At 53.6% G+C, this 135,364-nt stretch overlaps 6 protein-coding genes across 14 annotated transcripts; 2 read left to right on the top strand and 4 right to left on the bottom strand.

Annotated features, from left to right (window-relative positions):
* Positions 1-22,971: 22,971 nt before the first annotated feature.
* On the top strand, positions 22,972-74,319 carry ZBTB46 (zinc finger and BTB domain containing 46). Of its 7 annotated transcripts, none has more exons than XM_062009399.1 (11): positions 22,972-23,133; positions 23,651-23,831; positions 30,012-30,139; positions 31,993-32,132; positions 37,645-38,614; positions 53,033-53,314; positions 58,722-58,894; positions 59,982-60,033; positions 60,134-60,445; positions 65,591-65,766; positions 69,347-74,319. In XM_062009399.1, exons 4-11 carry the CDS (start codon positions 32,079-32,081, stop codon positions 69,731-69,733), a joined length of 2,406 nt encoding a protein of 801 aa, XP_061865383.1. In that variant the 5' UTR covers positions 22,972-23,133; positions 23,651-23,831; positions 30,012-30,139; positions 31,993-32,078; the 3' UTR covers positions 69,734-74,319. The 7 variants fall into 7 exon arrangements, with proteins under 7 accessions (XP_061865383.1, XP_061865381.1, XP_061865384.1 ...); XM_062009397.1 differs by having other exon boundaries at positions 23,363-23,831; XM_062009398.1 differs by lacking the exon at positions 22,972-23,133 and adding an exon at positions 23,140-23,509.
* A 496-nt stretch (positions 74,320-74,815) lies between these two features.
* On the bottom strand, positions 74,816-79,365 carry SLC2A4RG (SLC2A4 regulator). The gene is made up of 8 exons (XM_062009404.1): positions 79,205-79,365; positions 78,700-78,857; positions 78,175-78,284; positions 77,846-78,090; positions 77,202-77,302; positions 76,847-77,102; positions 76,644-76,726; positions 74,816-76,009 (listed from the first exon to the last, which is right to left on the bottom strand). The coding sequence occupies exons 1-8, from the start codon at positions 79,313-79,315 to the stop codon at positions 75,898-75,900; spliced, it is 1,176 nt and encodes a 391-aa protein (XP_061865388.1). The 5' UTR covers positions 79,316-79,365; the 3' UTR covers positions 74,816-75,897.
* A 2,464-nt stretch (positions 79,366-81,829) lies between these two features.
* On the bottom strand, positions 81,830-90,629 carry LIME1 (Lck interacting transmembrane adaptor 1). Its single transcript, XM_062009064.1, has 6 exons — positions 90,413-90,629; positions 86,053-86,208; positions 85,565-85,616; positions 85,385-85,472; positions 84,829-85,235; positions 81,830-84,110 (listed from the first exon to the last, which is right to left on the bottom strand). Exons 2-6 carry the CDS (start codon positions 86,166-86,168, stop codon positions 83,733-83,735), a joined length of 1,041 nt encoding a protein of 346 aa, XP_061865048.1. The 5' UTR covers positions 86,169-86,208; positions 90,413-90,629; the 3' UTR covers positions 81,830-83,732.
* Positions 90,630-90,802: 173 nt separating this feature from the next.
* On the bottom strand, positions 90,803-98,537 carry ZGPAT (zinc finger CCCH-type and G-patch domain containing). Its single transcript, XM_062009063.1, has 7 exons — positions 98,470-98,537; positions 97,453-98,257; positions 96,623-96,756; positions 95,435-95,593; positions 94,347-94,478; positions 93,173-93,575; positions 90,803-92,771 (listed from the first exon to the last, which is right to left on the bottom strand). Exons 2-7 carry the CDS (start codon positions 98,091-98,093, stop codon positions 92,633-92,635), a joined length of 1,608 nt encoding a protein of 535 aa, XP_061865047.1. The 5' UTR covers positions 98,094-98,257; positions 98,470-98,537; the 3' UTR covers positions 90,803-92,632.
* Positions 98,538-98,671: 134 nt separating this feature from the next.
* Positions 98,672-110,001, top strand: ARFRP1 (ADP ribosylation factor related protein 1). 3 transcript variants are annotated; one of them, XM_062008933.1, is made up of 8 exons: positions 98,672-98,766; positions 99,938-100,037; positions 100,425-100,512; positions 101,077-101,159; positions 101,669-101,750; positions 102,451-102,521; positions 108,013-108,113; positions 109,128-110,001. In XM_062008933.1, exons 2-8 carry the CDS (start codon positions 99,945-99,947, stop codon positions 109,213-109,215), a joined length of 606 nt encoding a protein of 201 aa, XP_061864917.1. In that variant the 5' UTR covers positions 98,672-98,766; positions 99,938-99,944; the 3' UTR covers positions 109,216-110,001. The 3 variants fall into 3 exon arrangements, with proteins under 3 accessions (XP_061864917.1, XP_061864919.1, XP_061864918.1); XM_062008934.1 differs by lacking the exon at positions 98,672-98,766 and adding an exon at positions 99,195-99,213; XM_062008935.1 differs by lacking the exons at positions 102,451-102,521; positions 109,128-110,001.
* Positions 110,002-121,671: 11,670 nt separating this feature from the next.
* TNFRSF6B (TNF receptor superfamily member 6b) lies at positions 121,672-129,028 on the bottom strand. Its single transcript, XM_062008778.1, has 4 exons — positions 128,681-129,028; positions 127,404-127,782; positions 125,219-125,416; positions 121,672-122,619 (listed from the first exon to the last, which is right to left on the bottom strand). The coding sequence occupies exons 1-4, from the start codon at positions 128,720-128,722 to the stop codon at positions 122,342-122,344; spliced, it is 897 nt and encodes a 298-aa protein (XP_061864762.1). The 5' UTR covers positions 128,723-129,028; the 3' UTR covers positions 121,672-122,341.
* Positions 129,029-135,364: the final 6,336 nt, after the last annotated feature.

Genomic DNA, 135,364 nt, shown 5'->3' with positions numbered 1-135,364 from the left:
GGCTGGATTTTTCTGGGCTCCACACAGCCCTGGTTCCTGCAAACCTGGCCCCGGGAGGGTTGCAGCTGGCAGGGAGCTGCCACAGCCTCTGCCAGGCACGAAAAGCTCACTGCCAGGTCCTGCCTGGGGCTGTGCCTCTTGGGGACACACAGCATCACCCTCCAAAGATCCACCGTCTCGGCAGCTCATTTCCCTCAAGCATTGGCTTTCAATTCAACGCATCACCCTGCCAACTTCATTACTCCCCATCCCGAGCCCTTGAAGGGTGTTGGGAAGCAGAGAGCGGTGCAGCGTTTGAGGAGGGGAAAAAAAAACCCCTCAGCCCTCTCTGTGATGGAATTGTCGCTTTTGTTCAAACCCCCCAGGACCGAGCGGTCATTTGGGGGCAAGACACTCGCACCTTTGCAGAGGCGTTTGCTCGCCCCAGCAGCCGCAGCTTCGCCCCCTCCCTGAGTTCCCCTTCTGCTGCCGCTGGGCTTTGAGCTCGCTCGGGGCTTTTTTTTTTGGCCATTTGCTGGCAAAGGCTGAAATGTCAGGGCTGGGGCCGGTTCCCTTCGCTGATCCCCTTCCAGGCGTGCGGAGGCGGAGGGGAGGGAAGGGCCCGGCTTCGGTGGGGGGAGGCGAGCGGCGTCTCCCCGTGCCCGGGCATCGCTCCGTGTCTCTGCAAAACACACATCCCCGGGCAGCTCGTTGTTTTCCAGCCCTGGCAGAGCCCCGAGTTACAGATCAGAGCTGTTTCCCGGCAAGGGGAGGGATTGCGTGGACGCTCCCGCAGATGGGAGGCAGCACCCGTGGGTGCCGCCGCAGCTCCCGGGACAGCGATGCTCCGGGTGAACGCGGCTCTTTCCCGGTCGCGGCTTCGCTGTGTCTGCACCGGGCTCAGGCAGGCGCCGCTGCTCCGGGGCTTCTCTTGGAAGCCGACACGATCTGGGCTCCGTGCCCCCTTTTAAAGCAAGCCCTGACCTAGATTTGCCTGCCCGCTGCAGAGCCGGCTGGGCTCGGCTCTGCTCTCCCCGACGCTCCTCCCTGCAGCTGGAAAGTGCCCAGCAGAGCAGTCCTGGCTCCCGCTCCTGAGGCCAGTGGCTGTTAGCCCTGCCGGGAGCGAGCCTGCACCAGCTGATAGAGCCCTATCGCCTCTTGCCCGGCCGAGCATGGGTCCCAGGTGCAGCAGGGGCAGACGGTGTGGCTATCTCTGCTCTGCAGACGGGTGCCCAGGCGCAGTGGTGATGGCCCACAGCGGTCCTCAGCCCTGCCTGCTCCCCCCACGGCAATGCCCCCCATCCCCACCAAGTTCCCAGCAACTCCCACCCCTCAGCCTGGGCTGATAGGGGGGCACAGCATGGTCTGGGGGGCAATGGGGAGGGAGGGAGCATGCCTGGATGGCCTCCAGTAGAGTGGAGGTGCAGTGTGACCGTGCTGCCTGTCTGGCATTGTTGTGTCCTTCCATCCATCCATCCATCCATCCATCCAACCACTCATGCATCCACATGTCTGTCTTTCCATCTCTCTGTCTGTCTGTCCCTGTGTCCATCTACACATCCACTTGTTCAACCATCCAGCCAGCTCTGTATCTGTCTACCCATCTATCTGTCTGTCCATCAATCCACCCATCTGTCCACCCATGACCCCCCAGCAGAGACAGACCCCCAAGACTTGCAGTTCCCACCCAACCCTTCCTTGGGGAGCTGTTGCCCACACTGGGTGGCTGCACAGGACTGCATAGCTCTGGGCACTGGGGGCAAAACACACACTTCAGAGCAAAAAGCAGCATTTCAAACCCACGTGTGCACCAGCCCTTTGCTGCTGCAGCCTCGGGACACTGCAGACACCAAGGAGGAGGTTGGGACCTCAGAGCATCAGCGGGGTCCCCAGACATCACCCCGGGGCTGCCTGAGCTCCCCCCATGTGCCCCAAAAAAGCCCCTTTTGTGTTTCAGGTGAGCCGGATCCTCTTTCCCGTCCCCCGGCCGGGGTGGGGGCTGAGGGCCGTGCTGGGTTCCTCTTTCCCCGCCCGCGCCGTGCCGCTGGCTGTGCCGCGAGGCATCGCCGCTGCCGCAGCCGCCCGCACGCTGCTGCCTTCCGCTTCCCTCCTGGCCCAAAATAGCCCCCGGGCCGTGCTGGGGGATGCCGGGGGGGGACACACACGCTTCCTCTTTCCGAGCCTCTGCCACCAGCGCTGGGGAAACGATGGGGGATTCTCCAGTGGGGCTGAGCCGAGGGGATGTGAGTGCAGCTGCTGAGGCTGAAGGACGTCAGGCGTGGGGCCCGTGGGCTGTGTCTGGAGCATCCTCTGCAGGGTGTTGGGCTCGTTGCCTGGACCATCTTAACCTCCCTCCTTGCTGCCATCTCCCCACTGGTGTGGGTGGCTCGGTGTGGACACATGGACCTTGTGGCTTCATCCCTTTGGGACTGTGGGGAGGGCCAACAACCGCCTCTGCACCGCAGCAGAAAGCCCCCTGCACAAGGGGGCTGCCTAAGGGGTTCCCACCCAGGTCCCCAGAACACGTTGGTGAATCCCTGGCTGGTGGCTGGGCTTCCCCCACAGCGTCCCCCACTGTCCCCAAACACCCTCAGGAGCTGTGGGACCCACTCCAGTGCAGCAGGTCAGAGTCTCCGACCTCCTGCTTCCTTTGGGGGCTGGTTTTGGAGCCCCTTATTGCACACACACTCCCCACCTGTAAATGGATCCATTAATTACCCTGGCTCATTTGGCTGCTCTGGCTCTGGGGCAGCCTGAGAACACCGTGCCAGCACCAGCACTGCATCCCTGGCTGTGGGGTTTCTCCCCAGTCCCCACCTCGTTGCCTCCTGAACCAGCTCACAGCTCTCGTTTCTGCTCTCCTTACTGGGAATTCCCCCAGCAGCGTTTGGGGTGAAGTTGTTCATCTGCAGCAGAGCCTGGGGAGCCACCAGTGCCATGGGGCAGGAGAGATGGCCCCACTCCAGCCCCACAGCATCACCCTGCTGCCCACCACCCCCAGGGAGGGACATGGGGTGAAGCCTCTGGTCCAGAGGCCTCCCGTGTCCTCATAAGGTGATGGGCTCACCGGGAGCCTGCATGTGTGTGGGGACAAGTGTGCTCATGGACTTGTGCAGCCAAAGGACTGAGTGGGTGATGGAGACACAGCCCGTGGCCAGGCCCTTGAGCTCCACAGCCCGGCTGGGGCACGAAGGATGCTTCCTGGAGGAGCACAGGGTGCGAGAGCCACGCTGCTGCTGCTGCAGCTGTGACCAGCTCTGTGTGTCAGCGTGGAACATCCTCGCTGGCATCCAGCACACTTGGGGAAGGATCCAGCCCTCCCTTGTGCTCCTGTCCGGAAATGGGCTGGGAAAAGATCCCCCTCCTCCTCCCTGCACCCGCCTGATTTTCCCCTGCCCTGCCCAGGGCTGCTTGGGGACCCGCTTCCCACCCTGCTAACCTCACCCTGGGATCCATCCGGCACCATCTGCTGCTTGGAAAAACCCGGCTCCCTAAGCTGCTCTAGTCCCCGAATCCTATCTGCGGCCCGCACTCAGCGGGAGCCGCCGGCGACGAGCATCAACCCCGGCTCCCGCAGCCCCAGCTCCAGCGGCCCCGGTTCCTGCAGCCCCAGCTCCCGCAGCCCCAGCTCCAGCGGCCCCGGTTCCTGCAGCCCCGGCTCACGCAGCCCCAGCTCCAGCGGCCCCGACTCCCGCAGCCCCAGCTCCCCCAGCCCCGGTTCCCACAGCCCTGGCTCCCGCAAGCCCCCGGCCACTCTCTCTGGGGCTCTCCCGGCTTTTCTCTGCCCACGGTGCTGGGGCTGGTTGGGCGCTGGGCAGGATCCAGCCAGCCCAGCCTCTGCTCTGCGGGAAAACGCAAAATGCTTGGAGAGAAGAGGGAAGAAAAGCAATAAACGATGCCCGACGTTTCTGCCTCCCTGCTCCCCTCTGCCCCAGCGAGCGCAGGATGCGGCCCGGGACTGGGGGGTGGTGGAGGGGTGAGATCCCCCCGGGGCCGGCAGCTGCGGGCAGCTGGCAGGAGAAGAGAGCGAGTGAGAGGATGGGGAGAGGTGGGAGAGGCGACGGTGGCGATGAGCCGGTGGTGAAGGAGCTGAACGCGTGAGCAGCCAGACCCGGCGGCTCAGGAAGCCGGGGCAGGAGGAGCGGGGGGGGGCTGGGGGGAGGGGGCTGGGGGGTGTCTCCCCCCTCTGTCCCGCGGAGGAAGCGCAGGGGAGAGCTTCCCGGAGGATGCGGGGCGCGGGGGGGGAGGAAGCGCCGGAGACAGCTGCACAACATCTGGCAGCGCCGCGGCCCCCGGGACCCCGAGGCGGCCGAGGACAGGGGGGGCTGAGCCAGCGCGGGGCTTCCTGCCACCCCCCCGCTGCCAGATGTGCACCCCTTTCCCTGTCAGGCCGTGCCCCCCTGGCCCCTCCACTCCCACCCTTCCTCCCCACCGGCCCCTTTCCTCCGGGACGTGCCCAACACCTGCTTCCAGTTCAGTCCCAGTTCACCGGCGCTCCCATGACCCCGCGGTCCCCTCAATGCCCGGGGGACGTGTGGCCCCGTCACCTCTGGCATCCCCATCCTTTGATGGCTTTCCCGGCTCCCACGGGGCGGGCTGAGGGGGGGCCACCAGCGCATGTTCCCCTAAACGGGGTCTGTTCCTCTAAACGGGGTCCGTTCCCCTCTGCGGGTGCCGCGGTGCCGTTGCCCAGGGCCAGGACGGGCACCCAGCAGCCCCAGCCCCGCATCGGGACCCAGCAGAGCGGGGCAGAGGGTGCGGGATCAGCCCATTCCAGACAGCACCTCCCACCCAACTCCTCCTGCCCCAAACCCTGCTGGCTGCAGCTTGCCCGGGGCAGGGAGCTGCCCATCGCCCTGGCCCGGCAAATAGCTGGGTAAGGTTGAAAAGCAAGACAGGATTAGCCTCGGGCAGGGAAAATAGCCTCTCTCCTCAGAAATAGCTTCCTGGGATTAAAAATAGCCAGAAGTCCCAGAGCCATGGCTGGGGGGGGCTGCAGGCACCAGCTGGGCTGGGCTGCCTGCTCCTGTGCTGTGGGACAATTAGGGGTATTATGGGGAGCTTAGGGCTCCTCAGAGCCATCTGGCAGAGGGCACAGCCCCTCAGCACCGTCCCTGCTGCAGGATCAGGCCCCTGCTGCAGGATCAGGCCCTCTCCAGGCTCCCAGTGGGCCCCACAGTGGGGGTGGTTCCCAAGATCTGGTTATCCCCCTTCCCAGGGCAAGTCCCCAGGGATGTCCCAGGCTGTCTCAGGGCATAAAGCAGGGTTTTCCCTGTGGGCAGTCAGGCCCAGCCAGGGGCAGGCACAGGTAAAGCCCAGGCTGGAGCTCTGTGGGTGTCCCATGGCATGGGGTTTGCCCCACTCCCAGCACTGGAAAGCCCCAGGCTGGGGTGCTGCTGGGCTGTGGCTGGGCTCCTCCTGTCCCTGCCAGCCTTGGGGGATTCTGCCCTGCATTGCACCCTGTGAACTCTCATCCCCCTCCCAGGAGCACAGGCCTGAGCTGGAGCAAAATGATTCCTCCTTCTCCCTGCTCTGGCAGGAGACCCCCAGGCAGCCCCAGCCACATGAGGCTTCCACCTCAGGGCATCTACCAGCCACCCCAGGGGTGCCACAGGACTGGGGGACACTGGCAGGACACGGCCCCTTTGCTCCCGGCACAGAGCACTGATGAGCATCCAACAGCCATTCCCACTGCAGGAAAACAGCATCGATGGTGCTGGAGGCCCTGGGGATGGCAACATGGAGCTCAGGGGTTCCCAGAAAGCTCCAGCACAGGCTGAGCCCGTGGTGTGTGGGGAGGCAGCAGTGGCAGCAGCACCATGTCAGGGACCAGGGGCAAAGGTGTTCTTGGAGATGAGAGGAGAGCACCAAAAGACACGGGTGAGCTCTGTGTCCCTGGCACAGCCAGCCCTGGGGAGGCACTGGGAGCTGCCTTTGACATTTTCACCTCCACCTCCTGTTTTCTGCTCTCCTCCCACCAGCCCTTGCAGGCAGCTCTTCTGCCTCTCCCTGCGTTTCTTCCCACATTTCCATTGGCCATGGTCTTTGTCCAATGTCTCTTGGGGGCAGAAGGAGAACAGGAACCTCCTCCTGTTTACATGGGAGGGCTGGCAGGCACAAGGCAGGCAAAAAGGTTTTAGCAGAAGCCTTGCAAAGAATAAATCCTCAGCTCCTGGAGTCATGGGGAACTCTAAGTCACCTGGCTCATGTTGCTACAGCCAGAAAGATGCTTGTGAGGAGCAAGAGAAGGAGCAGCAGCATCCCAGGCTGGAGCAGGGACAGACAGCTGCCCTTGGGGAGCAGCAAGGTGGGAGGGGACTCTCTGTGTCCCCCTAGTTATCATCAGCTCCATCCACTCCCCAGCCCCCCTCTGCCCCACCAGGCATTAGCCAGCTGATCCCACTCACAGCCTCCCTAAGGCACTTAGAGGGGTTAAAAACAGCAACTGTCCCAGCCCTGACCCCAGGGGACCCTCTGCCATCCCCAGCTCCCTCAGGGCCCTGGCCCTGCCCTGCTGCAGGGTGGGCACTGTGGCCATGTCCCTGCGTGGGTGTTGTGTCCCTCCCCATTCCAGGAGGGTGATGAGTGTTGTGCCCTGGTCACCTCATCCCCTCCCAGGCTGGGTAGTGGGGGCAGACAGAGAGGCACCCACTCAAATCACCTCCTCCTCTCCTGCCCATCCCGGTGAGGGGTGATGGGTGACATTAATGAAGGGTCCTGGGCTCAGGACCGTGCTGGGGGCTGCTGCCCGCTGCAGGGGGGGTCCCCCAGCACCCAGCCGGTGCCCCCCTCCTCTCTGCTTTCCCCCAGATCCTTCCCCGAGCCGGGGAGATGAAAGGGGGCTCGCTGCCCCGCCTGCCCACATCCTTCCCTGCGCATTCCCGTCCCTCCTCCATCTCCGCGGGGTGCCGGGCCGGCGGCAGCCCGGGCTGCAGCAGACCTTGGCGTTTTCCCCTCCGTTAAAAATAGCACGAGGTTTATTTTCTGGCAGCATGGAAAGCCCCCGGGGCGGCCGAGAGGAAGCAGCCGGGCTGGGGCAGGCCGGGGTGGTGGGGGGAGAGCGCAAAGGGCAGGAAACAACCCCCGGCAGCCGCGGCTCTGGAGAGGGGAAAGGGCTGCGATGCGAGCTCGGTGCGGTTGATGTGGAAACTCCCCGCGCATCCTGCGCTCCGGCCACGCTGCCTCCTCCCGCCCCCCATGGGACACCCCCGCACACCCCCCAGCACCCCGACACCTCTGCACCAGCCGCCGGCTTTGTTCTGACAACAGCTCCACGTCCTCACACCTTCCCTGGCGCCAGTCCCCTCCCATTCCTTCGGTACAGAGAGGGGAGGTGGGATGCTGCTGGAGAGCTTCGGGTGCTGGCGGCTGCAGGCAGGGGAGGGCTTGGGAAAATGTTTCACCTCCTGCCACCCTCCTGCCTCATCTCCCTCGGGTCCAGCTCAAATTGCTCCCTGGGCACTTGGGTTTGTCCCGTTCCCCACCCAAGACCCAGCAGGGCTGTTCCCGGAGCAGAGCCGGCAGCTGCCTGCACATGAACCACCCAGAGCTCCCTGCTGCCCTCCTCTTCCCGGGGTTTCACTCCTGGGGGGCTCACCCATGGGTCCCCACCCACCTTCCAAGGATGCTGAAGATGCCTTTGTCTGCATCCAGCTTCTCTGTGCCCCTGCCTAAAGCTGGGGCAGAGGGTGCTGGGGCTGACCCTGCTCCCAGCCAGGCACAGCCGCCCCTGCCCTTGCACACACCCCCTGGGAGCACATGTGGCTCAGTTCCTCCCAATACCCCCCAACCCCTCATCCCTCAGGATGCTCCCTCTGTGCCACTGTCCCTTTTGACCTCCCTCTACTGCCCAGGGCCCAGCTCCCATTTCCCAGGGCCATTTCTTTTCTTTTCCCCCTTCCCCACCCCACTCGTTATCAGTCTCGCTGTGATTTCCTCCCTGTCCACCCACCTGCTTATTTTAGCTGCTTCTTCCTTCCTCTCAGCTGCTTTTGGAGCAGAGTCTGGCCCTACTCCCCCTCCAGCAGCCCTTACCCCAGCCAGCCCAGCCCCCTGCCCCCTCCATCCCCTCCCTCCCCTGACCAGCAGCTTCAGGGTGCCAGGCCACGTGCCTTGTGTGCCCCTGGGCACAGTTCCCTGCTGCCCGCTGGCCAGGCATGGAGGCTCTATTTAAGGCAGGATCCTGCCCTCACTCCTTGGCTAATTGAAGCCTGTGGCTGCCCTTTCAGGCTCCTTGGCCAGTCCTTCTCCTCCCTGCCTGTGCTGCTCCCTCTCCCTGCCTGGCCTCTGCCTGAACCCTGACTGCAGGCTCTGCCCGCTCCCCACCCCCTGCCTTGGCTTCTGGAGCACTCCACAGAGCAAATCACTCTGCAATGGAGCATCTTCTGTCAGGGGAAAATGGATGGGTGACACCCCCTGTGCCCTGCCTGTGCCCTGCCTGCACTCTGCCTGCGCCCTGCCTGCACCCTGCCTGCATCCCCCATCCATCCCGCTGCCCTGGGCAGACACCCAGGGCCTCTCCCCCAGCCAGCCTGTGACATTTATAATGCAAGGTTGTGATGCTCCATCTCAGGAGGCTTTCAGGAGAGGGTTGACAGCTGCTGGCAGGCAGCACTGACCCTGCCAGCAACCCACCAACCCCCCAGGACCCCCCATCACCCCCCCTCACCCCAGGCCCAGCTCCCAGCAGCCTCTGTGCCCGTTCCTGGTGCATTTCAGCGTGTGGGGGCTGCCGGGGAGGGCTCCTGGGGAGGGCTCCTGGGGAGGGCTCCCAGCGTGGTGCTGCCAGCAGAGCCTGGAGATGTCGGCAGCTCGTTATTTATTTAACGCTCCATCTTTGCAGGCAGTGCCTGGTCCTGCAGGGAGGGATCCAGCTGCCAGGGAGGGATGTGCCTGCCGGGGAGAGCTGCCTGCGACCCTCCCAGGGGCTTTTCTTCCCCCCTTCGCCCTCGGAGCTGAACGATGGCTCCCTGCCCCTGGGCAGGACGCAGCCCCCTTTGCAGCCCTTGTGCAGGATGGAGGGACACGCTTCCCCATCCCCCCGCTGCCACCTTGACCAGGCGAGCAGGGCTTGGCCAGGTCACCGCCGTGGCTCAGTCCCTCGGTGCTGACAGGGACTGTGGCTCAGGCTCTGTTTCCAAGGTAACCCCGGCTGAGAGCGGCCGCCGCATCCCTCCGTGCCCCCGCCGCATCCCTCCGTGCCCCCGCCGCATCCCTCCGTGCCCCCGCCGCATCCCTCCGTGCCCCCGCCGCATCCCTCCGTGCCCCGCACGCCCAGGAGCCTCTCGGGGCCCCTCTGTCTCGGGGGCTTGGAGAGGGCAGCGGTGGCTCAAGCTGGGGACCAGGACAAGGACAAGGAGAGGGACAGAGAGAGCACAGACCGCAGGGAGGAGGGCTGGGGAAGGGGAGGGGTGCAGCACATCCCTCTCCTCTCTGTTCCCAGCACAGCCATTCCCTGGGCACGGGTGTGTTTGACACATCCCAGAGACGGGACCTCAGGGACCTCGGGGACCAGGTCAGGGTGTTCCTGTCCTCCCTCCTGGAGCCAGGGAGAAGCCCAGAAATAGGAGCTGTGGTTCCCCACCCAGCCGTGGGCATGAAGCCAGGGCCAAGGGTGGGAGCGTGCCCCAAGTCCCACGGGGGCTTGTCTGGGTCAGATGGGCTGAGTGGGCAGCTCTGGAGGGGAGGGGGATCAGGGGTCTTGGGGGAAGGGGGAGGGAGACAGAGAGAGAGATGCCTGGGTGCATAAACAGCAGGTTGTGATAAATACCCAGGGGGTCACCCCCCATCCTACAGCACGGTCTGAGCTGGGTAGGGCAGTGCTGAGCAGGGCAGCGTGGATGGAGCCACAGCTCCACTCATCCCCCTCTGCCTGCAGCCCCCTGCCCATCCCCACCCCCAGCTGTGCCATTTTCCACTTGTTCTGACTTGTGTTAAGCAAACCTCCCAGGGAGGGCAACTGGGCTGGAGCAGACCAGGAGGCACCAGCAGGGATGGCACAAAGGGGCTCAGCAGGGTGGGAGACCCAAGGAGGGCCGTGAGGAGCACAGGAGCCCAACTCCCCAACCCCAGCAAGGAGAGGAAGCGGCTCTGCTGCCAGGATGCTGCCAGCCTGCCCTGGGCACCGTTGCCATCGCAGCCCTCCCTTCTCCATCTGCTCTGGCCGGCTCCTCGGGGCCCTCCTGTGCACGGGGCCAGCGACAGCAGCCAGTTCTTATCACAATCCGTTCCGGTCCATTGGCCTCAAACCTGCATCCCCGGGCCCAGGGTGAGCAGGAATTCCATTCCTCCCCATTAATGAGTTTATACCAGGAAAGGGCTTTGAAGATGTAAAGCTCCTTAGAGGAGCTGAGCATCGTTTCTGTTATTGATTCCACTGCCCAGCCCCTGAGTCACTGCTGGAGGACACGTAGCTCCGGGTAAAGCCTCTCGAGTCCTTGGGGAGGCAGTGGGGAAGGACATAACCCAGCTGGGAACAGAGGAGGAGGAATCTCTTCTGTGTACACACACATCTCCACAACGCTTCCAGGTCTCTACCCTTCCATGAGCAAAGCCCCTGCCTGCAGCCAGCAAGATGCCAAACCTCTCCTCACGACAAAGAAGCTGCTCTATGGCAAAACCCCACATGGAGGGCCAGGGGAAGTGATCTGAGCCCTGCCCAGCTACTAACAAAGATGTCAGTGCTGGGAATAATGGATGGCTAATTACAGCATCCACCATCAACTGAAGATGAGATAAAACTGCTCTGGGTTTATTGTACTTGGCAAATCCCCCCTTTCAGTAAATAACTGTCTCTTTACCAGGGCTTCCTTTATTAATTGAAGTAATTTATTCTTAGCAATTTTTGTTAAGACTTTAGATGGTTCTTTTCTTTAAGAAAGAGTAAATAGTCCCGTGCTGAGTTCCCCATGCTGGGCACCCACAGGACATGGTGCCAAGTGGGGATATTCTGCCTGTGCAGTGAGACCGAGACGGAGCGGGATCCAAAGGGAGGTGGGAGGAGGGAGGTTGCAGAGGTAGGAGCTGGAAATCCCCTTGTGTTCAGCTGGAACCAAGCTCTGCCCTGGTCCTCTCACCCTGCCTGAACCACCAGATGCAGAGACTGAGAATAGAAATGCTCTGTCAGGGGATTTGCCTCCCTGTCTCAGAGCAAGACCCTGCCTGTGCCTGGGAGCCCAGCGTGGCCTGGCAGTAGCATAGAATCATAGAGCAGTGGGGCTGGAGGGGCCCTGCAGAGCTGCTCCAGCCCAACCCCCTGCTCAAGCAGCTTCCCCTGGCTCAGGGGGCACAGGTGGGGTTGGAAACCTCCCGAGAAGGAGCCTCCACACCCTCCCTGGGCAGCCTGGGCCAGGGCTCCCTCACCTCAGCACCAAAGGAGTTCCTCCTCCTCCTCCTGGGCCAGGGGAACTGTTTGTGCTCCAGCTGGTGTTTGTTACCCCTTGTCCTGGCACTGGAGACAACAGAACAAAGTGGCCCCATCCTGCTGACACCCACCCTGTAGGGACTTATGTTGTTGATGAGCTCCTCCCACGTTTTCTCCAGGCTGAACAGCCCCAGGTCCCGCAGCCTTTCCCCATAAGAAAGACACTCCAGTCCCCTCAGCATCTCCCATCCCACCACCCTGCCCCAGCCCCAGCCACCCTGCAAAGCTGAGCCCCGGGGTCTGGCCCCACACGGGACCCTGAGCCATGGAGCACCAGGTGAGGATGGGGCCGTGGCGCTGGCAGCCGCAGGAAGGGCGGCTGGGGCTGTGTGTTGGCCTCAGCTGGCGGCCGCCGCACAAAGGGCCTTGACGTGCCCCTCATGGCCCCAGCCCTGGCCCCACACACCTCCCCAGGGCCCAGCCTGGACAGACACTGCCCCTGTGTCTGAGCAAACCAACGTGGGCTGGGGGTGCAGCCTCTGCCAGCTGCTGGTCCCCAGCGGGGTGCGATGGCAGCGTGGGACCCTGTGCCTGTGCCCACCATCGCTGCTGCGGGCTGAGGGACACAGGGAGGGCAGAGCAGGGAGCTGCTGAGCTGCTGAGCTGCTCCACACACCCTCTGGGTTCCAGGAGCCCCAGGAGGGAGGATTTCTTGCTGCCCCTTGGCCTGAGCTTTTCCTGCACGTGGGATCTCGGGAAATGCCTCCCCAGCTCCCACTGCCCTGGTCATTTCCCACGTGGGAGCTGCCGAGGGTGAGGGTCTCACATCTCCCCCCAGCACCTGGCTGAGGAAACACTGTGCCAGGAGGAACCACGGGGAAGAGTGAAGCTGGAGGGCTGTGAGAGAATGAGCCCTGGCTAATTATCGTCAGGGGAAGGAAGTGGGGAGGGAGATGCTGTGCTGGGGCTGCAGGGTGGGGAGAGGAACCGTGCTGCTCCCAGCTCTGCCACTGACTCACTGGCTGCCCTGGGAAAGCCACCCTGCTCCATAGTTACCAAACACAGCACCAAGAACGTGCTTTTGGTGATTGCAGGGATGGAGCAGAGCGATGACTGTGCTTGTGCTGAGCCTTGCATCACTCCTGGTTAGATCCAGGACACAGCGGGGAGGTGCTGCAGGCGCCGTGTGAAGCCCATTCTCACCTGCCCTGAAAGCATCCCGTGTTTGATACCATTTTCTATGCTTTTGGGTGGAGGGAACAAGCCCCTCAGGGCAGCCAGGGCCTCCCCAGCCCCTCTCACAGAAGCCACCCAGCCCAGTTGTATGATGGTGCTGGTGGAGGCACTGGGCTCTGTGGCTTTACTCCATGTTTTGCCCCGTGGGTCTGAGATCAGGAGGCCAGCAGAGGCAGCGTTCTGAGCTGCCTGCAGCAGGAGCTGAGCTGTGAGCAGGGAGGAGATGGGTGCTGCTCGGCTGCCGTTTCCTCTCCCTGCCTGTTCCTGGGGCACCGGTGCTGCCCGAATTGGTGCTGAAAGCCCCCGAAGGTGCTGCCTGGCTCCTCCCGGGCTGCAAACGCACCATTCCTCCGCAGAAATCAGGGAGCACGCTGCGATTTCCCCCGGCAGGATGTGACCCTCGGCTCAGCATCCCTCCCCTGCAGGTACCGCCGCGGGGATGCTGCGCTGTGGGGCGCCGCTGGAGCGGTGCCGTGCCCCGGAGAGGCTGTGCCTGCCGCCCGGCACGGCTGGAAAACACAGGCCGGAGAAGACGTCAAGAAACCAAGCAGAGCCCCAACTTTCGGTTCCCGTTTTGGGGTCCCCGGCCCCGTCACCAGCCGGTGCCCCGGGGCGTGGGTTCGGTGCGAGGAGCGAAGGCGGCCGGGCGCTGAGGACGCGGCTCCCAGCCGGGGGCAGCGGGGGGTGCCCGGCGCTCGCTCGGGCTTTGGGGGATTTTCGGTGGAGTTCCCGTGGGTCCTTTCTCACGGGTCACAGGCAGAGCCGGCAGCTGCAGGCGGCAGAGCCCGTGGCAGGAGCACTGACGGTCGTGAGAGGCATCTGGGGGGTGGCGGGGAGTCCGGACAGCCCCCGTGGGACGAGCATCCTCCCCGGGCTGTGGGGTGGGCGACCAGGCGCTGACCCATTTATCAAGGTCACGGCCGTGGGCAGCACAAAGCAGAGGCGATGTGACTATTTTGGTGAGCTGAGGGAACTTCACTGGCCTGATTCCCATAAATAAAACATGCAGGGAACAGCCCCTGCTCTGTCCTATTAATTCTGGACCCCAGGGGCCCGGCTGTGTGTGCACTCAGCAGCTCGGCGTCGCCTGCTCCCCTCTCCAGAGCCTGGCTGGGCTCACAAAGGTTCAGAAGCCCCTGGTTTCCATCATGTGCAGAATGTGAGTGCTTTGAGGGCGTTTTATGGAAAATCCATTTGTTTTCTGAGACACAGAGGCAGCTGGGAAGGATGCTGAGGTGTGTGTGGGGCTGGGGAGCAGAGCACAGCCCGGGCTCACTGCAGCCCCCAGCCCAGCTCCCTGCTTTCAAGGAGCCCAAGCTGGTTCCCCTCAGCGCCCTTCCCCATCTCCCAGGGGAGTGGGTGGCAGTGCCTCTCTCCCAGCGCTCCAGGAGCAGATGAGCTCACGTGGCTGGTTCCTCCAGCCCCTCACGAAGGCATTAGCAGAGCAAGGGAGTTTAATTATCTGGGTTTTCTTCTAGGAGGGCATGAACCCGTCTCTCTGTTGAATTTATCAATCGCCGCTAGATTTTTATCTCTTGCTTTCCATCTGGCTCTGATGGTGTTTTCTGCACCGGGGGCACCATGTCAGCAGCTCCCCTCCCTGCACAGCATGGACACAGCAAATCATCTCCTCCTTTCCCCCCTGTGGCACTGGGTCCTAGGTGCTGCTTCTGACACCCACCCCACAGCATCCTCCCCCTCCACTGCTGCTCGCCTTGGATTCACATCAATTCCTGCCCAGCTCAGCCGAGAGAGAAGAGAGCCAGGAGCACACCTCAGCCCGGGGCTCTGCTAACATCCACGGCCCCACCACTCATACCCAGAGATGAAGGGCCCCCATTTTCAAGTGAGTCAGTCTCACCCTTCCTTCCTCAGGAAAACCTGTGATCAGATAAAGCCATCAAACTATCTGGTGAGCATAAACAAGCTCGCATCTGCACGGATGCAGGCTATACCCCTTCTAACCCCTCGCAGAACGAGGAGGCAATGTGTCTGCTGCCTTAACCCTGTCCTTAGGAGAGGCTTCTCCAGCTCTGGGAGGAGAAGGAGGGTTTGCTCACTCGTTTGCAAAGCTGGGAGCTGCTCTCTCCCTGCAACTGGGATTTGGGAGAGTGAAATCCCGGCTGGCACTGGCACCAGCACAGCATCTCTCCATCCTCCCTTCTCTCACTGAGCTGTATCTGTGCTGCACCAGCAATAAATGCATGGAGAAAGGAAAAGTGCCCGCGAGGGCAAGCAGAGGAGGAGCAGAGGGGGCTGCACGGGTGGAGGAGGAAGAGGGAGGGAAGAAGACGTTTCAAAAAACCCCAAACTGCCAGCAGATGGGCAGCTGCCCCGCCAAGGTGACGTGCTGGAGGCAGAGGGGGGGCTGGTGAGGAAAAGAGCAAAGGAAGGTGTGAAGATTTCCCTGCAGATTAAAACAAAACCACAGAGTCTGCTGCTCCCTAACCCAAGCCTGGGCAGGGAAAACGGGTTTGGGGTTTGCTTGCACCCCCCCAGGGTCTCAGTCTGGCAGCAGCAGGACCTCCCCTGCCTCTTGCAGGTCTCAGCCCTGCCCGTGCCCACAGGATGCCCAGGGGGGCTGGCAGGACCCTGTGGGAGCCAGGAGCCCACGTCTGCCAGGGCACCTCTGCTCCCTTTGTCCTCATAAACGCCTGGAGGACAAAGATGAAGGAGCATGGTGCAGAGATGCTGCTGCAGGTGTCGGGGGAGGTTACACCGGCAGCTCAGCAGCTCCAGCACTGCCTTCCTGGGGAAAGGAAGGATGGAGCAGGATCTGAGCAGGGCATGATGGATTGAACCCTTGCTGGGTCCAGCTCTGGAGGGCAGGAATTGAAGCTCAGGGGTATTGTGGCACTGTGGGGAGCAGATAATGCATCACAGGGAACAGACTCCCGGAGCAGGATTGAAAGTGAGTGGGTTGGGTTTAGGAAAGAGCTGAGAAGAGAGCACAGGCATCTTTGGAGGGAGCTGGAACTACCACATCCAGGGGGAGAGAAAATGTTTCTGTTTCTGGTTGAGAGGATCCCCAAATCTGGGTGCAGGTGCTGGCTGAGCCCAGGCTTCAGGGCACATCTGCAGGGACTGTTTTCCCATGCAATGGCTGAAATCGAGTCAGATGTAACGGCTGGGAGTGAGGGGGAAGAAGGCGAGCGGAGGGGAGGCTGGATTCAGCACTGCTGGGGCCTCAGGAACAGAGCCAGGCCCTGGGGAACGTGGAGACCTGTCTCCCCTGGACCCCCACACCCCTCAGGCTCCCATATCCCCCCACACCCCTCAGGCCCCCACATCCTCCCGTCCCGCCGGGCCATCAGAGAGAGCCAGGGTGAGAGGAAGCGTCCTGCCCAGGGTGCTTGGCTGCGGGAGGGATTTTCCGCTGCCCCTGCTCAGGTGCTGGATCCCCCTGGCTGGAATTTCATCCCCGGGCTCCGGTAACGGCTCTGGCCGGGCGGCACGAGGGAAGTGGCCGGGGCGCAGGTCTGAGCCCTGGCCCGGAGCCGCATCCGCCCGCCGCTCCCAGCCCGGCCTTATCTGGCAGCTCCCCCTGTGACTCCCCATTTTCCTCCTCTCCCCTCCTTTTCCCACCCCACCCCACAGGCCAGCTGCACTTCCCACGGGAGGGTGAGGGCTGGGGGCTGCGGGACCCCTCCCTGCCTACCCTGGCTCTGCCCCATAGGAAATCCTGTGGGAGCCGAGGGCTGGGAACAGCGGCCGAGCTGTCCCCGGGGCCAGGCAGCACCGGGACTTCAGCTACAGGTCGTGTGAGGCAGCCAGGCTGCTGGGGCAGAGGGGAAAGCTGGGGTGAGCAGGGAGAGACCCCTGGGGAGGGAGCAGAGACCAGCGTGAAGTGCCTGTGGTGGACACACGTGCCATTTACACCAAGTAGGTTTTAGCACTAAAATGAGCCACTTTCCCTTTGGGAAGAGTGAGAGGAGAGGGCAGCTGCTGCAGAGCATAGAGTCACAGAATCATTTGGGTTGGAAAAGACCTTGAAGCTCCTGGAGTGCACCCCCTGCCCTCACCCTGCCCAGCCCAGCACTGACCCACAGCCCTCAGCACCTCAGCTCCACGGCTTTGGGATCCCTCCAGGGCTGGGCACTGCCCCAGCTCCCTGGGCCGCCTGGCACAGGGGCTGACACCCCTCTCAGGGAAGCAGCTCTGCCTCAGCTCCAGCCTCAGCCTGCCCTGGGACAACCTGAGCCCCTTTCCTCTTGTCCTGTCATTCCTTACTGGGGAGAAGAGACTGACCCTCCTAAGATGCTGCTCACCACCAGCATGACCCCCAGAGCTCCCAGGTCTGCAGGACCCAGGAGCCATCAGCACCACAGCTCTGGGGAGGGCTTGGAGATGCTGAATGCCATTGAGTCCCTTCCAACAGCTCCTAATCTAAACCGATTTATTGACAGCCTCATCACTCCTCCTGATGAGCAATTGAATAGAAATTCAAATGCCCTGCAAAATGGTTCTTATTCACTTAAGAGCATTTTGCCCTAATTTTTCTTGTTATTATTTTAGAATGGGAAGCAACCAGAGATCTGCTGCTCCCTCCTCCCCAACCCTGCAGCTCAGCTCCAAGCTCTGCCTCACGTGGGGCCCCAAAATTTGGGCTCTCAGGGCAAATGGAGATAAAACCAAAAGGAAGCATCAGAGCAGGAGCAAATTCAAGATGAGCTCTTCACCCCTCCTGAGCCAAGAGGGAAACAGAGAGGGGTTTATTCACCCAGGAAGGGTCAGACTGAGCCCACCGGAGTGTCAGCCCCAGCTCTGCATAAACGAGAGCAGAACTCAGCGTGTTTAACCCAGCTGAAGCTCCCGTGTGGCTTGGATCGTTAAGCCAACCAGCAGTCGCCTGACTAACCCCCAAACCACACTTCCCAGACTTCTGTAGCTAGATGTTTTCACTCTTGCTTCTGCCTTTCTCCAGCGTTACACGCAGGGTTTGTGCAGACAGCGTGAGACAAAGGGCTCGCCTGCAGCCCTGCAGGTTTTGGGGGGGTTCTGGAGGAAACAAAATCATTGCAAAGAGAGGGATCTGTTTCAGCTAAATCTCTCTTTGCCACTGAGTACTTTGAAGTACTGTAGCAAAAAGGCTCAAGCTTAACTGAGAGAGAAAAATCAAGCCTTGAAGGATACCGGCATGTGGGAATGTCCCTGGTTTGTGTCTGCTGAGAAGAGAAATGGGTCTGCCCGTTTCTAAAGGGGCTGGTGGGAGCCCAGGGAAGACTGCAGGCGTGAAGGACAGTGATACTGGGGGAGGAAGCATCAAAATTGATTCTAAACGTGCCAACGCTGTGCTGTTGGTGTCAGGAGAAAGCACAGCCCAGGCATGGCTCTGCCCAGACGTGTAGAGGTGAAGGTCAGCTAAGAGCTGCTGAAGGGGATCTGGTTAAAGAGCATTATCCAAAACACAGGGCAGTGATCTGCTCCAGATCCACACCTGGGAAAGGAGGAGATCTGTCAGAGGGGTGAAGTACCAGGGCATTATGATGCAAAGTACAGCAGAAAGCAACCCCAAGAAGAGCCCCATCTCACACGGAAAGCAGAGATCCCTTCCTGCAGGAGGAGGGTGATGTTGGTGTAGCACAGGGATCTGCCTGAGCCTGGACCAGCAGCCAGATGATCAGCAGCTTCTGGGTGGGAAGCGAAGGGCCTCAGGTTGGCTCCAGGATCCCAGGGGTCTGCAGAGCCAGAGTCTGGCTGGGCCACCCCAGGGAGGAGAGCAGGCAAGAGCTGGGGCAGAGCTGGGGGAGACGGAGGAGCTGGGAGAAGGTCAGGGGACAGAAGGTGCTGCTGTATCCCTGCTACACGCACTCCTGCACCCCTCTGGGCCACGGCCCTCACACCCTTCCTCCTTACCATCATCTACAACTTTGGGGAACCCAGAGGAACAGGCTGGAGCTGAGCACAGGCAGGCCATGAGGAGCTGGGAGTGGGGACCAGTTTTGGCAGCCTGGATGCTTCTGCACTTGAGAGGCTTTGAAAGGGAATGTATTTTTGGAGCATTAAAGATCAACTGTTTCTGACTCAGGCCAATCCCTTTGCAGAGCAGCACCAAAGGAGGTCAGTGGGATGCGGCTGGTCAAATATTTTGTACATGAACATCATCTCTCACCCCCTCAAGTATTTACAGACCTGAGAGCATTTCCTGCTGTTCCCCCCCCCCCACCCCCCCGTTGAATATTTGGTGTCTCTGCTTTCTCTAGCAGGATGGAGCAGTGCCTCCTGGTTAGTGCCAAAGACGTGAGGGACCACCCCAGGGCTGCCCTCCAGGACAGAAAATAACAAGTGAAGCAGCAGAGTGTGTTTAGTCACAGCAATGGTGATGGGTTGACTGGGGGAGCAGTGAAAGAGCAGTGCAGGATAATGAGAGAAGCTGTGTGGGGGTGGTGGTGAGGAGATGGGGTGGAAAGAGGGAGGTTGATTCTCCAGGGGCTTTTTTTTTTTGTAATCTTCATTCACCATATTTAGTAGGCTTGTGACTTGCCCTTGCTAGTTCATGGAGAATTCCCCCAAGTGTTTACTCCCACAACCTAGCAAATGCCTCAATACACATCATGGAAAAAATACAATCGACATCTTCACTCCCACTAGAGAAGGAATTCTAACTTGCCCGGCACAGCTCGGGAGTATGTGCCTGGGAGAGAGACAAATACTGCTTCATTAGCTCCTCTCAGATGTGGTTTACTCCTCAGATGACCTGGTCAGGGCTGTGCAGCACCTCCCTCCCTTCCTTCACCCAGAGAACCCCTGACCTTTGATCGGAGAAATAGGGACAGGAATGTGGGTCCTTTAACCCTTTCCTCCAGCGTCAGGCAGCTGCTCTCAACGTGGCTGACACTGTTAATGGCCCCAAGATGTTCAGGGACACAGGGCTGCTGTGAAGGGCTGGAGCAGAATCCCACCAAATGGTTTTCTCCCGGCTGTTGTGAGGGAGGATGGGCTTTGGGGATGGAGATCCAGGTCTACCATGCACAGAATGTGGAAAGCAAGTGGGGATCACTGCAAGCAGAGCTTACAGATCAGACATCACTCAGGATTTTCTTTGCACCTCTATTTCAGAGCACAAAAGTTTTGTAAGGGGTGAAAACAGAGTAATTGGGGCCTTTGGGGTTTTGTCATCATGCTTCCAAACTGACCACAGGACAAGGACAAGCAAGAAAGCATTTCAATTCATCAACTGTAAAATCTCTTACAGTTGTAATGAATATGAGAGAGCAGAGCTGAAGAGAGGAGCAGGAGTGACAATGCTCCAGTGTGACTGACTGATGATGAACTCCTTTGGTGCTGAGGTGAGGGAGCCCTGACCCAGGCTGCCCAGGGAGGGTGTGGAGGCTCCTTCTCAGGAGGTTTCCAAACCTGCCTGGACACGTTCCTGTGCCCCCTGAGTGAGGGGAACCTGCTTTAAGCAGGGGGTTGATCTGGATCTCTGGTGGTCCTTTCCAACCCCCATCATTCTATGATTCTCTGATACTGCAGATGGGAGCTGGACTTGTTTCCCCAGTGGCTAAAAATTCTCAGAGGTGTGCTGAGAGCCCTCAGCCCCAGCAGCTTCTGCCTCGATGGAACCCGTGACGTGGTGATGAGCAAAGGACGTTGCCTCATGCTGGAAACAAGTGGGCTTTAGTCCTGGACCTTTCTCCAAAGAGGTGCATCATTACACTCTTTACCTCTCCTTCTGAACATCAAAAATCACATAGACTACCCTGATTTTTCCTCCAGCTCATCTTTTTTTCCCCTATTCTCTTCTCTTTTCCACGCACATTCTTTCTTCTTTCATGAAGAGGAAAAGACCTTCTCCTCCTCCTGTCCCCTCTTCTAAGGACAGGCTGCACAATTGCAGTATTTACCTCGAATACAATAAAACCTTCTAATTAAAGGAGAAGGGAGGTGGTTGGCAAAAGATTATTAAACCTTTCCAAGACTCCTTTGTGCAGAAAGGCTTTGGGAAACTCGTCCTGCCACCGCCCTCCCCCTCCTTGAGCACGGTCCCCAGGGCAGTGCCCGGGCTGCAGCTGCTGCAGCTCTGGGGGAGTCAGCCCAGCCTGACACACACATAAATACGACAGAAATAAATACTTTCTGCCAACAAAGACCTGAGGAAGAAACCCTGGGTGGGAGGAGAGGAAAGGAATGTGTGTGCTGAACCCAAGGAGCTCAGTCTCTAACACGGAGGAGTGAGAAAAGGTGGGAGAGCTTATAGCTGCAACCAGGTATCATACAGATTTTATGCAGAATAGACACATCTGCATAAAGAGCTATCTCAGTCTCCAACCAGCCCCTCTGACCTTCCATCACCCCCTCTAAACTTCCTATTGCAGCCTGAGAAAGACTCGAAGTGCAGGATTTAACACCCCAGGGTGCAAGGAAGGGGCAGCTTCACTTGAAATGTGACTTGAAGCATTTCAGGGTGGGAAAGAGATTTTTGGCTCGTTATTTCTAGTGCTTTTCACCCACAGGTGAAGACCTGTGTCCAACGAGGGTTGGGCGTGAAGATGATGCAGGAGAGTCCTGCATCTGGGTGGGTGTTGCCTGAAGGAATTGTGTCCTTCCTTCATTAAAGAGACAAATTCTGCAAAGCCTTCATTTGCATTTTAATGGAACTCCTTCTAGGAAGGTGCTGCTCGGGCTGCCTCGCAGTGTAAAATAAAGAGGTGATTAAAACCACGCTGGAGTTTAAAAGATTCTTCTTATTCAATAGTCCTTTCAAAATTGATGGTATTTAGGGGACGTAGGAGGAAACGAGGAGGGAAAACACCTGAGGGAACATCTGTTTGTTTAAATTACAGATTAAAAAGTGGAAAACACACTTTTTTTTTTCTTAGTGAGGAGATATCCCAGAGATTAAAAGCACCTTGTGGAAACGGACTGGAATAAAGAGCAGGCATACAAGCCAGCTCCAAGGCTTCAACAGCAGTTCTGCCTCCTTGGAAAGCAAGAGACGAAGAAAATCTGTCAGACGAGGGAAAGGAAACCACAGAGGAAATTTTTAAACCTTAGGCACGCAATTATGGGGCAATTACCGCGATTACACACGTAAATCAGCTAACGATGCAAACAAACGGCTGGCCCCGGTGCCCCGGCCGGGCATTACCCCACCATTGGGCACAATCACAACACCTACATGTTGATAAACAGTTTGCAACCGTTTTATCTGCTGGAGCAGCTCCTGCTTTCACAACCCAGCCACGGCACGGATTTCAAGAGCGCTTCCTTTACTTGCCACAGCTCTCCTAGGCTCAGCCTCGGCTCCCTCCACACTCCAGACCTATCCTGTCCTGTTAAGTTGCATCCTTTGAAATATAGGGCAGTTTCTGTCAGATCCTTCAGCGCCACAGTCAAAAGGGCAAAATCCTGCCCTTTGTTGCAACGAGAGGTTTTTCATCCCCGGACCTGACGTCGATAAACTGTGATCTCCATTCCACAGCCTCATTCTCCACAGCTCCAGCCACGCTCTCTGGCCATTACACTGGGCCAACACCCCACTGGCCAAGCAATTCGGGGGCTCTGAAATCTGCAGGGCTGAAGAGCTTTGGTTTCTCTTCTTTTTTTCCCTCCCCAGGGGGCCGTGTGAAATACAGCTTGTTCCTCACATTAAAAGTGTGGAGTTTGGTATATGTTTTTCCTCCTGCAAGGTGCCGAGGAGGCAGCACGGCCTGGGAAGAGACCCAGCTCAGCCTTACCGGGAGCAGCAGCTGTCCCTCAGCCCGGCCCGGGCACGGCTGCGGGGGAGGCCGCGGTGGGCCTGAGGGGCTGCGCCCTGAGGAGAGGAGACAAGCGGCGGAGGCGGCGGCTCGCCCCCTCCAAGGGCCAGGCGCACCTGCCGCCTCACGCAGGGTTACGGCGGGTTGCGGGGGTCCGGAGGGGTGCGGGGGAGGGGGTCCCGGGGCCGCCCCTCAGGCAGGGTTACGGCGGGCTGCGGGGGTCCGGAGGGGTCTCGGGGCCGCCCCTCAGGCCGGGTTACGGCGGGTTGCGGGGGTCCGGGGCCGCCCCTCAGGCCGGGTTACGGCGGGCTGCGGGGGGGTCCCGGGGCCGCCCCTCAGCGCTGGCACCGCGCCGTCCCGTCGTGCCCCGCGCAGGCGAGCCCAGGCGCGCGCCCCCGCCCTCCCTCACTTCCGGTGTCCGGCAGTGGCAGAGCCGCTGGCGGCGCCCCCGCTCCCCCGGCGCGAGGGGAAGGAGGGGCGGGAACGCGGAGAGGGAGGGGCGGGGCTTACGGAGGTCCGTGCCCACGGCCGACCAATCAGCGCTCAGCGGGAAGGGAGAAGGAGGCGGGGCAAAGCGCCGGCACGCGCCGCGAGGCACCGCCCCCCCGCCCGCCGCGGGCTCGCGCCCCCGCGCGCCCGAGGGAGCAACGGGAGCGCGCCCGGGCGCCCCCCCCCCCGCCTCCCCCCCTTCTCCTTCTGCCGGCTTCAACCCCCCCTCTCCCTCCCTTCCCCCCCCCCCCCGCTCTCCTCCCCCCCTTCCCCTTCCCCTCCCCACCCGGGAGGAGAGGCACGGAGTGACCGACGGAGCCAGAGCTCCGGCCGCTCCGAGACCCCGCTCTCCTCCATGGGGCCCAGGTAAGCGCGCCGCCCCCTCGCCCCCTCCGCTCCCCGAGGCGAGCGGGGGGTCGCCATGGCCGCCCGGCCCCCCGAGGCGGCAGCGGCGGGCCGTCCCCATCGCCACGGCCACCCTGAGGCGAAGCGAAGGCGGGCAGCGCTCTGGGGAGCGGCGAGGAGCCCCCTCCCCGCTTCTCCCCCACCCCGCCGCTGCCTCATTTATTACCACCGTTATTATCCGCTCCCCCAGCCCGGCACCCTCCTCCGCCTCGGGCAGAAGCCGCCGGCCGTGGCGGGGGGAGCGGCGGTCGGTCGCTCGCTCCCTGCCCGCGGAGGGGGCACGGTGCCTTCTTTGGGACGCGATGTCTTATTTGGTGTGGGTGGATGGCTTAACTTGGTAAGTGGCAGGGTTTAACCCCCCTCCCCCGGCCCTCCCCTCCCCTCGCTCCTCCGCCCGCCCCCCCCCCCCCGCCCCCCTCCCCGTAACCTCCAAAAGGGGAATTTTCCAGCTGGTAATTTCTGCTGCGTCAACACCCAGCTCAAGGGAGAGGAGAAGAGACAAGGGGGCATTTTAACAGCAGCTCCACTTGCGAATAGCCAACCTCAATCCCGGCTCCAGCATTAAAACCCTTTCCACCCCCTAAAAACCAGCATCCGTGCAAGTTGGACCAAGAGTTTGTCAGGAGTGTGGTTCAAAACTGCTTGGAAAAAGGGATGAGGTAATAATACCGGTGAAGCATGTTGTATTTCTCTCTTTCTGCCTGTCTTTCTCTTTCTCTCTCTCTTCTTTTTTTTTTCTCCTCTTAAAAAAAAAAAAAAGCCAGGCCTGTTTTGGGTTATTGTCTCCCCCTAAAGCCAGACATAGATCGCCTGGCCTTGCCTCCATTTTAATTGCAGGCTGAAATGGGGGAAGTGACCCTCTTTATCTTATTTTGTTTTTACAGAGAAAACCAAACCAAAGCCCGACAAACAAACAAAAACCTTGAAAAAATAACGTTCTTCCTTTTGGAGGAAGGGGGGGGGGGTTACAAGATGATTTTTCATAAGGCTGTAATAAGTGCAAAAGTGCTCTGGAAATGTTTTGTGTCACGTTGGGAAACTAGTGAGGTGTCCTCTCCCCTCCCCTGGAGAAAGTGTGTGTAAAATTTGGCAGAGGGGAGAAGGAGAGGTGCTGGGCAAGGTGCTGGGAAAAGCAGGGCTTGTGCTGCTGGATTGTCTTTGTGTCTCTGTAAATAGACATGTCAGTTCCCAAAGTAATACAAGTAGTGTCTGATAACTCAATCCCAAATGACAAATAGAGAATGGAGCAGATTTTCAGGACTGTGATAGTGGGAGGATTTCTCTTTTGAAACAGAGAGGGTGGGGGGAAATGCCGGTACCTCCCGAGGTTCTCAGCAGCGTTCCTGGGAAGCTGAGCCTTGGGTGAAATCAGAGATAGAAACTGGTATTTATTTATTTTTACACCTGACAGGGGAAAGATAAACAAAGGGGAGTTTAACAGCTCTTTAATGAATTCCTCATGCTTTTTATTTTGCAATCTCAATGAATTCTGTTGGCAAGCCTTACAGGACCGGATTATTATCAGCATTGTTTAAAGCCATGCTAATTAGAAGATGTGTTTAGCGAGCCGGGGTTGTAGACACCTGTACCAAAGTTCTTGTGTGTGTTTTAATTGCATCAGCGGGATCATTTTTTAGCATTTAGTCGCCGTTCTGTAGATCTGGGTCTCTGTTCTTGAACTTGATCAAGTATTTATTACAAGTGTGGGTCTGTACATAGAGCAGCTCTGCTACTAATGCAGTAAATGTGTTTTCTCAAAAAAAAAAGGAGGGGAATATGATTTCTTTTACAATATATTTGTTTCCTGTGGGGATTAAAAGGAAAAGCAGTTTGAGAAGAGTGAGGGGAAACTACATTTAGAGGAAGAAGCTTGCTGGGGCTGGATAGCGCTTCTACTTTTATCTGTGCCTTCCTTGAACATTTTACAGCTTTACAGCATCTTTGACTGGGAAATAAAATAGTACTTTCCCTTTCTAAATTCTGCCTGGCTTCTCTTGTCAAGTTTTATGTTTTGAAATCCTTAGTGATGGAAAAAAAATGGGTGGAGTGTATTATTAGTCACAATATTTTCAACATGTGGTGAGGAATTACCGAGTTGAGGTGTTTTTTGGGAACTGACAGGCAATGGGGAGAGAGGAGCCTGTCCCCTGTGGGCTGGGGAGAGACAGCTGCAAAATGACATCGAGGGGAGCTCCCAAAAAGACATCCCTGAAAAATTGTGATGTGGTTTGGTACACTACTGAGGTAACTGTAACTGAAACAGAAAACGGGTCTTTTGTTTTAGATGCAGCCTGCCCAGGAGGGGGAAACTCACAGCTAAACTCCTCTTGCTGGTGTTTTCATAGACTGTATGTCAGCTTTGGTGTAATTATCTAAAAAGAAATGGACTGTTCTGGTAATTGTCACATTAGGTGTTTCACTCTTTACTTTCAATGCTGCTTCATTCTAGAGCGTGTAGGACCGAGCCTTTGAAAACATGACCTGTACGCCGGGTTCTTGGAGGCTGGAGAAAATGGGCCACTTTCTCCCCATGGTCTTTGTTTTCTGGGACAGTTGTACAAGAGTGGATATGTTCTTTTTGGTTGTAACTGTAAGTGCTTAGAGGAAAACCAGTTTAGCAGCATCCCCCCAACAGCCCATGCCAAAAGGAAAAGTGCCTCGAGTTGGGAAGATCTGCTCTTTGCTGTTCGCACGCCAGCTTTTCCCCTGGTGACATGTCACCTTGCTGTGAGGTTGTGGGGATTCTTGTTGCCTTTGCTATCCACTTGTGTGGATTTGGTTTCAGATATGTGTTTTTGAAGTTTCTGAGCAAAGCTTCCTGTCCTCCCAGCAGTGCAGCAGCAGGCGAGCGCCCAATCCAAACTGCTGGCGCTTGCTTTCGGAGCAGAATCCCTTCATAAACAGCTCAGCCTTTCCCAGGACATTCTTCCCTTCGTGTTCTTGCAGGTTTTGCTGCCTGCTCCAGAGCACTCCGGAATGCTCTCTAGATTCCCTCTGAATTGGTAAAAAGCCTTCACAGGAGTTTTCCTTTTGCTCCTGTGTGCGTAGTTTAACGGGCAGGCAAAAGGGCAAAGAGAGTTGAAGGCTTTGAAGAGCTACCTGCAGTCGTAATGGTTATCCCACGTGTCCATTGTGGTTCCCAGGAGCCAGTGCTTCGTGTCTGTGCCTGGCTGGGAGTCTTACCCTAGAAAATTCTGACACTTTGCACAAAGGGATTAATACCCTGTTTATAGTTTGCTTCTGGCTTATGACTGGCTTGAATATTTTTAAGTGCATGGTTCACCTGTGTGTTATGTGTGCGATATTTGAAACTTAAAATGTGTGACTAGTGCAAGCAAGCGTGCTGGGGGGCTGTTTGTGGAGAGAGCAGGGGTCAGCTTAGGTGAGAGTGCAGGGACCTACCACGGCTGCTGTGAGACAGAGGGAGGGATTGGTGAAATGCTGCAGTGCTCCTCCTTACCCAAGGATCTCCCTCAGCAGTTTAATGATACTTTGGGTGAGTCCGATGACAGTCACGACTCCAGGGGTAAAATTAGTTGCTTCCAGGCTTCCACTTTGTGCTTCTTGAGGACTTTTTCTTTCACTAGGCGATACATTTGAGTCGCAGCCTCCTTAAATACAACCTTCAGGAGGTGGTTTTCTCAACTCCCTCTAGATCTTTAGTCCTTTAGGCAGGATGAGGAATAAAAGTGTGTATCACTTGCTGTGGGACTTCTTTCATTTGAGATGTGAGAGGGGAGAATCTCAGCTTCCCTCAACGGTTCAGTTAGTTTTCTGGTCCATGCTGCTGGTATATTTGGATTCCCAAGGACATCCAGTTTGGAGGGATGGCTGCTTGGGATTCAGGTCCCATCTTGTACCTGTTGACTGAATGTGCTGGCGTTGTAGCTGCTTTTTGACAGTCTCTCCTTCTGTGAAATGGGGGCTGGGGCTTACTTGACTCTTCCTAGATATATTATACTGATGAAAAACCAGACCTGTGCTAAAAATGCTTGTTCTTCATAAATGTAAACCAGCATGAAGCCCTCACTGGATTTCCTCCGAGATGTGGTGGAGTTCAGAAGCTCGTGGGTAGGGTTTTCTGTCCCTCACCAAATCAGCTGTGGTGCAGTTATTTTCTGAGCAGTCACTTTAACTTTCTTTTGTACCCATACATTTAAGAGTTGTCAGGCTGCTGGTGAAATGCTGGGTTTGAGTTGCTTCTGTGTGCTTGGCAGGCTCAACTCCTCAGCAGTAACTGAGATGGAAATGCCTTCTGCTTTGTGGTGTTCTGTTGCACGTAGGTAAGGGTGTGCTTGAGTGCTGGAACCACGGTGCGGTGGTGGTGAAGAGCAGTAGCTTTGCTGAAATGTAACTGGTAGGTGCTGAGTTAGAGCTAAAACTCAACCTTTTTGCTTTGCTTTTTGGAGCTGTGGTCACTTTTATTCCAGCCTGTGCAGCAAGTGATCTCTTCTGTCCTTGTGTGTGCACTGGGGAAGAGGAGCGTTCTGTGGCTGTTGGAAGTCGCCTGGTGTTTTCTTCAGAGCAAAACTGAGTTGGGGTCTGCTGCAATGGAGGGAGGCATTGAGGCATCAGAATATTCTCCAAACACAGCTACTGGGTTGTGTATGGATTAAAACAAACTTAGTACCAAGAATGTCAAAGCGTGTGCCAGGAACTTAACTGCTTAAGAACCCTGCTTAGAAAAGGGAGTAGGGTGTTACATATTAAAGAATATGTTTATACCTGTGAACACTTAAATGCTTACTTATCTTTCCAAATGATTTCCTTGGCATGTGTTGAACAAACTGCTCATTCGCTCCAAGAGACTTTGCTTCCTGGTATTTCTCACCTTGTGAAGAACAGTTGATATTTCAGGCAGTCAGCTCCTTCTCTTTGAGGAAAGGATTAAACAAAATTTGCACCTTTGGCACTAATATTCCATTGGAGGAAATACCTTTCTGACTAGCACTCAACTCCTGCTCTGAAGCAGAAGCGTTGATGGTCTGTATTAGCCATTAGGTGCTTAAAATACCCAAACATGAAAGCAGCTCATTGAAGTACTGATAAACGAAGCAGTCAGGATGCAGCACTACTGAAGGTCCTGTCACTGTAGTACTGGAGAATGAGGGTGGTGGCTAAATGTAAAACTAGCTTATTGACTTCCTTCTTATTACCTCTGTATCCTCCTTGGCTTCATGCCACTTCTTTTCTTTATTATAGTTGATCAAATGTGGGTGATGAGATGCTTGTACCGTGAATGACACAGATGGAATCGGGTTGCTCACAGAGCTCCTCGTGTGTTAGCTTTAATTTTGCAGTGGTTGGATTTTCTTTTTTACTCTTGGATTATTCCTGACTCCTCATGTGTATTTTCTGTGTCTTAGGTGCTCTTTCCCAGGGTTCCTCCCACTGCTAGACTTCTCTTTAGAAAATACCTCACAGTTCTTCTTCCTGTTTTGTCTCCCTCCCTTTCTACTTACTGAGTTTGGGAACTTTTAGCAAACATCCCCTTGTTAAAAAGCCAGAAACCAGTGAGAAAGTTTTGGGGGAACCGTTCTTTGTGGCAATTCCCAGCATGACACACTTGCAGTTCTTTAATCCTCTTTTTAAAAGGTGGTTTTTATGTTGTTTTTTGGCTAATAGATGCAAAAGGGCAAAGTCATTTTGACTAAATTACTTGGGCAGCTCTCTCTCATTTAAGTGGAAGCCTTGTGGGAGTAAGTGGCAGTTGGACAGGTAAGTGTCATACTAGCCACAGGCATCTAGATATTTTCAGAGTGTGTTTTAGTCTTTATTGCTAGAGTAGTAGATATGTCTGTAGCTAAATTCTTACCTTTTGATATTACCAGACTTCTCAAGCCCGGTAGTCTGTAAAGTACTTGCTATTTAAGTTCAAAGTGTGTGCGGCACGGGTAGGGTTGGATCTGTTCTTCTCTTGGTGCAACCAGATGAGAGAGGATGGAGAAGAAAAATAGGGGAATGGTACAAGCAACAATTTCTGTACCAGGAGAGAGACAGAGCTGGAGGTTTATGGGGCCATGAATAAGGGAAATACAGAGGAAATACAAAGTGCAGTGGAAATGTTACTGCCAGCGAGCGTTTGGAACTGAAGCATGCACCTAGTGCCCTACTGGAAAGGTGCATCCTGTTGTGTTACCCACTTATTACCAGTTGGGATCTGTTTCAGGCTGCATAGCTTTTTTGCATCTCTTTGTTGAGAGTTTTCTTTTTTCCCCAAATGTTTAAATTCTTGTCAGAGGAGCAGATTGCTTTATGTGGCACTTCTGTGCACGATGCTCTTCAGCTGCAAGGCTGCGAGTCAGTCGAGCTGTGTGAGGACAGAACTCAAGTGTCTTTTGTAGAATGTGGGCACATAATTCTTCTATAACCTTAGGCAAATATTTTGGTTTGGAGGAGAATCACTGTAAAGATAAGGTTAGATTAATACTAACCCTATTTAAAGTGTGTGGATGGTGTGTGTTGCAGAAACATCAACTGAAACTTTATGATGTTAACTAGAACAGTGTTGCTGAAGTGGTTTGAAACCCTCACACAAAGTACTGCTGTTTCAGGGACTTGTTCAAAGAGCTTCTTTCTGGAAGCAGCATCAGAAGTTGTTAATAGTTTCAAAATGTGTATGTTAAACTCTGTTTTTTTTTTTTCAACAACACCAGGGGTAAAGGATTGTTTTTCTGGATATCAGAATATATTTCCTGTGTCTCGTAATGTTTCTTGTTTGAAGTGGCAAACAGTGTTGTAAATACACAGTTCTTTTAGCTGTTGCTTGTGATTATGTGACACTGAAGGCTTTTCAGGTTTTAATTCTTGCTTCCTATTCGTTCCATTTCCAAATCCAGCACATCTGATGAACCTTTTGGAGCCTGTCACCAGAGACCACTCTCCCCTATTCATTAAATCATGCACTGTCCAGCTGTGAAACATCGGGACATTTGTTTTCGCTGACAGGAAACGTTTTCAAATACTGGTGAGTTCTGGTCATTTAAAGTATTTTTATAACATGGGAAGGGGAAGAGGGGCTGGATGTGATATTGACATGAGGGTGTGCAAATGTTCCTAAAATCTGACTTAACATTGATAACAAAGCCTCCTTTAGAAGCCTTACCCTACTGTAAAAGTTGAAGAAGTACCCCTGGCTGTTGTTCTGCTCCTACCTTGAGGCAGGGCTGCCTGCATTAGTCATGGTCACTTGGTTCTCTTCTGTTCGATTAGAAGAGGAAAACAGGTGCAGAGCTCAAAGCAAGAACAAAAAGAAATTAGAGCATTGCAAAATAGTGTTGGTCTCAGCTTTGCCATTCTTATGAGGCTATTCTGTCTCATTTTGAGACTCTGGGACAGAGGTGTACAGGAGAGTCTTAACAGTAACAGTCCTAAATCTAAGTGAAAATATATCCCACTTTGATAAGAGCAATTTCCCTTGTGTGTGTCTTGGTCTGGCTCCCTCACCCCCCCACTTCATTTTTTCTCTTCTTTAACCATCTAAACCACTGGCCTAAAAAGAGCTAGCCAAAACAATTGCTATGGAGAAGCAATCAGAATTAGAGAAAGGCAAGACTTGGCAGTCTGAAATAGAAACTGAGAACAAAGTCAATGGTATTTGCTTCAATTGGGTCATATTTGTTTTCAAGATCTTCTCAGTTCTGCTGGTTGCCATAAGAATGCTTGGATTTCTCTTATCAAGTCCTTTGTTTTTTAGATGTGTTATTTCACCGTTTTCTAGTGACATTAGTACTGGAAAAGCTCTTCCAATTTGTGTCTTTGGATGTTTTCTTTTACAATCTGTTCCTACAGAAGGTCAGTCTTGAAATCAGCAGTATTGATTTAAAGCTGGTTTTCATTAAGAGACCTAATATGTGTATTCACAGAATCTCAAGGGCTGGGAGGGACCTGGAAAGCTCATCAGTGCAACCCCCCTGCCAGAGCAGCACCACCTAGAGTAGGGCACACAGGAACTTGTCCAAGTGGGTTTGAATGTCCCCAGAGAAGGAGACTCCACAGCCCATCTTGGGCAGCCCTTTCCAGTGTTCCCTCACCCTCACGCTGAAGAAGTTTTAGTTGGAGTTTAATGATGCATGAGTTGTGAACATGTTATTCTGAAGAAAAGAAAGCCTGTTTGGGATAAGAAAATCAGGTGTATAAAGTGATAGTTATAGTGGATGTGTCCTTAAAGACAAAAACCCCTCATGTTGTGTAGGTGGACCGTTCTGTTCTTCATACCTCCTCATCGTAGCAGTCTATCTGTGAATGTGCCTCACTATTCCTAAGGGTCTGTGTTTTACACAGGATTTTCAAAGCCTTGGCATTGTTTACTCTCTTACCCTTGAATGGCCTCAGCCAGGAGAAACTGGCCACTAAACTTTTCAGGAGGAAAATATCTTGAGTATTGCATTGCAAGGAATGGTATTGGCAGCTTTTTACCTTCAGGACCTGAGGGGTCAACTGAGGTGAATTGGTGCCCTTTGGGCCACAAATGTCTCTTTAAAAAGTCATTAAAGTGCGAATGTTTTGAAAAGCTACCAAACAGGAAACAGTGTTGTTTCAAGGGTCTGTTTGAAGTTCTCATATCTAAAATTAGACATTTTTTTCCCCCCTCCTGCTTTCAGAATCGCACTCATGCTTATATTGCTGCAAAAAAGGAACCAGTCCTTAAATACCTGCAGTGTATCGATACGCTTTGAGTTAATGTTTTGTGGGCTTTATGTCGTAAATAGAAATGCTAAAACTTGGAGTTGGGAGGCAGAGCACTTCAAAATGTATCACTGTTGTTCTGCAGCCTCATAGTTTGATGTTAATAACTTCTGGTTTTGTGTTCTGTTGTAGTTCTGTCTTTCTCCTACAAGAGTTCCCAGCAGTGCTCTCAGAAGGTCGTGGAACAGCGCACTACCTGTGCTGCCCTAGGGCTGTTGATGTCCTCAGCTGTTGTAGGAGAAACACTAGACCTGGAACCCAGTTTGTTACTGGTAAGAAGTAACTGGTTTGGTTTTTATTTGTCATTTGAATTTTCAGTAGTAAATTCTGCATGCTTTGCTGAAACTGACCTCCTTTTAATTCCTACCTGTGTTCAGATCTAGGTGTGTTTGTGGTAGAAGCAGTTATAAACAGTTGATATGGTCTTCAGTGTATTTACTGACTAAATCTAACCTGCCTGCCCTGAGAACTGGTGGCTTGAGGGAGTGATTTCCTTGCCAGTGTCTTACAGCTGCTGACAGTGTACTGCTTGCCATGCTGCTGCTTGCTGAGCTCTACACATGAACTTTCTGGGTTGTAACTGCTACAGAGATGCTAAACGGAGATGCTGGTTTAACGCTGCCGGTGCTGGGGTGGCATTGGCTTGAGATGAGAAAATGTTTATGGAAAAGTCCATCTCATCAGGCAGGTGTTGATTCAGTATTGGTAGGGGCTTGGGGTTTGGGTTTTTTTTGTGTTACAATCATTGAGAATTGAGTGAGCCTCCCAAATTTGATCTAGAAGAATAGTACTTGCAATTTTATTAAGGTCACTGCAAATCATTTGCCTCCTGGGTTCTTGCCTTTTCTGTAATTCTCTAGTATTTCTCCAGCTGAATGATGAACTTTGTGACCCCTAACGTGCAAGGATGAACGTGCACTGCTGGGCTGTAATTAAACATTCCCATCCCCGGTCATAAGGGGAAAGTGGCACACTGTTGTTTTCATGAAACCCTGAGTTGTGAGTAACCTCTTCGGCCCAAGGGTCTGGTTTGGTCTGTTTACAAACATCTGCCTGTTTCTCTTTGAGTTCAGAGTTGTGGTTGGAAGGACCAACTTAAACAACAGATGATGGGTTTCCTGAATCAGAATAGGGCAGAAGAGTTTCTTTTTTGGCAACTGCTAATTGTCATGAGCTGTTACTTGCATCTAATTCCAACGAAGCTGAACGTACAACTTTGAGCAATTAAAAAGTCTGAAGCAATTAAAACTCTTCTGGAATTGTGTGCTTTTCTTCCTCAAACACATGACAAAACACTGTCCTTCTGCAGCTTTGTGCTCATGGAGCTCATGGGGAGTTTTTTTGCAGAGAGTCACCATCCATCAATATCCCCAGTCCTCTGCTTTTCTGTCCCTTAGCAGAGGAAGTGTAGGTACCGTCCTTTTCAGTTGCTAAGGTTACATTGGGGTTTTTGTTCTCCAGTCTTTCCAGCACAGGGCATGTGCATAGGAGGAATCTTGTGCATTTCTGTTGTCTTTAATTGGATAGAAGTGAAACTGTGATACACATTGTGTCTTGTTGTGCAAGCAGGCGTTTCAAACCCAATCTCACCTTACAGAGCTCCTTTGCAGAGGAATCCTAAAAATGTTGGAATGTCTTGGGAGTGGAGACATGGACAGGACACAGGGGAAGCAGAGAAGTGGGGTGTGTTTGTTGGGTTTCTTTTGTCTAATAATCCATAGGAGTGAGTTTGAGTTCATCCTGAATCTGTTTTTCCTTCTCTCTGAAGGGATAGAGGGGGAGGAAACACCACATTTTTGGTTAAACTCCAGTTGGCGTGTTTTCTCCAGGGAGCACAGAGTGGCCAGTGCAGGAGTGCAACAGGGAATGCTTTGGTCCTCTGTAACTTGTGTCCTTAGTATGAAGTGTGGAAAGGTGTTCAGAAAATGGTATCAGACTGAATGTCACGTAGATGAAATTTCTGGTTCACTTATATTCTGAAAGAACAAAATAAACAAACAAAAAGCCCAACCAACAAGCAAAACCCCTCCAGTCTTTTTTTTCCCTCCTGTTTTCCTTCCTAGAGAAGGGAGTTTATTTTTGTCCCCACTATTTCCCAGGGGACTGTACTGCAGAGCCTTTCATGTGTGTGCTGCATTTCTTGTCTGTGGCTTTTTGTCACAATACCAATAACGCACTGGGTTTTAGATGGAACAGATTGGAACCCCTTCATTTTCCTGGTGGTCAGATTTTGGTTCATTATGGGCAGGGACATTGAGAGGTTGGCTCTGGTGACTCTTAAAACCTTTCTGATGGTGGGTGAGGATTGTGTTTATTTAGACTCTTAATGTGTCGTCAGGTGATGTTTTTGTGTTCAAATAACTGCACTGATAGTGCAAAATAAATAGATGCTCTATTTGTAGAACTGAGTTGATTCTACCCAGGGTTAAAGATGCTCTAAATCATTAATGCTTACTTGAAGACAGCTTTTTGACAACACCAGAAATAAGCAGCTGACCTGTATCTTGGTAGAAGTTTACATGAGAATATTGAACCTGCTCGTGGTTTGTTCCTTTTGCTGCTACTTGCGAGTGGTGTTTGTTTAGGGGCATTTTTTAAATGTGGAAAAGTTAATAGAGTTGAATGACTGTGTTGCTTGTGAATTGACTTCTGAAGAAAGCCTGATCTGCTACAATTCATTCTGTGGAAAACCTACAGATGAGCTTTCCTGGTTCACTGCCTTCTTGGAAGGCTGTGCTGTGGCCATGGGCTGTCATCACAGGCCCAGGCCTAAAGGATTTTAGTAGATGCTCAACTTTGACATCTTTCAGAATACTAAAAAGACCCAAGACAAACCAAAAAATGCATTGTTGATCTTTGGTGTCTGTTTCTAAAGCATCTCTGTGGTTTATTCCATCTTTTGGAGGGCACTGCTTTTCTGAAGAAATCTTTCCACAACGTCTTTTAACTGGAGATAACTACTGTTACCAGGAAAAGGGGAAAAAAAAGCCAACAACAAGCCACAAACCAACATGTAAAATTGGAACACAAGAGCACAGGGTTTTAAAGCTTCCTGAATTTTTAACTACTAGCAAATTGCCTTAAATTTAACTTGGATTAAATCCCTGGTGATCCTCGACATTAAATGGATGTTCTGGTTTGACATGGGTAGACAGAAAACTAATTAATTCCTCTGATTTTGAGGCATATTTAATTTTCTCCCCCAAAGACCTCTCATGTAAAAGGTACAATGCTGTGACAGATGTTGAGTGTTGGAACCACGTGTGAAAAGTAGCCGACCTTTAGACAGAGCAGGATCAAGGCATCTACAATAATAGTTGCTGGTTTGGAAGATGTTAAAGTGTTGTTGATGAGGCTGAAGATTGGAGTATTCATCTCAGTGCCTGTGGGCTTGAAAGTGCTGTAGTGTGCCCAGCTGTCAGTGGAAGGATGCTGCTCTCAGATGGACATCTTCCCTGCTCATCTGTCTGTCTCTAAAGTACTTTGGAACGAGGACAGGTTGTCTTCCCTTTGCATGGACTTATTCTTATATTCAGCATATTTTAGAGCGTTAGATGTTTTGCCTTCTTGTCCAGAAGGTACCTACCCACCCTCTGCTCTTGTCCTCAGAGCCTTTACAAATGTGGGCAAGTGAGAGATAAGGACTGTATGATGTTATGGTAATGACAAGCTGTTGTTCATCCATGGCTTGCCTGGAGGGTGTCTTTTGTCAAGAGCGTGGTGGGTGGGAGGAAGCCAGTAAGGAATCTTGGCATAGATTTATTTGTGTGTATGTTTAGGAGAAATCCCTTGATAGGAAATAAAGTCAGAGAAAAGCTATTTCCTAAAGAAGCTAGCAAGGGCTTCAACCAGAAGAAGCATCAGGTTAGTCGATGCCTGAACCTCAAGCTGATCCCAACAGAAGTGAAGGGAGCAAGAGACAGTGTTTTAGTCTGAGTTTCTGTCACAGGCAGCTTGAACAAAGGACGAGGTGTATCTGAAATACTGTTATCAGCAGTGAGGGGGAACCCAACCAGCTGATCTAAGCTGAATAAAAATCTCAGGGATCAGTGTAATTTCCAGGGGAAAAACATTGAAGAGAAGCTGTTACTGCATAAATTCACAGAAGCAGGTGAAGACATGGACAAATCCTGCTGCTGCTGATCTGTCTGAAACTGAGGAAGAAAAAGTGTTCCTTGCAGGAGAGGGTTTTTTTTTGTTTCCCCCCCCTACCTCATTCTGGGGAGTTGATGTCTTGGAATATGGATTTTGATACCTGTGAAGGACCAGCAGAAGGAAATGGCACATGTGAAACCTTCTGATTGGTCTGTAATTGTGTGTTCTGAGGTTTTCTTGAGTCTCCCTCCGAGTCCTGTGGATATGGCAGCTGTTGGAGTCAGGATTGGTGATGGACGACTCACTTTATCCTATGTGGCAATTCATATTTCCTGAGGGGCCTGAGCTGACTCTTCAACTCCTAAAAGTAGATGCAGTAGTAGTTTCTGGAATAAAGACAAAACTGAACTGTCATTCTGCCTTAAGAGGTGGTTCTCTCAAACGTGGAGACGTTGGGAAGTGGTGGCAGCTGCCTTTGGAGCCTGGGCTGCAGAGCTGCTGTGCTGGCTGGTGCCACCACAGCTTTTTGAGGCCAAACACCTGAAAAATCAATTTATATTTTTTCCTTTCCTCAGTCTCTGACTGATTCTTAGTTTGGTTTATTTATTTCATTCATTTGAGATGCAGATGAGAATTTGATAGTGGAGAGCTACCCTGTTACTGACCTCTTCCAGTTCAAACAAAGAGGAGATCAGCTTCTTTGTGCGTTCTGTGCTTGATACTGTTGAAAAGCTGTGTGGATTTGAAACAGGTGAACACCAGTTCAGGCTGTTTGTGTTGCAGGAAGATGGTCCTTCCTCTCTTGAAGGGAGCAAATGCTTCTGGACGATTGGGGACCAACCGGTCTAGCAAATTAGCATTTTGGATGCTGCTGAGCAGTAAACTTGGAGATGGAAAGGCCAGGAAATAACATGCTTTATTGCAAAGTTAAAAGTCTTGTGCTTTTCAGCAGTTAAGCTTCAAACAGCATTAATTTCCCAGTCCTGATCTATTGCCAGTTTAGTTTGGGTGGGGACTTAAATTTCGTATCTGTGGTCTTGGATTTGCCTGTTGCTCTTCTGGCTTGAAAACAGTATTTATAGCCCCTCAACGGCCATAGAGCGAGGGAAATAGCTGCTTTCCATTGGCTTTTGCTCTGAGGATTTCAGCTATTCAGTGTGCTGCACATAATGCTTGTTCCCTTGAGGAACTTGTGTTACAGAGTGCTCTTCGATAGTTTGTCTCCATCCTGGTTTCAAGCGTTGTACCTCTTTGAAAACCAAACTTTACTGAACCCCAAAGTGACAGACGTTTTACCCCAAGTAATGGAAGACAAGTTTTTAAATCACTACAGACTTGTAAAGAGAAACGTTTCTCTGGGATGTTACGAGCCACCGGAGGATTGAGCTCCAAAGCGAGTCCTTTTTAACACAAATTATTTGAAGTCTGATAGAAATGTGAGCTGTATCATGTAATGAGTGTGCAGTCTTCCTGGTTGGATGTTGTGGCTTTCTTTCAAGATGAACCTGTTACTTAATTGGGTGCAGCTTGGGGTTTATCTCAGAGAATGGTGGGGGGTTGGAAGGGACCTCTAGAGATCACCCAGTCCATCCCCTCCGCCAAAGCAGATCCACCCGACTCAGCCTTTGAAAAACACATCTGGGAGCTTGTGTTGGGTTTTATAATGATGTTGTTTCCTTTCCCATCCAGGACTTGTGGAAGAGGAAACACAAAGATTTCCAGATGAATAACCGAAAGGAAGATATGGAGATTGCTTCCCACTACCGTCACCTGCTGCGGGAGCTGAACGAGCAGAGGCAGCACGGCATCCTCTGTGACGTCTGCATTATAGTGGAGGGCAAGATCTTTAAGGCTCACAAAAACGTTCTGCTCGGGAGCAGTCGTTACTTCAAAACGCTGTACTGCCAGGTACAGAAAACCTCTGACCAGGCCACGGTCACCCACCTGGACATCGTGACTGCACAAGGCTTTAAAGCCATCATTGACTTCATGTACTCGGCGCACCTCGCGCTGACCAGCAGGAACGTCATCGAGGTGATGTCAGCTGCCAGCTATCTGCAGATGACAGACATCGTGCAAGCCTGCCACAACTTCATAAAGGCGGCTCTCGACATAAGCATCAAGTCTGATGCCTCAGATGATCTTGTGGATTATGAACTCGGGGCCCCTTCCAGCAGCAGCACGGACGCGCTGATCTCGGCAGTGGTGGCTGGCAGGAGTATTTCTCCCTGGTTAGCTCGGCGAACGAGTCCAGCAAACTCGTCTGGAGATTCAGCCATTGCCAGCTGCCATGAAGGAGGGAGTAGTTATGGAAAAGAGGATCAAGAACCAAAAACAGACAGCCACGAAGACGTTTCATCCCAGTCTCTTTGGGCTAGCGACGTAGGCTATGGGTCTTTACGCATCAAAGAGGAACAGGTTTCCCCATCCCATTACGGAGGGGGCGAACTCCATTCTGCCAAGGATAGTGCAATACCGAGTGCGTTCTCGGAGCAGGGAGCAGGGGATGGCTGGCAGCCCACGGGCCGCAGGAAGAACAGGAAGAACAAAGAAACTGTGCGGCATATCACACAGCAGGTGGAGGATGACAGCAGGGCGAGTTCTCCAATGCCATCCTTCTTACCTGCCTCAGGATGGCCATACGGCAGCCGAGACACGGGTAAGTCGCTCTTCCAGTTTCTGTGGCTGAACTTAACGTTGAGTTACTTGGATCTGGTTACAGAGTGGTCTCTGAAATATGTTAGCTTGCCAGAGAGGGAAAGCTGTGGAAACCTGTGTTGCCAGCATTTGAAAATGACATCCTGAGGTGGATTGGAAGGGCTGTGTGCAGTTGGTAGAGAGAGGCTCACCTTCCCTCTCTCCTCTGCCCTCGTGAGACCACATCTGGAATATTGTGTCCAGTTCTGGGCCCCTCAGTTCCAGAAGGACAGGGAGCTGCTAGAGAGAGTTCAGAGCAGGGCTGATGGAGTGGAGCATTTCCCTTGTGATGAAAGGCTGAGGGAGCTGGGGAGAAAACTGCTGTCAAGGATGAGGAATTTTCCTTGTGCAGTACATTGATGATGTCATTGCCCCGCACTCAGGTGTAATTCATTCTTACCGATGCTATTTTCAGTCCTCCTGACATTCAGGTGTCAGTTTCTCCTGTGGAAGGGAACCACCATAGCTTGTTGCTGGTAATGGCAGGATAAGTGTTTGGTGATTTTTGAGAATAATGTGGGTTGTTTTGAGGTACTACTGAGGCTTCAAATGTGTTTTGATGTGTGACTCCCGACAGTTTGAGATGAGTGGCTGCTTTTAAAGCACACAGCCAAGGAGAAAAATGTTTTCTTGGCTTCTTTTGAATTGCCAGTAGTTACTTTTCTGTCTCAAGGTAACTGTCCTCTGTGATTCCTTAATGACTGGCAATTGATAGATCCAGGAATCCTACTGATCCAGGAATTTAAGTGGGGTTTTTTTTCCAAAGGACTTTAAGGGAGTGTGGTATTGAACTCCCTAAAGCTGACTTGAAGAACTTCATCTGTGCTTGGAGTTAGCCTGTGTTTCATTGCATGCCAGAATCCCAGTCAGCCAGGAGACGGGTGTGGGAGATTATATACCCTGCTGTTGCCAAATACAGATGAAAAAAAGCAATATAAATAGTACTGAAAGTCGGAAGAGTCTTTATGGGTTGGAAAAGGGTGTTTTAAGTTTCTTGCATCCTGGAGTTTAAATGTGGTTTTCATTGAATCTGAGTAACTCTCTACAAATGTCTTTAGATTTATTATGCTTTACAGCTATCTACTGCAGCAAGCTTGCATGTAATTATTCTAATTGGCAGTGATAAAATCTAAACAACAGTCAGAAGAAAAATGTGAGATAAGATAACAGTGATTTATGGCAGATCCTGTTTTTATACTGCCTGTATTTGAGGGTTGTTTTGAATGAAGGTTCTGTGGGGATTCCCTGGTGTGCTGTTGACAGGCAAAGATCTTTCATTTTCAGGGCATCCCATAAAAAAAGCAGCTCAGTCCCTTGTTCTGTGTATGAGGTGTGGGGAGTTGGGGCAGGTATGTGAAGTAAACTGCACGTGCTGGAGCGTCTGCAGAAACAGAACTGCAGCTCTGAGGGTCTCAGCAAAATGGTTATAGATGGAGTGTCTGTGAATTACTGAAAACAGTGCAAAATAGGAGAGATTGTGTTATTGGGAACTGAGTGGAGTTTAGACTATTTCACTCCAAATTGCTAATCTTCTTGATGATTTTGTTTGGTGTCATTTCAAAGGGTTTGAACTCAGCGTGTTCAGTTTCAGTTAACACTTGGACATCTTGTCAGCAGCAAGTCCATTGTGCCCTTGTGTGTGTCGCTGTGTGGTTTGGGTGAAATCAGAGTTGGTCACTCACATGAGGTTGCTTCTTTGTGAATGTGAAGGAAAAGCATCCCTGTTCCCCCAAATCATCGCTGTCTTGGTCCCTACAAGCAGTAAGGTCTTCTGGTCTCACATTAACAATTCCATCTCCAGCAAGTGGGAACCACCCTCCTGAGAACTGCTCAGTCTCCCAGATGGCCAAGCCACAGGGTTCTGCTTGGGGTTGGGTACTGGTACCTCAGGTTGTTTCTCCTGCTAGAATTCAGGAGGAGTCCAGGGGTGTTACAAACTTAGCTCCTAGCATGAAGGAAAGTAGATTATCTTGTGTGAAAACAAATAATAAGTGTCTGCACTGTGTAATGAGTATTTGAGATGTGTTTAAATTTCAGCCTGGAGTTGTCTTTGATTCAGTAGTGTCAGGCTTCATTCTTTAAACAGACTTCATAGTCTAGGGCTCTTTTTTTAAGCTAATTTATTTATAAGTGTCCCTATTGTTCATAGCCAAGATTAAAGGTACTGGTTTGCTGAGGAAATGGGTGTTGGGTGTTCTTTCATAAGTAGCTAATCGGAAAAAAAAAGTTACCTAGAACTCTTTGTTCTTTGAGGCTCATTCACTTTTCTGACCTATTCAGTTATTTTCCGATGCTGCTTGTTAAGTCTGAAAGCTTCATTGTGACATAACTTGGGTACCATTTGCAAGTGGCTCAGACCTGGGAGGCTAACACAGACCTTCTTATGAGGCAAAGGCTGGCTTAGAGTTGATTTTAAAAGTTCAGTGTTTCTTCCTCTTGAAATCATGCAAGGTATTCACAAGATCTTGCTTGCAAGCAGCATTGTCCTTCAGCAACATGCAAGCAATATTTTGGGAGGTGGATCTTGCAAGCAACTATTGCCTCACCCTTTTAATTCAGGGTTTATTTGAGGCAGTATACTTTCCAGATTAAAAATACTATCTTACTCCTGTATTACACAAGATGTTTAAGTTATAAAGCAGCACTGCTGCAGTCATAGAACCTTTGCTATTGAAACAAGCAACAGCTCGTTGAGGAGGCTGTACTTCAGCGTGAATCAATAGAGACTCAAAAAGACATAGACTTTAAGTTTTTCAAATTGAAAGGCTAAGAAAATTCTTCAGTTGATTGGTTTCCAGATGCTGGTGAGGTGCTGCTCAGAGGCTTTGGGTTCAATTGTGCTCCAGATGAAAAGGAGCATCTGGAGTAAGCTAATTAATGGTAATCTAACATCATGGAAATAACCACTGAGGCAAGAGATTCTTCATGCCTGCTATGAGGAGTGTATCTTCTTCCTCCAAGAAAGAGTGATCAAATAGGATTTGCAAAATAATCCAAGCTGAACTGAGATGCCAGATTGAGGAAAGTGATTTGGGTCTCAATTTCTACAGGGTGCTGTCGGTCAAGCACAAAGCTTGGTGAGGACCATCTTTTCTTTCTAGCTTCAATTTATCAATTTGTATTCCCTATTTAGTATAAAACATGTTGTCTTTTTTTCCTTTCTGATCCTGTTTGGGTTGTTCAGGATGTCACTGTCATTCCTTGTATGAAACATTCATATACATGTTTTCCTCACCAAGCCATGTGAACTCGCAACAGCCATTCCCCAAAGTAAACTGAAGGATGGGCTTTTATAAATAATAACTGTCTTCATAACTGAACCAAGAAGAATTTCCTCCACAGACTTGCCAAAATAACAGGTCTGCCTTTTATTTTAACCTTTTTTCTTGAGTTCTGTAGGTTTTCTGAAGAAACACGTTGTTATTTGTTAGTCTTAATGTCAAAAATACTTAGGAAATTCAGGTCTAATCTTGTGCCTTGAACATCTGCATTTTCCTTAGGCTGCTGTTGCTCTTGCATTGCTGGATCAAGTCTTTACAGGATTACATCTCCTGGGTGCATGGAGTGGTCAGAGAGGACAGCTCTATCTTCACTAGGAGAGCTGTTAAGTTAGCAGAATGTTTCTGGCTTTTCCTCTTCATACAATTGGAAAACTGTCACTTGCAAGGTGTCTCTTGAAGAGTGTCTTGGTGGTTTTGTTGCTGTGTTAGTTCAAGCATAGTAAGTTCTGATTCAGGAATTTATTTCTAAGGAAATACTCCCACACATCCTCTGAGTGTTTGTACCCTAAAGCTGCAAGTGAGTTTTTGTGTGCCAATTGACTGTGAGACGAAGCTGATTCTTCTCGAAACAGAACAACCATTTCTAAAGACAGTTTAGGAACTTTTTGTTGACTTTGGTTACAGGTAGTGAAATCATTGTATTCTGTAAGAAGAGCTTGAGGATTTCAGTAAGCCCAGAGTAGCGACCTTCAGTCAATGGTTTGATTTTGTACCCAGCTATTCCTGTTAGAGACAAATAAACCTTGCTGAGACTAACACTTCCATGTCTAGTTGTTCTTCACTCTTTTTGACTCCTGCATCCTGGCATTAAAAACCTGTTGCTACCTGATAAATTATAGTGCTCCCATGTGTTGTTCTGCACTGGCCCAGGCTGCCCAGGGAAGGTGTAGAGGCTTCTGGTCTGGAGGTCTTCCCAACCCACCTGGACATGTTCCTGTGCAACTTGGTATAGGTGGGACCTGCTTTTGTCAGTCATGATGTCACTTACTTGATATTCACTAAAATATACAAATATACAGTACAATATCTAAAATATACATTGATAAATTGTCGGTTGTTATGGGACAAACCCAAATGTGTTGAAGGAGATGCCAAGCAAAGGCTTGGTAGGTAGATTGATAGTGTGCAGTGTTGAAATAATCTGCATAGCCAAAAAAAACTCCTGGGATGGAATACAGTCATTGACTCTTCCTTTCAGTGGGTTTTGCTTTGAAGAGATGGAGTCTGCAATCCATCTCCATGCTCTTGAGTTCTGGTTGCAATAGCAAAACCGAGGGCAGGTGTTGAAGTGTTTGTTACAGCTGTGAATGAGAACTGGGCTGGTTAAAATCTCAGATTAAGCTCTGACATCCTACACGGGCTCCAGTTTGAACAGTTTCCTCCTGCTAGTTGTTGGTACCTTATTTAGATATTTGCTTTCTGCTCAGCTTTGGAGAGCTCAGTTTTGAAGGAGGATGGATGTTATGGAGGAAACCATTCATCTTATTGGGAAGGAGTATTTCTGAGGGTAGGTAAAAGGAAATTGTAAACTGCCTGACACTTGGAAAATCAACTTAATTACTGCATTTTTCCACCTGCTTTCCATGAAGTTATGCTGCAAGGTAGTAACATTTTCTTTGCTACAAATGGCTTTAATGACATTTTTATTGGGTCAAATTTGAGTGCCTGAAGCAGTGGCAATGAGTGGTGTCAGGCTTTCCTTGGCAGCCAGACCTGGAGGGGTTACAGGTTACAGCTCTAATGCCACCCCCAGAATTCTTTCTTAGCCCTGAAATCAGCTTAGCTTGTGTTTGGCATTCCCTCTGGCTTACAGAGCTGCCTGGGTTTCTACAGTGCCTTTGGTTCTCTCTTCATGTGCATGAAATATCCACTGTGCTGTGTGGAAGGGCTGCTTGTTGCAGCAAAATGCAGAAACAGACAAAAAACCACCCCAGCCCCACCCTGATCTCTGTGTCCCTCTGCTGAATGTTGCAGGGAGTGCTCAGGGAGTAATTCCAGGTCTCTGTAGCATGACAGATGTGGGGTAATAAAATTATTAGGATGCAATATTTGTAGGAATAACTCTTTGGAGTTTCTGGTATTAAAGGGTTAGGCCAGGTTATTTGCAAGTTTGGAAGCTTTAAAGCCAGACACTTATTCCCTGGCTACACCCTGGCTTTAAAATGGTTCCACCCTAAACCAGCTTTAGCTCAAAGCTCAGTGTCTGTTTCCTTTCCCCACCCTGCATTCCATTTTCCCAGGCTCCAAAGCCCTCCTCCTCCTCTTCCTCCTTCTCCTCCTCCTCTTCCTCCTCCCTACGGTAGCAATCCTGATTGTGTTAATCTGCTTTAACTCCAGAGATCAGAAGCAGTTCCCCTCTCAAGTGCCCTGCTCAGGATTGTGTTTGTTCCCTCTGCCAGGGTTACACCACACTCATCTCCACAGACATCTCAACTTTTCCAAGATGGGTTTTTTTGCTCTTTTCAGTAAAGGAGTAAATTAAAAAGTAACAAATGAAGAAGGTTTTAGAATTTTAACATTAAAAAAATCCTTTCTGATCCTGCTTTGCAATTATCTCTCTTCAGGGCTTTCACTTTCTAATTTGGAGTGCTGCTTTTGCATTAAAACATGGCAGGAGTTCGTTCCTTGGATGCCGTGTCTAGGAATCAACTCCCAGAGTGACTGTTACTGTGTTGATCTCAGATATTATCTTTATTTTTTTTAGTGTTTCTTACAGACACTTGTTTTCAGAAGGTAAATATTTGTTCTGAGCATTTCAAAGGTTGTAGCTCAGCATCCTGTCATATCAGGAATAGCAGTGTTCATATTTAATGTGATACCTGGATGTTAGATTTCTATCCCTTCATGTTTGTGTCTGTTCATGTGCAGATGTGTAAGCGACTGTCTCTGTGCTGAGAAGCAGCAGAGAGTAACATCAGTCCTTTCATTGTGTGAGTTATGAGACTTGGAGAGAGAGGTTAAGCTCCCAGTAACCTGAGCATTTTTGAAGGGATGGTCTGTTTGAAGTTGCTGTATGATTCTTGGCATATTTGGGGGAAATGGGAGTGCAGCTTAAGGTAGTTCTGCACTGCCCAGTCATTCCTGCTCCTGCAAGGGCCACTTTACTGTTCCATTTTAGAATAGTTTCAAAAACAATTAAACAAATTTAACCATTTCTCTCTTCTTTGGGTGTTTTATTTTACCTCGTCTGAGGCAAGATCAGTTTCTTGACTACATTTACTCTGTGGCCCTGCAAACAGTTGAGTTGAAGTTATGAACAGGCAGTGGGAGAGCAGCAATGGGCAGCTGTGTTTGGGGCCAGAAACTCCTTTTGCTGACACAGACCACAGAAAAATATCTGCAGAATTTCACTCAATGTTAGAAAAACAAATATTACAGGAAAGAAATAAAAGTGGATGTGGTTTTTTCAGATACCTGGAAGAGCAGAGGGAATTCTCCAGTGGATATTTGTACACTAATTACTGTTTTGAGGAAAAGATGTAGCTAACACTTGGGCTTTTGGAATACCCCTGCAGAAGTATCAGTACAAAACTAGATTGTGTAGAACAAGCCTAGTTTGGTTTAGAAATACTACTGTAGGGGTAGTGAGAACATTTCTGTTGGTAAAACATATCTGGTGAAGATCCATGGGCTGTAGGATGAAAACAGTGTTCAAGCCTATGTGATGAGTTGCAGAAGGACAGGGAGCTGCTGGAGAGAGCTCAGTGCAGGGCCACAGAGATGATGGAGTGGAGCATCTCCCTTGTGATGAAAGGCTGGGGGAGCTGGGGCTCTGCAGCTTGGAGGAGACTGAGGGGTGACCTCATGAGGGGTGACCTCATTCATGTTTGCAAATACATCAAGGATGAGTGTCAGGAGGATGGAGCCAGGCAGGGATGGCCAATGACAGGACAAGGGGCAATGGGCACAAGCTGGAACAGAAGAAGTTCCAAAGAAACACAAGGCAAAACTTGTTCCCTGTTGAGGTGAGGGAGCACTGGCAGGGGCTGCCCAGATGGGCTCTGGAGTCTCCTTCTCTGGAGACATTCAAACTGAGCTGCATGAGTTCCTGTGTGCCCTACTGTAGGTGGTCCTGCTCTGGTGGGGGTTGGAGTGGGTGAGCTTTCCAGGTCCCTTCCAGCCATTGAGATTGTGTGATGAGTGCTGCTGTTCAGTTGGCAAGGCCTGCCCTCAGCCCTGCAGAAACAACAGTAACACCCCTGGAAACTGGCAGTTTTCTCAGCAGTGCAGGACAGAGTCCTGGGTCACCCAGGTCAGTCACAGCTGAGAAGCTGGAGCAGGATTCAAACCTGGAAGGACAGAGGTGGGCAGGCTCAGCCTGAAGGAGACGCTGATTTTGGTTCCATATGGATTCACTCAGCTACCTTATGGTCTTTAACATAAAAGCAGTGCTTAATGATCATATGTGTTGTGGGTAAATCTCTGTGTTTGCCTGATAGTTTCCTGAGTTATGAAATTGGAGCTTATTTTGACTGCTGCACACACTTATTACATCCACATGTGTACTATTATGTTTGTAAAACAGAGCTAATCAAAACCAACACAGCTCATGGCATCACGTCTGTGTAAATCCTGCAGTGTGGGGTTTGCTTAACAAATCCTAAGTTGTGAAACACTTTTGAAGGATTCCTGTTGGAAAGGAGGGGGTATCTGGAGCACAAGCTTCAAGGATATTTTTAGCAGCTGCTAAGATTGTCGTTTTTCTGCCAGTGCTGATGCTCCTCTGTTTTTATATTCCCATGAAAAAAAGAGAAAACCACTAAGAAATGAAAGCTGCTTCTTTTTTTTCCCTGTGGGTTTAAAAATTAATGCTGCCTTTTGCACAGGAGAACAAACCAAATCTTCCTTAACTTGTACAAGAAACATCATCCTTGAAATTTCAGATGAAATCTGCTGTCGGGCAGCTCTGAATAAATACTTGACACAAATAGGTAGAAGAACCTCAGAAAATCATGTCTTTGATTTAACCTTAGGGTTTTTTTTTTCCAGAAGAATTCATCTCAGGTCATAATTTAGCACTGTCCTTGAAAGAAAAGCTGAGTTGAAGTGACTCCCACTTTCCCTTGGCACTTCATTGCACCCCCACGCTGCCCTGCAGTTGTTCCGGTGAAGGTGTCTGTGCAGCCCTGTAGTGAGCTGGATTGGGGAACTGATCTGGCTTTAAAAATAGCTTTTTTTTTTAATAAACCAGTTTATTTTTAACATATTAATTCCTGTCTCAAGTTCACCTCACAACTACAGATGTAGTTTTGGTCCAGCTGAGGGAGTAGCAGAGGAGGATCAGGAATGAGCATGGGGAGTGGGAGAAGCTGCTGGTGTTGGGACCTCTCCCCTCTGCCCTTTCTCCTTGTCATGCTGTGAACAAAAACAAATCACATTTGCCACCACACTAAAAATTACCCAGCAGTGTGCAGGAGATCCTAAACAGCTGTCCCAGAAAGTATGGGGCCAGCATCCATCACAGGTAGCTTCCAGGACTGATGCTGTTTAGTTTCTTCATTAACAAGTTGGGCGATGGGATGGAGCTGAGCCCTCAGCAAGTTGTTGGATGACACCAGACTGGGAGGAGTGATTTGCTGGAAGGCAGCAGTGCCAGACACAGCATGAATTCAGGAAAGACAAATGTGAAGTCCTCAGTGTGGGACAGAGTAACTCCATGCACCAGCACGGGTCGGCAGCTGAGGAGTGAGAAAGCAGCTTTGCAGAAAATGAGTTCTGGTGAGTGAGGAGCTGAAGAGGGATCTGTGTGCCCTCCAGCAAGGAAGGCTGGCTGCCTGCTCAGTGGCCTTACAGAGAGCATACTCAGCATGTCTCATGAACTGAGACCATGTTTGGATACAAGATCCAGTCTGTGGATCTCCAGGACAAGAAAGACTTTGAGCTGCTTGAGCAAGCCCAGCTGAAGCCATCAAGATATCATATATGAGGAGAGGCTGAGACAGTGTGGTTTAACCTTGAAGAAAGGGAAGCAACTGTCCAGAACCAAATCCTTGTCAGATGGATATGGAGAAAGGATGAGAGGTAATGGACACAAGTTCCAGGAAGGGAAATTCTCATGGGATAAAAGGAGGAAATTCTTTGCAGGGTGGTCAGATGATGGAGGAAGGGCCTGGAGAAGCTGTGGCAACTAACCTCATTTGCTGTGGTTTTCAAACTCTGCTTTCCTTGATGCTCATCTTTCTGACAGCAGGACCCATGGACCTGAAAGTTTCTTCCCTTCACCTTTCCACCTTAACTTATGTGAAGAGAGAATGTTTTCTACCCTTATAAACTTTGCTGTGTGTTTTTGTGTGCTTTGTTCATACATGTGTTAAAAAAAAAACAACCTGCATGACTTGCCAGCCCTGCTTCATGTTTGCCTATCACAGGGAAAGTATTTGGTGGACTCAGCTGGGGTTCTGCTGGTTATGACTGTCAGGAGTGCTTTATAAATAAGAGTAGTGTTTCTTTAATTAGCTCCAGATAGTTGTAGGATCCTGCTGTCACCCCTAGCTTTGGCAAGTGTCCACAAAATGCAGGCAGCCAGAGACTTTGGCTGGATTTAGTTGATGGTGTTCCTGATGTCAGGTTGAAAGGATGCTGGTGAAACCAGCAGGACGATGGTATTTGTTCTGAAGCATCTGAAGGCTTAAGTTGAGCCCGAACAGGTACTGCATTGGGTGAGCTCTCTGGGAAGGGTAAGGATGCTCTCTGTGACAGGAGGTGAAGACTTGTAAAGATCCAATGAGTTTACTCCAGGTGCTGAGCAGTGATAACCTCCCTTGGAGTGGCTCGTGTTGCCAAATTCAAGGGCAGCTGAGAGGCTGGAAAGGCTCCTGAAATTTGCCAGGGTGACAGAGGAAACTGAGAAACTGGCTTAAAGCTTTGGCTGTAAATGCTAAGCTAAATAGTGATGCACTCTTTCAAAGACTACTGTGCTTGCTGCCTGCCTGGCTGTTGGCTCACTCAGATGAGGTAGGCAAAGCCTTGATGATGCATGTTGTGTGACCTCATCATCCTGCAAACTCCAGAGACCAAGGGAGAAGCATTACTGCTCTGTGTCTCTGCCAAACACAAAAGGACTTTGAAGATGACAGACTTCTTGTAACTCCTCTTACCTTGAGACTGTAAGGAAAGGAAACAATATTGAGGAATAAAGACCTGGAGAAATGTTGCCTTTAGTTCTTGTTTCTTGTGTGTAATCTGTGTGGCCTTTATTCACAACTTTCTCTCTTCTCATGAGTTCAGTCCTACATACAAGAGAGAGCAGAAATCAAAGCTAAAAGAGGGGAAAATGATTAAAAAACCAAATTATGAAGCAGTCATAGGACTGGGAGTCTGAGAAACAGCAGAAAACACCACTTGAGGGTACACCGAGAAGGTAAAAACAATACGAACAAGAAAGAAATGATCATAGAATGGTAGGGGTTGGAAGGGACCTTTAGAGATCATCCAGTCCAACCCCCCTGCAGAAGCAGGTTCACCTAGATCAGGTCACACAGGAATATGTCCAGGCAGGTCTTGAAGACCTCCAAGGAGAGAGAAGCAGCCACTGAGAAGGTGGTTTAAGCTGTAATGAGGAAAAATGAGTAAAGCATGGAGAAGAAATGAAAAGGAAACATTTGTGTGTCAAAGCCATTAGTTAATTGTATTCAAGGGGGGATGGAAAGAAGCTGGAACACAAAAAGTTCCATTTAAACATAAGGAGAAAGTAGTGTGAGGTGAGGGAGCCCTGGCCCAGGCTGCCCAGGGAGGGTGTGGAGGCTGCTGCTCTAGAGGGCTTCAAAACCCACCTGGACACGTTCCTGTGTGACCTGATCTAGATGGGAGCTGCTTCTGCATGGGGTTGGACTGGCTGATCTCTAAAGGTCCCTTCCAACCCTCCCATGCTGTGATGCAGAGTTTGAGATGCATGGAAATGCTGTTGCTAAAGCTGTAAAAAAACAGGCCCTGTGTTTTGTTGGAAAATAACAACCCCCCCAAAAGCTCCTTGTGAAGTGACCAAAGTCCCGAGGCTGCCGAGCGCTGCCGTGTTTTGGGAAGCACGCTGCTCTAATGGAGTAACTGCAAAATAATGATTTGCTAAAGAGACTAATGAGCTCAGTTTTTTAGAGCAGCATTAATCCCCTGTTTAGCTTCGTGCCCCGGTCGGGATTGCCTGGGATCCATGTGCAGTCACAGGGGCTGGCTGAGCCGCCTGAAAAACGAGCTGCGGAGGCTCTGGCCAGAGCTCTGGGGCTGCCGCGGGACCCGCTGCCCACAGTGATTGCAAAATAAGAGCTCATTTGCTAAAGCTGGGTTTATGTGCTGCTGAAGCACTGTAGTAAACAGTTTAGATTACTGGGAAGTGATGGATAGTTTTGATTCATACAGTTCTTTGGCTAAATCTTGTTAAAAGAAGCTGGATTGTAGGGAAGAGAGAGAAGTGGTTTTGGAGCGCCATGAAGAGGAACTTCATGTGCTTTTGGGGTTTTGATGTGCTGAGAGTGCTTTAGGAACTAAGTGGATATTTATTTTGCCTTAATATGTGTTTGATTAGGTTGCATCAGCTGTAAATACTGGGAGCTCTGAAGCCTCTGTTTCACTGTCTCTAATCTTGGCTTTTGAGGAGCGTTCAACGTCTTGTTGTGGTTACAATCAATCTGTGTTTCAGCAATTAGTGTTTATGTGCAGCAGGCAGCAGCGGGCTCTGGCAGCTGCCAATCAGCAGCTGTAACTGGCCATGGGAAAGGATGGGAGACAGCACAAGGTGACTTACTGCCTGCCTGGTTATTTGGCAGTGCTGTGTGGTTCACAAACACCCTTTCTGGCCCGAGTTGCTTGCTGTGGTTTGCTGTGTAGGCAGTAAGGAGAGCAGGAGTGGCAGTACCACCACGGCTCTCATTTCATAAAGCTGGCTGTTGCCTTTCCAGTTGAATGGGCTAGGATTTACTTTCTTTGCCACCTTTTGTAACAGCTGCTGTTTTTTAAAGTCTTGGGAGTTTTTCCCTTTATGCAGAAAGGGTAGTTTTTACAACAAACTTTATTGCTATCTTGAGAAATGCCTGTCCCTGGCAGCTGCTCCCTCGGTGCCAGAGGGGTGGCCAAACACATGAAGAGTCAAAGCAATTGATTTCTTCTGCTTGGCTAAGGTTTAATAAAACTGATCACATGAGATCATCCAAGCAAAACACAAATGGAGGAGGGAAAGTGGTTTGATTTAAAGGGAGCCTATATCTGACAGCTCATAGAATCCCACAATGGTTTGGATGGGAAGGCACCTTGAAGATACCTCTTTCCAACCCATGCCGAGGAACAGTCTTCCACTAGCCCAGGTTGCTCCCAGCCCCATCCAACCTGCCCTTGAACCTTTCCTTTGATGGGGCAGCCACAGCCTTTCTGGGCAGCCTGTGCCAGGGCCTCACCATTCCTCAAAGAGAAGAACTTGTTCCTGATGTCTAATCTAAACATGCCCTGTCAACTTAAAGCCATTACCCCTTGTCCTGTCACTACACACCCTCCATGTAGCTGCTGCTGTGTTGCCAGCCTCCAGCCTTGGGTATCCCTCACATCTCAGGGGTGTAGGATTATGCTGCTAAGGATTGATTTATCATTATTGTTTGCTCTGAGGCTTTCTGTATTTTAAAGGAAGTAGAAAAACTTAACAGTGAGAGGTACTGGCAGCGTTATACAGCTTAGTGAGGAGCAAGCAACCATGTTCAGGAATCTGATGTGCCCTGGGCTGGGGCTGAGATATTCCCTGGCTGATCCTGGCTCTTTCCTGCATCTTTCTGTGGCAGTTACCACCTGTAAAATGGAGGGAAAAATAATGATGTTCCTGTAGCCCCTTTCCAGGCTCCAGGAGGCAGGCACTCTACCAGTGTCCTCATTAGCTTTTTTTAGCAAGGAGTTGCAGATTACCATCGTGCCCTGGTTTGAAGTTGTTCAACACTTCAGCTGAGAGCCACTGTGCCACACTCTTCCCTTCTCTTGAGTTCTGCTGAGACCTTCTGGATGGGAGTGAGCTTATTGCTGTGGTGTACATGGGCAGCACCTGGGTTGTTGCCCTGAGAAGAGCGAGGGGAATTTGTCACAGCCGACCAGTGTGTGTTTTAGCCATAGAAATGGTTAGGAATGGTTGTCTCTTGCATGAAGTAGATTTGAACATATCTTGAACTAGGAAGCAACAAAACGTTAAGGATCTCCGAAACAGCTTATTTTTCCATCTGGTCACCTACCATCAATGCCTCCTCTGTGGATCTGGATTGTTTCCCTCTGCACCTTGATTGTATCTGTGTGCTGGGAAGCCTTTGCTCTGTTTGCCGGGTACTTAACTGTGTTTTGAGCATCTCAGCTGTGTTCTGCTGCTCCAGATGCTGGAGCAGGTCACTGCAATTTGTTCTGTGCACTTTATAAATGGAGTAGCAGCCCTTTTTGTGTGAGAAATAGAGAGGAGCATGAGTCACTTTACCTAAAAATACATACATTATTTAAGACAACAAGAGAGTCAAAGTTCAAAGGAGACAACATTTAACTAGATGTGTACAAAAACAAACGATGTTTTTGCAGGGAGGAACCAACCTTATCACGGCTTCTTCATTTTTGTTTGGCTTCCCTAATTGATGCTTTTGGTTAATCATCTGGTAGGTTTTGTACAGCTTCTTTGTCCTGATCTGTGTGTCTGGTCTGGGTTTTTAACTGCCTCACTCCTGTATGAACCCAACCTGTGAGCTCTGCTGGCAGCCAGATTGCTGTGTGGTTTGCAGATCTGTGACCCTGAGGGACTGATGCTAATTAGCAGTCCACTGTTCCTGGCTGGTTGTTGCTGCAGGTTGTTTAAACCTTCATCATAAGAAAGAAAAGAAGAAAAAGTTGGGCTAGCAGAGTAAAAGAGTGGAAAAGACAGAACTTAGACATTCCAAAGTCATTTCAGCACTAGCAGCCTCTCCTGGAATCTTAGTTCCAAGGAAATGACACGGTTTGAGACACTTACTGGTTGTGAGGGAGGCTGTACACGTCCCTCACGGCGTGTGGAGCCGGAGTTGATGCCTGCTGCCGGGGCAGAAGGGCAGTCCCTGGTCGGACGGGCACAGGGGGTCGGTGTTTGTTCACATCTCTGACAGCACCTTTTCATCACACAGGTGCTGACGTGGCAGTCACAGAGCCCAGCAGCTCCGACAGCAGGGTGGAACGCTCGGACCCTTACACCACCATGGAGGAAGCCCTCCTGGGCGGGGAAGCCAGCTACATCTCCCAGCCGCTGACGCCGGAGAAGGAGGATGCGCTGCAGGCTGCCACCGTGGCCAACCTGCGCGCGGCTCTCATGAGTAAGAACAGTTTGCTGTCTCTGAAAGCCGACATGCTGGGAGAGGACAGTTCCCTGCTGTTTGAGTACTTACCCAAAGGCACCCATTCTCTCTCTCGTAAGTTTCTGGTTTCATATCTTGTTTGTTTGTTTGTTTACTGAGACTTTGAGATCTTTACCGAGAAGAAAACACAGGTCACTGTCTCCTTTAGTTCCAGTTTCCAGTCCTGCTTCATCCCACTTTCCATAAAATGTGGAAACTTGTGTCTGATGCTGGTGCATCTTTCATGTTAACTGCTAAAGCCACAGAGGCATTCAGTGTATGCTCAAATGTCTCCTTTACTGGTTTGCAGAATGGTACTTACAAACAAAATGCAAAGTATTCGGGTTGTTATGGTAAAAGAAGTAACCCCAAAAGGTTTTGAATCTAAAATTAAGTGGTGTTGAAAGGCTTAACTGTTGCTCCTGTGCCTGTAGGAGCAGTTGTGGTGATGGAGATTGTATCATCCTTACTCCTCGTGTTTACTTTTGGACCTCTCTGGAAGTAATGAGCAGTAACAGTGGTTTTTGTACACTTGTGCGTGGAAATGAATGTTTTTCTACTGGTGATCTGTTGGAGACAGCTGATGTGAACAACGATGTGTGGGCAGCTTGATTTTCAGTGTCCTTTTGTGATCTCTTCACTGCAGCCATACAACAGTTGGATCCTGTAGTGCACAAAGCAAGGAAACTTCTTGTGCTGTGTTTTAATAATACCCTCAGAAGATGGGGATAGCACTGGGGACATAAAACAAAGCAAGCAGTGGCTTTGAGTCCTGAGTGTTCAGTTTCCAGCAGAAAAGGTTTAAATTATCCTGAGAAAAGTGACCAATGGGATAGAATGGGAAGCTCACTTAGGATATCTGTTACTTTATTTGTGCCTTGCTCTTAACCTTTAATGGTGGCTTGGGTTGTAGGATAACTGCCCAACGTCATGCCAGTCTCAGAATCTCTTTCCACTTGTCTGAACAGTCAAATTATTGTCTAAAAAACCTTTCTGAACTTAGAGGGGGGGAAAAAACCCCTAAAATGTTTGTACCTGATTCTGCAGCTTTAAATCCTTGGAGGGAATTGCTAATGCCTTGTTTCCTCCATGGTAGTTTGCTTACAGAGCCATCTCCAATTAAAACAGAATTAGATGGTTTAAACTAGGCTCCTGGGTTGCAAATCCCTTGGCTGCAGTGGAATTTCAAAGATGCTGTAAGCAGTGAGAAGGGTGCCCTCAGCTGGCACTGGGCTGGGTGGGAGTGGGCACAGCACAGGGGAGGGGGTGGATTTTTTACTAAAAAGCCTCAAGGACCACTTGCAAAAAGACAAATGAGTATAGGGCAGACATCAATTCAGGCTAGAAATTAGGGAGAGCCTAACCAGCTGAGAAGTGGAGTTTGGGAACAGGCATAGGGTAGGCAGAAGACCACCTGGGCTTAACATAAAATGTGATATGTTTAGAAAGGGGGGTAAGTGGTAGCTCAAGGAGAGGTGCAACGACTCAGGGAGTCCTTCCACCTCGGGTTCCCTGCTTTCCACTCTTCTGTTCCTTGAGTTTCATTCAGCTGAGCTTCAGTTGTTCCATCTTTATGGGAGCAGAGTGATTTGCCAAAGACAAAAAGACGACTGCTGGTGTGATCTGCAGCTCTCACACCAGTGGCTGGATGTGGCTGTGGCCTGCTAAGAGGGTTTTTACAGGAGCAGGGAGTCAAGGGCTGTATCTTTCTTTCATCTCACTCACATTCACGGGTATTGATTTATTTTAATCACTTGAAAAAGATGTTCTGCTACAAGACTTTTAAGTGGCCTTCACTGAATACGGTGGGACACAGAGTTAAATGAGACTTCTCAGTGTCTAAAACAACAGTGGAACAAGTGGTAAGAAGATTCTGGAGGTCTAAAAGCACAATCTGGGTTGCTGTTGGCTTTGTAGGTGTTTTTCACATGTTTCTCCCAACACAATTTGAGGATGTTGAGTCATTTCAAGTCCTGGGTTATATTAAAAGGCAAGGGGGAGTAGGCAGGAGCACAGTGACCAGGGTCTATTTTTGTCTTAAAACCCAAACCAGCGCAGTTCTCATCTGTCTGGTTTGAAAAAGAAGCTCGTCAATTTTAAGAATTTTAAGTGGTTGGGCTCTCTGGAGTTCAGGAGCTGTGAAGTGTGGCTTTCATCTGCTGTCAGTGGTCACGTTTAGTTTTGTTTTCTGCAGGAAAAGACTCACTGGGGGTGGCCAGGTCTGAAGAGTCTGTTGTACACACTTAAAGTTCTTATGAGTCCTTTCTAAAAGGAGTGTTACTCTCCCAGTTCCTGCATACATTATAAGTTTTTGGGGTGGTTTATTTTCTTCCACACAGTCCAGACTGGTGTAAAAGTTAACAGAGGATACCCCAAGGTTTTCATTTTGTCCTGGATTCTCTTTTCCCTAAATCATTGTATATTGTCATGGTCCTGTGAAGTGTGAATTGCTTAACATTCAGCTGGTGGGAATGAAGCTCAGGATGCTGGGGACTTGGATCACTGGGATGTACTCAACCATAAGTACAGTGTTTCTAAAGTTAGCTGCTTCAGAGGAGGTCGAAAGCAGAAAGGAAAACATGGATGTGCTGCCATTTGGTTAACACAGTTACCACAGAACCTGCAGCTGAAGGGCTTGGTGATTTTGTGATGTCTGTGGTGTGTGATGAAGGTTGAGGCTGTTCATGTGCTTGTCAGACACCTAAAGAACCTGCAGGTTTTGCAGAAGGAGTCTGTGGGAGTCCTGGGTGACACTGAGGTTGTGTCAGGGACCTGCAGAGTTTGCTGTCGGGGATGTCGCTCAGACACGGCATTAGGAGAGGTTCAGTTTCCCACGTCTTCCCACGTTTCCAGGCTTTGCCTGTGAAAGCAGGTTGTCCTGTGCTGATTGCAGCTTTGGCAGTGCCCTTCTGCTCAGCTCCTCCCTTCAACAGCGTGTCTCTGATTTCATTTCTGATACTGAACTTTGGTAGCATTGTTCTGTGCGGTTACACCACATCTACGAAAGTCTCAGAGGCTTTAGTTGAACGTTTTTAGGTGGCTTTGCCAAGTGTAGTCCAGAGAAAAATGATTTTATTATTAATTAGAAAAGGAATTGTTTAGTTTCCATCTTTATTTAAAACAAAACCCCTCAGAAAGCTTTCAGCTTTGGGGGTGACTGATCCCCGTAAAGAGCTGCTCCTCCACATCTCCAGAGTAGTAACTTACATACTTTTTTATGTGTCTAAGTTTGGCTTTTCCTGTTTACCCTGTTGCAACTGAAACTGTTTATAGAAGCAATTCCTATGAAGCTTGCAGTCCAAGTGATTACATGGTACACAGAGCCCTTTTCTTTTGGGCAAACCGGCTAATATGTTATTTTTAGTCGGTGGTTGGTTGGAGCCAATGATTTCTCCTTGCACAATAATTTATACTTGCAGCTTTCCCAAGAGGGACTTCAAGGTATTCAGTTTGGTGTGGAGTTTTTGTTCATGTTAAAGGAAGATTTAGAGAATGGGTGCAATTTCCAACAGGATACAATAACCTTTGCCTTTCTCTTTTCCACAATGGTCCAACTGTCAGAGAATGCTGCACCCATGTAAACGCTGCAAATCTAATGCATCACCTTCCATATGCAAAGCTGCCTGAAGGAAAGCACTTCTGAATTAGAAACTGAAGTACTCACATGAGTACTAACATAGGAGGGGAAAAGGTTTGTGACAGCACTGATCAGAACGGGACAAGATGTGAATTCAGGTGCTGTTTGGGTGCTCATGAACCAAGAGGCTCATTGCTGTGGGTTCCTCTGCTCGTGTTACTTGCAGTCAAAACCAAATAAATATCAACTGTTGACTCAAAACTCATCTTTGTACTTTGTGCATCTTTGTGGCTCGTGTTGGATGATTGAGTTCCTTGTTTCTCCTGGCTCTCATTGCTTAAGTTTTTGCAGGGTGTCTCGGGAACCTGTGTGACACTTGTCAAGGTGCTAATAAAGAATTAATTAAGCCAGGCCCCACTGGCTTATCTTAGCTGTGTGACAAAATGCTGTTTGGCTAAGGAAGGGCAACCCAGAGATGCCTCTAAGGTGCTGATGGTCACAGTGTGTAAGCAGGGCAGTTTGAATCAGTTTAGGGAGGGAAATAAGGAATGAGTGGGTGTCTAGGCAGGAATTCTGCTGTGCACCTGCAGAGCTGGATTGCTGGTGTAGGTTTCTCATGGGAAATACTGACAAATTCACTTTGTTCCCCCTTTTTTTCCCCCCATCTTGAATTTATGGGTTTTTAGCATCTTGTTTAAGTTATAAGAGCAATAGATGAGCACCACCAGGATGAAACCTCAAGTCTTGTTATCAACACTTGAATAGAATTAACCAAGTTGTGAAAGCTTTCAATCTGTGATCAAAGCAGAGGAAGGTAAATCAACCATCCAGCTTGTGGCACCAAAGCAGAATTATCCTTTGATAGCTGAAAAATAAAGTCAGGTTTGGGATTGTTCATGTTGGGAAACCTTGGTGTGGTTTTCACTCAAATGCAGATGACAGTGCATTGTATTCAGACACAGTATAAACTCAGACTTGTTATTTGTAGCTGCATTAAAGAGTGTGGGGTTGATGTCCTAAAAGGTTCCAATCAGACTCTTTTATGCTAGAAATAATAAGCCTGTAGGGCACAGAGTGCTTTAAATATGAGTTGGTTTACTTTTCTGCCATACTTGCTGTTCAAATGAGTGGCTGAATGTTAGAATGGCATATTGAGCAGGTCAAGGTGTTTAACAGCTTGTCCTGGACACCAACCCTAGTTACACCATCGCTGTATCTCTACACGGATCTGTTGTTGGTTATTGGTGCAGTTTTGGGGATACTGGTCCCTGTTTGGCTCTTGATACAGAGTAGGCAAAGAGTACAATCCTGTTCCAGCTGGACAAATAACATTTTCCTTTCTGCCTGTGGTAGAATGAAACGACTGTCAGGTGCAATTGAATAGTTTTGTACAAGTATTTGAACTCGCTTGCTTGCTGTCAAATGAAAGGAGCCCTTCTCCCCATCTTTTGTAAAGCACTTTGAGATCAAAGACTGACAGTACTACATTAAATAAACCAGCACGGTCAAACCTGGGGATCTTTGACACAAATTGCTGTAAAGTCAGTGGCAGAATAAAGTTTGTGGGTACGTTGCTTAAAAGATCAAAACGTGTGTTTGAAGTGGTGCCTCTCCCGGAGGTGTCTTTCAGAAACACCATCGCTCCGGATGCCGGTGCTGCGCTCTGCGCCTGTCTCCCCACGGACTCTTTAGTAACTCCAGCACACACATCATGCACAGACGAGGCATTTCGGGTGGGGAGGCTGGTTTTTAAAACAAACCAACCAAAAAAGCCTGGCATCAGTGCCCTGCTGCATTCCCTCCTGCTGCCAGAAGATGAGCTGCGAGTGCCTTTGTGAGGCCGTTCTTAAAGCCACCAGCTGGTGCTGGTTCACGTGGGTGAGATTCGTTTCCTGTGTTCCCCAGGGCCTGGCACCAACTTGAATCGTTCAAGGGGAGAATGTGATGGCAAAGTGGAAGCACCGTCTCCCCCGCTGCCCTCATCACACCTTGCCACTCAGAGCCCCTCCGAGATCGGCTCTTCTGGTGAAATGTCACCAGAACCCGTGACAAAAGGAGAGGTGCCTTCCTCAACCCAGGTAAGATCATGGGGAAAGGTGCAAAGGTATCTGCTTAATCAAATCCTTCCCAGTGAGGAGTACTTTGGAAGGCTGTAACACCTTATGCTTTGATCTGTTAGCTTTTTGCTTGTTTAAAATCCAAGTTATTTTAAAGCTAGAGGGTCCGTTGGAGTCAGGGCTGGGGGTCTCCTTCTCTCAGCCTTTCTGCCTTACCTCAGCACAACTTCCATCCCAAAAAAGGTGTATTTTTTTTCATTGTGAATCCCTTTGTTTGTAAAACATTGCATGCAGGAATGTAATAATGGCATACAGCAAGCTGAGACCCAGCTGTGGTGCTTCACATTTGGGTTTCTAGCTGCCTAAATTCAGCTAGAAGGTGCCTTTGTGTTTCACAGGAGTTTGGCATTATCTCAGTAGCTTTCTGTAGCATTTCCTATTCCTGATTTTGCTGAATGATACTTTAGTTCCATTAAACAAATGGATGGAAACACAGATTTTGTTTGCCTTTGCAGTCACCTTAGAGCAAAGTGAGCTGCTCAGAAGGGCTGGGAGCTGCTTGCCCAGTCTCTCCAGCAGGCCTGCCCAGGCTGCATCATGCCTCTGCCTCATAGAGAGTTGCCATCTGCCACGTGGCAAATGGTTTAGGGGGGAAAGAAAATGCAAAATGAGCTTTTATTTATGATTTGGATCAGCAACACGAGAGAGCATTGCATAAAGGGAACTGTGCAGAAGGTGTTTGTTTTCTGTGTGGAAAGAAAAAGGAGCTATGTAGGCCTAGGGGAAAATTTTCCAGTTCTGTTGTATCTGCTAGAAATGTTCTGTGCAGCGTTTGCAGAGTAGGAGCTCAGCTTGAGGCTGGAAACTGGGTAGTTACCCAGGACCTAAATAGGCACGTTGATTACTGTCTTCAAAACACCAAGTCTTGCAAAGCATGGCCAAGTTAACTTAGCTGCTGGGACAGAGGAGGCTTTGTGAAGGCAAACAGGGTTGTCAGGTCCCTTAGAGAAGGGGTGAAGGCAAGGATGAGGTGGGAGCCTGAGCACTGACTGCAGAGACGTGTTCTTGTGAATGCTTGCCTTAACTTCCGTGTGCTTTTCACTTGCAGGCTGCTTGTGATGGGTTTTTAGCACTTTGGCAGTTTGATAACTCTGATTCAGGTAAGTAGAGAGGAAAAAAATATCTTTTTGTTTTTAAACTCTCACTCTGTTGCCCCAGAAGTCACTGGTTTGTACACGTGTCTCCGTGCTTGTGTTTCAGAGACGAGTTTCTCGAGATGTGAAGACACGGACATAACCGCTGACGGCCCGTTCCTGGATTCAGCCCTAGCCAAGAGGCTCGCCTGTGCTTTCTGCAGGAGGGTTTTCCAGCGTGCTGAGGAGCTGAAGGAGCATCTCCACGAGCATGCTTTCTCCATGCTGCTCCCATTTGACTTGGCTGACTGCTGCCGGCCTGGCCTTGCCGACGGCGTGCCTCCCGGCCCGCTCGCCCGCTTCCAGTGCTCCAAATGCCCCGCCAGCTTCACTCTCAAATCAAACATGGATCGGCACAAAAAGACCATCCACCTCAACTGTAAGAAGATGCAGTGTCCTAACTGTGCCAAGCTGTTTCGAGACAAGACAGACTTAAAGCGTCACCTTCTGTCTGTGCACTCGAGCGAGCGTACTTTTGTCTGTCTCTTCTGTGGCAAGGGCTTTGGTACACAGAAGAACCTCAGTAGCCACGGGAAAGTGTGTTACCTGGGCTCTGGGTCTGAGCTTTTGGACAGTGTAGGACAAAATGAGGATCCTGAGGATTCCTAGCTGCTGTTGCCTCTATGAGACAATTTCTTTAAACTAGGAAAAAGTGCTCTGTTGCTCTCGTGCTGCAAATAACCCTCCCAGGGGCGGTGTGCAATAGAGGAGCTGCCCCAAGCCGAGCAGGGTGATGGTGTGCTGGTGCCAGGTGCTGTGTAACTGCAGCCACGGTGCAGTTTTTTGTGCAAAGATGACTTGTGTCAGCCCATAAAATGGGCACTTTGGCTCTCTCATTGGGGTGATCATACTGTGTGCTTGTGCTACCTTCAACTTCTTATAATCACTGGATCTCAAAGTGCTTTATAAAAGAAATGGTGGTGTTTTCCTCGTGGTCCCTGGGAAAATAACATACCTCAGCTTCTTGAGCCTGTTAGCAATAGAATTAACAATAGAATTCAAGCTTCTGAGTTCTGGTCTGGTGCTCTGACCATTAGACAATTTGGGCATTTCAGGGTTTTTCAACTTGAGACGAGGAGCTGTGAAAGCACTGGGCTGCTCAGCCCTGTAAGCTGTTAATAAAGTCTGGTTTTCTGTGTCCTTCAAAGCTGCTTGTTCATCTGTGCAACAGGGTGTGTTACTTGAGCATGAAAGTTGTGGCAAGGCTTGTACATTTCATTGACACTGTGTTTGAGTAGTTTTAGGACTTGGTAAAAAAAAACCCTAACCCTGGGAGTGTGGCTGTGGATTCTGAGGAATTCTGCAGTGCTTTGTGTCTCGGGTGTTCTCTGTACTGTGATGAAGTTAGCCAGACTGAATGTGTGCTCTTGGAACTGAGGGGAAGAGGCCTTACACAGAAGATCTAATTGTCACTTGGGGTGCACATACAAAACCAATGATGGTTGCTACTGGAGGGTAGAAGTCTGACTGGAATTCCTATTTTATTAGGTGAAATTGGTTTGTTGTTTTAGACTATTTCTGTGTGTCTCTCTGTGCATTTACCAGCAAAACTGGATTCTAGTGACGGTGAAATGAAAGCAGCCTAAGTCAGCGTGGTGCTTCCCAGCTGCTCCCTGTGCAGCACAGCTTGAGCTGGAGCCTTGGAGCGTTGCTTTCAGACACAGCTGAGGAGGCAAAAGCAGCTTCTGCAAATGATCTTTAGAGTTCTCCAGAAAAGTTCTTTCTCCTAATATCAGTGGGAGACAAAAATGCCAAGGGTTTGGTGGTGCACAGAGCCAAGTGGAGCAGCCTGGGGGGCTCCAGAGGAGAGTTCCTTGCAGAGCTCCTTCCTGTGGAAGGCTAGATGAGACACATCATGGAGTTCCTGCTGCCCTTGCTGTGGGAGAGAGGGAACAGATCTCTTTGGGATCAGCGCTGCTCTGCCCAGTCCTGCTGGCAGTTGTGGGTACAGCTCTGTGCCGGAGACAGGTTTGGGAAGCCAGAGTTTCCCTGCTTGTCCTAGTTCAGAGTTGAGAAGTGTTCCTTTATAATCAGTGTAGCATATCATACTTCAGTCTTTATTTTTACATCTGGGGTTTTTTTCTGCTAAGTCATGCTGATTATTTTCACTCTTACTCCCACTGACATCCTCAACAGCCACGGTCCCCAGTGCCAGTGAGCGTGCACAGCTCATGGCCCGTCAGCTCCCCTTGTTACACATGCCACTTTAATTGCCTCATCATTTATTTTGCTCCTAAATAACCAGCAAGTGGGGAAGCAGAAAGCTGAGCCAGGGGAGAAAATTGTCACCAAAACAAGTGTTAGCCAGAACTTTGAGAGCAGCATGGTGGGGTTTATCTGCATCACAAAAACGAGATGCCAACGAGAGTCATTTCAGTGGATTTAAAAGGCTTCATTCACATCATCATAGCTCATGATGCTTCGTGGTTGGTCTCTTTGCTTGGATTTGAGAGTTTAATTCAACATGGAACTCTTTTTCTATAGTCAAATCAACTCATTCTCTCTAACAGAGGTTTTAGCAGTGTTTTACTTGGCCTGTACATCAGAGTGCTTCCTGACTCCAACGTGGAGAGTTTCCAGTGTTTCCCTTCAGGACCAGCAGTAGGGTTTTTGAATGTTGAAGCCATGGGGTATAAAGTAGCCAGAGGCTTGTACAGGGTTTGTGTAGAAAGCTTTTTAAAAGCAGGACTTTGTGTGAGCACAGGAAGATGATGGGAAATGTGAGTTTGACACTTAAATTGCACCTTGGTATTTATGTCCTTAAGTATAATGAGAATCAAGAGTTATCTTAAAGCTTGTGAATTCTTTGTAATAGCCAGGTGAGTGCAGTATTTCAGGGGTTAACAACTCCATAGCTGATGAGATGGTTAATAGAGAGTAGTTCCATCAGGCAGTGTATCACCAGGGCCTGCACTTCCCTCGGGGAGGTAGGAGCCTACTTCATGTAACATACCTCAGTGAAATCCCTCCAGTTAGAGGTGCCAGCACCAAGGGCTTTTCTCCAAGTGTTATTGTGTTGCTTTTAAAAATGCACATCACCTGTAAGTCTTTCAGTGAGGTTAAGGACATGGATTTTTACTCTGGCAATACCTGTGTTAACGTTCTGCACTTGCTGCTGCTCTTGCTGTCGGCACGTGCAGCACTCACTCACCTGCGGCACTGCCACTGAAGCTCTTGGTGATCTCATTAAAGACTGTTTCTGAGGACCTTAATGCTGCTCTACAGAAGCTCTGTAAGATATTTAGGCAAAAGTTTATACCAAGGCTGGTATATTGTTCCTTAACTATATGTACTGGTGGGTGCATATACTTCCCAGCACTGGGGGGACGTTAGCTTTGCACTACACCTTCTAACGATGCTGGTGCTTTTCAGGCATTTACCTGTGTAGGTACAAGAACTGAATATAAGGGTATTTGGTGAAAAAAAACCCAACAGTAGTTCTGAATAAAGCTACAGCTACAAAAACTATTCTGTGACTTGTTAAATGTGAGCATGCTGGAAGGTGAAGGTATTGTTCTTGAGGGGTTTAAACCGAATACAGGGGCTTTGACATCAGAAAGTGTTCTGAATGTGTTGCTGGAAATACATCTCTGTGTTGGAAACATGTGGCTATCTGTGTGTGGAAGGAGCTGTTGGGTCACCTAATGTTTGGAGTTGCCTTTTCAGTAGCTCAGCCATAAAGTGAAGGGAGCAGCAGTGACAGTGAATGAGAGGAGGCAGCTGGTCGTTGAGGTTCTGACGGGATCAGGTACAACCTGACAGTGTAGGAAATAAGGGATTTTGTGGTGTTCTCTCCTCCAAAGCACTTTTACTTGGTAATCTTGGGATCTGGTTGCTGTCAGGATCTCTGTGCCAGTTTGTTCCAGAGCGAGGGGGTTAAAGCTGACGATGCAGAGCAGCTTCTCACTGTGGTCTACGCACACAGCATCTTGTGGTGTTGAGCAGCGCTGGACGTGGCCTTGGGCTGGAGGAAGGAGGGTTACATGTCCCCTCTTGCCTTCCCATGATCAGCTTATAGCTTGCTTACCTTGTCTAGACTCTGCAGTAAGAGGTTTATAGTGATCCTGGGGAACAGAAGTGTTTGTGTGGCCTGTTGCTAGTGATGGAGCAGTTACCAGATGAGAGCAGCAGTGTGTTTGTCCCCGAGAGCCTGGGCCCGCTGACTTCCTTCAGAACAGCCCTTTGCAAGGACCTCTTTTGCAGTGCAAGGTGTAACTCCCCAGGCATACTGAGGGCATGTGCTGTACATTTGTCTAGTAGGGCTCTTGGGGGAGATAACATTTCTGTAAGCATCTAAAAAGATCACACAGGATTCAGCATGTCTCAAGCAGGGCTGGTATTTCTCTGCATCCCTTAGGTGTCCTACCCAGTGCTCCTGTCCTGAGAGCCATTTGCATACACCATGCTCTGCTTCAGATGATTAACTAGAAATGTCTGTCTTTTTTTCCCCCCTGTTGCTATGTAAACAGTGTATTGCTTCCAGAAATAACAACAACAAGGAGAAAAGTGTCTGAAACTTACCATACTAATGGAAAGCAGTACGGTTATTAGGGGGTGGAGATGTAAAATCATCTCCTTGGACAGTCACTTCCAAACTTAGAGTGGGTGGAAGTCCTCAGGGAGCAGGAATTGCTGTGGGTCTTACCTGCTCTAGCAGATATTCTGCTTTTTACCTGCTGCATTTTGCATGTTGCACTTTGTTTGGAGGAGGAAACACTGGCACAGCTGCTCTGGGTGTTCTGCACATGAGACCCCAAGGCTGCCAGTTCTGTGCATCCCCTGGGCCTGCTCTCAGTGCACTCTGAAGGATGTGACAAGAGGAAAAGAATCAACAGTGTCAGAGTGGCTTCAAAGAACTCATCCCTTTCCTAGTTCTGCCAGATAGGATGGGGAGGGACAGAAGCAAAGTCCATCAAGGACTGTATAGAGTTGTCTTGTAAGGAGGCTTGCGAGAGTCAAGCTGTAATTCAGCATTCTCCTTCCTTTTGTACTCCTGTGCCTGTGCTGCAGTGGCAGTACCAACTGAGAGCTGGATGATGTGGGCTGTGCTTGTTGTGACCATCCTGTTCCTTCTGGCCAAGAAATACTCCTGAGGGGGGTGTTGATGGTCAATCAGACCAAAGCACTTGGCACTGGCAGGGTGTTGGGTTTGTGGTGTTCTCATCACAGCTACAGGCTTCTTCCACAAGTGGTAGTGTGAGAGCTTTGGATATTTAGGATAATTGATGGTAATAAATCCGAGTTGTGGCAGGTTTTCAGCCCTCTGTCCTCATCATTCAGCAGGCCTTGGCCAATGTGTTGACTGTTGCTAAATGTTTGTGTGCTGGCTCCTTTAAAAGCTGCTCTGCTGGAGGTACTTGAAGCTTTAACAAGTGCAATAATGCAGTGTAAGGATTAACAACACAATAAAGGTGGTGAAGAGGTGAGAGTGTGATTTCACAGTGAACTGATTGAACAGTGAAGTAGTAAATGAGAAGACCAGCCCATCCTGAAGGTAACCTGCTCTCCCTTTGCTCTCTTACAGTCAACGAGTTCACAGTCATCAGGAAGAAGTTCAAGTGCCCCTACTGCAGCTTTTCAGCCATGCATCAGTGCATCCTGAAGAGACACATGCGCTCCCACACGGGAGAGAGGCCCTACCCCTGCGAGATCTGCGGGAAGAAGTTCACGCGCCGGGAGCACATGAAGCGGCACACGTTGGTGAGTGTGGGGGCAGCAAGTGCTTCACCTGAGCAGCCTGCCCAGGGACATGGGGGAGTCTCCTTCTGAGAGGTCCCAAATGCTGCTGGATGTGTGGTGCCCCTTGCTCGAGGTGAATCTGCTTTAGTAGGGGGTTGGAGTGAATGAGCTCTACAGGACCCTTCCAGCCCCCAACCATCTGGGGCCTCTGGGATTCTGTGGGTTAGGTCTGTATTTTGTTGTCCCCTCCAGGGCTCCTCTGAAGGCTTCTCCAGTATCAGTTTTCCCCTCACTTTTCTAAGGCCCTGTGTTTTGCTGCCTGACCATCCAGACCCACTCCCTGCTTGGCTGGAGTGTTCCTGTGTGGTAGCCCAAAGCCTTTGCCAGCCCCGTGGCCCAAAGCTGTTTGTGAACACATGCAGGAGAGGATGTCTGTCTGTCAGTCTCCATATGCCTTCTTTTATGTCTGGAATTCAGCTGGTTTGGAAAATATCAGCTGGAATACAGGTTTTTCATGTCAGTTCCTGAAAGGTGCAACCAATGTGTTCTAATTTCCAAAGAGCCATAAATGACTCCGAAGTGCCTTGGAATGGCTGCACCAGAGACAAAGGGACAGAAATTGGGAGGAGGTTTTGGTACTGTTGAAGCTATAAAAATGGGTATTTTCTTCTATGCAAATGCCACAGTCATCCTCATTTCCCAGGGTGGTTGCAAGGGCTGTCTGAAGTGCTCCTGGCAAGGTTAGCTGCTTGGATTCAGGGGCTTTGCTTGTCTCCTCATCTCATTTCTGGGGTGGCTGATATTTCAGGGTGTAGTTGTCACCTCTCGGGTGAATCTGTGCTGGGGAGAGTCAAATAAAAATAGCCTATAGGAAAAGGAAGTAGGTTTGACACCAAAACCCCTGTGTCTCTCAGTTCCTCAACTGATAACCAAAGACAAAAGGGGCTGTTTTTCATAGCCTTTGTACACAAATGTGAGTTGAATAGAAACACTTGTTTCCTTGGAAGTGGAAAATTAAAATAAGACCCAAGTTTTTTCTTTCTAAAGTCTTTGCATCTGAAGCAAAGGTGCTGAGCCTGGAGAAAAGAAGGCTCAGGGGAGACCTTCTCACTCTACAACTACCTGCAAGGAAGCTGCAGTGAGGTGGGGTGGGTCTGTTCTCCCTGGTAACAAGCACTAGAACAAGAGGAAACAGCCTCTAGTGTCACCAGGGGAGGTTGAGGCTGGATGTGAGGAGGGATTTCTTTGGTGCCAGGGCTGTCAGGCATTGGAACAGCTCCCAGGGAGCTGCTGGAGTCACCGTCCCTGGAGGAGTTTCAGAGCTGCGTGGGTGTTGCACTGAGGGCAATGGGCTGGTGGGTGATGGGGCTGGGACAGAGGCTGCACTCCATGGGCTGAAAGGGCTCTTCCAGCTGAAACCACTCTGTGATTGCAGACACTGAAGTCCAGACAAGTGTTTCTGTGTTTAATACTCACTGATTTGGTGAGAAGGGCTGTAAGATCCATTTCTGCTCAGCTGCAGGATGGGGAGAGCTGATCAGTTTTTTAGGAGGTATTTCAGTTCAGCATCATTCTAATACCTGGTTTATAATCTCCCTCTTTGTATGGCTCTTTACTCTGCATCCTCAGCCACCTTCTGTAATCCTCTTCAGCTCTGGAGGGCTGGAAACCCTCCTTGTAGCAGTTCCAGATGAGCGAATCCTGTGAGCTGGCTCTGCCCAGCCCTCTCCAACGGCTTTTTAAAAAGCTTACACAGACTTTAAGCAACAAAAAAACCCCAAATACAATGCCTGTGCTTGATGCCATTGAAGAACACAGCACAGGGACTTGTGCAGAGCAAAGAGAGCCTGAAGCCAGAGCAGATCAGAAGAGCTCGTGGGCTTTGAAGGCCGCTGGGCCCGGCACCACACAGAGCCCGAGCCAGCATCCTGCAGTACTGAGGGGGGAGAGGGGTCAATTTGTCCTCTTCCCAAAGCCTAAGAGGGTATTGCAGATGAGTGGGGGTTATGGAGAAGCTGGTTGGCAGAGGAGGTGATCCCATGCTGGGGCAGGGGCAGGGAACTGGCCTCACCAGGCAGGTGCTTTGCAATAAAAGGACATCTCCATACGAGGCATAAGCAGCAAAACCTTTCCTCTGGGTCCCTGTGAGTGTGGGAAGAGTAAATGAGCTTAAAAGAAACAGCATCAGGCACTGGTGATGTGTGCCCTGAGGCTCTGGTAGCTGAGGGGCTACATGAAACACCTCTCTCAGGATGACCTCAGATCACCAGCCACAGACCAGGGTGGTTCAGAGCAAATCCTTCTCAAGCTCTACCCCACAGTGTCTCCTGCTGCTGGGTGCAGGGAAGGGGCAGGGGCCAGGGGGAGCTGCTGGGCTCAGCTGCTCTGCTCTCAACAGAGAAAAACAGAGGGATTATGTGTATAAAAACACAAAATGGTTGGCCCTGAAGTAGTCAGGAGATGATTGTTGTAAGCTCCTTCCACCTGAGCTATGCTGTAAATAAACAAAATGAACAGAGCTGTGGATTTGGTGTGGATACGTGAGTGAAGGTGCCTGTTGAGGCTCCTCAGGAGTTGTTGCTGCTCTGACTGGCTCTTTGCTTTGGGAGAGGAGCAAGCCACATGCCTTCCACACATGACAGAAGTAGCCAACACCAGAATTAACCTTCTGAGGTGCTTTTGTGCTTCTCAAAGGATGGGGCTCTGCAAGACCCTTCCACCCCACCATTCAGGGTCTCAGGGATTTGGCTGTGTCTTTTGAGAGCTCCAGCACGTGTCAAGGCTGCTGCTACTCTGGTGCTCAGCAGCAGTGGGACCAGGAGAGCAAACCACTGAATTAACATGCTGTTAGCACCAGTTTGATTGTGGGTGATTGTGCAGAGAACCACTGCTAGGGGCTGGGAGGGTGTTTCCTGAAGACTTTCCTGGTGGTGCCGGTGCAATGTGACTGTTGAACACCAGAAAAACAGACAGAAAGAGCAGGGGGAGGGGATGAAGTGGAAAAAGTTCCCCTCAGAATGAGTAGTTTGATGATCAAAGGGAAGATCAAAAGATTTTCCATTGTGTGACACCATTGCAGGGCTGATTTCAGAGTGGTGGCTGATTCCAGAGTGGTGGCTTTGAGGTCACGACGAGAGCCTGTGAGAACCAGAGGCTGCACTCACGGGCTGAGGTGGCTTTGCCTTCGCAGAGGGCTGGGGGAGTGTGTCCTTCATAGAGTCATTGTGGTTGGAAAAGCCCTTGAAGCTCCTGGAGTGCACCCCCTGCCCTCACCCTGCCCAGCCCAGCACTAACCCACAGCCCTCAGCACCTCAGCCCCACGGCTTTGGGATCCCTCCAGGGCTGGGCACTCCCCCAGCTCCCTGGGCAGCCTGGCACAGGGCTGACACCCCTCTCAGGGAAACAGTTCTGCCTCAGCTCCAACCTCAACCTCCCCTGGGGCAACTTAGGGCTGTCTCTTCTTGTCCTGTCGTTCATCACTGAGGAGCAGAGACTGACCCCAACCATCCTACAACCCTGTCAGGTATCTGCAGAGAGCTCTCCCATTTCCCTGCAGCCCTCCCTCTGCCTCCCTTCTCTGACACTTCTGCTTTCATTCCAGGTCCACAGCAAAGACAAAAAGTACGTGTGCAAAGTGTGTAACCGCGTGTTCATGTCAGCAGCCAGCGTGGGGATCAAGCACGGCTCCCGGCGCCACGGCGTCTGCGCCGACTGCTCCGGCCGCGGCATCGCCGCCCACCTGGACCACAACGGAGCAGAGGCCTCTCCGGACGAGTGCTACCCCGGGGAGGGCCAGTACATGGAGGATCCTGATGACATCAAAGTGGAAGGAGACGAGGAGATGGGAGACGACGACGACATCAAGTGGAAGGACGACGTGGGGGTGGCGCAGGACGACGTGATGCTGGATGACGACAAAGACGTGGAGTGTCCGCGGGAGCGGGACGACTCTGGGCAGCACCACAAGGATTTCACCTGGATTTCTTAGGGGTTGGGTTGTTCTGTCCTTGGTGTCGGTTTTGTTGCCGCTCTGTTGTTTGGAGGGGGAGGGAGGGTGGGGGAGGAAGGAGTATGTTGGAAGAAAAAAACAAACTAAGTAGCCTTGTTGTCGTCCATGTGTGCGAAATAACTCGTGTGTGTTCTGAACAAGTCCTGCTCTGCTCCACTCAGATGCTGTCTTAGCAGTGCTGCTTCCAGTGGCACGACTTGACTTTGCCTTCCCCCTGCCTGCCTTCCCCTTTCCTTCCCCTTTTCCTTCCTTCTTCCTTCCCCCTTTCCTTCCCCCTTTCCTTCCCCCTTTCCTTCCCCTTTCCTTCCCCTTCCCCCTTCCTTCCCCTTTCCTTCCCCCTTCCACTTTTCCTTTTCTTCCTCCTTTCCTTTCCTTTCCTTTCCTTTCCTTTCCTTTCCTTTCCTTTCCTTTCCTTTCCTTTCCTTTCCTTTCCTTTCCTTTCCTTTCCTTTCCTTTCCTTTCCTTTCCTTTCCTTTCCTTTCCTTTCCTTTCCTTTCCTTTCCTTCCCTTCCCTTCCCTTCCCTTCCCTTCCCTTCCCTTCCCTTCCCTTCCCTTCCTTCCTCTTTCCTTCCCCCTTCCCTCCCCAGCAGCCCCTCGGCCAAGCCAGAGAGGTTTAATACAAGCGAGGTGGAGCTTCCCCAGGCAGGGAGGTTTGAGTCTCCTCCCCTTCCCACCCCCATCCAAACCCCAGGGAGGTGTCTGTGTCTGAAGCAGGTTTGGGGGGGGTGTGTTTTTGGTGGTGGTGGTCAGCTGGTGTTCTTACCACCTTGTGTGAGTGCCGAAACCCCAGCTGCAGTGGGACCGCAGCCTGCCGTGTTGAAAGCGAGCGCAGGGAGGTGCTGCAGAGCTCCCCTGGCTGCTCCAGGCCTCCTGCAAAGCTAGTTACAGGAAGCTTTTATCATCAAATGGCTTAAAAGGCAAGTCAGGTTCCAGACTTGTGGATTCTTCTCTTAGCTTCCAAAGAACTGCCATCAAAGAAAGAAGGATGGTGATGTTTCTTGGACCCACTGGTGTCTTTACCCACGTCCTGTCTTCCAGCCTCGGTCAGCTGCGGGCGCTGAAGCACGTGCTGGCGCTTCCAGGAGCAGCTTTTGCTGTAAGGGACACAGGGAGCTCTCCACCTGTCCCTCTTCCCTGCAGAGATCTTCCCTTCTCTCCCTTTGCTCAGTTGCCTTTTTTCCTCAATATATGCAAAAGCAAAGAGCAGGATGGACAGGGGAGGGAGGGGAGGTCCCAGCTGGAGGAGACCTCGCTGCCCTTCGTGGGCCAGGACTTGCCCTGGGGACGTTGTTCTTGCCCACCAACGTACAGAGTTTTCCTTTGTCACTGGTAGGCATCCCCACCTCCTTAACTGATGATGGAAACCTTCAGCTTCAGCTGCCCTGCTTCCATGGAAATCCCCAAATGAGCCTTTTCTTCTCTTGGGCAGCAGCAGGTTTCTCTCCCAGCGTCTCACACCAGACCCCGTGGAGCTGCTCCAGGGGTTGGAGTCTCCCTGTTACATCAGCCACTGTTGCCTTCTTCCAGCTGCCCCTAAATGCCAACAGCAGCAACCTGTGTTGGAAGTGGCTCGTTGCTGAGCAGCAGCTTGGGTTTACCCTTCACCTCTTTGCTTCTGGTGCTTTTTTCGTTCAAGTTACAACAATAAAAGGCTGAAGAGCTCACTCTGCCTTTGCCCTGGAGCAGATTTGTACACTGCCTGTGACAACAGCACCTCCAGACCTGCCCCAACAGACAGCCCCTTCCCAGAAAGCCAAGTGCTGAGAGGTGCTACTTCCCTCCCCAGCCTGGTACAGGGGATCCCTGTGGGCTGCAGCAGCTTCTGCCAGCTCTGATGCTCCTTAAGGAAAAGCACAGATACACCCAGCAAAGGAAATAACGAGTGTGGTGGGCAATAAACTCCAGTGAAGCAAATAACCTTGGAGGATCTAAGGCAGGCTGGGACAGCCCAGGAGGAGCTGGTTCTTTATGCACTCCCACATTTAAGCCTCATCCTGAGTTTAAGGCCATTCCTTCCTCTGCCCTTCAGCTCTTTGCAGACCCTCCTGCTTCATGCCGCGGGTCTCCCTTGCTGGCAGCCTCCAGCAGCTCTTGCTCTGGGTGCACATCAGGGCTTTGGAGGGCTGAGTCTTTCCCAGAGCTTTGGCTGTGTGGGGCTGCTGCTGCTCCTTGGGATGAGGGAGGCTTTGAGCCAGTGAGCAAGGAGAACCCTCTTCAAGGAGCTACAGAGCCACAGGCTCACCCAGAAACACTTGTATGATGCTGTAAAACCCGACTTGGGCAGTGTAGCTCCCTGTGAAGCTCTCCTAAGCTGTCAAACGAGGTGAGCAGCCCAGGTTTGGGGCTCAGTGTGCCCTGTTCCCTGGCAGCTGCAGCAGTTGGGGTCCTGGAGCGTGACCCCGACGTTGCCTCTGGGTCTGGGGCTCAGTACTTATTGTCTGTCCTGTAAATATAGAGGGGTGGGGGCTGGCTGAGGTGCTGCCCTCGCAGCCTCCCCTGTCCCACCTACACACACACACACAGTACTTGATAGCTGTAGCTTTGCTTCTCCTATGTAAAGAGAGTAAATCTATTTAAAGAAGAGTTTTAAAGCCCAAACTGTTGGAAACCCCCTGGATTCAGTGACATTCCAGTCACCCAGCCCCTCTGCTGCCCTCCCTTCTGAGGAGGAGCAGGAGCTGTTGCTCTGAGCCTCTCCCTCACTGCTCCCTGCCCTCTGCACTTGGGGTCTGGGGTTCTCACCTTCCCTTTGCCAGCAGTGGATGTCTCTCTCCTTCCCTGCCTGTGGCAGGGTGGGCAGTGAGCTGGGCCCCTCTCCCAAGGCTCTTGGAGCAAAAAGCAAATCCCCAAAAGGAGAGAGAGGGGGAAAAAAAATCCCTTAAAGGGATCTTTTCAGCTGTTTTACCGTGGCACAAGCTCTGTCTCACTAACACACACCATATACCAAATAAAAGCCTTCTCCCAGCCCGGTGTGTGTGTTCCAGGTGCTTTGTCTGCAGAGGTGCAGGTTTGGGGGGGCAGGAGCCCACCCCGTGACCTTCCCCGCTCCTCCCTCAGCCTTGGCTTCCCCCACACCCCAGAAAATAAGGGATTTGGGGCTTGGTTTCTTTTCTATTTATGCTGAAACTTGCAGCATCTCCCTCAGTTGCTGCTGGGGCTGCTCTGGGCTGTGCTCTGGGCTCTGCTCCTGCCTATGCAAACCTGAGCCGGCACCAGCCCGCCGGGGGCTCATCCTGCTGCTGCCCACCCGAGCTCAGGGGGCCTGTCCCCACTCCTCTTTGTATTCCCCTTTCAGGGCTTTGTATAGTTCACTGGGGTTCTCTTTTTTTAAGTTCTTTTCTATGTGTGTGAGGTGCCCAGGCTGCGTTTCCCTCCCTCCTGGGTGGCCGACGGGACACAGTTGCCCTCAGTGACTTGTGACTGGTCTCTTTGGTCACCATTCATGCAACACCCATCAAAGCCCCTCTTTGCATTTCCTCCTTATCCCCATCATTTTTTAGACACACACCCGTGCCAGGAGGCCCAAGAGCATGTCAGGCCAAGCCTGGTGCTCCCCTGGCACAGAGCAGGGTGTGAGTGGCACCCCCTGCCCTCACCCCCCAGGCACTGAGCTGGGCCCAGGCCGCCTCCTGCATTCGGCTTCCTGGCAATTTATCCCCCAAATCTCTCTTTATAGGTCAGATTTTACCTGTTTTCCTGTGGTTTAAGGTCAGCTGGAGCCTGGCAGCTGCAGAGTGACTTTGTGACGGGGGGGAGTGTCTCCTGGAGGTTTGCAGTGGCTTTGTTCTCTCTGTTCTCAATGCAAACCTCAGTGTTCTGGGCTGCAAGTGGCCTGTCCTTCGTGTGGAAGGAAACCAGCTGCAGCAGTGGCTCCCCTTTCCCCCTCTCCTCATGCCTTTAGTCACTCTTCTCCAAAGCAAAGGGCTGTCAGGGGCTCCCCAGGCTCTCACCCTCCACCACGACCCTTCCCATTCCACACACCACCCTTCAGGACAGAAACTCCACGAGAATGATGCAAAACTGGAACTTCTGCTGCAACATTAGGGCCAGATGCTCCTCTCTCTGCTCCTGTGCCACGTGTGACTCCCACAGCAGCCAGACTTCATCCCTTTTGCCCACCCTACGTGGTGGTTTGCATCTCCTGCCTCCCCCTCAGCCCTGCAGTGAGAGTGCTGTGTGGCTGCTTCCATAGCTATTTATTCTTATCAACGTGCTTTAAACCTGTCTACAAAAGAAAACAAAGCTCAACAAACACCCAGAGGACAGTTTGGAGGTGGTTTGTGGGGTGGGGTTTTTTTTTGCTGGGAATATTCTATATTATACTGACTTTCTCTTAATTATGATCAGCCTGTGTTTGTATCCAAGGTGTGTTTCATCCTTCGGGGAGGGAGAGGAGATGAGTGCCCAGGAGGCAGGGGCAGGACCTGGCTGTGTTGTACTGATGCCCTGTAACCCCAGGGCAGTGGCAGCTTGGCAGCCTCCCCCTGCTCATGACTTTGTGATGGGATTTAGCTTAGAACATGCAAGAGATCAATCACTTTCAATAAATTGGGAAATTGCTGCTACATTGTGGTCTTGGGGGTTTTTATGTGGATTTAAAGTGATAGTTGGGGGGGTCTTACCTCCTCCTCTGGTGTGTGATGGTGCTGGACAGAGGCTGCACCAGCCTGGGGGGCTTGTGGGGGGTCTCTGCTCCCCAAAAACTCACCTCACACCCTGGCCAGGGCTGCTGCTCCCACTCTCTTTCCCCCTTCCTTTCCCTTCTCCTTCTTCCCCTTCCCTGTGTGTCTCCTTCTCCCTTTCTTCCCTCTCCCATCCCACTCAGGCCCCTGCAGCTCGTGTCCCCCCCCCCCTTGTGTCAGTGTTGCTGGTCATCTCCTTCTGTCTGGGGGCTTCAGTTGAAGTTGATCCCCTCCCAGGGGAAGGATCCCCCCCGGCACTGCCCTGCCTGGGGGGGGCTGCAGGAGCTGGTGCCAGCCCCGTGCCCACCCCCAGGGCTGAGCCTGGCACAGTCAGCCCAGGGCCAGGAGAACGTTTTTAAGAAGAAAAAGAAGAAAAACAAAGAATCCAAATATTTATTTTCTTTCTCTCTTGTGGATCAGCCACAGCCAGTCCCTGGGGCAGGCAGGGGCACAGCTTGGCACGGCCCTGGCGCCCAAGCAGGTGGACAGGGGGGACCCTGCGAGGACTGGGGGGGGTCCCTGATGAGAAGGGACCCCTCCTGCAAGAGGACTCAGGCTGGGGGAGGCAAAGCCACCCACCCCTCCTCATCCCCCTCCCACCCATCCTCAGCTGGGGGGGTGGTGTGGCACAGGCAGACCCCGTCCTGAGTGCCAGGAGGAGAGAGGAGAGAGGGGCTGGGGGGAAACAGGGGGTGTGGGGAGGGAGGAAAAGAGGTGTGAAGGGGATAAAAGCCCTTTAGCCCCTGCCCTGGGCACGCTGCTGCAGGGCTGTGGCTGCTGGGCTCTGAGCCCCCAGGGAGGGGGGTGGGGGGGTGTATTTAAAAATATGACTTTTCATATATTTTATTTAAAAAATAAAAACACACAAAGGAGAGAAGAAAAAAAAAAACCCAAAAAAAGAACCAAAACAGCCCTTGGGAAGGAGCCTGGTTGTGCAGTTTGGCTTTAGTGCAAATGGGCGCGTTCCTGCAGGCACTTCCCGGAGCTTCCCCCCCCCCAGCACGGAGAGAAACCACCTACAAAGAGTAAAAAACCCCCGGGGAGGGAGGGAGGGGGCAGGGCAGGCGCCTAGCTCTGCCCTGGGCACTGGGGGAGCAGCTGGGGGAGGGGGGAGGAACGACACCCCCTTTCCCAGCCCCTGCCAGCCACAGGCACGGCGTGTTTGGGGGTCCCCAGCCCAGCCCGGGGAGGGGCCCAGGGGCAGCCCCCCCAGCAGCCCCCCCCCGGGGCACATTTAGCTTATTGTCAAGGGGAAAGGAAAGGGCTGAGGGGTGGGGGGGGACACGAGCTCCGTGGTGGGGGCAGCAGGGAAGGGGCCGTGTGTGCATAAAGCTTTTGGGGTGGGGGTGGGGGGGGCCGTTCCCTGAGTGTGGGGGGGCCCCGGGGTGGGGGGTGAAAGGGGGGGGGGCACGAAGGCACCTCGAGTGCAAAATGTGCAAGAAGGAGGGAGCAGGGGCAGGGTCAGTGGAGGAAGCGCTGACAGGCCTTCTTCCAGCGGCACGCCGTGCACCACAGCTCCCGGTTCTCCATCCCGTACACCTTGCGGCACTTCTTGGCCTCCCCACGCGGCCTCCTGCGGGCACAGGCACGGGGCACGGCCCCGGGGGGCGTGTGGGGCACGGCCGTGGCGGCTCACGGCCGGGACGGGGCACGAGGGGATGGGGAGGGCGATGGCTGACACAGGAGGGGATGTGGGGTGATGTGTGACACGGGGGGATGAGGCAGGGTGGGGAGGGTGATGGCTCAGAGGGGTCACACACAGACAGGTGGGGGGACAGACAGGGGGATACACAGACATGGGGGGACACAGAGACATAGGGGGACACAGAGACATAGGGGGACACAGAGGGACACACACAGATGTTGGGGGGACACAGATGGGGGGAGACACAGGGACACACACAGCTGGGGGAGACACAGGGACACACACACACAGATGGAGGGAGACACAGGGACACACACACAGATGGGGGGAGACACAGGGACACACACACAGAGATGGGGGGACACAGGGACACACACAGATGTTGGAGGGGACATAGATGGGGGGAGACACAGAGGGGAGATGGCTCAGGCAGATGCAGGGGGGGATGCCTGGACAGGAGGGGATGCAGTGGGGGTGAAGAGGGGAGATGGCTCACACACACATACACAGACAGACACACAGACAGACAGACAGACAGACACACACAGGGGCGATGTCTCACCTGGGGATGGCGGGTGGTTTGGGTGGCAGCAGTGGGACGGGCACGGCGGGGGGCACGGGGGGCTGTGGGGGGGCCGGGCAGCCCTGCAGAGAGACAACACAGCCCCAGGTCAGGGTGGGGGGCACTGAGGGGGGCTGAGGGTGACGGGGATGGGGGGCAGCCCAGCTCCAGCCCGGCTCCAGCACCCCCTGGCACCTTCTCACCTGGTACGCGTGGTCAGTGTGGACGTGGCAGAGGCTGGGGGCGGCCGGGGGGCTGCAGGGCGAGGGCAGCGCCGGGTCGGGGGTGGGCAGCGCCGGGCCCGGCGGCTCAGGGCTGGGGAAGGCAGGGGGCAGGGAGGAGGTGGGCGAGACGGGCGTGAGGCTGGAGAGCCCGTCCGTCAGCGACTCCACGTCCACGTCCAGCTCCGTGTAGTAGAAATCCTCCTCGCCATCGCTCTGCTCCAGGTCGGCTCTGCGGCTGTGGGGAGCGGGGTCAGGCTGGGGCAGCTGCCCCGGGCCATGGCAGGGGGCACCGGGGAGGGGTCTGGGGGCATCCAGGGGGATCCTCTGCACTTACCCAAGGTGCATGGTTCGGATGTGCTTCTGCATCCCTGAGGAGCTGCTGAGCACTTTGCCACAGCTCTTCCACAAGCACTTGAACATCACCTTGCTGGAGTTCTGCAGGAACATCAGGTTGGCAGCCCCACTCCCAGCATCATTCCCATCCTCATCCTCATCCCCATCTTCATCTCCATCCCCATCTCCAACCCCACTATCATCCCCAGTGCTATCCCTATCCTCATCCTCATCCCCATTTTTATCTCCATCGTCATCCTCATCCCCATCTCCAACCCCACTATCATCCCCAGTGCTATCCCTATCCTCATTCCCATCCCCATCCTCATTCTTATCCCCATCTTTATCTCCATCCCCATTCCCATCCTCATTCCCATCTCTAACCCCACTACCATCCCTATCCTCATCCCCATGCCCATCTCCAACCCCACTACCATCCCCATCTCCAACCCCACTACCATACCCAATGCTATCCCTATCCTCATCCTCATCCTCATCCTCAACCTCATCCCCATCCCCATCCTCATCCCCATCTTTATCTCCATCCCCATCCTCATCCCCATCTCCAACCCCACTGCCACCCCCAGTGCTTTCCCCATCCTCATCCCATCACCAGCCCCAGACTCATCCCCAGGCTCATCCCACCTTCCTCTTCCTCGGGATGGACTCTCCAAAGACGAAGTGTGTGCCGTCGGGCTCGTCGGGGCCGTCGTCCGGCAGCGGGGCGGGCAGGAAGGTGCTGGGGACGTGGCTGGAGAGTGGAGGTGACGGGGTGGAGGGGGTGGAGCGGTCGCTGGGGGGGTCCCAGCTCCAGTCCCCGCTGGTGTTGCTGCTGCTGCTGCAGCTGGAGGACACGGCAGGCGCCTCCTTCCAGACCTCACCGCCCGGCTCTGGCGAAGAGGAGGAGGAAAGTCAGGTCCTGCCACGGGACGCAGGTGGAGGGAGCGGGGAGGGGGGCAGGGACACGCTCTTACCTGGGGCAGGGGTGGCTGGCGGGTGGCCCAGCACCAGCGGGCTGGCAGAGAGGCTGGTGAGCACCGCGGCTGCCATCACCTCGTCGATACCGGCCTTACCCGAGAGCTTCCTGCCAGCGACAGCAAACAGGGGGCTGCAGGGACACCCCGTCCCCCTCTCCATCCCCCACCGAGGCGCCGAGACCCCCCAAGCCCCGGTGGCTGTGGGTACCACGGGGCGCTCCGCGGCGGGGACAGGCAGGGCGACGGTGCAAAGGCACCCACGGGTGCCCCATCCCCTGCGGCTGCCCCGGGCATCACCCCGACTGCAGACCCCCGCTTGAGGACCTGATGTAGCTCCGGGCTTCGCCGCCCGGCAGCGCCTCGGTGCTGCCACACACGGGACGGTCGCTCAGAGCCGGAGGCCCCGGCGCTGCAGACGAGCGGCCAAAGTCCTCCCCTCGCAGCCGGTGGAAAACGCTCCCCCCCTCGCCGGGGCACAGGTTTGGGAGGCGGCCGCCGTCCCGCCGCCGCCGCGGCCTTTACCTGTGCCGGGGCACGGGGATGTAGGCTGAGTGCAGCGCCAGGCACCGCTCCAGCCCGGCGTCCAGCACCCGCAGCATCGCTTCCCGGCGCGCCAGCGGCTCCCCAAGGCGCGGGACGCGAGCCTCGGCTCCCGCGGGCAGCGCCCGGGGCTGAGGAACCTGCGGCACAGACGGCGGGGCGGTCAGCGGGGGCTCCCGGGGCCACGACGAGCCCCCCCCGGCCCCCCCGCGGCGGGAGCACCCATGTGCCAGCAACCGGCGGATCCCTCCCGAGCACATCCCACGGTGGAGGGCCGCGGGACGGGGGGGTGACGGTGGGGCTCCCCCCTGTCCCCGCGCCCCGCCGCCACCTCCCCCCCCCCCCCCCCAAAGTTTGTCCCCGAGCGACGCCATTTTAGCGGAGGGGAAAGTTTCGGGCAGGACCGCTGTCAGCTGTCACCGCCCCCCCGCTTCCAAACCTTCTCCCTCCCTCCCTCCCCCCCGGCTCCCGCCGCCGCCGCCGGTACCTTCGGGGCGGTGCCGCCGCCGCTACGGCCGAGCTGAGGAGGAGGAGGAGGATCGCGGCGGCGCCGGCGGGCGGCGGTCAGAAGCACCGTGGGCGGGCGCGGGGGATCCATGAAGGGAGGAGGAGGAGGGTGAGGGGTGTGGGGGGGTGGCGCGGTGTGGGGGGGTGCGGGGGGAGTGTGCGGGTCGGGGGGGGCGGGGGGGGGGGGGTGTGGTTGGGGGGGGGGCGGCGGCGGCAGCGCGCGCTCCGCCGCGCGCGCGCCGCCCGGTGTCGGCGGCGGCCAAGGCCACGCCCCCTCCGCCTTCCCCCTCCCTCCCGCCTCCCGAAGCTCCGTCGCCATTGGCCCGCCGGCCGCTCTCGCCGTTTCCCATTGGTTCCCCCGAGGTTCGAGCTGCCCGACTTGCCGCCGCCGCGCTAAGCCCCGCCCCCCCGGCAGCGGCCATGTTCGCGCGCCCCGCCCTCAGCGCCCCGCGCGGCCCCCGCCCGGCCCCGCGGCCGCCCCCCGGCCCCCAGAACACGCCCCAGCTCCCGGCTCCCGCCGCTCGCCGGGTCCCCGGCGCTTCCCCGCGGGGCCGCCCGACGCCCGCCGCTCCTTACAAGCGTTCCCGCTCCCCGCCTCCCGCCCCAAACCGCAGCGCGGCTGGTTCAGCTGCGGGGGGTCCCCGAAAGGTTCAGGGCTCCCCACTGAGTTGTGCTCCCCTAAACCTGCGGCATAGCCCCAGCAAAAGGTCCCGCCCCAAAGATTTAGAGCTTCTGGAAGTTATTGGGTTCCCCTCTGAAGGTGCGGCGTCCTGAGAACGGCTGCGGGTGGGGGACACAGCAGCCCCCAGCAGGGGAGGGGTCCCAGCCCCACACAGCCCGGGTCAGTCCTGGCTCACACAGCCCGGGTCAGTCCAGCCCCACACAGCCCGGGTCAGTCCTGTCCCACACAGCCCGGGTCAGTCCCAGCCCCACACAGCCCGGTCAGTCCTGTCCCACACAGCCCGGGTCAGTCCCAGCCCCACACAGCCCGGTCAGTCCTGTCCCACACAGCCCGGGTCAGTCCCGGCTCACACAGCCCGGGTCAGTCCTGTCCCACACAGCCCGGGTCAGTCCAGCCCCACACAGCCCGGGTCAGTCCTGTCCCACACAGCCCGGGTCAGTCCCAGTCCCACACAGCCCGAGTCAGTCCTGCCCCACACAGCCCGGGTCAGTCCCAGCCCCACACAGCCCGAGTCAGTCCCAGTCCCACACAGCCCGGGTCAGTCCTGTCCCACACAGCCCGGGTCAGTCCTGCCCACCCCAGAGCACCCGGGATGGTGGCGCTGGGGTTGAGGTGTTTGGCTCTGGGTGCTGCTGGCTCTGGGTGCTGCTGGCTCTGGGTGCTTCTGGCTCTGGGTACTTCTGGCTCTGGGTGCTGCTGGCTCTGGGTGCTGCTGGTTCTGGGTGCTGCTGGCTGTGGGTGCTGCTGGCTCTAGGTGTCAGTGGCTCTGGGTGCTGCTGGCTCTGGGTGTCATTGGCTCTGGGTGCTGCTGGCTCTGGGTGCCAGTGGCTCTGGGTATCAATGGTTCTGGGTGTCAGTGGTTCTGGGTGCTTCTGGCTCTGGGTGTCAGTGGCTCTGGGTGTCATTGGCTCTGGGTGCTGCTGGCTCTGGATATCAATGGTTCTGGGTGTCAGTGGCTCTGGGTGTCAGTGGCTCTGGGTGTCAGTGGCTTTGGGTGCTGCTGGCTCTGGGTGTCAGTGGCTCTTGGTGCTGCTGGCTCTGGGTGCTGCTGGCTCTGGGTGTCAGTGGCTCTGGGTGTCAGTGGCTCTGGGTGCTGCTGGCTCTGGGTGTCAGTGGCTCTGGGTGTCAGTGGCTTTGGGTGCTGCTGGCTCTGGGTGCTGCTGGCTCCAGCCGCCCCCTGCTCAGGGTTAATCGTTAACGGGCTGAAGCGCTGAGTCGGTGGCTCCAGCAGCTTCAGTGTTGTGCAACTCAAGAGACACACAACTTGTAGGAGAGGCCAGTGCAGGGCTATTGAAATGATCAGGGGCTGGAACACGTGTGTGAGGAGAAAAGGCTGCGGGAACTGGGGCTGCTCAGCCTGGAGAAGAGAAGCCTGAGCTCAGGGGCACTTCAGCAGCACTGACAAGTACTTAAAGGACGGGTGTCAGGAGGATGGGGGGACATTTCTTCTCTTGTCTCCAGTGACAGGACAAAGGGAAACAGGCACAATAAAAGTTCCATTGGAACAGGAGGAGAAAGTCCTTTGGTGCTGAGGTGAGGGAGCCCTGGCCCAGGCTGCCCAGGGAGGGTGTCCAGGCTCCTGAGGAGGTTTCCCAACCCACCTGGACACGTTCCTGTGCCCCCTGAGCGAGGGGAACCTGCTGTAGCAGGGGCTGGAGCAGCTCTGCAGGGGGTACATCTGGGGTGTGATGCTGCATGGGGTGCCGAGCCCTGTACCAGTGCCGGGTACCAGTGCTCCCCGTGTGCATCCCCGTGCAACACCCGCCAGAGCCCTACAGGGCGCAGCATCGTGCGCTGGGCTCCTCCTCGCTCCCTCTTGTGGGAACGGCTCTGTGCACCTTCCCCTTGCAGCTCCGAGCCCCCTCCCCTTGCTCTCACACCCACCCAGACCACGAGACTCGGAGCCACGTTTTGCGATGGATCTTTCATTTGCCGCGCGGTTTTCGAGCCTCCAGCCCAGGCTCCGGCACATTTCCCATCCCCCCGAGCACTGGGCAGTCGTTCTGTGGTTCGAGTCCCGCAGGCAGTGGGGGGACGAGGCTTTTCCTGCTGCTGCAGGTTGTGGAGGTGCTTTGGCCACCCTCAGTTCAGCTAGAGCAGAAGCTTCCTCCAGCCCAGGTGCAGCCCAGTGCCGTGCCCAGCCTGTCTCTCCCCGTGGGAGCAGCACAGTGGCAGCCAGGTCCTGACCCCATGGGTAGTGCCAGCACAGTCCCAGCCCCCTGGGCAGCAGCTCAGCAGCTCTGGCCCTGCAAGGGCATGGTGGGGCTGGAGCAGCCTAAATAGAGCTCCCCAGGGCTGTGGGTGGTGCAGGAGGGACTCAGCCCCCAGAGCTGCAGGGGGGATGATGCAGGGGGGATGATGCAAGGTGGCTGATGTGGGGGCGATGATGCAGGGGGGATGCAGCTGGGGGTGGCAGTGCAGGGCAACTGGCAGCAGGAAGAGCTTGGCAGCACCAGCACCAGCTGCCCCTTGGTATCGGGCCCCGATCTGCCAGGGGGGTGGGAGCTGACTCCTCCGTCTCGAGCGGCTGCGGTTTGGCACCGCAAGCTCTGCCGGGGCTGATGAGCTGCTCCCGGCTCCAGCCCTGCCGCGGCTTCTGCTCAGCGCCTTGGTTTCGGTTTTAACCTCTTCAGCTGCTGTGACGTTGGGGTGAAGCTGCCAAAGGAAGGCATTGGGCTTCCTGCCTGCCTGCCACACGGCTCAGCACAGCGCTGTCACCAACCAGAACACCGTGCCAAGAGGTCAGGTAGCCCCCAGCCTGACCTGTGCCAAGGCACTGTGGTGAAGGGGCCACCAGAACCCACCTCCCTGCAGGCTCAGCCCCTGGGGCCAGGGTCCCAAAGTGCTCGTGGGGAGCAGAGCAGGAAAGTCTGAACCCCTGTGTGCCAGGGCTCTGGGTGCACAACCAGCCCCCCTGGATGTTTCTGGCAGCTGTTGGTGCTGCAGCCCCCACGGGAGCGACTCGGAGGCGAGTGGGCAGCAAGTGCTGTGCAAACACTGCCCAGCTCTGGCCCTGACCCCACACAGAGAAGTTCTGGGCACAGCCAGGGCTTGGGGGTGGCCCAGTCCCATTGCAACAGTTCTTGGTGGCTGCACATCCCCATCCCTGAGGCACAATGCCCTCAGTGCAGGGCGACTTCAGCCTCTCACGGTTACACTGTGCCCAGAACTGTTCTCCCCTTGCAGGAGCAGCACTAGAACCAGGGGTTAGATCCAATAAACCCTTCTTGGCTTTTAGTGGTGTTTGGGAGACATCTGCTCACAGAGGAACCCTTGCCTGTGTGCTGGGTGATGGAGGACAGGCAGCCACCCCGGAGCACAGCCTTGGCACAGGGTTGGCCCCTGCAGCCCCTAACCAGGGACATGGGAGCAAAGCTGCTCAAGGCTTCCAGGGGCTGGACAGCACCTTGCTGTCCCCCAGGCAGCGGGAGAAGGATGGAGCCCCTCAGTCCTGGCATCACCCCACTGCTGAGGGGCCTGATCCCACAGCCCAGGGCCACGGGGATGACCCACAGCCCCACCACCACCACAGCACAACCGGCCCCAACCTGCTTCCCATCGTGGTGGCAGCACCAGCCCTGTCCCACGTGGCCCCCAGCACCTGCAAACTGCTCCTCTCAGGGCATCCCACCATGGACCTGCTGGCACTGGTTGGGTTGGGAGGGGACAGGGACACTCCCAGTGACACCCCATATACACAGAAAGCGCTGGCAGGGACGTGGGCGAAGGGGCTGGTGTGTGCCCATCCCCATGGGGCTCAGCCTGTCCTGGGGGGAACCCCCACCCCAATGGCCTCCAGCTGGGGGTGAGGAGGAGGAGGGGGCTGCTAGAGGTTGGTGATGTACAGCTCCAGCCCGTTGGCCGCCGTCCTGGCCGCCCCTCGCCGGGTTCCCGCCCCGCAGACGTCGCCCACGCTCTCGTACAGGTTCTCGGGGCCACGGGGCTGCCCCACCTGGGCTCTCTTGGCCGCCTTCTTCCAGTTCACATCCACAGCCTCGTAGTCTGGGTCGGGGCCACGGCCCTGAGCAGTCCAGGCTCTGTCACTGATGGACTCGTAGCAGGGGTCTGGGGGCCAGCACCCAGCCTGGGCTCCCTCCTCCCTGCGGGGAGGTGCCCCCCCAGCACCCACCTCCCTCAGGGCCGATGCAGGGACCTGGGTTTTCTTCTTGGTGGCTTTGCAGACCGTTGAGTACATGTCTTCCAGCTGCAAAAGAAGGTGGAGGTCTGGGGGCAACCTCTGCCCACCACCAGCTACCCCTGTGCCCACGCTCCCTCCGGGCCCCAGCTGCCCACAGCCCCTGGGGAGGGTCCTGGCACCAGATTCACCCTGGTGCAAGCCAGGGAGCTTTCTGCAGGGCACAGAGAGCAGCACTGTGGGCATCTCCTGCCCTGAGGGGCTCAGCACTGTGGGCATCTCCTGCCCTGGGGGGCTCAGCACTGTGGGCATCTCCTGCCCTGAGGGGCTCAGCACTGTGGGCATCTCCTGCCCTGGGGAGCTCAGCACTGTGGGCATCTCCTGCCCTGAGGGGCTCAGCACTGTGGGCATCTCCTGCCCTGGGGAGCTCAGCACTGTGGGCATCTGCTGCCCTGGGGAGCTCAGCACTGTGGGCATCTCCTGCCCTGGGGAGCTCAGCACTGTGGGCATCTCCTGCCCTGAGGGGCTCAGCACTGTGGGCATCTCCTGCCCTGAGGGGCTTAGCACTGTGGGCATCTCCTGCCCTGAGGGGCTCAGCACTGTGGGCATCTCCTGCCGTGGGGAGCTCAGCACTGTGGGCATCTCCTGCCCTGGGGTCTCAGCTCCACTGGCAATGTTTCCACCCTGCTCTGAATGCAGGGAGGCAGAGCACTGCATGCTCCCCCATACCCCATCCAGCCAGTGCACCAGCCCCAAGCCCCATCCCTGCCACCCCTCAGAGCTGTACCTTCAGCCGAGGGGCATCACCTGCACCGTCCCAGCACCGCGGGGCCTCATCCTGCACCTCCAGGGGCGCCGTCCTCTTCACCTTCCGCACACAGGCGTAATCGGCCGCGCCGTGCCCGGCCCGGGGCAGGGGGCTCCGGGTGCCAGTGGGCACGGGGGGCACCGGGGCATCCCCCCCCCGCACCGCCACACACTCATACACCGTGTCTGGCACCGGCTTCCGCGCAGGGGGGAAGCGCAGGTTGGAGTAGGTCTGGTCTGGGGCTGGGGAGGCGGCTGGGGGCTCGGGGCCGGGGATCTGGGGCAGCTCCCGGTGCAGGAGGATGCTGAGGCTGGAGCTGTGCAGGGAGTCGGCCCCGGCTGGGGGGGCTGCGGGGCAGGGCAAGCCCAGGCTGGCCGGTCGCTGGGCTGCAGGGACAGGAGAGGAGATGGGGGGGGACACTGGGGATGCAGCAAGAAGCAGCCCCTGCACCGGCACCACAGGTCCGTGCCGGGGTGCAGGGACTTGCCAAGGGTCACCAGCCCCCCTCAGCTCCCCTGGCTCCACGGCCACTCACTGTCATCTCTGGCCTTCACCTGGTACAGCTCGTGCAGCCTCGTGTCTGACTTGCTGAGCGAGCGCAGCTGCGTCCGTCTGAGCAGGGACTGAGCGGGGGCACACGCGGGCTGAGGCTGGGCCCTGGGAGCCGTGTGCCCAGAGCTCCCCGGGGCTCATCCTGGCCCCACGACACACTTACCTCATCCACCAGCTTCACCCCATCCGGAGGGACCTTCCTCTTCCTGCCCTTGCTGTGGGGAGAAGCGGGGCTGAGCCTGTGCCCCTGACCTGCCCGTGATGGGCATCACCGTGTGCCCTTGGCTGGAGCAGCAGCACTCCCCAAACACACAACCCTGCTGCTTCACCGGCCACACAGCAGGGTCCCTGCTGCCTGGGAAGGTCTGGATTGCCTCCTGCACCCCCCTGAGCCGTGCCAGGCACCGCTGGCATCACCCTCAGCATTGCTCATCCTGCCCATCCCGTTCACAGCTCAGCCCTCTCGAGGCTGCTGCTGCGAGGCCGTTGGGAGCAGGGGGTGCAGTGGGGGCTGGTGAGGTGCAGCATCACAATCACCACAGTTGCTCTGGGGCTGCAGCTCAGGACAGGCACACAAGGTCCCCACCTGCAGACCCCAAATGCCCCCGAGGGCTCCCGTCCCCAGCCCCAGGAGGGCAGAGGGCTCCGTACCGTCTGCAGGCAGCACACAGGGCACCCAGGTAGCCCAGGACAGCGAGCAGGGCCAGGGCAGCGCCAGCCGTCAGGAGCAGGGGCTGTGGCAGCCCCTCGCTGCCAGCTGCAGCCATGGGCGAGCAGCTGCTTCCAATGCTGCTGTGGGGCAGAGATCTGGGGAGAGAGAACAGGAGTTGGGGTGCAGCTGGAGGCTTTGGGGCTCCCCATGGCCCCCCACAGCCCCCAGGACTCGCTGGGCACCCACAGTGCAGCCCCTGGGCAGAGGGGCTCTGCGGATGCTGTGCAGGGAGATGGGCACCGAGGCTCCGTGTTCTGGCTACTGCTTTCACCCCCATAGCTCTGCCCAGCCCGTGCAGACACCCCAAAATGGGGCTCTGCCATCCCCTGGAAGAACTGCAGGTTCTGGTTCCTTTTAAAGAACCCCCAGCAGGACTCAAGCTGCCAAGGTGCCGCTGAGATGTTGAAAGAGAGATGCCCAGGGGGGCTGAAAACCTTCTGCAGACACCCCAAAAGTGCCACTGTACCTTCTGGGGCCAGCAGGGGCAAAGGGTTGACTCAGCTTCCCAGAAACAGGGTGAGCTTCAGCCTCACAGCAGCCTCTCCCTCCCTTGGTGGCACATGCCAGGACACCCACCTTCTGCACCCTCTGAAGTCTCACACACTCCCCCTCTGAGCCCTGTCCCCCCTGTGCCATGAGACCGGGGTGTGTGGTGAGCTGCTGGGGGGCCCAGCCCAGCCCTGCCAACCCCAGCACAACGTTCCTGCTCCCATGGGAACCCGAGTTGCTCCCTGCAGGGTCCCAGCACGACCCACCCTTGGGCTGGGGGCTGCAGGATCTCAGCCCAGCAGCAGCTCTTTGGCACAGCCTGACCCCGCGGCTCCTTCCCCACCGCAGCCCCGGTCCTGCCCTGCTCTGAGCTGAACCAGGAGAGCAGAAAACGCCTCACCTGTTCACCACTTTCCTCTGCCCAAAGGAAAAGCTGTGCCTAGCCCAAAGCCAGGCTTTATCCACTGGGAAACGTCCCCCCTGGCCAACCCCAGCAGCGGTGGGGCCGGAGCACGCGGTGCAGAGGCGTGAAGGTGCCGGGGAGCCCCACACAAAGAGCAGATGCCCATCAGGACCCTGCAGCTTTCCTGGGGGGTTCCTGGTGACACCCCATCCCATCATCTGGCTGCTGCAGAACCCCACACCGTGAGCCCAGCCCTGGGCAGACCCCACTCCCCAAACCCCCACCCCCTGTACCAGCGGCTGGAAACGCCTGGGCTGAAGGGAAGGAGGGACAGAGGGCAGGAGCAGAGCAAAGCACGGCTGGAAGAAGCAGAATAAGTGAGGCAGATACCCCCAGGGCATCTACTCACCCTCTTACATGTCCCAATCCCGGTGACAAAGATCAGAGGAGCTCCAGAGCGGAGCCCCCCCGAGCCCCGTCGCCCCACAGCCGGCGGGAAGGGCTGAGCCCAGCTCGGGTCCCACCTTGCTGCCCCCTCCCCTGCGCCCCGGGTCACACGGCAGCATCTCGGGCACAGCTTCACCCCAATCCCCAGCAGGTCTCTGCCCACTTGTAGCAGCCTTTTATCTGAGCTCTTCCCACGACTGAAGCATAACCCCTGGAGAGCAATTACCGCAGCGGGGAGACAGGGAGGTTGTGGGGACTGACTGGGCTGGACAGACTGGCTCAGATCAGAGCTGGGAAGGGAAGGCTCTTCCCTCTCCGACGACGTTTTAATTAGGCAACACGGCAGCCCTGTCTGAGCAACGTTAATTACAGGGATCAGCTGCAGCACGGGCAGCGGCTCCAGTGCTGGCTGAACCTGTTCGGCTCCTGAGAGCGGCGGCAGCACGGGCTGCAGGAGCTGCTGCGTTCCCGGCTGAACCGAGCAGGCTCTGGGGCTCAGCAGAGACGCTTCCAACGAGGGCTGAGGGCTGGGAGCTGGGAATCAGAGCGTGAGCTTCCAGCAGGCTGAGGCAGGCCCAGGGGAGGCAGCTCATCCCACAGCAGGGGGATTGGCCAGCGCTGGACTTTGAAGATTGAAGGAAGAGAGAAGCTTCCTGAACCGAGACGAATACAGAGACAGTGTTGTGACCTACTTTCTGCGGTGCACGAGGTCGGTGGCTGCTCCTGGATGTCTGACCTGTGCTGGGCAGCCCCTGTGAGAAGCCACATCATGGGGCAACATGGTTCTCCCAAAGCTGCAGATCTGAGAGGCAACCCCAGCCCCTGACCCAAGGCACCGAGGCAGGGCTGGGCGGGTTTGCAAGGCAAAGCCTCGGACAGGCTTTCTGCAGGGCACACCAGCATTGCTTGCCAATACAGTTATTGATCTCACAGTCCCGGGGCTGTTCCCTGGGGCAGGACACTCAGCAGACAGCGCTTCATAACCCCACAGTGGCTCTGGAGCCAGGAGCCCCCACAGCCACAGCACTGAGGAGGGAACGACTCCCTCCCCTGTGCCAAACCTGAGCAGGCGGTTGGTTTGTTACTGCAGGACAGGGGAGAGGGGGGAGGTTGTGATTCCTACAAGAGGCACAAATTCTTCAGCTTGAGCTTCGTGAAAACGAGATTGACTGTGAAACGTAGTGCTGCTGCTGCCTGGCCTCTGATTCATCTACCCAGATGAAACCACACAGCGCTGAGCACAGGCCGGCGACAAGAACAACTCTGTGAAACTGCTGAAAGCGTGTTTGCAAGAAACGAGGACAAACAGTGTGAGCTGATTGCCATCAGCTACTGCAGGGAGCTGCAGCAGAGGCAGCTCACCCTACCCTGGGGAGCTGCACTGAAGAAAACCTCCAAAAGAAGCAGAAGTAGATCTCTTGCTTTTTGCTTTCCAGTGATGAAAAGCGAAAGCCCCGTTAACAGCTCGTTAACAGCTCATCAGCCCCCGTAACAGCACCAGAGCTTTGGGCTTTTCTGTTGTCTCAAGTGACAGGACAAGGGGTAATGGACACGAGCTGGAACACACACAGTTCCACTTAAGGAGAAAGTCATTTGGTGCTGAGGTGAGGGAGCCCTGCAGAGCTGCCCAGGGAGGGTGTGGAGGCTCCTGCTCTGGAGGTTTCCAACCCCACCTGGACACGTTCCTGTGCCCCCTGAGCCAGGGGAACCTGCTGCAGCAGGGGCTGGAGGAGCTCTAAACATCCCACCCCACTACTCTGTGATCTGCCTTAGACCTGGGCTTGCAATTAGTAAAGAGCATTTCAAACATGGGGCAGGAGACTCAGCCCCTTCACGGGTGTTTCTGCACTCAGAGGGGGAGATTTCAGGGTCAGACTCTCCTGGGGGTGTTGCATTAAGAAAGGATCAACTGCATTTCTCAACAGCAAACCCCAAAGTCACCAGGTTTGGACACGAGCTGCTCATCTCAGAGCTGGAGCTCAGGTGCTGGAGGGGCTTTTGAGGGAATGGAGATTTCAGCCCTGAGTGACCCTCCTGCTCACACCACACTGCTCTGACAGGGCCAACATCACCTCAGCACTTCACTTTCCTCCTGCCCTTCCACAGCTGCTGGAAACAAACCCACCTGGGCAGAGAAAAGCACCTCAGAGCAGAAGCTGAGAGCTTGCTGGGGAGGTTTGCTGAGGGGCAGGACAGCAGCAGAGCCCTGGGTGCTGCCAGACTCCAAACCACAGGATGGGCCTATGAAGGGGACACGTTTTCCTGAGAATCACCTGCCCACCACTGTGTTCTCTTGCCACAGCTTCAGTGGTTTTACATCATTTCAGGTCAGCATTTCAACGGCCACACTCTTTCAAGCCTCCTGGCTCAGCCCTTCCACACATAAGCAAAAACTCTCCTCCTCCTCCTCATGAGACAACAGGAAATCTTTCTGTTAAGCAAAAGCAATGCCCCACACCTAACTGAACAATTCCTTTGCCATGGAAGGAACCTGTTCCCCACCCAAGCCTTGGATTCAAGCCATGGGACCCTGACAGCATTGCCAAGCACAAGCATCTCTCTCCCTTTTGAAGCCCAGATGCTTCCTGAGGAGTATGGCACGGCACACAAGAGCTCACAGCTCTCCTGGAGCAGCAGCATGGCACACAGAGCTCACAGCTCTTGGAGCAGCAGCATGGTGTGGCACAGAGCTCACAGCTCTCCTGGAGCAGCAGCACAGAGCTCACAGCTCTCCTGGAGCAGCAGCATGGCACACGGAGCTCACAGCCCACAAAGCTTCACCCAAATGCTTCCCCACAGCAGCCCTGGGAGCAGGAATCCTGCCTGGCCAGCCCAGCGAGCTGCAGCACCCCCAACACTGCTGCTGGTTCTACAGAGATGAGGGGTTTGAAGGTCCTTCCCAAGCCCTGGATGAGCTGCAGACACCCAGGTTTGCCAGGCAAGAAAGAAGCAGCACTTACTTTGCAGGAACTCAGCAGGCAGCGAGTGTGAGGTGGGGGCAGGCAGCCATGCTCCCTGCTGCCAGCCAGCCCGGGCAGCCTCTCCTTCCTCCTGCTGGTATTCCTGATCAGGAGCTCCCCAACAGTTCAACCATCTCCACCTGAGCTCTCCTGCTCCTCTTCAGCTCCTCCTGGAGCAGGAGCATGCAGCTGAGCAGGCAGCACAGAGCAGGGCAGAGCTGGTTTCCTGGCTGTGCCCCGGGGGAGGTTGGGCTCTCCCCGCCCCAGCAGCTCTGCAGCACCCTCTGCCACCCCCCTCCTGGGGCTGTCTGCTCACACAGCAACGTGGGGAAAGGATGGCCCAAGGGACAGTATCCTCACCCTGTAAGCAAACCATGCCTTACAAGGGCAGAGGGGAACAAAGAAAAAGCGACTTTATTGACTGGGGATGGGAAGTGTCACTGGGGGGAGGCAGCAGCCACTGAGAGGGGTCTGCCAAGGGAGGCTGTGGCATCCCAGGGAGGGCTCAGAGCAGGGCTTGGCTGGGCCAGGGGCTAACAGAGCCAATTCTCAAAGAGATGATGATGCTAAATAGCCTCAGAGCACAAAAGCAGCCCCAGAAACTCCCCCTGCCCAGCTCAGCCAGCACCCATAGGCACCTTAATCCCTGTGACCACTCAGCACTCCAGTGGGAGTGGGGAACAAGGAGTCACTTGTGAGGGAAGGGCACTGAGGGGCCATTGCAGCCCCCTGAGCTGAGTCTGGCATCTGCAGAACATGAATCAGGACAATGAGGAGAGTACAGACAACCTGGCCAGAACCAAGAGCTGCTGCAGTGCTTGGGATGGCCCCTGGCCCCTTCCACACCCCCAGCAGGGCCCAAGTGCTTCCCAAGAGGCCACAGCCACCCTCACGGGGTTCCTGAAGGCATCTGGGTTACTTTTGCTGTCACTCTCGTTCTCTGGGGCTTCCTGCAGCAGTGCTGGAGCCCACACAATTAGAGCAACTCTGATGGTATCTCCTTCAGCCTTACATCTGGCAGCCTGACCCTACAAGTGTGTGCAGCCCTGCCCAGGCTTCACAGCTTTGGTGGTTTCCTTAGGAAGAGATAAAAGGAGAAAACCATTAGAAGAATGATGTGCAGAATAAAAGGAAACCCATCTCTCACATGAAGATCCTCAAGATACTGGCATGAGCCTGCAAACCATTCCTTTGTACAAAGAAAAGCAACTACAATGCCCAAGTGCTGCCAGGAGCTGAGTCTGATGCAACTACAGAGTGTACCAGAGGGGAGATGACACCCCTGGTGTGCAGCCCTCCTGGGCTGCCCTGTCCTGCTCCTCATAGCCCTCCTCACCTCTGCTCTGCCCTGACCTGGACTGAGGTTAGAGACACCTGTCCTGGGTGGCTGCACTGAACACAGAGAAACTCAAGTACTGATGGCAAAAGTCCCAAGGTTCCCCCTGTGGAGCTGTTCCTGGCTCAGAGGTTTGAGAATCCACCACCCTGCTCTCACTCCCCTCCAGCTTTGGCACCTCCACTCAGCAGCCTCCCGGGCCAGGTCCATGAGTTTGGCTGCAGCTCATCCCAGGGATCCTCTTACAGTCAAAGGGGTGAAACCTGATCCTTGAGGCCACTCCAACCACCTCCAAACTGACAGTTTTCTCTCTATTCATCACACAGAACTGGTCCCTCCCCCAGAAAAATGAGTTCTCTGATAAATCCCACAGCAAAACCCAGAAGGCAGGGAGCAGCTGAAGCAAACTGCCTCGTTGCATCTGCTGCTCTCACCCAGCACAAGCCTTCGACACAAGGTGCTCAGGACCTTTCCTGCTTGGCAGCTGGCTGCAAACACAAGCCACAGCTGACAGCAGGATGTGGGGCTTTCAGAGCCCCTCCTTGGCTGGTTCAAAGCCAGAAACGTTACCCCTTGAGCAGCTCCAGGCTCTGGATGGAGGTGCTGCCCCAGTGATAACAGGGAAGGAGTGAGCAAGAGAGCAGAGAATGGGATTTCTTGCAGCAGGCTCAGGCTGGCTGAGTGCTTCCAGGGCTGGAGGGATCTGTGCTCCTCCCCCTCCCAGCAGAGCTCAGAAACACCCAGGTTTAGAAACTGCTGCTGTTCAGCCCAGGCTTTGAGGCTGGGGAGCCCGAGGAGCAGGATGGCTCACTCAGGCTCTGAGACCACGAGCCCTGGGGCTGGTCAGAAGGACACTGACTGCTGTCCAATGCCTTCCTTGGAGACTAGAACTCAGTCATCTTCTTATGTGTCTCTGCCTTCTTCTGCTCCCGCTGCAGCCTGGCTTCCTGGGCCTGCAGCTGCCCCAGCTGTCTGTGAGCATTAGCCAGCTTCTCCTTCAGCTTAGCTGCAGCAACGCTGTGCCTGAAAGCAAAAAGCATCACGTCATCCTGCAGGAGATCAAAGGCCCATCCTCAGCCCTGGAGGGTTTGCCCTTTCCTGGGGGATGAGCACAAGTGACTGGAAATGCCCTCCTGCTGTGCTCAGCAGCCCAGCTGCAGAGATGGGCACGAGGAGAGGACTTCCAGAACCTTCCCTCAGAGCTCCCCTTTTCCTCACAGCTTGAATTCCACCCCCAGACACATCTGGCAGTGTCCAAGCTGCTCTGAAGCACCTGCTGGAGTCACTCACCTCCTCCCCTTCCCCTTGGGGCTCATCCACATGTTCCACTTGTTCCTCCTACACCTCATTTCAAGCCCACCCCTTCCCAGGAGTGCCAAGAACTCTCAGCTCCTCCTGCAGTCCCAGAGAGAAGGTTTTCCCACCTGCCAGCGTGGCGTGTCAGGGCCTGCTGGATGCCACAGATGTCCCTCTGCGTCTGCTCCATCTGCTCCGTGGTCTGCAACAGCAGCACGCTCAGAGCCCTCTTGGTGCTCTTGCTGGCATGGTACAGCTCCTTGCTGTTCCTCTCTGGCAGTGCCAGCCCTCCTCCAGCCTCCTCCCCACGGCCTTTCCCTCGCAGCTTCTCGTTCAGAAAGTCAAACACGTTGTGCGGCGGCTGCCGGGGGCCGGCACTGCCCTTGGCACGGCGCTTCCTGCCCCTGCCCAGGGGCACCTTCCCCTGGCTCCTCCTCTGCAGCACCTCAGCACACTGGTCCAGGGACTTCCCTCGAGGAAGCACCACGGCCTGCACTGGCTCCACTCTGCCCTGGCAGTTCTTCCCCAACCCTTGAGGGGAGACAGAGATCAGTGCAAGTGAGGAACTGTCCCCCGGCCGCTCGGAGTGACGGTCACAAGCTTAGAACAAGCAAAGAGGCTTCTGAGCTACAAAGAGATGGAACAAGCCTCCAAGTCGAGGGGAGCAGCAAAGGTTCCCCTTGAGGTGGAGGCAGAAGTTCCAACAGGAGCCTGGGAGGGCAGAGGACGGGGGCTGAGAAGGGCCAAGGCCACCCGTCAGGCCGGTTCCTGTGACAGCAGCTCCAGCCTCACAGTCTCGGCTTCTCAAGTCAGGTTCTTCTTAAAACTGGTTTGGTTCCTCTGGGAGAACCAGAGATAAATGCAAGGAGCAGACTGCCCTCCTCCAGCCCCCAAGGCTCAGCACCATTTGTGTAGGGAGAAGCCAGTTCAGCAGGCTTTGAAGTCTGTGTTTAGAGCCAGGAGACAATTTAGCACAGACATCAGAAGGTTCAGAGATCAGTTCCCTTCTGCCTAAAGCCTTTGAACATCTCATGCAACAGTTCTCATGGCTTTAATCATGAACTTGACCACGGTTCCAAGTGCCTCTGCTGTTTGCCATTGCCATCCTAGGGCTGGTGACTGGACTGAGTTCTCCCTTCTTGCCTTCTGCCACTGCTCTGACCCGTGACGCAGCCTCGGCCCCATCTAACAGACCCTTCAGCCCTCAACACTTCCAGCTTCATCCAACAGCTTGTTTCCCATCACTAGGCTCCATGCAGGAAGCCAGGCTCTGCCCTCAGCAGGGATCTCCTCTCCTCTTACCTTTGCCAAGCTCGTAGCCCATCTGAAGGAGCAGCTTGGAGCCGATGCCACGGGTGTGAGCTTCCCAGCCACCAAAGGAGGAACTGCAGGCAGGAGCCCACTCCCCGTTCTCTGGGGCTCCCGATTCTATCACTGTGGCACACAAGAGAAGAATCAGTCAAACACAGGAACAAACCTTCATCCCACACAGCATGAAAAGCCCTCAGGAGGTGGGACAACACGCTGCTCCCACCCTGCAGTGCTTCAGCTGCTCCTCAGCCTTGCTGAGCTCTCTTGCTGGCACACAGTGAGGCACTCCAGCGAGCTCTCCCTTGACTCACTGCACATCTCACCCCACTGTTCCAGGCAGAATCACCCACAGGTTTGAGCATTTCCTTTGCTTCCTTCTAGGATGGTGACACAGAGTGCCACAGACTATCAGAGTCCAAGTGGGCACGGTGTGTACTGTGCAGTGTGTGCCCCCAGCTCGTGGCTCTGCCCTGAGGCTCCTCCAGGCTCATTCAGTGTCGGCAGGATCCATCATCTCTATTAAGCTACATGTGAAGAGCTCCAGGACAGAGATTTGTCCCAGGGATGGAACTATGGCACTCCCACAGGGGCAGTGCTGTCTGTGTAACCTCAGAGGTGTCACCTGGGCTCTCTCTGTGTCAGCTTTCAACAGTAAAACAGGGCACCTGCAGCCTGAGTGGGGCCCTGGAAGGACCAAACCCCCCCAGTCACTGAGGCCTCGTGACTCTGGTGTCACAGAGATACTCAGAGGTGAGGAAATCTCCCAACTCAGCCACATAAGAACCAGAACCAGAGCTTGGAACCTGGCTCTGAAATATCACCTCCTCTCCTTTCATGTGGTAGAAGTTCCCATGGAAACCTCCAGCCTTCCTTAGCTCAGTCATTTGCATCAGGAGTTGAGTTTGCAGTTGTAACACAACAGTTACTGGCTGGTATCCTTCAGCAACACAGCAAGAGACCAGCTACTGCTCCATCAGAGGTGAGAGGCTACCAGGGAAAGCTCCAGGAGGGTAATCCAGTGGATCTCTGAGAAAGGCAGAGCCAGATCCCCTTTGCTCACCCCCTCCCCACTCTCTTACCTTTAGCATAACCAGAGTCATCCACACTGTCTGTGTCAGAGTGCTCAGCCTGGGCGCCGTCGTCGCCCCGCAGCGGGGGGATGACACTGTCTGCTTCCACAACAGCCTCCTTCAGCAGCAGGGAATCAAACTGCACAGTGTAGTAACCACTGTCCACATCTGCAGAGGGAAAACAAGGCAGAGCTGGAGGAAATCTCCCAACACACACCTAGTAGAGGGCTTTCCAAAGCACAGCTGGCTCCAGTGGAAGCACACAAGAGAGGGGGAAGGCCTGAGGAACCTGGGCTCTAACGAGTTCTGGTTTCTCTTTGTGCTTTACATTCTGTCTGGGAGGGAGAATGAAATGCAAAGCTACAATGAGGCAAGGCAAAGCCACTTCCACAAGGGCTGTGGGGATGCTTGCAGGTTCATTTCTAAACTAGGAAGAAAGATGTGCTGCTGAGAAATGTAACCAAAGGGAAGCTGGGCTGTGTCTCCTCTGAACTGACAGTCACAGAAAGATGGAGACTAAAGCCCACCCTCCCGGGCCTGGGGCAGCCTGCTCCTGCAGCTGATGGGCAGGGCTTTTGTTTACACAAGAGCAGGTTGCTGCAGTTGCCTGCTGCAGCTGGATTCCTGCAGCACCTGACTCGTCCCTCTCACTGCACTTCTCAGCCATTTCCTCCCCACACTCCTGCTCTCTGTCTCTCTCCTCTTTCCCAGTCCATTCCCTTCTCAAACCTGGCAAAACTCACAGAGTTGGCTCAACATTTTCAGCTCAGGGCTGCAGCTGCCTGGTTTTACATCTTCATCTTCCACACAGACCCCTGGCAAAGCTCCACCACAGAGCGGGGTGGGGGGTGCAAGGGATTATCCAGCCCAACTCCCTGCTGCAGCAGGTTCCCCTGGCTCAGGGGGCACAGGAATGTGTCCACGGGGGTTTGGGAACCTCCTGAGGAGCCTCCACACCCTCCCTGGGCAGCCTGGTTCAGGGCTCCCTCGCCTCAGCACCAAAGGACTTTCTCCTCCTGGGCCAGGGGCACTGCCTGTGCTCCAGCCTGTGCCTGTTCCCCTTTGGCCTGGCACTGGGCACCACAGAAAAAAGACTGATCTCATCCTCTTGCCACCCAACCTTTAGGGACTGATGAGCACTGATAAAGGCCCCCTCTGAGCTTTCTCCTCTCCAGGCTGAGGAGCCCCAGGACTCACCAGTGATTTTGGCTGTGTACCAGATGCCATCGCTGTGCTTGGCCAGACAGGCTGAGCCCACCCCCAGCGTGCTCAGGTTGGGCTCCTGAAAGGGCTGAAGCTCCTCCACAGAGACCACCTGACCATGGGAAAACCTGCCAGGGAAGGCAGAAGATGGATTATCTCTACCTCATTGGAGCAGGGCTTCAATAAAAACTCCCTTCCTTCCTACCCTCCCTTCAGGGAAACACAAAGGAGCTGCCAGCAGGGACCAAGCTTTACCCCAAAGTGTGGTAGCTCTCCCAGGGCTTGTCTCATTTTCCATCCCAAGCCCAGCATTTGGATCATGCACCAAGGATTGCATCCCATCCCAGGGAGTGAAGCTCTCCCAGCTATTGCCACAGCCAGTAAAAAAGAGCTCCCAGGTGCTCTGAGGCTGAAGAGGACGAGGCACAGGCAGGTCTGCAGGGAGCCTCCTGCTGACAGCACATCCAACCCAGCCACGGAGGGGATGGAGCTCTCCAGAGATGGCTCCAGCCTCTCCAGGCCACTGGGATGTGTGGAACATCACCAGGCAAGCTTTGGTGGTTCATCTGGACACACACAGTGGGTTACTGAGCCACTTGCTGGGTTACACACGAGCTCTGCAGCTCTCCCTGGGCTTTGTCACTTCAGCTAAAGGGAACAGCCAAATGTTCCAACAGCACAAGCACAAGGGCACACCTCACTGTGGGAACACTTCACTGGCTACAAAAGCCCAAGGTGGCACTTCCAGAGGAGGTGTTTTGGCCCTGCAGAAGGCCCTGAGTGCCAGGAAGGACACAAACCCTCTCCCAGCCCTTTTTCTTTACCGACAGTTCTCTTTAAATCTGCATTTGTCATCCAAGAAGAAGGGGCAGGGCTTCAGGGACTTGTGGGTGGGATACAGATACAGCACCCTGACTCCTGCACTGCCATCTTCCAGCTCCTCAGTCCCCACAATCATGGCATTGTGGTACTCCAAGGTCCCCCAAGAACTGTAGTAGGGGGCTTTAACCTTCATCCCACTCAGTTCCTCCTCCTCTCTCTCAGACTCCTCCTCCTCTTCGCTGTACTTTGACTCATTTTTGTCAGCAGTTTCTTCCTCTCTCTCTGCTGACCCCTCCTTGGCATTAGCTGAGGCCTTCTCCTCAGTGCCAAGCTCAGCAATGGCTTCCTTAAAGGCAGCATACTCGTCATCTTGGGCAGAACTCTCTGCCTTGGTGTCCTGCTCCAACAGACCTGCTGGGGAGGAGGAGGAGGAAGCATCTGTATCTAAAGTAGCAAAGAGTTTGCTCTTTTTAACAGACACCAGGCTTGACTCGGTTAGTTCTATCAGCTGCTTTAAATCCCCCTGCAGCTGAATCAGGTCTGAGTGCTGTGACGGGTCCAGGCCTGCCCCTAGAGCCAGCTCCACTTGCTGCAGCTGGGCGCTGTAGTTCTGAATGGCCGTTTCCAGGCTTTCTTCATCCATTGTGGGCAGAAGACGGGCGCGTTTAACTGCGTCCTCCCCGGGGGCTCACAACATGCTCCAAGAGAATGAGCAGCGGCCCATTGGATAACGAGCCCTCGGCCACAGACGCTCCCATCTACCCCGCCGTCCCGTTTCTTCCCTCGGCCGTCACCAGCCCGACGCTCCTGCAACAAACAGGCGGCGAAAAGCCATGAGAGAGGCTGAGGAGAGGCCCAGGCCCTTCCCTGCCCCGCCACGGCGCCCGTCCCAGCCCACCGCGCGCACGCAATGGCACCGCGCGCTCCCGCGACCGGACCCCTCAGCCACAGGGCTGACAGCAACACCCCAACTCACCCCAACCCAACCCGGCCTCGGCCTCAGCCTCAGCCTCACTTACCCCTCAGCTCCCCCTTCCCCGACTGCGCCGCCGCCATGACACCCCGGCAACTTCCGGCCTCACCTCCCTCATTCCAGCAGCAACTTCCGGCTTCTGAGCCTCGTGACCACCGCCCGGCTGCGCTTGCGCACTCGCTCCCCCGGTGGCGCTGAGCATCCTGGGAGTTGCAGTCCCCGGCCCGCCCCCTTCGCAGCCGGGACTACACTTCCCAGAGTGCCGCGCGCGCAATGGCGGCGGCTGCCGGGGCGGCCGGGGCGCGCTGAGGAGCGGGGCGGCGGGAGGTGTCTCCGGTACCTGGTGAGGGGCTGCGCGCTGTCGGGTTCTTGCCCTCCGCTTTCTACGCTCGGGGGACGGGGAGAGCGGCGGCGAGGTCCCGCGGGGCTCGGCTGGGCCTGGGGTGGGCCTGCGCGGTGCCCCTTGGCCGCGGGGGGCCTGTGAGGTGAGGGGCCGTTAAACCGCGCTCACCTGCGCGGCTGCGGCCCGGCAAGGAGCCCGCGGCTCTCCCGGCGCTAACGGGAGCGGGACGGCAGTTGGTCACGCTTGGGATCGGTTGCTCTCCCGAGGAGGGGTTTGTCCTCAGGCAGCGGCCTCGATGCCGTCCCGGAGGTGGCGAAGTGGTCTCCCTGGCTCGGCCGGGCCCGGGGAGGGGATGCCCCCGCGCCCCGAGGGTTCCTGTCCTCACGCTGACAGCCCCAGACTGATAACTCCCTTCTGATCTGCAGCACTTGGGTTTTTCCCCTTTAGGTAACGTTGTTTGACTTCAAAGCGACTTTCCCTTCACTGCACCCTTGCTGGAGGGTGGTTGCTTCTCCGAGTCTTTGCCTCGAGGTTCCCTTAGTCTGTATTTAAACAAAAGAGGTGTTGCAGTGCTGTGTGGGTCAGCGGTGGCTCCTGGTATCAATACTTCCTGCATCTCAGCAGATCTCTGCCTTGTTTGTGCAAAGTCAACAACACAAAAAAACCCCTTGTGGGCTTCTGCAGGTGTTCTCAGGCTTGGTCTGAGCTTAGACCTGTGCTTGGGGCTCAGTGACTTAGCTCTCATTGTAAGAGGGCAAAGTACTTGTATGGGGGATACTCTAACAGAAGATTATTGCTGGATAAGGCTTAAATGGAGATAAGTAGTGGGGTTTATGCACCTTTAAGGTACACTGCACACAGTTCAACTGTTAAAGATCCCGTGATCCCATTATATGGATTGAGAACAAGGAGGAGGGGGTGGCCCTGTATTGCTTAAAATAGCTGCTCTGTGTGTTTCTGTGACTCCCATGTACCCTTTTTTCATATGACTCACTTTTTTGAGCTATTTGCATCATCTCTCTTGAATCTGTGATTTGTCCTGGGATTGCCTAAATCCCAGAGTTACTGAGAAAAGGAATCAAGTCATTTATTTCTCTGGTGTCACACATTGTGGAATGAGAGGCTTGTGGAAATGGCCCTTTGGTTAAGGATTTCCTGGTGCCTGTTGCAGGAGCAGGATGTACACTCTGCTGTCCGGGCTCTATAAGTACATGTTCCAGAGGGATGAGTACTGCATCTTGATCCTTGGGTTGGACAATGCTGGTAAAACTGTAAGTGCTGTTTCATTCCCAACTGTGTGGAGGGCACACATGATTCCAAACATCCTCCAGCTAGAAAGCTTCCCACAGATGGGGTAATATTTCCTCAGCTGTATTGAGATGTTTTAGTGATGTCACAGGAAAGACTTTTTCCCCTCTTATTTAAGTTTAGCAGAAGCTTTCAGGGATGTGGGTGAAGCTTTGGTGAAGCTTTTGGTAATCTCATAATCACCTGTGATCCCTTCTTGCCTTGCTAAAATAGGGAACAAGAGCAGTTTGTTCCAAGGTTAGGTAGGGCAGTATCTGTTGGAGCAGAAATGAGAAGGCAGCTCTGGGTTAGGATTCCCCCAGTCAGTAGAAATACTTGAGAGGAAATACTTCTTTCTTGTTCCTTTTCAGACCTTCCTTGAACAAACTAAAACTCGATTTAACAAGAACTACAAAGGGATGAGTTTGTCCAAAATCACAACCACTGTGGGCTTAAACAGTAAGTTTGGAGTTTTGTCAGCTCTTACCTGCAGGGTCAGGCAACCAGATGGTTCTTGGTTGGGTAGAAGACTTCCTGGAAGTAGAGATGGCATCTCCCAGCTCCCTGTGTCTTTTTGTAAGAGAATAAAACAGGCTTTCTGAGCTCATGGAGGGGGAAAAACCCCTGAAGTCTTAAATGACCACGTAGTTCAGTGCTCTAGCTCAGAGGTTAGGCTGGGTTTCCCTGGAGCTGGTCTGATTCTGTTGCTTTTTGCACTGACACAGCTCTGTCTGGTATTATCACAGAATGGCAGGGCTTAGAAGGGACCTTTAGAGCTCATCCAGTCCAGCTCCCTGCCACAGCAGCTCCCACCTAGATCAGGTCACACAGGAACGTGTCCAGGTGGCTTTTGAAGCCCTCTAGAGAAGGAGCCTCCACACTCTGTTGTTGAAAGCAGCCTATGTGTATGATCAGTTCCTCTAGAAGACTGTTGTACCCCAGATTAGGGGGATGCAGGTGTTGGTGCTTTGGAGAAGAGCTTTTGGTTTCTCACTGGTTTGTCCTTTTCTTCTTTCCCTGCAGTTGGCACAATTGACGTTGGCAAAGCTCGGCTCATGTTCTGGGATCTCGGTGGACAGGAGGAACTCCAGGCTCTTTGGGACAAGGTTGGGGGTTTATTTGTCCTTTACAACTGTTTTTGCCTCTTTTAGAGCTGAAGCAGTGTGATCAATAGTCATCCAGGCCTGTTGGTAACCCTAGTGTTTAGCATCAACCCTTCTCCAGAGATTCAGCTTGGCTTGTGTGAGAGTAACGACCATCACGCTTCATGTTTGCATTAGTGGTTCCAGGCAGCAGTTACCAGCTGTATCTGAGGGCTGGGCCAGTAGAGACAAGCTTTTTGGGGACAGATGAGCTTTTTGGGGACAGATGAGCTCTTTCACCTGTTGTGTTCTGTAGGCCTGTAAATAGAGCAGGCAACACATGGGGTGTGCCACTGTTCTCTCCAGACATGTGCTGTGGAATCAGCTGACTCCAACTGTTTGGTCTCTTCCACCTGTAGCAGAATTTCACCAAATCAAACAAGAAACACATCAGGAAGAAGGATAAAAAAATCAGGAAGAGGGACAAATGTTCCTGGCAGATAAATACCCCAATGTCTGTGTTATCCTTTCAGTATTATGCTGAGTCCCATGGAGTGATCTATGTTATTGACTCCACTGATGAGGAGAGGCTCTCAGAATCCAAAAGAGCTTTTGGTGAGTATGTTGTCTTTTTCCCTGGGCTGGGATCTCGTGATGCATTGTGGCACAGTTCTTTCTGGAACACAGAAAGTCCCATTTAAACATAAGGATAAACTATTTGACTGTTGAGGTGAGGGAGCCCTGGCCCAGGCTGCCCAGGGAGGGTGTGGAGGGTGCTGCTCTGGAGGGCTTCAGAACCCACCTGGACACGTCCCTGTGTGACCTGATCTAGGTGGGAGTTGCTTTAGCTGGGGGGTTGGACTGGATGAGCTCTAAAGGTCCCTTCCAACCCTCCCATGCTGTCACTCTATGATATCTGTTCCTGTGACCTTGAAGTAAGCTGTGTGACCTGTTGATGACACAGCTCTGATGCTTTTGTGCTTACTGCTGAAGTCTGCCTGTCTGCAACACAGGGTGTTCTTTTGTTGCCTCTAATGACCTTGACTCTCTGTGCTTATGCTAATGATTTTTGGACATTTTTGTTCCTTATTCTATACTCATCACCTCATTAACTCTCAGTAATGTGTTTGTTGATCAAAATGAAGTTTGGAGCTGGAAAAAAACCTTCTGTCAATAAAAGAGACTGCAAAGGTTGTATCAAATGAAACCAGTGCAAGAAGGAGCCTCTTGCTTCATGGCTGTGTCCAGATAGTCTGTGTCAGGCTACATCTTCCAGATCTGGCTAAACCTCTGCTTCTATTTCGGTGCTTTATAGAGAAGATGATTACCAGTGAAGCTCTGGAAGGGGTTCCCATTCTGGTGTTAGCCAACAAGCAGGATGTAGAGGTAAGATGACTGCAGCATTACTTCTTAAGTGAGCAAATAAGCCCTGGCAAGGTGAGCTCTGCAGGCACATTACATTTGTTTCACATTCCTGGACTGATCCCACGTCGATTTCCCACTGCTGGAAAGAATTGCTTTGAATTTAGTGTTAATTTTTCCCTTTATCCTCCATTTATGCCACTGGGAAAGGACATAAAGAGCTCACTGCAGACACATCTCAGCTCTTGAAGTCTTTATGTAAACAGAACAGGCCACATAGCTATGGTTGGTCTGTCTTGTACCATCACTTGGTATCTCATTACTGTTTTATCCTGCTTATTCAACAATGTTTAGTGCATTTTGTTTATAGTGCTCTGCTGTTACCTGGAAAGAGCACAACAAGTGGATGTGAAGCAGCATCACTCTTTTCCCATCACCATATCAGATCTATTCAATGAAAGGTTGGTTGTGCTCGAGCATTCCAGCAGTGACAGCAGGGAATGGTGAGGAATGCTGCTTCTTGGTGCTGTGCTGTGAACTCTTCCTAGCACATCCAGAACTGCAACCCCCTTGGTTTGGATTTGACAAGTTAGTGGGCACTACAGTATGACTTTTCAGGTATTTCACCCAGGGCAGTCCCCATCCCCTCCACCACAGAATACAGGGAAGAGAGTTCCTGAAGTGTCCGTGGTATTTTCCATGTTTTCCTCCTTTCGGCGTGCTGTACCTGGATTCCGACGCTGCACTTCGAGCCATCCAGCTCTAGATGGAGCCAGAGGCATTCAGTAGGGTCTGGAGTGCCAGCCCTGGCAGCTGGGCTGAGTTTCGGTTTCGAAGTAATGCAAATACTTCCCGGCTTCTTCCTCCGGACTTTACACCTCTGTCGGTCAGCACACTTGTGGGAAATGCTCAAGGCTTCTACAGAAAGACCTTTGGTTTTAAAGGGGGGTTTGGCCACACTTCATGTGTACAGAGATTTTGTGGAGAATAGTCCCACTATCTAGTCACAGAAATAAAAGCAATGTAGTTGTGCTTCAAGGGCAGAGTGAGGCTGAGGCAGAACTCCTGATGTGTGGGTTTGGCATTGCTGTTGTCTCTGGTATCTGGGGAAAATGAGTGTCACTTCTGAGTGGAAACCAGAGTATTCACACTCATATTTCCATGCAGCACTCCAAGGAGCTTGTGAGAGTTCAACTACATGCAGTGACTTGAAAAGCTGTTCCAGTTTTGCTTATGGATCTGTTTATTTGGCTAAGAAGCATACTGCAAACATACAGCAAACACCCTGGCCAGGTTAAAGCAGACTGACTGAGCAAGGGGACTTCCTTACACAACCAGAGAGAGCTAATTTGGAGCAGGCTCTCAGGATAAAACACTGTGACTGACTCCTTGCTCCTGGAGGGTCCAAGAGGAACCCCAGAGATTTAGTGCCTTTATGCAGTGATAGAACTCTGACAAGAGATTAGCAAAGCTAATCTGGAGGTAAACTTGTTCTTAAGAAATAACCTGCATTTACTTAGAGGTTTACCCCTAGAGTGGGATCTTGGGAATGGACACAGAGCAAGGAGCCATCAGTGCTGGTAACAAAACATTAAGGGGACTGTAGCTTATTTCTCAGTCATTATTCAGGTTCACTCAAGCAATATCTAGAGCCTTGTTTCTCTTCCACTCATCTGGCAGACATGAAGACCTCTGGAAGATTATTCAGCATTAGAGCATTATAATTGGGAGAGATTTTTCTCCTCTGAGTCCCCAGATGATTATCTGTAGCTGGAGAATTCTCACCCACATTCCTCTGTCGTTAACATGGATCACAGTGAGGACTTGAAGTGGTACTTTAACCTCCCTGGTATGTGTGGATGAAATTAATCGGCCACAATTACATCTTTAAAGACCTCCAGAGGACTTTGGGGTGAAGTGGATCAGAAACAGTACATCTGGCTTGGATTATATTTTTCCCTTTAGTTTACATTCCTCCCAGGAAGCTCCAAAAGTTCTGACTCAACCCCTGGAACTACATCAGGTGTTTGGATTGTTTTGCCCTGATTCCTTGTAGAAAAGAATTGTGCTGTTAGTAGGCACCACTCCCCAAGGATACATTGCATCCACTCAGCAGGGTCATGGCTGAATCAGGAGCTGAAATACACTCATGGACTGCAAATCACTCCTAATGTCATGACAAACTGTGGCTGATTCATTTTTGTGCCAGGAGAATGCCCTGTGTTCAGCAGGGGCTTCAAAACTGGAGCCTTTTGTGATCAATTAAACTGGGTCAAGTATGTGTTGTGGGAGGAGGTTTTGTTTTTCAAGGAGCAGCTGCTTTGCAGGGGAATTAAATGTCTAATAGGGAATTCACATGGACTCCCTTGCAAGTCAGAATGCCACCTCTGACTATACTGGGCAGCTTGGCTTTACCTGCTGTTGACTGCAGAAAAAGCTGCAAAGTAAGAATTCCTGTTTACCTTTTTGATGTGGATGCAGCTGCTCAAAGGTTTGTCAAAGGTCTGCCTGAGCTATGCCAAGAACTCCTAAACCTTGAGGGTAGAGGGCTCATTGTGGAACACTAGTAAAGACACTGGGAGAACTGAGCTGCAGAAATAGCCCACGATGGCTCTGGGGGGAAGTGCTGCCTTCCTCATCTTGAGTTAGATTTGGGAAGTGTACTTTGACATTTCCAGAAGGTTGAAAAGCCTCCTGGTGTCTCTGGGAAACAAGAGGAGTCGTGAGCAGCAGCATTTGTTTGAAGTATCTGTGTTACCTGTTTTCCTCACAGTTGTTAGAAAACAGGCTTCCTGCAGGCTGAGTTCCCTTTGCAGCAGTACCACAGCTTCCCTGTGAAATGGCTTTGGATGTAAACACAATGAAGTGTCCTTTAAAATAAGCTTTAACATGATAGCAGGGGTTGGCCAGAGTGTTTATTACATGGTTTTACTCGGACTGTCCACCTTCTGATGTCCCATTCCCTGATGGATTCCATGGGAGATAGCTGAAGAGCCTGGTACTTCATGTTTGATCCTGATAGGAAGCCCAGCAGCAGCATTGACTTTCCTGCAGGGCATTTGGCAGCTGAATAAAGACTCTATAATGCAACATCTTTACCTGCAAGAGCTTTTCTGCAGGTGCCTTCAGCAAGGGAGCCTTGCTCCTTGAGAGGTTTCCTGAGCCTGAATTTGGGTAATGCTGCTCTGAACCCTTCATAAAAGGAATTTGGTTGTGCAGGCAGGTCAGTCCTGGCTACACTGAAGAACCTTCATGAAAAGATGGTTTTTTAACAGTCCATTCTTTTGGGGAAATTGAGTTACAAATGTGATTGCCCAAGTGATGTGAGCTTCATGTGAAGTGCGTGGTGGAGTTAACATCACTGCAGAAAGGTCAGCTGTGGATTTGGTTGTTGTAATGGTTCACTGCATGGGATCACAGATCCAGCTTCCCTAGTCTGCTGTTGGTTTGTGTGATTTCAGTTGAGAAACAAAACACATCTGTAAACAACTGAAGTGCACTTGGGGAGGTGGAAAAGAGAGGAACTTGGAAGCCACAGATGACATTTTGTCCCAAGCACGAGAAGCTCAGATGCTCCTGTTTGGAGTGGTGGGTAATCTGCCTCATCCTCTGCTGAGGCTCAGGGCTTCCCCTTGACCACTAAACAAGGCCTGTCTGAACTGATGAGTTAGGGGTGTTATCCCTTTGGCTGTGTTACTGTGCTTCAGAGCAGATGTGATGCAGTGACATCCTGCTGTGGGCAATGTGCAGAGTCTCCTGGGGAGCACAAACTCTCCTGCAGCTCTGTGTGGAGAGCACCACCAGGCAGCTTTGTGGAAGTCAGGCTACAATCAAAGCAGAGGGTGACAAGGGGAAGTGATGATAATGGATTAAGCTGAAGGGGGAGACAGCTACAGAAATTGTAAGCTGCACTGGAAAGAGTGGGCTTCTCAAAGGTGGGCAGGTGATGGAGAGGGATCCCCTGTGCCACTGTGTGCAGGTGCCCTGCTCCCCTGGTGGGTTTGGGGACATCCATTGCCCAGTTTCTGTGGACAGGCCTGTGCCAGTAGAAATAATGGACTGTGTGGCTGTGCTCTGGGTTGTTGTTTCCCACCATGAGCACCATCTCTCAGGTTCAGTTTTCAAAAGGACACCACCACTCAGAAAAGGAGGAATGGTGATAGTGGGATGTCAAGGACCATTCACACAGTTTCAGCTGCCTTGGGATTTAACTCTCCTCTTGCCAAGTCTCAGTTACTGGAAGAAAGAATTAAAAGGAATGACAGGAAAAATAGCTGAAATGACTGAGAGGCAGCTTCTCTTCCCTCCCAGCTGTTGGGTGACTGACTTGTCCAGAGCTTTGGCTTAACTCAAGAGGCAGTTGCAGCTGGAGGATGTTTGGTTGGTAGTAATCTCTTGCCCATCTTCCAGGCCTACTGGTATGAATTCCAACTCCCACCTCCAGTCTGACTCCCTCCAAAGTTAGCCTTTGATTTGGATTTTTACCCATTTCTCCTGGGGCTGACAGCTCATCTTCATGAACTGCAGGTTTGCCATTGGCAGAAATCTTGGAGAAGTTGTTAAGGCTTTGGTGCAGAGAAGTGAGTGACATTTCTGGATACACTTTCCAGGTCACTGATTGAAACTGCAAGCTTGCAATGCAGCTTAGGTCATAAGAAAGTACAGTCATCAACAGTTGCACAACCCATGGATTCTAAGTCCCTCTGCAGTGGAAAATCACAAGTTGGGATTCAAGGGCACTGGGTGAACTGGGTGTCACGAAATTCCTCTTCAACCATTTCTTAGGAACTCTTCTTATTTGTAAGCACTGAAACCTGCTTGTCTGTCACATGGTTAACCCCTCTGTAGCTTCCTGTGCTTAATTGCTCCAGAACCAGCATTTTGTGGAAAGGACAGCTAGGATCCTGAATTTCCATCTTCCTGCCAAGTCAAGGGCCAGACTTGTAGAAGACTGAATTCCTCTTTGGAGGTCATCTGTTCTGAGTGTCCCCTTGGGCTGATCCTCAAGACTCACAAGGCTCTGGTTTGGCATTTGAGTAAACCTTTGCCCAAAACCTTTATTTGAGCCTCAGTGAAGGTCCAAAATGTCTTTGCAGAGCGAGGAAGAAAATTGGGCTCATGGCCAGCTGAAGTGCTTAAATGGCTTGTCTAAGCCTTCTGAGGAAAAGGTGAGCAACCAGATCAGCAAAGGATTTAAAGGCTGATGGGTTTTCTTGTACCTGATTCCTGTGCTGAAGGAGGAAGGTGCAAGCCTAGGCTTTAATAGGGCAGGTTTGCTTTTGTGGTGTCTGTAAGGGTACAACTTGTGCGGTGGTGCTGTGATTTGTGTCAGGCAAGCAGCACTCTGTGATGAAAGGATATGCTCTTTGGAAGGGAAGGAAGTGACTTTGCTGAGCTAGTGGCTGAGGAGGGTTAACCTGGCTGAAGCAGGTGCACATGAAGGGACTCATCCTGGGAGGAAAGTCACCATCTCTTGCAGCATGGAGAGCAAGCTCTCTTTTGGTTTCCTTTGCAGACTTGCCTGTCAATCCCTGACATCAAGACAGCGTTCAGTGACTGCATTAACAAAATTGGGAAGAGAGACTGCCTGACACAGGCCTGCTCTGCCCTCACAGGGTAAGTGTGGGCATGGGGCTGAACAGCTGGGCATCACACAGGCAGAGCAGTGCTGGAGGAGTTGTTTACCCCTGCAAGGGAGCTTTTTGTGTTCCAGTTTCTTTCCATCACCCCTTGTCCTGTCACTGGATACAACAGAAATCAGTGCTGCCCCAACCTCCTGACACCCACCAGTTAGATACTGGTCAATATTAATGAGCTCCCCCCTCAGTCTCCTCCAGACTGAACAGCCCCAAGTCCCACAGCCTTTGCTCATAAGGAAGATGCTCCAGTCTCCTGACCAGCTGGTATCTTGTGCAAGCTGCTGCAAAGAAGAAGAAAAGCTTCTTAAACCATGACAACAACATTGTTTCCATTGTGTGGAATCAAATGCCATTAAGCAGCTGAAAGCCCACAAGATGATGGGCAGTGGTTAAGCAGTGACTGGAAGAGAAGTGTTAGATAATACTGGGGTGAAATGGGACCTTCTCAGTGGTTGTGGCTTTTGTCCTGTTGATCTCTGTGGAATTTCCTTTCAAACTTTCAGCCTGAGTTTGCACTCAAAGAAAAACAACATATGAATTGTGGAGGTCCTGGCTGGGGAGCTGTGCAGGGCAGGGAGGTGACTTGGCAGCCCCAGCACAGATGACTACAAGGAGTTGAAGCCAGGAGTGGAAGATCTGATACAACAAGCATGAGGCTTGTGGCAAAATAACCTCAAATCAGCTGTCGAGTGCTTTGGTGCTTGCTCATCCCAAGCTTTCCAGAGCTGATGACAAGCTTAATTGTGTGTAGGCTTGTGCAGACACCAGAAAAATAAAGGCTGGAGTCTACATACTGAGGAAAAAGAAACTAGATCCTCCTTGTTTGCCTGTGTGAGAAAGTGTCACAGTAAAGGCCGCCAGTCCCCGCCGGGCAGGAGCCTTCCCTGCGCTGTAAAGGGCTCACTTAGGGACAGCACGGACCTTGGGCTTTGTTCTTGCTTGGTTGATGGCTTTGGGGTGTTTTTAACCTTTTGCCTGTTGCTTTCCTTAGGAAAGGAGTGAACGAGGGCATTGAGTGGATGGTGAAGTGTGTGGTGAGGAACATCCACCGGCCCCCCAGGAAGAAGGACATCACGTAAGGGAGCGGGAGGCGGCCCGGCAGCGGACAGGCCTTTCCCACTCTGCTTTGTGTTCCCTGTAAAGAAGGTGATCCACTGGATTCCTGTTGCAGCTGCTTCTTTCCTAAATGTGGAGACAAACATTCTCTTTCTCCATGTCTAAAACACTTGAGCAGAGGATTCCAGCAGGGTGGGGGGTGGGAATCTCCTGCAGTAAGTATTCCACCACCAGTCTGAGAGCACAGAGCGAGTGGCAGCCTCCACATCACTGCAGAGCCAAAGGACTTCACTTCTTGCAGCCTGACTTTGTGATCCTTGATTTGTAAGTCTTTACAGGCCAGAGGCCAGTGCCATGAAGGAACTCCTGAAGATTCTGTGTAGGTGAATGTGAGAGGGGAGGGAGAGCCTAGGGAACGGCTGGCCCTTCTAAATGAGAAGACACCTTGCTGCTCCAGCCCCATGGTTACTAGAGGGGGTGTTACTGGCCCTGTTAACACTGCTGTTTGTATAACTGGGAGAGACGGCTTTGCTTAGAACTCAGTGTTTCAGCCTGAACATTGATGTGTGACTTTTACCTGTGGGGAAGGCAGCAGCTGACAGTGCAGAGCTGTTGAAAGTGAGTGTCGGTGATGGACAACTCCAGAAGCACTGCCAGGCTCCCACATCCTAAGAACCATTGGTATCTTCTGTACCTGGACTGAATTGAGGCCTCTCTGGGATCTTTCTAGGGTGAAAGCTGAACCTCTAGGCAGGGAGCAATCAGTATGCAATAAAGCTTACTTCTTGGAACTTCTCTTGCTGAAACAACAGATGTTGCTCCTCACTCGTCTTGGTTGCTCCTGGCACTGGTGACCACTCTGTCCTCTTTGCTCCCATAACTAAGGGGTGTTAGTTAAGCTCTGAGCAAATATATCATTTGTCATTGTGAAAGAACTTTTCTGCTACACTGCATGCAGCTCTGCATTTGTATCTAGTGAGGGAACACAGTGAGTTCCCTCCTGTGTGGGTCAGGGCGTGAGGGCAGCTGGGCTGTGTCACTGAGCACATGGATCCAGGATTGCATGCTGGAATGCAGCACCTTGCTTCTCAGGGGTGCCAGGACAGGAGCAGGCTTGGCAAATGGTTAGAAAAGATACCAAATCCCTTTTAGTTCCTTCCTGCTGTTAGAACAGGTGGTAAACAGTACCTGGGTTAGAATCTGAATGGTGCCAATGGCAATGCCATATCCAAGAAGAATTCAACTGCAGGAGACCTCAGACACCAGAGATTCCATGAGGCTCACTTTCAACCTTCTGCATGTAGAAGAATCCCTTGAAGGTCACTCAGCTCCTGGAAGAAGTGGCACTTTCTGTAGGTGCTGCAAGTGATGTAGGGCTGAGGGATACCTGGTGGACACTGGTAAGGGAAATCTCACTTGGCCATCTCTGAAAGCCGCTGAGTGTCTTCCAGGTGTCTGTGGTCCTGGCTCTTGTTTTGGTTGGCAGGGTTGGTGCCAGCAATTAAGATGTGAAACAGTGGCTGGTTGACAAAAGTGCATGCTGAGGAGAAACAAAATCCTTTAACAACTTGAAGTGTGTGTTTAATGGGGCACTGGGGGTTTTCCAGGCTTGCTACATACTCTGCTCACATCTCTTCCTCCCCCTTTTCTGTAGGAAACCAGGGACAAAAACCAGTTTTGAGCTCGAGGCCACAGCTGTTCTCCCAAGTTTCTGCACACAAAGGCTGCTTGTGGCACACAGCAGCAGGAGGGCTGCAGTTACAGCAAGCCTGCCTTCAGGACCCCGAGCTCTCCAGGGTGGGAGAGTTTTTCAGCCAGAAAGGGGCAGCAGCTGTGATCCCTGAGCACCAGCTCGCTCTGATGGCCAGAACAAGAAACAGGATTTCCCAGAAAGCAGCACTGGAAGGTTTGTTGCCATTTAGTCAGCTCCTGGCACAGTGACAGCAGGTACTTGGTGGGGTGTTCAGCTGCAGCTGCTTGGCTCCCAGAGCACTCAGGGTTTTCCACCCTTGCAGACAGAGTGCACCTACCTGATAGGATTTATCTACTGGGGAAGCCCAGCTGGTAAACATTCACTGCAGTTAATGTGCTCCTGCTGCAGCATGACTGAGCTGGAGGAACTCAGCTTCATCAGCTAACAGCTGCAAGATAAAGATCTGTCGGCGCAAGCACAGCCTGGCCTGGATCTCCTGATCATCTGCCACCTGTGATTCCTCTACCTGAAGCACAAAGACTCTGCTGTGCTGCTAACTCAGCTGGGGCTTTTGGTTCCATCTGCTCTGTCTGGTCATAACTGGCTGCACAAAGACAGTGATGACATCTCCTTCAGTTGCTTTTGTTGCAGCTTCAGACTCTCAAAGCAGGTCTGTTCTGCTCATGGTGTCTCAGGACAGAGCAGTGAAATAGGACTGAAGTGATCACAGAATCATTTGGGTTGGAAAAGCTCTTGAAGCTTCTGGAGTTCACCCCCTGCCCTCACCCTGACCCACAGCCCTCAGCCCCATGGCTTTGGGATCCATCCAGAGATGGGCACTTCCCCAGCTCCCTGGGCAGCCTGGCACAGGGGCTGACACCCCTCTCAGGGAAACAGTTCTGCCTCAGCTCCAGCCTCAACCTCCCCTGGGGTAACTTGAGGTCATTGATTGAGGTGACAAGCCTGAAAGTGAGAGCAGTCGATGCACAAGCTCCTCTAAAACAAACCCCACTGGGGTGGTGTGAGGTGCCATGCTGGGACCTGGGACCTGCGTCAGTTTTTGGTCATTAGTCAATCATTTATCATCTTTTAGACTTGTGCTTGAGGACTTCAGTGAAGCACAGGCTTTAAAATGGTTTTGCCTTTCCAGTGGCTCCCTTGTGCCACCTCCAACACTGAGACCGAAATGCCACCAGCTCCTCAGGTCAGAACCCACCTGGACACGTTCCTATGACCTGATCCAAGTGGCACCTGCTTTGACAGGAGGTTGGACTGGATGAGCTCTACAGGTCCCTTCCAACCCTCCCATGCTGTGATTCTATGAGGGACCTGTTTTGCCCATGCCTGTCTACAGCCATTTCTTTCTCTGAAGAGCTGCTTTACCTTCCCCAGGGGAAACACACTCATCACCCATAGCTGGGAGTCACTTTGTGCTTTGTGTGCTTTACACTGAGATAAAAGCTCAGTCTAACAATCCTGCCAGGCATTCTGCTTGTCTCCATTAGAACACAGGCAACAGATTAACTTTCTCTCACCCATCTGGAATTCCCCTGTAGCATGAGCCCTGAGCAGCCTGAGGCAAGAGCACTCCAGAAAAACCCAGAGAGCCCACTTGCAGTGCTTTTGAGCAGCCTGAAATGCCAGTGCTGTCCAGGCAGGGTCAGCTCAGCTTCATGTGGAGCTCTGGGAAGACACAATTGCTGAGTCAGTGCCCATTTTTGCTGGTACTACCCACTCCCATCCCACCCCAGGACGAGGCAGCAGTGGTTTGGGAGCCAGATGGGGCTGCTGAGGGCAGATCTCACCCCAGTCCCTGGCACACCCTGTCCCACAGAACTGGGGGAAGCACCAGGACAAAACAGACACAGCTCTGTGCTGAGTCCAGCATCTTGTGGCAGGCTCTGGCCAGCTCTGCCTGTTGCAGAGCAGAAGCAGGAGATGTGGATGGGGTGTGTGCCCCAGGCATCCTTCCTACCCTCTGCTAAACTGAAGTGAACCTGTCACAGAGGAGTGGGTTTCACATCCTTTCCAGGGCTTCTTTTCTTCCCTCTTGGGCCATCTTCAGGCTCTTCTTTAAGCTCCTACATGTGTCCTACTGACACATCCCAGAACTGGTCACATTAAGGGTGAGAGCTTGACATCTGCTCTTAGTCCCTCCCTGGGGGCTTCACTGGGAGCAGCTCCACAAAGCCAAGGGTTTGGTTCCTGAGCCACAGTTGCAGGAGGCTGGAGAACAGGTCAGGATGTTGATAAGTACAGCACTGGTGCTGATCCATCACTGAAATACAGTGGGAAGTACTTACCCTGTGAGTTCCTCCCCCCTGGGTGAAGCAGCACGCTTATCACTGAAGGGGTGTCCTGAGGGAGGAGGAGTAGAACCCAGCAGCTGTCTCACCTGGGTCTTCAGTCTCCCTCTGAGTGGAGAATGGAGTGAAAAAAAGGCTCCAAAACCTAGAAGAACTGTGGGGAGCAGGAGCTCCAAGGATAACTGACCTCAGGAGAGCTCTGGCTCCCTGTTGCTGAGGACTTTTATACCCCACAGGCTCTCTCCCCTCCCTGGGGGGATGTTTAATGAACACAGTCACCTGTGTTTGCCATGAACCTCTTTAGCTCATTACCACATTCAGGGTGTTCACTTGAATATTCATGCTGTGATAATGAGCCCAAGGTGTCTCTGGGCACTGTGGCCTTGCTGAAGCTGTTTGGCAGCTGTTGGTCTGTTTGAACCCACCATTTACAACCAGAATAAGACCATGTTGCCATGGGAAAACTCCCTCCCTCAGCTGCCTCTCATGCTGGGAGAGAAGTGGGCACTGGGGTGTTTAACCCTTTGTGATCCCCACGTGTAGCCATCAGTTGATGTGAGGTGAGGCTCTGCCTTGGCACGTGTCAGAGCCATCTCCAGCAGGAAAGGCCACTTGACTGCAGCTCTGAGGTTGTGGCTCCTCAGTGATGGTGCTTTAGCTGAGCCTGTTGGGTTAGTTGTGGTTCCCACAAGTATGTGCTCACAAGTAACCACGAGGGTGCCCCTGGGGAGTTTGGAATCATAGATGGTCCCAACAACCCTCAGCTAAAAAGCTGGGCTGAGGCAGGTTTGAAGGTTTCTGAATTGATTTAGGCAAGTCCTTGCCGTGTGAAACACTGTCCTGGGGCCTCTGCTGGCACGTGGGCTGAGTCCAGGGAGACAATGTGCAGAAGGATCAGCCAAGGGGGGGAGAAAAGCAACTGCCCTGGGCTTGGCCATCATCCCTTTCAGTGACAAGGACTCTGCTGGCTGCAGATGGTGACCAGCCAGCAGCGCCAGAGAGCAGCGTCCAGCCCTCGGGGGAGGTGGGTTCTGCCTCTGCTTGCAGCTCCACTGCTTGGCTTCTCCCAGCAGCAGCACAGACGGGGTTTGCCTTTCAGTCCTGGGACCGCTCTCAGAGGCTGACAGGAATAACTCCCCTCTGTGTGGCTGCAGGCTGCCCAAAAGCAACGTGGGCAATGGGTGAAAACCAGGCTGAGCTGCCCCTGCCCTGGAGGCAGCTGAGAGGCTGCTGCCCTCTCCAAAACCCCTCTGGCAAAGTTTCATCTCAAACCTGATCTCCCAAGGAAATAAGAGGCAGTGGGGAGATGGGAAGAGCCTTTGCTGAGCTGTTGTTGGGATGAAAGGAGCCAGAGGAAGCAGAGCAGGTGCTTTTTCACACAGGAATTTCATCCAAGCTGGAAATCCCACATGAAATATTCCTGCCACAGAACATTTGTTTGCTGGGCCTCAGGCATTTCCTGCAGCTTTGCCACTCTGGTTTGTCTCTTGTGCTCCTGAAATCCAGAGTTGGCTTTTTTTGCTGCTCCTCTGGCAAAAGGAGCTTGTCACAGAATGGTTTGATTCCATAGCAACTGCTGGGAGCTCTCCATTAGTTTCTCTGCTCACTCTTGGGCTTCCTTATAGCCAAAGCCAGCTCAGGGATGCAGCCCCAGCCATCAGCACAGCTGGCTCTGATAACCAGCATGAATCTGACCAGGAGCCTTCACCCACAGCACTCTGCCTCAGGAGGGAATGCTGCTTCAGTGTCCTGCTGCAAGAAAGGAACAGAGCAGCACTAAAAGCAGCCACAGCCTTGGGTAGGAAAATGACTGAGGGCTGAGGCTTGGCCAGCACAGGCAGCGTGGCTGGGGAAACTGACCTACATTCCTGCCATAAACTCGGTGCTCTTCACATGGAAACCTTGCACTGAGTTACTCAGCTGTGGAATCCTGCCTGACATTTACTTTTAGGCACCCAGAATGACTTTCTGGAGGCAGGACTCTCTTCCTCCCCTCTCTCTTGCACTGTCTCTCCCTGGAGCTGCCGCTGCCAAACGTGTTTCCACATTCCAAGGCTGTTCTCAGTGTCCTCTTGAAGATGCCACATTCCCACATGCTTGTGCTGAGCTGTCTCTGCAGCAGCTTTGCCTTTCCCACAGTCACATTGTCAGGCTATGAGCAGTAGCTGCAGATGAGGCAGTTGGTGTATTTGCTCAGGGACTCTCAGGATGAAGCATCCTTTCCTTAAAACAAATTTGGATGAAGTCTCAGTAATCTGTATGACACTGCTGATCCTCTGTGCCGTGCATGGCTGAATCATGGAATGCTGGGGGCTGGCAGGGCCCTGCAGAGCTGCTGCAGCGAGTTCCCCTGGCTCAGGGGGCACAGGAACGTGTCCGGGGGGGTTGGAAACCTCCTGAGAAGGAGCCTCCACACCCTCCCTGGGCAGCCTGGGCCAGGGCTCCCTCACCTCAGCACCAAAGGACTTTCTCCTCCTGGGCCAGTTGATGTCCATCACTCCTTGTCCTGGCAGTTGAGAAAAAAGCGTCATCCCATCCTCTTGACAAACCCTTTAGGTCCTTGTGAGTGTTGCTGAGGTGCCCCTGAGCTCAGGCTTCTCTTCCCCAGGCTGAACAGCCCCAACAGAGCTGCCTCTCAGCACTCCCAGGTCCCTCTCCTGGAGCTGCTCTCCAGCAGCTCACCCCCAGCCTGTCCTGGTGCAGGGCTTGTTCCTCCCCAGGGGCAGGACTCTGCCCTTGCCCTCACTGAACCTCAGCAGCTTCCTCTGTGCCCAGCTTTCACTGGCTGGCAGCTGAGTCTCTGCCATCTGGTGCAGATGCTGCTTCCCCCTCCCATCCCTGTTCCCTGCCACAGTGGCTGTGATGGAACAAGGACATGTTGGGGAAGGCTCCACTGCCCAGCCCCACTGCCCAAACCTTTGCTGTACCAACCTTCTTTGGTACAAGCTCCATCACCTGAGGTCCTTCAGCCAAACAGATGTCCCACTGAACCTTCAGAGGCCCTCAGTCACCCCCTGGCCTGGTGCAACACAGACATCTGTGTTCCATGTGAGCCATAAGCAGTGCTCTGAGGCTGAAGCACATTCACCAAGTGTATCCTTCAGTGCTTTCCTGAAACAGGAACCTGCAGAGTCACATCTCGTGTGTTCCAGTTCAGTTCCCAGCCAGGAACTCCTCTGTGATTCTCAGAAGTCAAATAACCTGATGCCATCTCATCTGTAGCTTTCCCTCAGCAGGTTTTGGGGGGGCATGGGGGGGGAAGGCTGTTCTTTTGAGTCACAGTCCCACCAAAACACCCCAAAAGCCTGAAACAAGGGTTCCAGAGACAGTCAGAGAGAGGAAGAAGGGATTTGTTGTTCCCAGAAAGGACACCTCACTGCCCACCCTGGGAGCAGTGAGTCACCAGCACGGGGGCAGCCCCTGTGGCTGGGGGCTGCAGCTGCACCTCTGCTCCCTCCCATGTGCCTCTGTCTCAGGGGCACAGGGTGGCCTGTGAGGCACCAAGATTCTCTCCTTGGACATTAAATGAGGCTCTACTTGGACACGAGGTCTTTACTCTGTGCAACACCCAGGTACCCTCACAGCACCGGGCTCCTGGCACAGGGCCTTTGCCCTCAAGATGAAAGCAGCTCCCACAAAGGCCAAGTGCTGAATCTAAAGAGCTTGGGAGCCACCTCAAGAGACCAACCCTTCCTCTGCAGGGAACCATCTCCCCCAAGCCCGCAGCCACATCCTCGGCGTGGGGGAAACTCTGACAGCTCATCTCTGCGCCACGAGGAGAGGCAGGATCAGGGGATGGGCCACAGCACGGCCTGGGAAGAGCCAGTGGCTGCCTCACGGCTGCAAGTGCTGCGTCAGAGGCATCTCTGTAAACAAGAGGTGCTGAGTCACACGTGGGGTTGTTCCTGCTGAGTCACAGGTGGGGTTGTTCCTGCTGAGTCACAGGTGGGGTTGTTCCTGCCGCTGTCACAGCCAGGCACCGGTAACGAAACTGGGCGAGGGAACAGCTCCGGTTTGATCTCGGCCCAGCTGATGTTTCGGGTTGTGGAGTGGGGAGTGTACACTCCTTATCTCCCCAGTTTCCCAACTGCAGAGCCCTTATCTGGCTTCTGGGAAGAACACAGAGACCCAAGAAATCACCTGCCCGGCTCCCGTGTCCCGGGAGGGAGCAGAGGCAGGAACAGAAACCCTCGTGGGGGCATCTGTGTGATCTGAGGCTGAACAAACGCACAGGAGCCTGGCCCTGGGCTGAGCTCAGCTCCCCAAACCTTCCTCTGCTCCCTTCTTCCTCTTCACAGTGGGAAATGCCCAGAACCCAAGTGCCTGTGCCCCAGGAGCAGCAGCCAGACCCCCACAGCCCTGAGAGCTCCCTCCCTGCACTTCCACAGAACAGGGATGCAGGTTGTAGCTGAGCCCCTGCACAGCTGGAGCCCCTTTGTGTCTGGGGCACAGCTGGGGCCCCTTTGTGTCTGGGGCACAGCTGGAGCCCCTTTGTGTCTGGGGCACAGCTGGGGCCCCTTTGTGTCTGGGGCACAGCTGGAGCCTCTTTGTGTCTGGGGCACAGCTGGGGCCCCTTTGTGTCTGGGGCACAGCTGGAGCCTCTTTGTGTCTGGGGCACAGCTGCAGCCCCTTTGTGTTTGGAGCAGCTGGGAAAGCCCCAAACCCCCCAGGGCACAGCTGGGGGAGCATTGACACGGGCTCAGCAACACTGAGAAACCCAGGCCCAGGAGGCTGCTCCAGCTGCTCCCCTCAGGCTGGCTGAGACAGGGACTGGATTGTCTGCAGAGGAAGCAGAGAGTGACTTTGGGAAGGCTCCTGTTTTGTGTTGGCCCAGATAACAAGGCACAGCGTGCTCGTTGCTGCACACAGGCCGGGTTGTGTAAGGGCACCACGGCTGCGGTCACTGCACGCTTCCTGGCTCTGCTTCCCAGAAACCTGATGTAAGCCAAAGGGCACCAGCAGCTACTGATACATTCTGGTTTGGTTCATGTGGAGGCAGTGCCCAGACCTGAGCCTCACAGGCCAAGGACCTTGGGAGCAGATTCAAGGGAGTCAAACCGCGGCTGATGGGCTGAAACATCCTTCAGACGTGACCCCGGTTGCCGTGTGAGATCCTGTAAGTGACCTTTTGTCAGGGAAGCCTCTCGGGGCCAACCAGGCTCTTGTGTACTGCACAGCTGCCCTCCTGATGCTCACAATCATAGAATCACAGAGTGGTTTCAGCTGGAAGAGCCCTTTCAGCCCATGGTGCAGCCTCTGTCCCAGCCCCATCACCCACCAGCCCATTGCCCTCAGGGCAACACCCACCCAGCTCTGAAACCCCTCCAGGGACGGTGACTCCAGCAGCTCCCTGGGAGCTGTTCCAATGCCTGACAGCCCTGGCACCAAGGAAATCCCTCCTCACATCCAGCCTCAACCTCCCCTGGTGACACTTGAGGCCGTTTCCTCTTGTTCTAGTGCTTGTTACCAGGGAGAACAGACCCACCCCACCTCACTGCAGCTTCCTTGCAGGTAGTTGTAGAGTGAGAAGGTTTCCCCTGAACCTTCTCCAGGCTCAGCAGCCCCAGCTCCCTCAGCCCTTCCTCAGCTGAGATGTGCTCCAAATCCTTCCCCAGCTTGGTACCAGCCTCTGGATCCTCTCCAGCACCTCTATGTCCTTCTGTAGAGAGGGGCCCAGAGCTGGGCTCAGTATTGGAGGTGCAGCCTCCCCAGAGCTGAGTGCATGGCAATGATCAGATCCCTGCTGCTGCTGACAACACTGTTCCTGAGCCAGGGTGGGAATAAGTGAAAACTTACTGTCCTGCTCTGGAGGCACCTCAAGAAACCAGATCCAGGGTTTCATTGAAAGACAGTTCCATGCAAGTCCACATTTGCTGCCTTTTGAACTGCTGACCTGGTGCTGCAGCATTGCCTGACCCAGGCTGCTGGGTGCTAAACACTCCCACCCATGTAACTGGATCCACTGACGGAGAACTGAACCTCCCAAACCTTTATCTGGTCACTTCACAGTGTGTGGAATGCTAGACATGACTGCTCTCAGTCTCACCTCTGCCTCCCAGCAGGGTCAGCACCCTCCTCCTGCAGCACTGGTGTAGCTCAGTCCCATCCTTGGGTCAGCACAGAAGTAACCCCTGCAGCAGCCAGGGATGAGCCTGGGCAGGAACCTGCAATCACAGAAAGGTGCTGGCTTCAGAACCAGGTAGAAGCCCCTTGTTGGAAGAGCACTGGGTGAATTGAGGCAGGCTGGGGGTGTGTTAGCACTCAAAGTCCCAGAGCACAGGGAGGGCTCAGCTCACCCCCACCTGCCATGGAGGCAGGGAGCCCAGAGCCACCTCCAGCAAAAGGACAGAGGGGGCAATCTGCAGGCAGAAGAGTGGATTTGCCTGTCTTGTGAGTGGGGGCCAAGGGTGGCTGGAGTCTGTTCCAACAAGTGGGACTGAGTGGGCTGGTCTCGTTCCCTCTGCTCACCTCAAAAAATCCCCCTGGGTCTCCTGGGGCAAAGCTGGTGCTGCACTGGGAGGTGTGAGGCAGCTCTGCATGACCTCAGCAGCCAGACATGCCACTGCCTCCTGAAAGCAGCCTCAATCCCTCACCTGACCCCGTTCCATCCCCCTGGCACACGCCCAGGAACGTGTCGTGTCCTGTGGTGGGTGGGAGGGACGTGCCCCTGCCCCCAGCCACTGCCACACCTGACTGGGCGCTGCTGCAGCTCCTGGCACGGCTCTGGCACGGCTCTGGCACGTGCCTGGGCCTCAGCACTTCCCTTAACCCAGTGTTTTTTCTCCCTAAAGTCTTTCCCAGCAAGAGGGGAGCCTGGTTCAGAGGACAGCAGGGCTTTGTGCATCAGCTGTGAAACGAGGTGCTGGGCAGTAAAGCTCAGAGGCACCCCCAGGAAAGAGCCACGGCCACGTGCCAGTGGCCCCGTGCCCCTGCCCTTACCCACAGCTGAGCAGGAACAGTCACTGCAGTTAGCAAGAAGCAGCAGCTCATGCCTTGACTGTTCCTCTTCTCCATCCAGGCTTCAGAAACTTCTATAAAAACCAAAAGGGGTTTTTACCCTCTGCAGCTATTTCGCCTTTTCAACCAATCCAGCTTCTGCTCCCTCTGAGGTGCCCACCCACCATGGCCCTGGGCAGAGCCCCTTTCCTGGAAGCTGAGCAGGACTCACATGCTGGGCTCTTTGGATGCTGTTAAAAAGGGCAATTGTTACCAGGAAGATCCCCCACTGTCAGGAGGAATTTTGTGGTGCAGAAATTCCAACTGACTCAGCGTGAGGGGGGCTTGGGGGGAGCCAAGCCTGCACAGGCAACACAGCACCTACAAACCACACCAGGGTCTGAAAACCTGACTGGAAAGCTCCAAATGGAGGCTCCAGCCCAGCTGCAGTGGGTCATGAGGCACCAACACCCGACCAACAGAGCTGGGGAAGGGGCTGGAGCACAAGGGTGCTGGGGAGGGGCTGAGGGAATGGGGCTGTTGAGCCTGGAGGAGGCTGAGGGGAGCCAGCAGCACTCTCTGACACTCCCTGACAGGTTGTAGCATGGTGGGGGCCAGTCTCTTCTCCTCAGTAATGAATGACAGGACAAGAGGAAATGGGCTCAAGTTGCCCCAGGGGAGGTTGAGGTTGGAGCTGAGGCAGAACTGTTTCCCTGAGAGGGGTGTCAGCCCTGTGCCAGGCTGCCCAGGGAGCTGGGGCAGTGCCCAGCCCTGGAGGGATCCCAAAGCCGTGGAGCTGAGGTGCTGAGGGCTGTGGGTCTGTGCTGGGCTGGGCAGGGGGTGCACTCCAGGAGCTTCAAGGGCTTTTCCAACCCAAATGATTCTGTGACTCTATGAACATAGAGCAGGATCAGCCCCATTCCTGCAGCCTGACCTGGATGAACAACTGTCACTGCAGCAGGGAGACCTGGGATGTGTCTGTGGGGAGGAAGAGGTTAAAATCCCCTCTTGTACCTGGCTCTGTCAGGCTGCTGTGCAGGGGGAGTGAGGGCACTTCCACACAGCCTGTTTCACAGTGCCAGTAACAGCTCCTGGCTGGGGGAAATATTCCTCTTTTGCACCTCAAATTACTCCTGGTGACTATTCAGGTGAAAATGAGCTACAAAGTCGTCAAGCTCAGTGCAGGCAGCAGATGTGGGCTCTGTGTCATTGCTACAGGCTGGCAAACGCCTCTGGGGGTCACCAAGGCTTAAAAGCCCCTCTGCCCACAGGCAGCACAAGCACCACAGGGCATGGCTCTGACCACGTGCCAGGTCAGGTCTGGGGACAGCCCTGGGGCTCAGGGTTGGGTTGACCCAAGAGATGTGAACAAACAGCAAATCCCAGAGCAGATGGCTCACCTCCTGCTCCCAGTCAGCTCTGCCCTGGCTCAGGGGGCTGCTGTGTGGTGGGGATGTGCAGAAGGTCAGGTGGTGGCCAGGGACTCGTGACACCACCTTCTCTCCTCCCAATGAGACCAGGAAAAGACTCTGCTGACAGAGGACTGTATCATAAAATAATTTCTTTGGTTTCTCTAGAAAACACCTCTCACACATGGTATAAAAACAGGCAGCTTAGAAATGTCAAACCAGGTTTGGAAATGTCAGGCTGCAGCGGTGCCTCTGGGGACACCCAACGTGTCCCAGCAGCGACCTCCCCTCACAGCACAAACTCCAGCAAATCCTCAGCGGGGGAAACACAGTCAAAGAACTACAAAACTCCACCAAAAGCAAATCCACACAGTTTAAAACAAAGCCAGGCACTTTTCTACAAAGGAAGAGCTGGGTTTTTCCCCAGGAAGACAAATGTCCTTGATGCACGTTCCTGTGCTAACGCAGCAGGGACCCTCTGCTGAGTGCTGGCAAACGGGCACCTGGCGTTCAGGGAGCTCCTGGAGTGGCAGCAGCTGCTGGGATCTCCCAACATCCCATTCTGGAGCCCTCTCAATGTCCCATCCTGGAGATGAGACACCCATCACCCCACCCCAGAGGATCCCCCATCACCCCACCCCAGAGCCAGGCGCAGAGCGGGTCCCGCCGCGGGTGCAGCCGAGCTCTGACCCTTTGCTCGTCTCTAACGTGGCCTTTTCAAGTCACGTTTGGAAAGATGAATAAATTAATGAAACCACAGAAGAAAAATATCCAAGAACTACCCAGGGAGTCCAAGGTGGTGGTGTCAGCCCAGGAGGAAGCGCTCGCGGACCTTCTCCTCGATGGAGTGCAGCTTGGCAGCGCGCAGCGCGTCCAGCAGCTCCCTGGTCACCTCGTAGTGCCCCTCTTTGAGGTGGGTGAGGAATGCCCTGAACTTCTCCTGGATGGCTGCCCTGGTGCCTGGTGCCTGCTTCCTCGGGGAGCGCTCCAGGATCTGCTGCAGCCGCTTCAGCTTCCTGACGGGGATGTTCTGGTAGACCACGAAGTCTATCAGGGCTTGTTTGCAGTCGTCGTCTCCTAGAGCTGGGAGAGAAGCAGCTGGAGGTTAGAGGGAAGGTGACTGCAGGACCAGCAGAGCAAGTCTCAGCCCTACCCAGCCTTGGTGTGGGATGTCTGCCCAGAGAAGTGGTCAGTGCTTGATCCTGGAGGCATTCAGGTCCTGGAGACATTTCCCAGGCCCGGATGGATGGAACTCGGCAGCCTGATCTAGCTGAAGATGTCTCTGCTCATCACTGGGGCATTGAACTAGACGGGATGGACCTGAAGGGTCCCTTCCAAGCCAAACCATTCTATGATTTGCTGATGTTGTCCTCACCTGGGCACTGCTCCAGCAGGAAACCTGACTCTCACAGCCCATCCTCCAGATGTGAGAGGGCATTTAAGCTGACACAGCCACGGACACCCATGACCAGGAGCTGGGGGCTGCCTGCCCAGCTCTGCCTCTGCCCGAGGACGTGGCAGCATCTGCCTTGCAGAGGGCTCATCCTCTGCCCAAGCCCGGGGGAAGCAGGAGGGCAGCCAGTTTGTGCTGCCAGCAGGTGTGGGGTGGAACAGCCAGGCCACAATGAGCATTTTTCAAGTGGAAAAAGTGAGGTTGGAAGGAAGAAGAAGGAGGAAAGCACCAAGTGCAGCGTTGTTAACCAGCCCCAGCCTGCCTGTGCCAGGTAACGGCTCCGGGAGCCCGCCCCAGCCCCCGCATTTCCCAGCAGCAGGTTCAGAACAAGAAGTAAAAGTTCCCCTCGTCTTAGGGGGGGGAAAGGAAAGATTCCTTTTCTGTGCTCCTCCCTGCAGTGCAGCAGGGCAAAAGGGAAAGTCCAGAGCAATCTGAAGCTGCTGCAGTCAGTGCTTACACGTGTTATTTTTCCTGAAAGCTGCTGGTTTCCCAGCCCAGGACAGGAGGAGCCCCGGGTGCAGCCCAGCCCAGGGCTTCTGCACAGCCCCAGCTGCCTAAAGCAGCCCTGGAGCCCAACCAGCACAAGGAATGAAGTCAGAAAGCATTTAAGAGGCTGAAGCCAAATGATTACTCAGTCAGGGAGAGACCAGCCCAGTTTCATGCCACTGTAAACTGGGAAGAGTTTCACTGGTTGCAGCGGGGTGGGTCGGGCTCCCTTGCCCAGCTTCTGCCTCTCCCACAACCTCTGGGTTCATCTGGAGCTGTTGTTGCAGCAGGGAGGAAGGCAGGTGCCCACATACCTCCTGAGTGAAATCACAATGAACCAGAGTTAAAAATACCCGTGGTGTCCCGTGGCTCCCGGCCTCTGCTCTATAAATAGCCGGAGGTTGCTCTGGGCACGTGCTGCTGCGCCGCTCCTGCCCCCTCCCTGGGACCACGTCCTGCTGGTGCCAGAGCCTCCCATCACCTCACACCACGGGCATCACACTCCTGTGGCACACATCAGGCTCCCTGAGCTGAAATGCTCCCGGTTGGCAGTGGCAGGAGGGGATGGAAAGGCAAGAGCTGCTCTCACACGCTGCTGGGGCAGCGGCCTCCTTGCTGCATCGCCGTGCAGAAGCTGCTGTTGCAGCTCTTCTATCTTGATGGAAGAAAGACCTTTTTTTTTTTTACACTGGAACAACCCCCCAGGGGTGTGGTGGAGTCCCCACTGCTGCAGGTTTTGAGGACAGTGCTGGATAATCTCATCCAGGCTCCTTTTCCCAGGAAAGGTTGGACCAGATGGGCTCTCAAAGTCCTTCCATCTGTGCTACTCTGGGTTTGGAAGGTCAAGAGTGCAGGTCGATGCCATCCAGGTCAGCCACAGTGAGTTTGTCTCCTGAGTGTCTCAGCTGGATGCTCAGGGTAGAGCAGGTGCTTCACCTCAACTGACACACCAGGCCCTTGAGATGGTTCTCAGTCTCTTTCTCACCCCTAACTTGTTGGAGTGTGTGTTACAAAGCACTTCTGGGGACAGCCCACTGCTCTCCCCTGCCAAGAAAGGTTGGACCAGATCCTTGAGGTCCCTTCCATCCTGGGATGCCATCATTCTGCCACCTGTGCCCACTGGCAGCTCCTGCCCAACCTTCAGCCACCACTGAGGCTCAGCACTACGTCTGCAGTGACACAGTTAACACCACATCTCTGTCACCTAACAGGTCAAAATCCACCCTCTGCTCAGCTCCAACCAGCCTTGGACTCTGCTCCATTCACCCTGCACAGAGGAGGCTGCAGTTGCAACAGAAGCTTCCTGAAAAGAGGCTGAAGCTGGTGTTGGAGCTGGCGCCGGGGCACGTGGGAGCTGAGAGGCTCAGCCCTTCACACCCACTCTGTTTACATGACTGACAGCCATCACTTATCTCTGTGAGCTATCAGCTACAGCCCAAGGGCTTCCACAAGTGTTCTCCTGTCCCAGCATTCCCAGGATTTCACTGTCAGCTCTTTGTTCTTGCTGAGCAAGGAGCCCACACATGCTCTGGCTGTTGCTTTAGCCCTGAGCCCTGCCCTTGCCCTACAGGATCAGCCCTGGAGGGGAGGAAGGCAGTCAGACTGTGTTTTATCCAGAATTGCTATTAATTACAGATCACTCTTACCCACTACTTCATCTCATTTTGCATCTACCTGGAAAAAACCCTCTCCCTGGCAGCCTCGTGGCCCCGGCGTCCCCCTTCCTGCAGCACCACAGCTCACCTGCTCCCTGCGTGCTGTTGCTCCTCCCTGGTCTGCAGGAGGTGCAGAGGGTGTCGTGGTACTGGTTGCCCTGCACGTTGGTCACCTTCCCCTGCTGCTCACAGTCCTGGTGGGGCTGGCACGGCTCCGTGCTGGAGCTGGAGGAAGAGAAGAAGCCGCGGGGACAGGGACGGCACTGGGTGTTCTCAAAGGGGGTACCTGGGGGAGGCAAAAGGACCGTGAGCCTGGGGTGATGAGCTGCCAAGGGAGCAAGGGCAGGAGCTGGGGGTGATGCTGGCAAAGCAAAGAGTGGCAGACACCACTCAAACACGAGGATGATGTTTTGGAAAGTCACTGCCTGCGATGCTCCTGAGGGGCCTCTGGCTTCAACGCTTCCCGTCTCCCCAGCCAGAGCGTTTGGCCTGTGCTGATAAACTGCCACCAGCCTCCAGATACAAGAGGAAAGGGGCTGCTGAAAGGGGCCACCTCCTGAGCAGGAGACACCATCTGGGACGATGGTGAAGCCAAGTGCCAAGCCAGCCCTTTGATTCACAGCAGAGTCAGGAAGCTTCTGGTCAAGCGAAAGGAAAAGTCTCAGAGACAGTGAAAGCTCCGTTGGCTTCTGCAGCCTGGCAGCTCCCAGCCAGGCTCTGGCCAGCCCCAGCCCCTTTCACAGTGAGATTGCACCAGGGTGTCCTGCACAGTCCCTGGGAGAAGCAGCAGCGTCCCTGGCAGCAGCAGATTTCACCCCCCTCTTCATCTCCTCGTCGTGGTCAAGGACAAGGTGCCCATCTCATCCCAACTCACTTCACCCCGTGGCTTTGGCTCTCCCAGGAGGAGTCACAGCCACCCCCTTGCTGCCAACCCCAACACCTGAACCAGCACTTGCAAATGGGAAATCCCAGTGGGCCCCAGAGGAACCCTGCAGGGATCAAAGCACTCATCCACCCCCAAGGGCAGCGAGCTCTGCCTGCAGCCCCAAGCACCCAGGGGATATCCCAGGCACCCACAGCCTCAGAGCTCTGCCCACCCTCCCTGGATGCTCAGCCCCTGCTGTGGGGTTCAGATGCTGGGGCTGCAATGCCATCAGTGCCCACATAAGAAGCCATTTGTAACCAATAAGTAATAACAACAAAAGATTTGCTTCTCAAATGCCCCCTTTGCTCGTGTGGCTCCTCAGCCCTACAGCCAACCCTCCAGCCAGGTCCGATGGTTCATTTCAAAGGGCTTCCCCTCCTTGCTCAGAGACCTAATCCACCTTTTGCTGCATCACTGCACCTGCTGACATCACAGCCCAGACAAAAACCAAACCCTGAATCTCAGCCATAAGCATCAGCTGAAGGCAACAGGGATTTGTCCCCTGGCCTTCGAGCCTGGAGCTCCCTCGTGCTGCACGTGAGAAGACTTCAGCAGCCTCCACGCTTCAAAGCACGAAGGAAGCTGATGCCGGTTGTGCCGACGCCGTTTTCCCGTCCCCAGCTGTGGCTGACAGACAGGCTGGTCCTCAGTGGTTCAGGGGAAAGTGAGAGGGGAACCTGCTTGTGTGCACAGGTGAGGGCAGCTGAGGGCCCAGGCAAACTTCTGCTTGGGAGACAACTGACAAACAACCCCCCAAACCCCCACCTGACTCAACTTGCCAGGGGAGGGAGTTTTGGCCTCCTGAATCAAAACAAGGCTGATTTTATGGCTTTGGAACCTGTCCACGTACCCGTTTCGTGTTTTGACTCCAGCCTCTCCAAATTGCTCAACAGAACCCATAAAACCAGCCCCAGAGCTACACACATTCCCCAGCCCTGCCCTCGCATCCTTAGCAGCCCTGCTCAGACCAGATCATGAGTGTTCCTGCTCCCAGGCTACCTGCCTGCAAGGAGGAGGGAGCTGACAGAGCAGCTGGAGCCACTCAGACCCTTCTACCTTCCCGGTGGGCTGAGCTGCCGCTGCAGGGGTGGGTGAAGGGAGGAACCGGGGTGGCCACGTCCCATCTAAGTGTGGTGCTGGGAAATGAGAGAGGGAGAGAAAACCCACCCTCAGACTAATCCCTCCTTGGAAAAGCAGCCAGGAGCAGGTTGGCTCTGTGCTGGTGAGCAAGGAGAGAGCAGGTCAGGCCACACGGCAGTCACTGGCTGCCGTGTTTCTCCTGCTCTTTAGCTCCAGCAGAGGCTCTGGGGAGCGACAGAGCCCCGGGAGCTCCCGGCAGGGCTCTTACCCAGCTTCTCCACGCCCGAGCCCGGCGGGCACTCCGAGTGCCTGATGCAGAACTCCATCTCTGAGTAGTAGCCCTCCTGGCACTGGCACACACGGTTGTGGGTGGCATTGCACTGCTGCACCTCCACCTGCTTCTCCTCGCAGATGACGTTGCAGTAGCGGCACTTCTCCAGGTAGTTCCAGTACTGAGTGTAGTGCAGCTCCGGGCAGGGCTGGCACAGCGTCGGCCTGTCCCTGCTGCAGTGCTGCGCCACGAACGTCCCCGGCGGGCACTGCTGGCACGTCAGCTGCTTGTTGGTCACTGTGTCTCTCCAGTGGTAGGTGGGGTTGGCACCGTAGCCGAGCTCAACCAGGAGGAGGAGGAGAGGGGCAAACATCTCCTACAGCAAGGACAGCACAAACAGCCCTGAGCTCATGCTGCTGCTGCCACACACACACAACACTACTGCTGCCACACACAACACTGCTGCTGCCACACACACACAACACTACTGCTGCCACAGACACGCTGCTGCTGCTGCCACACACACGCTGCTGCTGCTGCCACACACACAACACTGCTGATTGCACACACACGCTGCTGCTGCTGCCACACACACAACACTGCTGATTGCACACACACGCTGCTGCTGCCACACACGCTGCTGCTGCTGCCACACACATGCTGCTGCTGCCGCCACACACAACACTGCTGCTGCCACACACAACACTGCTGCTGCCACACACAACACTGCTGCTGCCACACACATGCTGCTGCTGCCACACACGTGCTGCTGCTGCTGCCACACACATGCTGCTGCTGCTGCCACACACAACACTGCTGCTGCCACACACAACACTGCTGCTGCCACACAGAACCCATCACAATTGTAGAGGCAAGAAATTCTTTCCCCCCTCACGCCCTCCCCAGCCCCAGGGGTAACACAGCGGTGCTGGGCACTGCCCCACGTGCCACCACCATCGCCCTCCGCTTGCCACCGCAGGTGCCATCCTTCCCAAACTCACTCTGCCAAGCCTCCACAACCTCGGTTCCCCCTTTCAGTGCTAAAAGCGGCTCCAGCACGTTCCATCCCACTCAGTTACCCCCATTTGGGGCAGGATCTTTGCCAGCTGAGGCACAGAAGGGATGTTTTTCCAAACCAGCAAATCACGGGAACTTTTAGGGAGACCCAGCCCCTGGGTGCAGGGCTGGAGAATCCCAGAGCTCTGTTTCTCCTCCCTCTCCTTTTCGAGGCACACGTGTGCAGCCCTAAGAGCAGCCGGTACTCAGGTACTCACCTTGGAGAGACGCCTTAAACTGGGCATGCAGCAGGACAGCATGGGGCACGGTGCGCAGGAGCCGGGGGGGGTCAGGGAGGGTTCCGCAGGGCTGGCTGGAGCTCCTCTGCACAGCAGCAGCGCTGATCCGGCCGTCCAGCTTTAGAGCAGAAAGAGAGAAGGGCTGTTAGGGAAGGCTGAGCGCTGTCGTGTGCTGCTCAGACAGCCTTTCCCCAGCCCCGGGGCACGGCAGAGCACCGGCTCCGGGGGACACCGCGCCGTGCCACGGGCGGGGCGGCGGAGCAGATTGGGCTGAGACGGCAGAGCAGCAGCCGAGCCGTTCCTCCGCCATCCCATCGCTCCCCATCCCATCTCATCCCATCCCGTCCCATCCCGTCCCATCCCAGTCCCGCTCTCCGGGACCGGCCGCCCTCCCTCCGCATCCCGCCCCGGCTCCTCCCCGCTCCCGCCCCGCTCCCGGGGCCTCACCGCCCGGCTGCCCGCCGCCCGTCTCTGCCGACAGCAGCTTTATAGCCCCGGCTGCCGGGAAAGACCCCAATGACGCAAGCGCCCGCGGATCCCGGCGCGCCCGGCCCCGCTCCCCCCGGCTCCCCTCCGGCTCTGCCCCGGCTCTGCTCCGGCTCTACCTGCGGTTCCCCCGCGGTTCCCCCCGGCCCGGCAGCGCTGCTCCGTGGCCAGGCGCGTGGCTGTACCTGCAGGTGGGATTCGCAGCGCTGCAGGGGTAGGGGAAGCAGTCTGGGGGTGATTTTTGGCTGGGGAAGTTCCCCTGGCGATGCGGCTGTAAAGGCGGGATCGCTTCCCAGGGCGGCTCTCGCGGTGGGAGCGCAACGTTTGTCCCCAGACACAGCCCCAAGTGCCGTGTCTCGCCGTGGCTGGGAGCAGCGGGAGCGGCGCTGGGAACACGAACAGCCCCCTGCCCTGCCCTGCCACTACCCCAGCCCTGCAGCCCAGAGCTGCCCTGGCCAGGCACTGAGCTCCTGAAGCCACCCCAGAGCTTCAGCTTTGTCCTTTCGGGAGCACTGAGGACAACACCGACTCCAGCTGTTACACTGAACCACTTCCAGTTATCTTGTAGGACAAAAAAGCACCCGGCAAGGTCAGCGTTTAACTGTCTTACAGGTGACACTTGGCTGGACTTCAAAGGGACCTGAACTTGCTCAGCAGAGCCAGGCAGGCTGCTGCTCCTCTGCACTGCCCCTGCTCACATCCTCCAGGCTCCTCTCCTTTGGCTGGCTCAACAGATTCCCCCTGAAGGCAAGAAAACCCCAAAGCAACCCTGGGAAAAGCTTTACATGCTGGGAAGGAGGCAGCTGGAGAGCTCACTGGCCCTGTGCTCCAGCTGTGGCTACCTGGGTGCACTTGCAGGCACTGGGGGGAAGGAGGAACAGCCCAGAACTGACCTGCTCCTTGGGGTAAAAGCAGCAGAGCTTAGAGAGGCCACAAAGAGCCCAGTGTGCTCTGCACCTGGAAACCTGCCTTTTCATTTCCTCCTGATACCAACTCTGCCAGGAACCACCATGCAGAGGAGGAGGGGGAAGCTGCAACCCATCCCCAGGCACTCCCCGAGAACAAAGTCTGGCTTTTGTCTTGTTTTTAAACTTTCCAGTCAGTGGAAGAGAGGAAAACACAGCACCACAAAAATGACCAGGAGAATCAGCCCCTGCACCAGCTCCAGCTGAGCCAGGGACAACAGGCTTCAGCCAGCAGAGCCTCAGAACAACGGCACCTGAGAGCCTCCTGCCCCCAGCAGCCAGTCCATAAACACACCACACACAACTTCTCAGGGAGGACCCAAAGGGTCTAAAATCTCCTCCAGTGACTTATTTTCTGTGGCACTGCTGTGTGTAACCTCCCTGCTCCCAGGTCAGGCTTTGCTGATGAGGAGGATCCTGACCAGCAGCACCCTCAGCCCTCACCTGCCCCGTGCTGGGGCTCAGGGCAAATTTACACCATTGGTTGGGCTGCAGGGAGGGAATTCCACTCAGGAACGTGCCTGTCCAGGAGGGATACAGATGGGTTTTATAAGCCAACCCAACATCCTCTACCCAGGCTTCCCTGGCAGCTGACCAGGTGCCTCAGACATCTCCCTGTGTGTGTCCTCCCAGGCAGCTCAGGGTGCTGAGCAGTTACCAGGAGCAAACCCCAGACACAGAATGGCAGGGAAATGCAGTTTGGAACATTTTGCAGTCTGCATTTATTGTGTTGGGAGGCCCACCACCACCATGGGATGGTCTTTACAACTTTTAGAGGTGTTACACAGATGACTGAGCTCTGGGTCTGAACTGTGATCCCAGAGAGCAGAACCTTTCCCTGCAAGAACCAGGCTCCTCTCAAGCCCCAGCTCCTCCAAACACTCTCTTCACACTTGTTCTCTTCATGCACAGTCACATTTGCCATGTTAATATCATCCCATGTATTCAGCCCAGGCACCAACACTTGGTTTATACCCAGACACCATCCAGGTGTCCTGAAGAGCCATGTGAGCAGCTGTGTGGGCACTTGTGGTTGGGGAAGGGGGAAGGGAGAGCTCGTCCCCAACAGCCCCCCCTCACCCTCCAGCAGCCCCCAAGGAGGAGGCAGCATCTCATTCTCCCTCCACAGGCACTTGGCAAGAGTCAAAAGCAGACCACACATTCAAAAAGCAAGTGCTAAGTCTCTGGAGATGGGAAGGAGCCCCAGTGGGGAGGTGAGAGGACGTGGGGGTTTGTCCCCTCAGGAGCCAGCAGCCACATCATTTTGCATCTCATTGCAGAGAACCTGCATTAGAGCGTTTGCCTTCTGCCACACCACAAGGAGCCTCCTGCCACCAGTCCCTGGGGCTGTGGATGGCAAATCTCTTGGACTAACCAAGATCAAGCCTACAAGAGTTAAACACACCCCTTACAGAGAATATCAAACCCAGTTTCATGCTACCCAGAAGGAGTAAACCCTTATGGCCAGAAGGAATCCAAAGCTCCTTCCAGCAAGATCAGAACATGGCTAAAGAACAAACTGACTGGCTGGAGTCAGAGGGGCTCAAGGTTTTGGTCCAACAGCACGGCCTGGGCTGTGTTTGTTTGTGCTCTGCACTCAACAAGTGATGGGCTGACTTTCACAGGCCACTCTGAAATGGATTTTAATCCTCCAGCTGATTTCTCTCAGTCACTTGTAGTTCCCCAAACAATCCTGATGATCTGTAGCACCTTTTGATGTAATTCCCGAGCCAGGGACTGCAGAGGCTTTGCTTCATCAGTGTGTATCAGTCATTAATCTGTCACTGATCTCCCAGCACTCCTTGGGACTTTCCCTGTGACTGAGGCACATCCTCCTCATCCTCCCCAGGATGTTTCTTTCAGGTGAAACTCCCCCAGCAGCTGGAATCAAGCACGAAGCCCCTGCACTGCAGCTCACGCAGATGAGCAGCTCCAGCTCCTCTGCCGGTGTTGGGGAGCACAGCAGTGCCCCAGCAGGACATTTCCTTCTCTGGTAGGCAGAGAGGTGATCTCAGTTTTCCTAACATGGATTTCACATGGTTCTTGAGCCTGTTACCAGCCCTTCTGCTGACACATCTAGACTTTTCCAAGAAGCTGAAACAGAAATCCTGTCATCTAAGCCTCTTGCAAACACTGAGTCGGAGTGCTGAAGAGTCACGCTGCCACCTGAGTTCATCTGAGCTGCTTCACCTCCTTCAGTGCTCTGCTTTAACTGAAAGCACCAAAGATAGCTGCTGGTGGCAGTGAGGGGATGGAGGGACCCACAAGATGTGGGTGTAAGTGGCAGCTCCTGGGTGGCACCTCAGGTGTCCAGTGCTGGGGGGATGCAGGATGCCAGGGAACCCCAGGGACATGGCTCCTCATTCCACAGCTGAGTACCATCGATTCATTCAACAATGACATGAGTTTGTCAGCTTTAGAGAGTGAAACACCACACTGAAGGGACAGAAAGGGCTTCCCCAGGCAGCCTCCACCTTTTAGGGAGGGTAAGAGTCTGATAGAACAGCCTTTGATTCATCTTCTTCTGTCTGCATTTTCCCTTGCCCAACAAACCTCCCAGAAATGGGCCTGTGGGGTCACTGCCTGGCTGCTGGAAAGCAACAGCTCACCTCACTACTGACTTTCCAGCCTGTGCAGGTAGCTTAGAGAAGGAATTCAGCATCATGTTCTCATGGCTCTGCTTTCACTTGCCCATACAGGGCATCATCTCACACTTCTGAGAGCTTCAGGGGGTCCAGCAGCTCTGCTTTTGGAGAGCTCTCTTACAAAAATCAGGTTTCTCACTGACATTCAGAGGAAAATCTAAAAGGAAAAGACATTCCTCACTGTCCATCTGCAGCCCCTTGGCTTTCCCTTTCCCTGAGCACTCAGGACTTTGAATCAGCTCCTCTAACCACTTAGAACAAAGCAGGTATTTTTCTGGAACAATTCTTGTCTTCATTTCCTGTTCTTTATGAGCAGTGCCCTCTGTCTGTCTGTCTGTCCTTCTTGTAAATTCAACGGGTTTTGGGATGACAAAAGAAGGTCTGACCTGACAGCTGGCTCCTGGAGACCCTCCTCTTCAAGGCTTCATTGGAAGCAGCTTGATTGCTGGGGCTGGTGTAGGAGGAAGCAGTGCTCTAAACACATTTAGGAGGAGCAAACTAAGGTCAGGAAAGATTCAGGGACAGCCAAGCCTCTAAACACTTCTTTGGAAGATGGGGAGTGGAAATGCCTGTGTGTAATCTTCTGTGAGAAGGGATTCTCAAGCAACCTGCCATGGGGAACGTGCAGGCAACGCAGTGCTACGGAGCAGAGAGGGGAGAGCTGGGAAAGGGAGGGCTGGGAACAGGAATGGGAGGGTCAGAGCTATGGCCATGGGTCAGGGAACATCACAGTTGGTGTCTCCATGAAGTGGGAAGGAGGCCCTGGGAGCCTCAGCATGAGCACTTCTCCTACCAGGTAACAGGGCTGCTGTTTGGTGATCTACGAGACCTTGAGACCTGCCCTCCAGTCCACAACTGTGTCCCCCACAGGAGTTGCTCTGGGTTTACAGGAAAGCCTGGGGAAGGCAGTAGCACTGTTTGCTCATTGCTGGTCAGGGCTGCAGCACCTTGGGTTTGTTTTCTTTAAAGTGATGGGTGTAACTTTTGAGCCAACCTGTCCAAAACAGCTCAGGAATCACATTGTGTTTGCTGTTCAAACTAAAACCAAGTGAGGAGCAGATAAGCCCCAGCCAAGGACAACCTCCTGCAGGCTGGCTGCTCTCCCACCACCACTACACATCAGCAGCCATCTGTCCTGCCTCAGAGATGCCCACAGCAGGGCACCAGCCCTCCAGAGCTGCTGCAGAGCCACCCCCAGCACACCAGACAGCAGCAGCAGCACCGGGCCAAGCCCCACTTGGTTCCATCTGCACATGGCAGATTCACCAACGGGGACACTCAAGTGTTCCAGAGCTTCTGAGGGTGGGTTCAGCTATTGAAGGCACAATAAAGCTCTTCAGCAAGATGATCCCACCACTGAAGGGTGAAAGAAGGGACTTGTGAACCTCTTGAAGGCAGGGGATGGTTTTAACACAGTTACTCTGTGCTGTGTCACTAACAAGGGAGCACTCCCAGCTGGCAAGGCCAGTACTAAACCAGCTCCAGTGGCAACAAAACAGCACAGCTAGGAAATGATTCTAGTTGAGGGGGGAAAAAAGGAAGAGCATGATTGGTTAGTCCCAGCAAATCACACATACCTCCAAGGGCTTCATCTAGTCTTGCTGGAGCTGACAGCACTTTGCAGTCCACAGCAGGTAACTTCCAAGAGCTGAACAAAGGCATTTCCCTGCCTTTCTGAAGGAGCTCAAAGCTCATGTCCTGTGCTGTGGCTTCCCTCCAGTGGCACAAGCAGAAAGCTGCAGCTCTCCCCAGAGAGAGCTTCTCACAGCAGCTGAGGCACCAAACTATTTTACCACTAAATGGCATTTTACCCTTCACTGCTCCCAGCTCTCAGGGTTCTCATTCCACTCCTTGTGCAGGCCAAGGAAACACGCCAGGAATTCAAGATGAGCATCCAAATGAGGCCCCAGGGATCTGCTCAGGAGCAGCAGGAAGCCTTACTCCTCACAGAGGATTCCAAAGCTGCTGACTCCAAAGCATCAGCATCCAGCTGATCTGCCTTTCCCTCAGAGCATCATCTGTTTTCTGCTCTTTCCTCTTTTAAACTCGTGAAATACAACTGTTAGTGCTGGACTCGTTCAAAAAGCCCCAAACAAACGGCGCTGGAGATCACACAGGGCACAGCCTGTGAGGGTGCAACCTCAACACAAAACCCCCTTCATCAACAAATGCAATTGAAGCACAGGTCAGGTATGGAGCTGCCTTGGTTTTGAGAATCCAAGCTGCCTGTTCCCATGTGTCTGTCAAGATTTCAGTCCAGCAAAATGGAGCTTTTCCCCAACAAACACAACACAGTCACCAGGCTGCAAAGCTCTGGGTCCTTTGGAAGGACAGGAGTTTAGCATCACAGCCTGCTTGACACCAGTGCTCCAAATCTTCTTCCTGGTCATTTTTACAACACACACATTAATTTCTCTGTCATTTTTCCCCACTTACTTTTCAGACACCCAAGGCTTTCTCTGGTGTCTTCAGAACCTAAGCCACTATCTCAGTGCCCTGAACACACACAAGGTAAAATTTAAACAAGTCAGAATGCATATTAGCCCCAAAATACCTTAATTCCTGCC

This window comes from Colius striatus, chromosome 16, assembly GCF_028858725.1.
Source record: "Colius striatus isolate bColStr4 chromosome 16, bColStr4.1.hap1, whole genome shotgun sequence".
Lineage (NCBI taxonomy): Eukaryota > Metazoa > Chordata > Aves > Coliiformes > Coliidae > Colius > Colius striatus.
The sequence above is the reverse complement of the archived record's forward strand: the minus strand, read 5'-3'. Positions and strand labels throughout refer to the sequence as shown.

Coding starts and splice junctions, on each gene's coding strand:
- ZBTB46 (XM_062009400.1), top strand. CDS start 32,079: ATGTCCTCAGCTGTTGTAGGAGAAACACTAGACCTGGAACCCAGTTTG. Junction 32,133..37,644: donor TGGAACCCAGTTTGTTACTG/GTAAGAAGTAAC, acceptor TTTCCCATCCAG/GACTTGTGGAAGAGGAAACA. Junction 60,446..65,590: donor AAAGACCATCCACCTCAACT/GTAAGAAGATGC, acceptor GCTCTCTTACAG/TCAACGAGTTCACAGTCATC.
- SLC2A4RG (XM_062009404.1), bottom strand. CDS start 79,315: ATGGATCCCCCGCGCCCGCCCACGGTGCTTCTGACCGCCGCCCGCCGG. Junction 77,103..77,201: donor ATCCGAACCATGCACCTTGG/GTAAGTGCAGAG, acceptor CGCTCCCCACAG/CCGCAGAGCCGACCTGGAGC. Junction 76,010..76,643: donor AAACCACCCGCCATCCCCAG/GTGAGACATCGC, acceptor CTGTGCCCGCAG/GAGGCCGCGTGGGGAGGCCA.
- LIME1 (XM_062009064.1), bottom strand. CDS start 86,168: ATGGCTGCAGCTGGCAGCGAGGGGCTGCCACAGCCCCTGCTCCTGACG. Junction 85,236..85,384: donor GGTGAAGGCCAGAGATGACA/GTGAGTGGCCGT, acceptor CTGTCCCTGCAG/CCCAGCGACCGGCCAGCCTG. Junction 84,111..84,828: donor GTGATGCCCCTCGGCTGAAG/GTACAGCTCTGA, acceptor CTTCTTTTGCAG/CTGGAAGACATGTACTCAAC.
- ZGPAT (XM_062009063.1), bottom strand. CDS start 98,093: ATGGATGAAGAAAGCCTGGAAACGGCCATTCAGAACTACAGCGCCCAG. Junction 96,757..97,452: donor AGATTTAAAGAGAACTGTCG/GTAAAGAAAAAG, acceptor CTTCCCTGGCAG/GTTTTCCCATGGTCAGGTGG. Junction 92,772..93,172: donor CTGACACGCCACGCTGGCAG/GTGGGAAAACCT, acceptor TTTTGCTTTCAG/GCACAGCGTTGCTGCAGCTA.
- ARFRP1 (XM_062008933.1), top strand. CDS start 99,945: ATGTACACTCTGCTGTCCGGGCTCTATAAGTACATGTTCCAGAGGGAT. Junction 100,038..100,424: donor TGGACAATGCTGGTAAAACT/GTAAGTGCTGTT, acceptor GTTCCTTTTCAG/ACCTTCCTTGAACAAACTAA. Junction 101,751..102,450: donor AGAATCCAAAAGAGCTTTTG/GTGAGTATGTTG, acceptor GGTGCTTTATAG/AGAAGATGATTACCAGTGAA.
- TNFRSF6B (XM_062008778.1), bottom strand. CDS start 128,722: ATGCTGTCCTGCTGCATGCCCAGTTTAAGGCGTCTCTCCAAG. Junction 127,783..128,680: donor GTTTAAGGCGTCTCTCCAAG/GTGAGTACCTGA, acceptor TCCTTGCTGTAG/GAGATGTTTGCCCCTCTCCT. Junction 122,620..125,218: donor CAACAGCACGCAGGGAGCAG/GTGAGCTGTGGT, acceptor CTTCTCTCCCAG/CTCTAGGAGACGACGACTGC.